The sequence below is a fragment of the Podarcis gaigeae genome (assembly GCF_964106915.1).
Source record: "Podarcis gaigeae genome assembly, chromosome: 6".
NCBI classification, from domain to species: domain Eukaryota; kingdom Metazoa; phylum Chordata; class Lepidosauria; order Squamata; family Lacertidae; genus Podarcis; species Podarcis gaigeae.
This window is the reverse complement of record NC_139682.1, coordinates 80522331-80665726: the sequence shown is the minus strand read 5'-3', so window position 1 is coordinate 80665726 and position 143396 is coordinate 80522331. Positions and strand designations below refer to the sequence as shown.

General features: G+C 42.3%; 1 long non-coding RNA gene across 1 annotated transcript; it reads right to left on the bottom strand.

Annotated features, from left to right (window-relative positions):
- Nucleotides 1–24399: 24399 nt before the first annotated feature.
- Nucleotides 24400–122594, bottom strand: LOC310847543. Its single transcript, XR_014565886.1, has 4 exons — nt 122262–122594; nt 76310–76468; nt 38022–38121; nt 24400–26042 (listed from the first exon to the last, which is right to left on the bottom strand). It is a non-coding gene; the product is annotated as an uncharacterized lncRNA (long non-coding RNA).
- Between the last annotated feature and the right edge of the window lie 20802 nt (nt 122595–143396).

Genomic DNA, 143396 nt, shown 5'->3' with positions numbered 1-143396 from the left:
GATGGCACCATTCTGGTGGCCACGAGAGAAGTTAACTCACTCCCCGTTCAGATATTTGCATGGGCTTCACAAAGACTTGCACAATGCTTGCCTTGGTAAGGGAATGTGCAGAACATCTATACCTAGAATCATAAAGTTGGAAGGGACCCTAAGGATCATCTAGTCCAACCCCCTGCAATACAGGAATATGCAGGTGTCCCATACGGGGATCAAACCTGCAACCTTGGCATTACCAGCACCATGCTCTAACCAACTGAGCTCCAGTATGAGGCTCTAAAACGGGTGAGAAAGCCCCTGAGAAAGAGCCCTGTGCCAAGCCTGTCCTGGTCTGGCCTTGCTGCCACTTCCCCAGCCTCCTCGCTGAATGGCCACCCAGCCAGAATGGGGGGGGGGGTGTTGCACCTGCCAAGTGCTACATCGGCCAGTTGGGCTTCCCACGGCATGGGCTGGCAGTGCAGCATGGCCCTGTGAATCCTCTGTGCCCTGCGCTCATCTGGCAGCAGCAGCAATAAAGCTTGGCCGATGCAGTGGGTTTTGTTTACCCTCTCTGCCCCAGACACCAGCAAAGGACACAATGCTGCTGCCCTGTGCTGTGGTTTGAAGTCCTCACAATAACAGGAATGGGGAACCTGAGACCCTTGAGATGCTTCTGGACTCCAACTCCTGGTAAAGGTAAAGGTAAAGGGACCCCTGAGCATTAGGTCTAGTCGTGACTGACTCTGGGGTTGAGGCGCTCATCTCGCTTTATGGGCTGAGGGAGCCGGCGTACAGCTTCTGGGTCATGTGGCCAGCATGACTAAGCCGCTTCTGGCGAACCAGAGCAGTGCACGGAAATGCCATTTACCTTCCTGCCAGAGCGGTACCTATTTATTTACTTACACTTTGACGTGCTTTCAAACTGCAAGGTTGGCAGGAGCAGAGACCAAGCAACGGGAGCTCACCCCGTCGCGGTGATTCAAACCGCGACCTTCTGATTGGCAAGTCCTAGACTCCGTGGTTTAACCCACAGCGCCACCCACGTCCCCCAACTCCTGGTAGCCCTAGCCAAAAAGGCTTGCAACATCTGGAGGGCCACATGTTCCCCACCACTGCCTTGCTGCTTTGGGTCTCAATTTATGGAGCCCCTCAGCCCCTGACTTAATCCCTAGCCATTCCATCGTTGTTGCCCTCCAACACCTCTTTCCTACAATGTCTTTTAGGACCCCATTGCATGTTTCTTAACATAGTGCAGATGGACATATCTGGGGTTGCAGCAGGTCACCTACAGGAGAAGTATGGGCAGTAGATTGTCCCACCCTACAATTTAATCACATAGTATTTAAATGAGTTTGGAGATCATTCGTGAGCAGTCCATCACTCCTGCAAAGGGTGACTTTAGGCAGCAGGACAGAGAGTGGTGATCCTTCAGTCCTTTAATCTTCTTTTGAACTGCACAGTAAGACAATTTCAGCCTCTGGAATTCTTTGAATGCACACAGGGCTGGCTCTAACTTTAGGCAGGGTGGAGTGTCTGCCTTGGTGATCAGATTCTAAGGAACAGAGAGCAGTGGTGAGGTGTTGGAAGATGGAACTGTGTGTGCGTGTGGCATGATTTGTGCCCTCTAAACTAGCCATCAGGTGTCTGGCGTGGTGGAGGATGGTGGCCAGTGCCAATGCCCAGATTCAGTTGCCAGTCCAGTTGGCTTCTGTAAATGGAATGGGGGGGGATGTGGAATGTTTTTGTTGTTGTTGTTTAGTCGTTTAGTTGTGTCCGACTCTTCGTGACCCCATGGACCAGAGCACGCCAGGCACTCCTGTCTTCCACTGCCTCCCGCAGTTTGGTCAAACTCATGCTGGTAGCTTTGAGAACACTGTCCAACCATCTCGTCCTCTGTCGTCCCCTTCTCCTTGTGCCCTCCATCTTTCTCAACATCAGGGTCTTTTCCCGGGAGTCTTCTCTTCTCATGAGGTGGCCAAAGTATTGGAGTCTCAGCTTCAGGATCTGTCCTTCCAGTGAGCACTCAGGGCTGATTTCCTTCAGAATGGATAGGTTTGATCTTCTTGCAGTCCATGGGACTCTCAAGAGCCTCCTCCAGCACCATAATTCAAAAGCATCAATTCTTCGGCGATCAGCCTTCTCTCACTTCCATGGAATAGTGGGGCCTATTTCCATCTGAATAAACATGCACATGATTGTGCTGTACAGCCCACACCTTAAAATGTTAAGCGCAAATGCAACAAAATAGATATTTGCAAATGTACATCGCAAGTACACCCTTCAGGGAGCTGCGATCAGCGTATTTTCCATGGAAAACTTAGATTTGCCACTGTGCAATGTGTGAATCATGGGATGGGATTCGTTCTGTCAAAACAGGCACTTCTGTGCTCAAATAGAAAATCTAATGCCAACTAATCCAAGGTAAACAGCTGTAATGAACCAAAACTGAAATTAAAACCATACTCCAAAAAGGAAAGCAAACAGGAAGGTGGATATTATATATATATATATATATATATATATATATATATATATATATATAAAAAAAACACGTATTTGAAATGTTTATTCACCCCTATTGGCAACATTCTGAAACTGAACCATAAACTACAGTGATACTGCAACGCAATACTTTTCTGCAACGCAATACTTTTCCACCCAGAAAGAAAAAGAAGAATAGCAACAAAGAGAAGTGCAATGATCTCAGGCTTTGAAATAATCCAGTGCAAATTAAGCTCTGCTGCAAGTGGTTTCAGGATAAAGACCACACAGGCAGGAAATGTTTTTCTTTTTTTAAAAAAAGGAACCTGGGCTAAATAAAAACAGAAACGTAAGAACAGGATATAGTTTGAGCTGGGCCAAAAAAAGAAAAAGGAAAAAGAAACTCTGTCTTTGCAGGTGTTCATCTGTTAGCCTGCTGGACGTCTTTGGGGGGAAGTGGGCATGCCAGATTAAACAACAGACGCTGCTGCCAACCGTATGTTTGTACAGCCTCGTTTCAGCAGAAACTTATATAAGGTTTTGCCATCACAAGTGCAAAGCTGATAGTTTTAAGTCATGGATTTGTGCACAAAAGCTTGCTTGGACCAGTTCACTTAGAGTAATTCCACTCTCTTCATTGGCATGACTTTATTTTAATTAATAAATAAGAATAATAATTTTAACCACCACAACAAACCACTGCCAGTTGACTTGAACATTAACAATATCCCATCAGTCTTGTTTTAAACATATAAAATTAATTCAGGCAGTCCAAATAGGTGTCTCAACAAAACTGAGCAATGGTAAGTCATGCATTCATAGAAAGGGTAGTGAGATCTTGAAACCCCTAAGTGAGAGAGAGTGAATGAATGTTTGCCCTTCCAACCTTACTGTTAAGTAGCGGGTAGACATATGAGACAACACAGCGATTCTTCAAACAGCTCTTGTTTATTCACAGGGCAGAACAGAACTGAACTGAACTGAAGGGTTCAGTCAGCCTGCTTATATAAAGCTCCAGTACAACGTAATTGTAACAATTTTCTAAAACTCTCCAATCACTGAACGTCATTTTCGATCCCTTATTTGCATAACTATCTACAGTATCCCCCTGCTGGCCCAGGGTGAGAACTTCAGTACATAACACTTACAGCGTGAGCTACCATCAGGGTTTCCAGAATCCATTTTTGTTGTCCCTCTGTTAGTCTTCGCACCACAGAAATATAATTTAAGAGTGCGTGAACAGCCACAAATGCAAAGGATTTCAATCAAAGTTAGCATCTGCAGTAATCTCTGACCAGAGAGAAAACACTACAGGGCATTTCAGCACAACTTCTCCAACATTTATCTATCTAAACTAACCAATTCCTTCCCATAAAGCGCTATTAGTTTTGGCCCAGTTCTCCAATCTGTTAAGGTCATTCTGAACCCTGATTCTGTCTTTGCCAGCACTGGCTACCCCTCCCAGTTTGGTGTCATCTTTCAAACTGGATGAGCATCCAGCCATTTGTGAGCACTCTGGGTTTGGTCAGGCAACCAAATCCACCTAACGTGTTACCAGCTTCTCCACAAGAATACCATGCTTAAAATGGAAGTGCAGTATAAGCGATGGAAGTCAATCAATGAAATTTTATTATTCTTTTCATATTGAGGTATTTGTAGAATAGATTTGGGAAGAAATTCTTCCAACTTTTCTTCTTTTTCTTTTCTCTTTATTTCTTCTTCTTTTTTCTTTTCTTCTTCTTTCTCCTTTGTTCCTTTTTTATGTATATGTGCTTATTTGAAGTGTATATGCGTGTATGTATTTGCAGTGTTTTGCTTATATTGTGTAACAATTATGTTAAATAACATTTAAATAAATAAATATCCTGTCCTCAAAATAAATAAATAAAGAATACCATGTCAAAAGAATACATTGTCAAAAGCCTTACTGAAATCTAGTTGTTCACTCACCCTCCTACACACACACACACACAGAGAGAGAGAGAGAGAGAGAGAGAGAGAGAGAGAGAGAGAGAGAACCACATTGTAAGCAGCCTTGGCACTCTTTTCTTGACACAGGACCAGTCTTGGTAAGCCAGCCATAAGTTGCCAGTGCTCTTGACATAGAGTAGCATTGACAAAGGTGGGGTTTACATAGGCCATTTACCTTCTGTACCCAAGATTAATTTCTCAATTATATGAGTGATGAGGTGCACTTGCATTTAGCCCTCCTTTTCCACTGCCCAAAATTACAGAATTCTATTACTAAATCAAATAGACCTTGCTTTTGCATGTGTGTGCTTAAGGGCAAAGGAAAACCAAGTCAGACTAATATTTTGGGTGCTGCGTTCATTTTATATGTGATTGCTTTAATAATAACTAGCTATGGTGTCAGTTTAATGAAACATTCCCTCTTAAGACCTGGCAGAAGCCCTGTCTGGGTGTTCAAGCAACAGCTGGGGGGCAAGTGTGTAAGAAGAGAAGTGTGTGTGTGTGTGTGTGTGTGTGTGTGTGTGTGTGTGTGCCAGCCCTCTCCCCAACAGCTCCAGCCCACGTGTCTCTTCCAAGCCATTCTGTGATGGGGAGCAAGCTCTGAAAGGAAGCTTTTAAGTGCGTGTTGATGGGCACGCTAAATTCTCTGCACATTCCTGTGGGGGTTAGAAGTTCCCTACCTCCTCAGTGCAAGAGGCCCTGTGGTTTGGGATTGGGTCTTGCACACTGTGCCCCCTTCACACAAACACTTTGAACACTGGTATGGGACTTCTGTTATTCTACTGGCTACACTCTGTATTGCTACCTCCAAAGGGTAGTTTCATCACCCAATCCTGTACTGCACATTATACCATCTCGTCTATTTAGACTCAGCACTATGCACCAGCACAGCATAAGATACTTTTCTTATGCGCAGGCTGCTTGGTGTTCAGACCACTGTTCCATTTTGTGTGGCTTCTAAGGTTCATAACAAAGCCCTTTACAGTGGTGCCTCAGGTTAAGTACTTAATTCATTCCGGAGGTCTGTTCTTAACCTGAAACTGTTCTTAACCTGAAGCACCACTTTAGTTAATGGGGCCTCCTGCTGCCGCCGCACCGCCGGAGCCCGATTTCTGTTCTCATCCTGAAGCAAAGTTCCTAACCTGAGGTACTATTTCTGGGTTAGCGGAGTCTGTAACCTGAAGCGTATGTAACCCGAGGTACCACTGTACACATGAGCTGTTTCCCCCCCCCCCAAAGGCTTGTTAAACTTCTACCTTAACGAAACTGGAATCTGTTTGCTGTTGCCTATCAAGGAATCCTGCACAATCACTTTCCATCATCTGTTCCAATGACCTCCCCACCACCAGCACGCATACACTTTCTATATAGTGCTTCATTATAAGTCTGATACAACAGCTGTTAGCGACCCTGTGACTGATATGGTTTTCCAACAGATGTACAAATGATAACCCATCTACGAGAATATCTGCTGACCTGCCCAGATCTTCACCCTCACCCTCTCTCTCCCCAATGGCTCCTCAGGGTTCTTTAGAAACCAAAGGACTTACCTTCCAGCTCAACACTAACTTGCCAAAGGGAAGTAGCCAGGCTGCTCCTATAGGCTAGGAAAATGTGGCACTGCCTAAGGGCAGAATTATGGAGGCAGAGGAGGATAAGGCTAGACATTTCTGAATCACCAGGCATATTAGCTATGAATGTACAGGGAAAGCAGGCTGATACTGATCTGCCTTCACTGTAGCCATGTGGCCAGCAAAGGGATGGCTGCCCCTGGTCTGGCCGATGAAGTTGCACTGGCACGCCCACAATCTGTAGTGTTTGGAACAAAAACAACATTTTTGGCAATACATTCATCTTGATAGCAGCAATTCGGCCTAGCAAAGAAAGTTTCAATTTTGTCCAACTATCTAAGTCTCTCTTGATTTCTGACCAACATTTTTCATAGTTGTCCTTAAATAGACTCAGATTTTTTGCTGTTATGTTTACCCCTATGTACTTTACTTTTTTAACCACATTTAATTCTGTCTCTCTCTGAAACCGTTCTGACTCTGTATCTGTCAAATTTTTCCCCAATACCTTGGTTTTCTGTTTGTTTAATTTAAATCCCGCCACCCGACCAAAGTCTTGAATCAGTTGTAATACTCTTTTCGTACTAGATTCTGGCTCCTGCAGGGTCAAAACTAGGTCATCTGCAAAAGCTTTAAGTTTATATTGTTTCGCTCCAACCTGAATTCCTTCCACCAACCGGTCCCCTCTAATCATATTCAAGAGCACCTCCAGAACTGAAATAAATAGCAAAGGGGAAATCGGGCAGCCTTGTCGTGTTCCTTTTTCGATTTTGAACTCTTCTGTGACCACATTGTTGACTATCAATTTAGCCTTTTGTTCTGAATATATTGCATCAATCCCATTCTCAAAACCCTGTCCCACTCCCATTTCTTTTAAATTTCCCTTCATAAATTTCCAGGAGATATTGTCAAAGGCCTTCTCCGCATCTATAAAAATTAACACTGCTTTTGTATTTATATCTGTTTGCAAAAGTTCCAAGATGTCAATAATGTTCCTTGTATTAGCAAACAAGTGTCTACCTGGGAGAAAGCCTGCCTGGTCCTTGTGGATTACTTCATTTAAAACTTTTTTAAGTCTACTTGCCAAAATGTCTGCAAATATTTTGTAATCCACATTTAAGAGAGAGATGGGACGATAGTTCTTAAGTTGTGTCTTTTCAGCTTCCGATTTTGGTATCAATGTGATACCAAAATATTATTTCCACTAATATTTTTTCCCCCAGCTTGGCAGTGTTTGTGGGCTTCCACAAGCGTCCACTTTCTCTTTCCCTCTCACAAATTTCCTCATGTGAAATATTACTCGGGCGATGTTTGCCAGCACTCTCTGGCACTTGCGTCATGAGGGAATTCGCCTGCAGCAGGGCTCTCCCCACACAATGGAAGACCAATGTTCCAAGAAGTCAGCGCCTCTCATTATGAGCTTATCTGGGGTGAGTGAAGGCAGCTGCTGAGTTTCACTGGCTTCCCTCATTAGGCGTGTGAGAGGGTTTGTCTGCAGGAGGGAAATGGGGGAGGACCTGAGGGGGAAAGCTTTGCATAATTTCATGCTTCCTTTAAGGAAGCATAGACTTCACAAGCAGGAAGGTAGAAACTGAAGTGCAGATAAAGCCAACCGCCCCTACTTCACACACCCCCGCCCCCCAAAAAACCTGCAAAAGGAGGGAAGCAAAATACAGACAGCTGTAAGAAATACAGGAAAAAAGAACCCTTTCTGGGGAAACAATGATATCAGCAGTGATGGTCAAAAAGGCTGGTTCAGTATTTTGAATCCCATACAGATGATACATGGTGATGATCGCTGGTTATAACTAGGAAATGGTTCATTCACAGCAGAAGAGACTTGTTGGAATAGGTTTGTTACATGAAATTGTTTATTGAAATGAGTTTTTGATTATGGCGATGGTGAAGATTAAAAGAAATAAGCCTTTCAGTTTTCCCTCACTCACCACATCTAGTGTGTTTGTATGTGTGTGTATTCTGATTATTTCTGACAGAGCCGTTAGTCGATGAAAATTATAGGATTATAATCTCAGAAAGATTGTAGCCCTTGCGCATTGTTCACCGCCACAAATTTCATCACTGCCCTCGTCCATTGTTTTTTTCCATTGCAGAAGGACTGCTATGTAGTCATAGCCACATCCTCATGCAAACTGCTCAAGTCACATATCTGATTAATTTGAAATTTACAACACAGAAAAGACACACTGTAAACCAAGGGGTACATATATGCTGTGCATATTCTTTCCCCAGGTATCAGCAATAACAACCTGGCTGTTTAAAAAACACAAAAATTATTCCAAGCTTGTGTGTGTAATTCTTACGATAGGGGACCTATTTTTTTTTGGGGGGGGGGGGTGGTAACAGACCAAAACAAAACTTGCTGACTTCTTCTTAAGTAAACATATCCCGATGGAGACACAAGACTGTTGATAGGCTTCATAGTTAAATCTCTGGTAATTTTAGACATATGTTTCTGTCTTTAATTGCATTCCTTATAAAATATATACTTTGTACAGTTATTACTAACAAGCAGGCAATTTCTGATTTACGGCCTGGAATCTATGCCTTTAATAGTATTTCATGCTGTGTTCAAGTAATTTATAAAGATACCCGGGTTGGTGTGTTAACTTAGATATTTAGAGATGAAAGTGTTGAAATAAAGCAAGCCCCCAGTCCCGCTTTGTTTTTTAGCAGTCATACTGTCTACAAATGTGCAGTGTATAAGCAGTTTTTGAGACACCCAGGCACCATTCTCGGGAGCTTGACTGCTTGCTATTTTTTGGAACAGGCAGTGAGGGAGGGTAAGTCTAGTGGAAATGTGTGAAAGATTGCTTCAAGGGCTGAGGTCTCTGGTTTCGTGATTTGAAATGCAACAACAGCAGTGCCAGATTGAATTATCGGGAGAGCTGATCTGGACATGGTAGCCACAGTTTCAGTGCAGTGCTGCAATCACTATGTGGAAGTTTTTGCCCATTTGGTGAAGTTGCAGAAGAAAGAGATCCAGGAACTTTATTACATCTTTTCAACATAACCAGGTTCCAATGCTGTTTAAACTCTGGGTGAGCGACTCAGACCTTGTTGATTGGGTGGCCAACAAATGTTCCAAATGAATAAATAAATATGTGAGTGAGCCATCATATAAATGTGGGGGGAAATATCCTCATTAATTATACTTTTAGCTTTTCTCGAGTTCCTCAGGCGTTCTGCCTAAGCATGATATTGTACATTGTAGGAAGAAAGTGACACGAGGAGTCACTTGAGAATGTCCCATGAGTCTCCTTTCCTATTTCTAGAAACTTCTTCTTCTGTTTCTTATTCCTCTCACCATTTCCCTCTCTCCAGCTCACCTCTCTATTGCTGCAATCCTCCTTGAATCATCATGGCTGGCCTTATGGTTTTAGCTCTCTCGTTGACAACAAATTCTGAAGAGGCAAAAGGCTTGGAAATGTGGGTACTGCAACTCATTAAAAGCTGAATAATAACAGCTTGGGGGCCCAAAGTATCTCAAGGGACAGTTTCCCCCTCTTTTATTTATTTACAATGTTCCATCTTTTGGGGGTAACCTGAGGTAAATAAATGGTTAAATCCCACCACCGCCATTTTTTCACAGCATGGGATGTGCCCAGGTACACTGTTTATGTGTATGGTTCTAGATTTAGTCCCAAGAATTCCCTTTCAAAGTACTTCAGGTAGCAAGACTGCCTGAAAACTTTTGTTTTGTGTTTTGTTGCATTACGAGGAAAACGGGCAAGGATTAGCAAAAAATTGAAGTGGAGGGGTCTGCTCAGATTCCAAAATGGAGGCCTTATTTGGACTAAAGTTGAGGTCCCTTCCAGCTCAGCAAGACTGTTTACCATAATACTTGAGAACAGATTCACACTGCCTGTTGGTTACTCAGCTCTCAGCAGGATCCTCACTGCCAGAAAAGTGTGTTTGGGCAGTGCTAATTCTCTGGAAAAAGAGGTGCTGGAACTCACCATGAACACCTCCTTTATTCTCTTATAATGGCAATGGTGCCCACCTGAGAGGTGCCGGAACTGAGTTCCAGTGAATTCTGGGTGAAAAAGAGCCCTGTGTTCAGGTAGCATCAAAACAGGCAAGGGCCAGGCATCCTATCTGCAACAGAAATAACACAACACCATGCAAAGCTCCAAAAAGCACTAACATTGGATCACAGCTCTCCCTGATATACACAGGAAGTTTCCCTGCATGAACATTTGTGAAATGAATGGTTATTCTCTTGTGTAGTCTCCACTTCAGTGAAGTTCCTACATGAGGCGTTCCCGCTGAACTGAACTGCTTGTTATATTCGTACCCGTAGCACCCACCATAGTCTGAAGTGGTATATTCCACCTAATGGGTTTCATCATCTCATTCTAAGGTTTGCATAGAAAGCCAGGACTGGACTAAGCTAGAAGGGAGGTACATCCTAGTGTTGCAAACAGGTTCGCAATATGAAGCTCTGCAAAGCACAGTTGCCAAATGATTGCAGTAGCCTCTTCTTCACATATGTGAGCACATACCTAAGTAGAACTGGAGAGTTAAGGTTTTTTTTTCCTTCCCCTTGTGTGTGCCCCCAATAAAAAAGCAATAAAAAAACAAAACACAGCTGCTTTTCCTGATCTATGATTTGGAAAGGACTACAAAATTGATTTATTGTGTATCAGTGCTTAAAGTGCTAATGTATAGGTATCAGCACCAATATTTGTCCCAGTAGGGTTATACTTTCCATCCCCTACTGATGCCAGTAGGGATCATTAATCACACATATGCAAAATTGGCATTAATTAAGCTAACAGAATAAACATTCTAAATGAACATTTGGGATCTCAAAAAGATTTTTCTTCTTCAGAAAAGTAAACTAGTTCCCTACAGAGAGTGATAACCACTTAAGGGAGCAGAGTTTTTTTAAAAAAAAATACTCTGATGTGCTGAACATCTCATATTTATATAAATATTTCTTTTGAAAAAACAGTTCCCACCTTTTAGCCTGCAACCTCTTGACATAGATAAAAGCAGAACAAAGCATTTTACAAGGATAGAAATAAAACACCCAAAGAGCGAAAAAACCCACAGAGCAGATAAACCAGGCATAGGCAAACTCGGCCCTCCAGATGTTTTGGGACTACAATTCCCATCATCCCTGACCACTGGTCCTGTTAGCTAGGGATGATGGGAGTTGTAGTCCCAAAACATATGGAGGGCCGAGTTTGCCTATGCCTGAGATAAAACCAAACAATTGTGGGGCAGGAGGCGGGGGTCACATCTCAAAGGTCCATAATAATAAGATAATCTTTACCTTCCTATGGATGTTTACTTTCATTTTTTCTTTGTCTCTCTCTCTCTCAGTGATCTCAATGGTGGACAAGATAACAACAACAACAATCTTTTTATTTTTTATTTTTTTGATAGCTGGGGGCTGCACCTGTGTGCTGCTTTTAAAAACGGCTTGACGTTTCTCTCTCTCTCTCTCTCTCTTTCTCTCTCTCTCTCTCTCTCTCTCTCTCTCTCTCTCTCTCTCCAAGCAGCGTATTAACAAAGGCAAGGTTATTGGAGCAGAAAATATCCTTCTGTGGACAACTTTTTCCTCTTTTCTGTGATCTGCACAGCTTGAAACACATAGCTGAGGTCAGGGTGTGAGGGCTTTTAAGGTTAGTATAACGACCTCTCTGTTTTCTCCTGTTTTCCTTCTCATAAGGGTACGTAATGGGAGCGGGAAACTGTACTGAATGGGACCTTTGCACTGATAGCCGCAACAGCACCTGTTGGAAGCTAGGAATTTCAGTGCAGAAAGCCTTCCCTTCCTGTGATGCAGAAACAGACACAATATATATCTTTGTTCTGGATAGCTTTTATTAGGGCAACAAATGGCCTTGTTATATATTACCCACTGATTTCTTCAGGGCATATTCTTCATGGTGCAGAATACTTTCCGGCTATCCCACATTAGTGCTTTGCAAACTTTGCCCTTTTCAATGGAAGAGCCCCCTGTGTTACCGGCATAGAACCCTGGCATGTTGCAGAGGATTCTGGGAAATATCCCAGGATGCCAAGCCAGTTCACTTGCAAAACGGTAATATTGCCAGGACTCACATTTAACCCTAGCCCTCCAACAACAGACCCATATTTCTACTGTGTTTGCCTGTCCTTACCCTTGTTATTAACAACTGAGAGAGCAGGATCAGTGTCCCTTAATAACAGTATATTTTTAAGAGGATTTTTGACAGGCACAGCTTGTCAGATAAGAATAATAAATGAGAATATTGTTATGTACTGAAGTTCTCACCCTGGGCCAGTAGATAGTTATGCAAATGAAGGATCGAAAGTGATGTTCAGTGATTGGATAGTTTTAGAAAGTTGTTACAGTAATGTGGTACTTGAGCTCTATATAAGCAGGCTGACTGAGCCCTTCAGTTCAGTTCTGTTCTGGCCTGTGAATAAACAAGAGCTGTTTGAAGAATAGCTGTGTCGTCTGATATGTTCACCCACAACTTAACAAATATGCATCTCCCAAATTTCCCCCTGTCTGTGTGTTGTTTTCTCCCTTTGGCTCTCTTTTATAATGCTGTTTTTTTAAAGCAATGTGGACATGCCACTGGTGCAGCAATTGAGAGCCCTCTGCACAGTGGTGATCAGCTTTCACCCCCCTCCTTTTTTCACACTAGCATGCCCAGACTTTTAAGGCCCACAACAAAAAAGCTTCCCCCTTGTATCTGAAATAAGTGTAGCTGGAGAGCCATATAATGCTGGAGCAGTGGAAGTAAGGAGAGTAATGCATTGCACATAAGTCAACAGACTAGCTTATATGATGCCGGATGGGCTGCGTGGAAGACACAGCGGTGCCCTCCAACACTTCCTTGCCAGTCCCTGCTCTGCAAGATCCAGTTCATTCTGAGAGTCCTCCGGAAAAACAATCTCTCAAAGGACCTGCTGATGGCATTTTACCATTGCACTGTGGAGAGTGTATTAACTTATGGTCTCTGTGTGTGGTTTGGGAGCTGCACGGCCAGGGAAAAAACAATGCTGTCCAGGGTTGTAAAGACTGCAGAGAGAATAATTGGGTGCACTCTTCTCACCTTAGATCAAATCTATGCTCTCAGGTGCCATAAGAAAGCTGCAGAGATAGCGCAGGATACTACGCACCCCGGAAATGATCTCTTTCAGTTTCTGCCTTCTGGAAGAAGGTATAAGATTATACAGGCCAGGACTAGCCGCCTGAGAAACAGTTTCTACGCAAATGCAATTCTGGTTCTAAACACAGCATAAGGAGTCTGTATGGTATATTGTATTTAAAATGGGGTTTCAGAGTTTTTAGGGGGTTTTGAATGTTTTATGTAGTTTTTCAATTTCATTGTTCTGTATGGGACAATGACAATAAAGATATCGTATATCGTATATATCGTCTCGTATATTGTGAAGTGACCACCCTGTTCTTCCTATTGGCAGGACCAGCTGTGGTCCTTGCTAGAAATGTAAAATTTATGGTGCTTGATTTGCATAGTTAGTAAGCAACAGAGCCATCTTTCCCATTGGGTTTACTGGTGCGTTGTGCCAGGGTGCCGGCCTCTCAGGGACGCCCCAGCGAGTGGTGGAGCTGCGCGGCTTTGCCGGCGGCCTCCCCTTTCCCTCCTGCACGGCCGCCAGCTGCGTCCCGTCAACCATATGGCTGGCGGACATGCAGCTTGGCTCCCAAGTCTCCACGGGAGGAGAGCAAACCCTGCAGAGGCTTGGGAAAAGGTTGACAGCTCTGGGAAACAGGGGGTGGGGCGCCGGAGGGATCTTTGCACCATGGCGCTGGATATGCTTAAGACGGCCCTGGTAAGCAAATTGCATACTGCATGAATCAGTCCGCCCAAAATTATGTAAATTGTGATATAGTGACTTTAAGCTGGAATGGACCTAAATTTGAGTCTTGGAACTGACCCCGGAAGCACTGGTTCTGACATGTAGGCTAATTCTCCTGCAGGAATAACTGTGATGCTTGGATAAAATATATTACGGCCGATTTTTTTCAGTGCGCCACACATCTTTGGCTATTTTGCCTCTGCTTCAGAATGTTATTTAAATGCTTCTAGTTTAATTATCAAAATACACGAGAGGCAAAAGCTACTGACGTAGAATGTTGCCTTCCAGCTTCTGAGCTTGGCAGATCATGGAATGATGTAAAAATGACATGAAAGCCAAAGACATAATTGCTCATTGTGGATCTCTTGTTTTTCTCTCTCATGTTAACTCTAAAAGATGAAAAAGATAGTTGTTTAATTTTGGCATCGTTTCCCTTTAGCCAAAGAAAGAAAGAAAAAGGAAAAAAAACTCACACAGTCTACCCCCCCCTCCCCGACCTTGCATTTGTGGAAGTAAATTTCAATTAAATTCCTAGGGATTTTTTAAATGTCCTTGTAGAACAAAATGTAAAAATGACTTCTGCCTGAGAGCTAATTCAGAGCTTTCAGAAAGTTAGCCCATTCTGTAAAATGTTCTGTAAGTGGGGAAGCCAATTAGCCAGACAGAAAGAGAGTTTATGTTAGCCCAGTTAGCCTAAGCTAAAGGCAAAAGCTGTAGGCGTACTAGGCTAAATAAATTTACCTACTGGTAGAGTTTTAATTGTTAATTTATATTTAAAACAACAGCAAAAGCCAACCCCCAAATGCCACCATATATTGCTTTCAGGAAAACAAAGCTGTAGCTTCCAAACACTGGATGTTTTGAAGGCAATCTTCTCATCTTCTTTCTATTTAGCAAACAGTGGAGAAAAATCCTTTTTTAAAGTTTGAAACAGCTGGTTTGCAAAGATTTGTGTATAGGCTTCCACCAGTATGGGAGAAGGAGAAGCCCTTTGGGCAAGGCCAGGAGTGGTCCGACTACCACAGCTGACATTCTCGGCTGATCCAGCTCCTTAGGGGAGCAGCTGCTAATCTCAGCTGCAAGTGCTGCCAGCTGCAGTTTGACAGGATGCTGTCCCTGGCCTCATTTCATGTGGCCTTGCCTTTGGTGTTTCTGTTCCTCGTCCACACATCTGCATGGGCGCTATGAGGCACAGAGTTGAGCGCAACAGAGGATTACAATTAAGCAATGGACCATGCAAATATCTCTGATAAATCTATGGAGTGGGCCTGTTCTGCTGCAGGATTGTAGCCTACCATCTTTAGGGCAGATATACTAGAAAGAGGCAAAAAATCCTGGTATTTTGTGCATTGTCCAGTGTTTATCTTGAGTACTTAAAACAACACTTTGCATGTAAATTTGTATCAAGTACAACATGCGTGTGTTAAACCACCATGGTACCCTCCTGAAATATTCCTCAACTTAGAATCAATATATGCCGTTGGAATGCAGGTCCAATCCACAGCCAGCTTGTCCAATGGCTGGGTATGATGGAAGTTGTAGTCTGTGGCCCAAGTTTGAAGAATACTGCTCTACTGGATTACTGGACAATTTCTGATAGACTGACAGGGACAAGGCAGAAGAAATCACACCAAGCATGTTGGAGTCAACTCTTCATTAGCAAAAACAAGATCTGCACAGGCACCCAGAGCAGCTAGCTCTGCCTCTGAAGCTGCCCATCTTATCTTGTTTCAAGGGAGACAAGTAACACGTCTTACAAAGTCTGAATGGACAGTTGGACATCTTGCTGTACATCCTTTTTAAAGAGTGTATTAAAAAGGCACTGCTCATCCCTCTACTTCTGGGATCAACAAAATGAGCTCACGTTGACATAAAGGCATAAAGAAGCCATTTCAGAGCTTGCCACATGAAACCTGCCATTGCATGGTAAAGAAGTTGCTAGTAGCTTCTGGCCTTGTGGATGAGTCCAGTGTTATCAGCTCATTCCTTCACTAGATTTGTTATTTTAGGCAGCTGCTCAGAGCAGAAATGGTGGGTTCAACTTTGTATTCAAAAGTAGCAGATAAATGCTTCCCCAGCAAGATGCCTCCAGGCAACCACAAACAGGTAAGAAAGGTGAAGTTGTGCTTCTGTTGTCTACTCTCAGCATCTGTTATTCTAGTTTACTGCTTCTCTACATGGACGCTCTGTTTTTCTTGTCTTAACAGCCACTGATAGATCTTTCCTCCATGAATTTGACTGATCCTGTATAAGCTAGTGGCCATCATCACATCTTTTGGCACTGAACCCCATAAATTGATGTTTGCATTCATAGGAATAAGCTCTAAGCCAGTGAGATTCAGTGCTCAATATTCATCCAAATGCCTTGTCTTCCTTTTACTCAGTGTGTGTGTGTGTGTGTGTGTGTGTGCATGCGCAAAGCCAAAATGTTCTGCCAGCTAGTTAAGAATCTGAGTTTGACTAGGCTCTGAATTCCCCTGACGCACACCTTTGCCTGCCAAACAGCTTCATCGTGTCAGCAATCGTTCTGTTGCAGCAGAAGGCAAGGCTCTGCTTTTTGTTAAGACGGGAGGAAACAGAATTTCTCACCCAGTAAAAGGAGCACAAGTTAAGCCTTTGCTACTTTCTGGTTGATCATCAGTGATCCTGAAAACCACCTGTTTAAAAGTGCCACTTTCGGCATTGCAAAACAGCAACTCTCCCAACAGAAGTGAAGATGTTCAAAGAAGCCCTGTGAAACTAGATGATAGATGATAGATAGATAGATAGATGATAGATAGATAGATAGATAGATAGATAGATAGATAGATAGATAGATAGATAGATAGATATAGATGATAGATAGATAGATAGATAGATAGATAGATAGATAGATAGATAGATAGATGATAGATAGATAGGCCTAATATAGTTTGAGGATAGATTTCCTCGGGGGGAATTGCACACTGTGCCTTTGTGCACAAAGATTTATTGCCTGTGCGAGCTATCTTGACTTATCTCCCCTGACTGAGACCTATAGCACAATTATGGAAGCCAAAAGCGTAAGTGAGAAGTTGCCTATTTTCTAAATGTCATGTTCCAAGTTTTTGTACACTCTTTGCTGATACGCCTGGAATCTTGACGCTGCATGGTTGCATCCTATATCCCTGCCCAATTCTGTAAAGCAGTGGAGGACATTAAGAATACGGTGGTGTAATTAATCTCATAATTTAAGCAGGATTCACCATTCATGGATCTGGAGATTTGTTTTAATATTGCTCGTGCAAATCCAGAAAAACACTGAGTTGCAAGACGGGAAGAGAAAAGGAGTTGTGTACAGACCATCCTTTTATCGCAACTAATTCTCAGGGCCGGCCCAAATCTAGAAAAAAGGCTGTGGTTTTTTTTAAAGCTCAGGGTCCCTGAGCTAGAAAGTAGTCCTCTGTTGACCAGTCTGGCCAATCTGAGTCTTCATACACTCAGGCGGCTGGTCACAAGAATCAACATTATACACTCCATTCAGTTCTCTCTCCCCTCCACTTTTTGTGTGAATAATGAGGTGCCAGTACTTGATAAAAGTGCTGCGAGTGCCAGAGCAGAATGATTACCTTGGACGGGGGGGGGGGGGGGAGAGAGGTGACAGTATCTTGTTCCATTGAAATAAATAAAAAATTGTCCAGTAGCACCTTAAAGGTAAAGGTAAAGGTACCCCTGCCCGTACGGGCCAGTCTTGACAGACTCTGGGGTTGTGCGCCCATCTCACTTAAGAGGCCAGGGGCCAGCGCTGTCCGGAGACACTTCCGGGTCACGTGGCCAGCGTGACATCGCTGCTCTGGCGAGCCAGAGCCGCACACGGAAACGCCGTTTACCTTCCCGCTAGTAAGCGGTCCCTATTTATCTACTTGCACCCGGAGGTGCTTTCGAACTGCTAGGTTGGCAGGCGCTGGGACCGAGCAGCGGGAGCGCACCCCGCCGCAGGGATTCGAACCGCCAACCTTTCGATCAGCAAGTCCTAGGCGCTGAGGCTTTAACCCACAGCGCCACCTGCGTCCCAGTAGCACCTTAGAGACCAACTAAGTTTGTTCTGGGTACAGTGGTACCTTTGGTTACAGACACTTCAGGTTACAGATGCTTCAGGTTACAGACTCCGCTAACCCAGAAATAGTACCTCAGGTTAAGAACTTTGCTTCAGGATGAGAACAGAAATCATGTGCCAGTGGTGCAGCGGCAGCAGGAGGCCCCATTAGCTAAAGTGATACCTCAGGTTAAGTAAGAGCAGTTTCAGGTTAAGAACGGACCTCCGGAACAAATTAAGTTTGTAACCAGAGGCAGCACTGTATAAGCTTTCGTGTGCATGCACACTTATTTTGACTGCGCCAGACCAACCCGGCTATCTACCTGAGTCTTGTACTATTGAGTACCACCACACATAAGAAGTACTGCTCCTATTATTATTTTTATGTCCGAAGGCAGCTCTGAGCACTGGGCCTGTACAGTTCACAACAGCTCCCTCTGCTGAGGCCTCATCTCAGGCTACCAAGTTTCTGAATCAAGCTGTGGAATGCCTAACTCAAATCCCCAGGGACATGCCAGTCCTTAAACCAGGTTATGGCTACGGTAGAAGGCATTACTCCTGATCTTCAGAAGACACCAATAAATGCTTCCTCATGTGGTGAAGGGTAACTAGCTCTTATGACAATGTGAGAGCTGCCAGGGTCTAGCCTGGGTATCCAATCCAGCCAGTTCTTACCAAAACAGGAAATGCAAAGAAAGCAGTTCCATCAAACTAAGGGGTCTCTTTCCACCAATGGGCCAAAGAGAGAAGGTGGTGCTCCCTGACTTCTGTAAGGGCTTTCAGGAAAGCTTTGCTTTGTTGCCTGAGCAACAAAGGGATTTTGCTCTGGATGCTCTATGCTGGACTCACCTTCACCTCCACAGGAGGTATTGCCAAGTCCAGCATGTGTCATGTGACCCTGCTCACTGTGCAGTTTGAGGCATTCGAGATTATTTTTAAAAGCAAATTCCACAGGAGCAAGGATCTTGCTACGGTTCCTTATTTCACCACAAACGCATCAATTAGCACGGATTGTACTTGATAATTAAAATGATTTACACGTCAGATGGTGTTATTGACATTTGGGGCAACCACCTGTGCCATCTCATTGTAGTCAGAAATTAATACCAGTGGTGGCTTCTCCCCACCCCCATTTACTGTCACAAGATTGGGGATTCATGATTCAAACACATTTTCTTAGAACTTGAGGTTTCAGACTTTTTCCTATTTGGAGTGGCATATTACTTCAAGGTCATTTCCCCTCCCCACCCCACCCCCCAATCGACAAAGCTCTCTGTCAGTTTAGGCATTTCGTTCCTGGAGTGTTTCTAGTTTGGAAGGAAAAAGGTAATACTGTTACGAATATTTCTTTCTAGGTTTTATCAGCCTGGAAAACAACAACAACAGCAGCTCTGAATGCTGGCATCTGTGAAGAAGAAGACTGGCTCCATCTCAGTTTCCCCCTCCCTCAGTCATGGGCTCCTACAGAAAAATGTTCAAGCTTTATTATAAAAAAGAAATAGGGGAAAATGAATGGCTGCAGGCTTGTAATTTTGACAGGACTGTTATTGTCAGTGAAAGGTTCTCTCTCTCTCTCTCTCTCTCTCTGTGTGTGTGTGTGTGTGTGTTTCCTGCATTTAAACTCCAGGGTACATTTGGTTGCTGTGGGGTTGGGTCAAAAATGTCTCCCAAGCCCAGTAAACAGCACAATCCTAACCCTGTTGACTCAAATTGAGTTCAAGGGGGTTTACTCCCAGGTTAAGTGGGCATAGGCTTTCAGCCTTTCAGTGCAATCCAAATCCAAGATCTGCTCGGATGAATGGAGAATGGGATAAGAAGTTCTCTGGATGACCCTGGACTAAGCTGGCTGAAGTCCTTTATCCAAGCTCAGCCAGAGATATGCTGCGGTAACTCCTCCATCCTGGCCCAGCTAGGGCTCATCTCCACGAGCCCGAAAAAGCAGCATTCGGGTGTGTGTGTGTATGTAACAAGGGTTTGGCAGGGGTGGGGAGGAAAATAAATAAATAAATAAATAAATAAATAAATAAATAAATAATACCCCACCCATCTGGCTGAGTTTCCCCAGCCACTCTGGGCGGCTCCCAATCGAGAGTTAAAAACAATACAGCATTAAATATTAAAAATTTCCCTAAACAGGGCTGCCTTCAGGTGTCTTTTAAATATAGGATAGCTGCTTATTTCCTTGACATCTGATGGGACGGTGTTCCACAGGGCAGGTGCCACTACCGTGAAGGCCCTCTGTCTGGTTCCCTGCAGCCTCACTTCTGGCAATGAGGGAAGAAGGCCCTCAGCGCTGGATTTCAGTGTCCAGATAAGGGAGGATAGACCCCTATTCCAAATCCCTTTCAGTCATATGAGCTAGCAGAACTTACATTGACCCAAAGGATGGTGTAAGTCAAACTCGACGTTTTACTTCTGCCAGGCTTGGGCCAGTTCAGCTAGCAGTACCCACACTCCTGAATGAAGTTTATAAAGGGGGTAATTTACACAGTGCTACAGAGCCGGTTCTGCCATAATAATAATAATAATAATAATAATAATAATAATAATAATAATAATAATAATTTATTATTTATACCCCGCCCATCTGGCTGGGCCTCCCCAGCCACTCTGGGCGGCTTCCATAGAAACCAAAAATACAGTAAAATATCACACGTTAAAAACTTCCCTGAACAGGGCTGCCTTAAGATGTCTTGTGAATGTCAGGTAGTTGTTTATCACTTTGACATCTGCTGGAAGGGCATTAGGCAGGCTGAGGCAGTTGCCTCAGCAGGCAGAAGCCCCCAAGACGACAGCCCTGTGGGCATCTCACCTTCCCTGCCGCTTCTACTGCTGCCCCAAAGTGGCACCGCTATCGGTGCCAATTTTGGCCAGAATTGCATCCAAAATCATACGAGATTTGATTTGGGCAAGATCTCACCTGAAATTGGCACTGATGCCAATAGCACTTCTCCACTAGCAGTGGAGGTGGCAGGGTAGGCAAAGAAATGACAAGGGCAGTAGAAGGTATGGTGGTGGTGGCAAGGCTAGGCTAACTATGGTATTTTATTTTGCTCCAGCTGTAAGTGACCTTGGCTTCCAGTCCAAATTCTGGTTGGGGACACCCTTACCTTGTTCTAATTTGCTTTGTGAAAAGAAGATATATAGAAGCGACCGCTGATGAGCTAGGTCTGGTAAGTAGAATATTAGCATTGTAGATTCACTTCTAGACAACAAGAATCTTTGTTCAAAGCTACTGAAGCTAGTTTGTACCTTACCTGTGATAGAACTTCCTCACTCCACAATCCGCCACAACTTCCAGAGAGTATTGCTACCCTCATACCTTTTTGAGCCCTCATCCACCTGAGAATGTGCATATATTGAGTTATTTCCAGTCCATCCCCAGTAGGAAAATGTGTCCACCAGCTGTTACAAACTTCAGTGCTGGAAGGATTTCAGTATAATTTATCAGATGTAAATGTTTAAGAATGGTTTGGACTTGCTGGAAAACAGCAAAGGGGAATATGTAGAAAGATTCCTATTTTTACTTACTTTTTGCCAGTTCTGTGGGAATACTTCTGCACCTGGCTGAAGAACACCAGAGGCTATTCACCTCAATGGGGGTGTTAAATGTGACAATTTTTTATTCTGAGAAATCTTTTACACACCATGTTGACCAAAATTTCAGAGTAGAGCGAAATGAGTCAAGGCCCCCAAGCCACCCCTGGGAGAATAAAGACACAAGGACACAGAATTTCGCCTGGCAAACTGATGTGGCCAGGGTCTTCCCCAGTGGGATGTGGGACGCCATCCTGCCCCAATGCTAAGGGGAGTGACTAGGCAGCCAGGCCACAACCCGGCCCCACCAGGAAGTGGACCCATTTTTTTTGAAGGTTGTTTCCAGACTGTTGTCATTTTGGAAGTGGGATTCAACTGCCTCCAGGAAAATTCAGGTGGTGCATTAAAGTGGGTTTGGTTCTCCTGTACAACAAAGCTCCTCTTCTCAAACCCCAACTGGATTTTTGTGGTAAGGAAAATTATGGAACGTGTAGCATAACAATTGCTAGATGTGCCTTTATATAACCTCTGCACAAACAAATTGAAATGAACGCTCAGTAAGCAGTAGTTGTTGTACAACCTCCTCACAAACCTTGCACATTGAGGTTGATTCTGCAAAACCCTCCACCATATTTCAAATATATAGGACTCCACAATATGTCTCTAGGAATGCACTTTCTAATACAGACAGATGCCGGATAAATGCTCAGTAAACAGGTCATCTGGAAGCGACCTAATTCCTTGAATTTTTGCCTCTATTATGCCACTAGTAAAGGGGGGGGGTTGTCCAGAAATACTTGTACAATGTGTAACAATTGTAAACTGAACCATAGTAAGTGTACGATTAAAGACTTTGGTTCTGTATTTACTAATACTGCAAGAAGTGCTATCTTGCTTCAGTGTCTTGAGACATACTCTGTCTCTACATTTTTCCAACTCCTATAACAATAGTTGTGGTTTGGGTTTCTCTCTCTCTTTTACTCTTTTCTTTGAACATGCTACTTTGAAAAGAGATAGAGAAAATACCAATGCAAATTCATTTACCATATTGTACCAAAATCTGGTATGAATTATTTTGGAAATAGCTTCATGATTGAAAAATGTTTATCATAAATTAACCTTATTTATTTAAACACACACACACTCTCTCCCAAACCATTAATCCTGTATCCAAAATTATGTGCACAAAGTGTACAGTTAATGAGTTCAATTTTAAAAATAATACATACTTTGCAGTACTCTGTCTAGAAAGTGTGACCTCAATGTTGAAATATCTGTGACGTATCTATGTGGCATGATATTCTCATAAATTCCTGTAGACCCTTGGTAACATATGATGCACTAAGGATGGGTGAATTTGTCAATTTCCGTTTTTACCAGTTTTTTACATTTCCATCATACACATTTTTGCAAAGCAAATTCCCCTAATTAAAAACATTCTTGTACTCTTGATACATTCATTTTGGTTTCTTCAGGTTCAGTGTAATTTATTAACAGTGGCTGTAAGTGGCAAATAACAAGGATGAAACAGTGATACAAGCTGGAGATTTGATGCTGGAATAGTTGCAATTTATATATGAAAGAAAACACACACACCACACTCTCCATCCTCAAATATTACTAGAATATGGGAGCAGCCAATGAAGTTGATTGGCAACAGGTTCGGGACTGAGTGTGAACTAAACACCTACATTGGCTCCCAGTACGTTTCCGAGCACAATTCAAAGTGTTGGTGCTGACCTTTAAAGCCCTAAACGGCCTCAGTCCAGTATACCTGAAGGAGCATCTCCACCCCCATCGTTCTGCCCAGACACTGAGGTCCAGTGCCGAGGGCCTTCTGGCGGTTCCCTCGCTGCGAGAAGCCAAGTTACAGGGAACCAGGCAGAGGGCCTTCTCGGTAGTGGCACCCACCCTGTGGAACATCCTCCCACCAGATGTCAAAGAGAAAAACAACTACCAGACTTTTAGAAGACATCTGAAGGCAGCATTGTTTAGGGAAGCTTTTAATGTTTAATAGACTGTTGTATTTTAATATTCTGTTGGAAGCCGCCCAGAGTGGCTGGGGAACACCAGCCAGATGGGCAGCGTATAAATAAATTATTATTATTATTATTATTATTATTATTATTATTATTACTTCTTCACAAAGTGAACTTAGTAACTTATGGAATCCAAAGTTGTGGTGATATCTGAGCTGACTTTAAAAAAAGGATTGTGCAAATCCACAGTGGAAGATATGTTTATCAATGGTTAACTCATTATAGCTATATGCCACCTGCATATTCAGAAGCATTGTCTTATGGAAGTGATTCTGAGCATTGTTTTCATATATGCCATGATATTGATTGAAGGAAGAGGTATAACCCCCAGAAGTTCTGGGATTTATAGTTATTGTGTATGGCAGCAGATTGTTCCTTCCTTGCTTATGTAGGCCATAGGGCAACTGGTAGTTGCAGCAGACTTCTCTTTGAGAGGGGAGGAGGGAGCAAGCTGCCAGCAACCAGATCTTCCTTTTGTTGGGAAGAGTTTGCATGTACGCATGTACAACTTCTCAACAGACATTGGTCTTCTGGCCAGTGTGCCTGTGGCCAGCTTGCCTTTTCTCTTGCTTCTTTAATAATGCATATTTATTGAAACTTTTCAAACACTTTGAGAAAAGCAGCACAACTCCGAAATGAATTACTTGAAATAGCGATAATTTTAAATACTTAGACAACCAAATATTATAAAAGAACAGGCAACTAATATACCACTTTTCATCCTAAAAGAAATTCGTTTTCATCTGGAGCTGTCGTTCTGATGCATTAAGCAATTACTGCTAAATATCAATGGTGCATTCATTAAAAATTCCACTTAAACAGCAGGATATTTGTCTTCTCAATACCTGACATTCTTCATTCTGATAAGTATTAAAAATATTTGAAAAGAATGTAATATATAATGAAAATAATTCACAACACTTGAAAATGCAACAGAGTTAAGCAATTTATAATAACAGGCTCCAAAATCAAGTTGTTACAATTATTTGAACAGCACCTTCTGCAACAGATCGCTCTTTCCATCTGGAAAATATTACCTGAATTCTTTTAAAATAAAAATATCTAGTGATGTTTTTTTTTTTATGAGGAGGGTGTGACTTACAATACTTTTGAAAAGGGGAGTGTTGGTGTCAATTGTATAGAAACCTTACTGTCAGGAAACTGTACCCTTAAAACAAATTATGTACAAAGAAAAATATTCATCTGAAGTAAAAAGAAAACACCCAGACACAAGCTTCTGAAGCATAACATATGCAAATTAAAACACAAAATCACAAGAATACTCTTGTTCTAGGACAAAATTAAAATGAGCTGTTGTCACAGTAGCACACGTGGATTGCGTTTCACCTCTAAGGTCGTTTAGGGATATGAGACAACTTCCTGGAAGAAAACAAAGACTCCTTCCTTCCTTCTATTTTGATGTAACCTGTGCATGAATGTGTATCTAGGAGAGGACCAAAGCTTCATGGTAAAGCACAGATTTGAATGTAAAAGGGTTGAGGTTGAATCCCTGGCGTTTTCAGGTAGGACCAGGAAACAAACTATACTGAGCTACACACAGATGTACTAGTGTCTGTTTTGTTATAAAGCAGCGTCCTATGTTTCTGCTTTTTCTCAGGGGCTTAGGCAAGACCTCCATAGGAGGGGTTAGCTCCACCCTTATCCCTCCCATCATGTGTCCTGATTGGTCATTGTGGTCCTACGTTAGGTCCAATCAGCACAATAAAGAAAGTTGTGTTCATTCGTTCACTGAATTTTCATTTGCGCCCCCCTTCCACCACAGATCTTAAAACATGGTACATTCCCGTGGGGTCCTGTTCCTCCTTCTTTTGTTTGACCTTCTTTTTCCTGGGTAAGGGCAGTAATGAGTTTTGCTGTGAGTGTTGCTAGCCTTAATTACATTGAAGGTCTTTAGGATAGCAAATCAATGTTGTTGTTTTTTTTAAAGAATATTCATGGTAAAACAAGGTCAAGAACCTCCAATCTAGGTAATAAGCGGTAGATAAAAAGCAAAGACTTTTATTTGACATAATCATGAAATTCAGTGAAGTGACATCCTTGGAGGTCTTCCTGGCCCCACACGACACAGACAAGCGAGCAATTTGAAATTATCTGAGCCTCTTGATTTAAGAAACGTAGGTTTTCGGCCAAAGAGATCCACCTTGGGTGCTGCTTTCAAAGCCAGTATTCCTCTTGACTACGATTGTAAAAAGTGGGGCCACAGTTGCATTCATTGTTCAGTGAGCTTGTCCACATAGTTAAACCCACCGACAGCAATGAATGTTAATTGTGACCTTTTGTGTTTGTGAAACCCTGCAAGGGAAGACGGGCTCCCTCATCTCTTCCCCTCCCCCACCGAGAAACCCAAATATCTTGTGCGCTGGTTTTGTGGCTGTCTTCAGCGAAAGGTCTGCACGCATGAAGCAAAGAGGAGGATGGTTAGCTGGAGGGTACAATCAACGGTCGATGGTTTTCACTTTAATCCCAAACTCACCGACAGCGTTGAATGTTCACTGAAGCAACCACAAGAAGCAGAACTCCACAGACTTCACAGTATCCACCCGCAAATGTCTGAAAGTAGGGGAGGAAGGGAGAGAAATTTTAAGAAAATACAATGATTCCAGTTCCATAGAAAACTCAGTTTTAATTTGGTGGTCCCACAACACTTGACCATTGGCCCATCCTGTTAAATTGTTCTGTCAAACAATTCTCAGTAAATAATTCCTGTGAGCCATTTAATGTAATTTCAGGGACTGCGGGTACAGGAATAGTGGGTAATACAGCCCTCAAATCCTGGGAGGAAAGTCTTAACATCAGATCAAAACGTCCCCCCTGGTTTATCTTTTCTTCAAAACAAAACAAAACTGGGAAATTGTGCAGAATAGTAATAGCTTTAGTCCATTGTTCAGATCCAAAAATGCCTAGCATTTATATAGCACTTTGCTGTTCTAAGAGCATAACATAGATTATCTAATAGACCCTTACAACAACCGTATAAGGCAGGGCATTATTCTTTTTCCCAAGTTAGAGAACTGAGCTTGCCTCAGGCTACTGAATGAGGTCAGGACAGAGACAGAGATTTGGAGTGGGGACATCCCTGTGCACAACTCAGTCTCTCAGCTTCCGAGTTCCCAGCTGTGCTATCTCTCCCCCCCTTCCCCATACTCCTATCTTGGAATTTCAGGCAATTTATTGCATCATTTTTAGAATGTTGTATTATTTTATTGTTGTTAGCCACCCTGAGCCCAGCTTCGGCTGGAGAGGGAGGGATCTAAATTTATTTATTTATTTATTTATTTATTTATTTATTTATTTATTTATTATTACTATTATTATCGTTTGTGCTCCCAAACTTAACAATAAATCTTTAAATATCTCATATAAAATAGCACAATTTCAATGTTAAACAATAAATATATATCAATATTAATTTGAGATACACATGGCCCGAACTGCATCAGTACAGACTTGTCCCAGATCCCAAAAAAGAATAATAGAAAACATAACATAACATAACATCTTTCAGCAAATCTCCAGGCTTGGTCTGAGATGAGTTTCTACGTGAAGGAATTCCATAACTGTGGGAACTGCTTGAAACATAATTGAATACTTTCTATCTTCTGGTCCCTGCCTTCATACGCCCCTGTTTCCTCCATTGCGCTGATATTTGGATTGTAAGCGCATTAAGGGTGTAAACCTGTCCTCTCATGTTGTTGTTGTTGTTGTTAAGAACTATTTATATGGAGGGGACTGCCTTACTAATCATACTTGGTTGTTGTATGCAAGGATAGGGTGATGAAGATTAGCTTCTCAAGTAGTTTTCAATCACAATGGGCCATGGGAGAAGAGGAGCAGCCCAATCCCACGCCTGGTTATTTATGTCCTGTTGAGTTTATTGGGACTTACTCCCAAGCAAGCATGCCTAGGTTTTGACCAAAGTTTCCTACAAATGTTGGGAAGTTTAAGCAGAGCTGTTTTTAATGCATCAGGGCATTATTTCAATTTTGGACTTTCTGAGTTAGTTCGCATTTATTTTTAATTTATAAAGTGATTTATGTACTGTCCTTTGGGGCATAGCCCACCCAAGCCTACAGCTTTATAAAAGTAATGCAGTATAAAAACTAACAATGGCAGTGGTATTAACAGTTTTCTGAAAAACAAAGGCCAGTTAAAACAAATAACCACCACCAGTATAAGGTGAAGCCCAAATAGCTTTAACAATAACATGCTTAATAAAATAATGCATGCTACTACACACAAAAAAGTGATTCAAGAGTTAAAGGAACTGCTCCTAGTATGCCCTTCCCAGACTGCTACATTGGATTATTGCTTTTAATTCTATTTCTAAGCCAAAACTTTAGTAGACATCTTGGCCTAACTAGAAGAATAAAACAACTGTAGACTGCTTGGCATAGACCAGATTCAAATACACAGTCATTAAGTCACCGGTTGGTTGGACAGTGCTCTCGAAGCTACAAACATGAGTCTGAGCAAACTGCGGGAGGCAGTGGAAGACAGGAGTGCCTGGCATGCTCTGGTCCATGAGGTCACGAAGAATCGGACACGACTAAACGACTAGACAACAACAAGTCACCGGTGCCAGTGTTTCTCAATAACCTACGTCACACGATTGTTATGAGAATCAAATGGGTTAGGGGGCTATTGTAAATTAACCACAAGTGTCATGTGAACGGTTCAGTCACCTGACTCCACTCATTGAGCTGGGGTGTTATGGTTGGTGTGGGAAATGCTGCTGGAAATTGCCTTCTTGTTGAAGCCATCTCCAGCCCTGCTGCAATGTGTAGGATTGTTACCAGAGATCATTCTTTGCTGTTCTGAGTAGATTAAGACATACCTTTCCTAGTCAAAATAAAATAAAACCGTGCTGGTGGTAGCTTTTCCTCTTTCTGGTTGCCTGAGACTTCTGAGTAGTTTCAGCTCAGCCAGACTTATTCAGTATTCACATCACTGCAAGTCTTTTGTGCCTTATAGCCTTTTGAATGAATCTGCATGTGTTCACCATTGTCCCAATAAAGAGAGCAGACTTCATAGTTTGGGACCAGTCATGTTTAACGTCTTCCAATTATTCCCTTCCTTTTCTGTATTTATTTTTCAGTTGCTGTCTTCTTCCTGTGACTCTATTCCCCACCACCACATAATTCTGTATCTTACATCCTTGGTATCAAACAGGCAAATGTGTCCCTTAGTTATGTCGGGTCCATCTCATTCAGTCTTCAAACAATAGAGCTGGCTGCTTCACATTTCCATTTTGCCTCCCCAATAAAGTACTGGAAAGCTCAGTACTACCATTCATTCTCCCGTTATTTCTCACCTTGAGTGCAATTCGAAAATCCCTATTCTCTCCTAAACTTTCAGTTCTGTGGTCTGCCTTTCACATTACACACTGGGTAACAATGACGTCTCCCCCTGCCTCTTCCATCATCTGGTTCCCATCTTCTTCTTTTTAAAGAAACCCTGTGGATTGGCCATGTGTGCCTTTGCTGGTCTGCACTACAAATGCCAGATTTATTTTATGTTCATTTCATATCTCCGGGCTTCTGAGAACATTCAGATTGGCTGAAACTTTTTTTTTGTTCTTTATTTAAGGTTAGTAGGTCATAAATAAACCAAAACACTTTTCCTTGCTCTGAGCAATATGGTCATAAGCGTACATGAAATATCACTTCTAAAAAAGAAGGAACCTAACATGACTTGACAGGAGTACACGAGGAAGTAGTTCATTGTGTTGCTTTAAAGGCCATGGGGATTTCGGCTGTGGAAGTTGTCTGTCTTAGGAATAGATTAAATATCTTGTCTGATGACCTGTACTTAATTTAAGTGGCTGCTTTTGCCAGCTCTTCCAGAGGGCGAATATGTGAAATAGAGCATCTCATCTTCCGTCTTCAATCCTTTGCATCGTCTTTGATGGCTTGACCTAAATTGAAAATATGGGTGCTGTGTTGCAGAGAACATTTGCTTTACTGCTAGGCCAAGCGACATCTTTTAAATGGTTAATTAAAATGAAACAATGTTGTTCATTCATTCATCTATCTATCTGGAGGCCAAGAAGAACTTAAGGCCATTAATTTACTCAAATATATGTTTTGTGTTTACTTTAGTAAGCAGATCCTATGCATATTATATATAATGAAAACCTTTCTCCAACGAATTGGGGTGGGGTGCTGTCAACCTTAGGTGTACTTTTCACTGTAGAACTGTCACAAAAGTAGACCTATAACATAATCCTTTATATGATACTGGCACTCTCACAGTAGTAAACATTATGTTTCCCGATTTCAGTCATTTCCCCCCTCCCCAAGTACATAAAAAGCACCTGAGACATAATAAGTCCATCAATCAAATCCTGGGTTCAGGGTCTTTCTTTTGTCCCAAGTGATATGATATGTTGGGGTAAAAAAAATCCAAGTGGCATAAAATATATCCAGAAAATCCCAGTTGATTCTTGTGTTTTGGGTTCTTTCTCTTTTTTTGCCCCAGATGGTGAAATTTCTTAGGCAAAAGAATTTTCCACATGGCTTTTCAAACAAAAACTGATCTAGAGAAGTAAAATTAAGTGTCCTTCTTCTGACACAACACATCGCTTTTTTGCGGGGGCGGGGGGGGGCATTTTTGCCACTCCAATAGGTATGGGAATTTGCCTTGGGAGAGTAAAATTGTCTGCCAAACCATCTAGGTAGGTTTATTTCTTCCTGTAGAGAAGAAATCAAATAAAACAGGACACTGATGACACCGTAATTTCCAGAAATCAGGAGAGGTTTTTCTGGCTCCTTTGCTTATCATAAAAAGTACCAGGTACATTAATGCATAGCACTGTATACATAAAAATAATTGGCATGACTCAGGCAACGTTAAGCACTATCAAGTCTTGCTGATTTCAAGGGCAATGACACGCATGTAATTGAATCACTCAAGTTGAAATAAATTAGACGTAAAGATGGTTAGCAATGGCTGCACTGGGCCTACCGTTTTGGAGAGATCTAATAGTTTCTCTGGCTATAAAGAAATAATCATGAAGGATTTGCTCTATCAAGAGTTAATTGCGGTGATTGTTGACATTAATGACTTTCACAGTGAAGCTGATTCCCAGAGGACACTCCCAATTAGCACTGTTATCTCTGACACTATTGGGTTTCCACATGCAGACTTTGCTTCGTAACTGAACATGATAGCTTCTGCAGAGAGGGAAACTATTTCATTATTACTTCTATAAGTTTCGGATGTTTCACACGCCGTCTTTTTTTTTTTTTTTCTTTCTCACCTCTATGTATTCACTTGTAGAAAGATTAATAAGTTATGTTAACAGAGCGCTGGACCACACATTGTTCTTGCCATGGGAATGCTACCCAAAATAGGATAGCTGTGACAAGTTCTCCACTTCCCCGCTCTGCTGCCTGTTTATACGCAATTACTCACTTATGATGGTTACACCCCATGTGAAATCTCAGCACCACATTTCTCTTGGCTGCGAGAATGATGGGGAAATATACTAGGTGATAGCTGTACTCCACACAGTCAAAACTTGCAAATGTAACTGTGAAAGGTTTAGATGGCATCCCTGAGGCAAGAGTAATTTAAGCTTAGCTCTTAAGTTACAATTCCACAAAAACCAAACTTGGCTCAAGTGGCAAATTCAGAGCACATTACAGCTGCCCACGAGGTAATGTGAGTGTTGGGCTTCCTTTGTTGCATGGCTAGATGAATAGTTTTTGATCGACTGGCTGATTGCATTTGCATTCCACCTTTCTCAAGGTGGCAAACCTTGAAGGGAGCCAGTGTGGTGTAGTGGTTGAGAGCAGTGGACTTGTAATCTGGTGAACCGGGTTCGCTTCCCCGCTCCTCCTCCTGCAGCTGCTGGGTGCCTTTGGGTTAATCACACTTCTCTGAAGTCTCTCAGCCCCACTCACCTCACAGAGTGTTTGTTGTGGGGGAGGAAGGGAAAGGAGAATGTTAGCCGCTTTGAGACTCCTTCGGGTAGTGATAAAGCGGGATATCAAATCCAAACTCTTCTTCTTCAAACATGGTTCACCTGCTCCATTTAATTCTCATAGGAACCGTCTGAGGTTGAGAGACAATGTCTGGGCCAAGGTCACCCAGTGATCAGCCTGGAACTTTGCTTCTAATGGTGACTAGACTAAAGCAGACCATCAAAGCTAATGATGTTCCCTTGCTCAGCACAAAGCATTCAACACTAGTGTACAATTTAGTAGTTCCATTTCACTAAATGCCCATCGTTCACGAATTTTTCTACTCCTTCATAAAAGGCATCTCAGCTAGCGGCCATAATAACTTGTGGTAATGAATTCTGTATGTTAATTAAATGTTGTTTGAATAACTGCTTCATTTTGTCCGTGCTGAACTTTGTGCCAATCCATTACATTGGGTGACACTAACTACTACTATTAGAAAGGCAGGAGATTTTTCCTCTGTCCAAAATTCTGTCAGACTCTAGTATGACCATGAAATAAATCTCAGACCAGAGCTATGCTGGCGAAGAGGCTGGGTATTTAAAACAGGAGAATTATTTTTCAGAGCTGGGATCATCAGGCAGAGTAAGTAGGATTATCTTCATTCCAATTCTTTCCCATGCAAGTGAATGGCTGCCACATGGCTGCAATATGTTCTTCAACAGTTTGGGTGGGAGCAAAAAAATAAAATCAGCGGAAAATTTCTAAGAACTATCACATCAAAAACTCATCCGTACCAACACCAGTCACCAACATGGTTAACAAACAGTGTCAATTAAGCTTATTACAGGTATTGGGAAATGGGCAGGAAGCTTCCTTTAGAAAATGCAAGTTTTGCCTGAGATTAAGGGTCTCATACTCTACTGACTCAACTAAAGACCTGGGCCAAAGCATACATCAGAGAGGAGGATTCAGGGACACTCCAACCCCGGCAAAGGAATTAATCAGATAATTTATCAGAATATTATTTCCAAGAAATTTCAACTCAACCCTAAAATTAATTTCCCTCCATATGTTTGTGGCAGTTATTCACGGTAATTATACTGACTATTGGAAATGCAGTGCTCTCAGGTTTTGGAGTCGGTGGTTTGGTGGTTTCTTCCTACACTTTAATATAAATATGGTATTAAACTTAATACTTTTGTGGCTGAGGGAAAGCAATAACAAAGTATAACTCCATAAATGCAACTGCCCATGCTGTGCTTCAAACAGCCGATTTGCACAAGAAACAGCACCCAAAGCAACTGTCTGCTGCACATCAAAGATGGGAGTTAATTTGCAACCAGTAGAAGTATTGGGATTTGGCTCAAATGTAGCATTCTGCCTGCTGATGACAAATTGGCATAGAATCAATTCTAATTTATAACAGCTTTGCTGATATTTATTGCATTGGTTTTATATTATTCATTTCAAAGTGCTGGGTTTCTTAATTATTATTAATTTATTTACAATTTCAATTTGTGATTAAATTAGTGTTTTTAATTAGTAGGCAATGTTAGTCGATCTTCAAGGTTCCTTTTTTCTGATGTAAGGGGACAAAGTTAAACTGACAAAAGCACTGAGGTTCTATCTTAACGATCAAGTCCGAAAGGTTATGACAGAGTTGAGGGTACGGATGGACAAATGTGCCATTTTCAATTTTTCTCGTTTTCTCATTTTGCCAACCTTAAGTACAGTTCACTGCATTAGCTTGTGATTTTCTTTAAAGCCCTCATGAAAATCATCAGCATTTTAGTACACTTTTCTCCTAATATGTATACTTATGCATGTTGTTTTGCCTGATATTCACATTTTGGAAAACAATTTCCCCTGATTTAATGCACTTTGTGTGTTATCTTCACTAACACATGTATTTTATATATCACTTTCTCCTCTAATATAACATTTTTTCCAGCATTGTGTTGTTCAAGAACTGCACCACAAAATTCAGAAAGTGTAAATTTCAAATAAGTAGCTGCTCTTTGGCCGGCATATTGTTTCGGGAAATGAGAACTGAACCAAATTTACTCCCCACCTAGCTGAGGGACATCAAAGTTCCCATCAGGTTGCAATTAGTGGCAAATCGTGCCATTTATCATCTTGACTGCATTACAAAATTCTATAGAGATGCCATACGTCTCAAACAACGGACACAGAAATGGCACTTTATGTGGCCGGTCTTGGGGGGGGGGGGGAGTCCAATTCAAAGAACAAGGTGTGGACAGGATAAGCAACTACAATGCTATGTATTACAAGAATAAACTGATTCCAGTTATTCCTGGTTTGCTGCACAGTCTCAAAGATGGTATGTGCTCTTGGAATCTGTGATATTGGGGAAACAATCTCAAATGTGCGTGTGAACAGGAAGCACAGCATCTAGCAGAAACCGATAAAATAGTGTGTTGTGATGCTTGTCCAAAACTCCTTTAGTGATCCATTTATACTAGCCTCCTCTAAGCAGGTGTGTTCCAAATATAATTGGAAGTCAACTTTCATCATTCCTGACCTTTGGCGATGGTGGTTGGGGCTGATGGGAGTTTCAGTTGCAGCACAAAACACCACCAAGTTGGGGGAAGCTGATTTATACCAGACTGTGGAAATACACTGTATTCACAGCCCTCATAGAGATGGCTTTGTAAGGCGTGAGTAGTATCACAGAAGATGCTTCATGGTGTTCAGCATTCATCATTTTGCAGTGCCTATGATTCAACTGTGCGATGCAGAGAAAGCACAGCAGCATCACATCTGAAATTGCATCAATAGAGGCAAGTGGTGGTTTATCTAACAATGAAAACTTGTACCAAAATAAGAAACCACAAACCCATTGATATAATGAGCACTCACACTTTACGTTGTGGGTGCCCTTTGCGGGATTGTGCATGGTGCTACAGTTCCTAGGGAACTTACTGGCAAACAGGGGCTGGTTTGCCTCTCAGTGTTAATTTTTGGAGGTTCACGCCCAGCCTCAGTAATAAAGTTTCTTGCTGGGAGGTGGGGCCAGCCCCATTTATAAATAGGGGGTGGAGCCGACAATAGCCAGACAGTCGGCTCTGGAGATACCTCCTCCCTACCCTCCCTTTGTTTAATGTTTCTTGTTTTCAGGTTAACTTTTTTTTCCTGTTTAGCAGGCGCTGCTATGGTCTTTGACTGGTTGCTGTTGAAGGACCAAGAAGAAATTTTCCTGCCTTGGCAGCTTTTGTCTTCCCCGTAGCAATTCGTCACAACTTTGTTGGTTATGGCCTTGGGTGGAATCCTTCAGCCTTTTCTTCCCCATATGGGGGGGAGTGTGAAGTGATGACTCACCCCCCAGCGGCGGCGATTCCAGGGTCCCCCTCTTAAAGGGATTATATATATATGTGGGTGTCACTGGCCATACACTGAAAGGTCGTCAGTGAACTACCTTGGCTGCCTGCTATACTTACGTCTCACAGAGGACTCCCATATCCCATTTACCCTGTTGAGCCCCAGCAGTCATTGCCAAGTCATGGAAAGAATATGCAATTACCAGTAATTTGTCACATAAAGGCAGCAAAGATCACCACCTATTTTAGTATTTGGAGAACTCAGGTTTAGGCTGATGGTAAAGTGTCTTTGTTTTTCAAACACGGATAACACTTGCCCTGATGTTAATGCAGTAGCTATTGATGGTCCTGGATAGATAAGTGTACTCAACACTGGGACTGCTCTTAAGTGTCACGGGTATGCTGAACTGGTTTTCTAGTCATGCATACTAGTCAATAGATGTTGCATGGAATGTGATGCGAGTATGAGACATCTCTGTCCATCAACTGCTATGGATTTTGAAAACAAGACTGAATTGTTCAAAGTTCTTATAGAGATTATCTCAAGGCGTATCTACAAAATAATCTTGATTAGCCAGGAATTTCCACCATCCATCATTTTGACATTAGTACTGTCACCCCATAGAACCATGAAGAAATGCAATCAAGAGTAATGTTCCTCATGTAAGATGCTGCTTTCACTGATAACTGCTTGAGAAATCAGATCAGGACTCCTGAGTCTTACACTGAAGCCCTCGCCATTTTATTCTTTTTGCAGATTTCTGTTAAGCTGTGGCTTTGGTCTGGCAAAGCACTTTACACAGAGAGATGTTTGTGATATTGCTATGAAGCTAGGTGAGAAGATAACCAAGGCATTGATTCTCTTTCATGAATCCATAGCTTGAGACGTCTCGTCATCATTTGCAGGAAGCAGGACCTCACAGCATGGGACATGTAGTCAGTCTTCAGGATTTCAGACACACTCATATTTTCAGTGTTGAAACTCATGGAGTTCAATACATGTTTTTAGGTAGGATTGAAAGGTACTTTGCACTGATGTACAACTGCGGTGAATATATATCACTGAATGAAGAGATGCAAGTGCTGCTTTTCACATGGTAGTTCCATCAAATGTTGTTGTTGTTGTTTAGTCGTGTCCGATTCTTCGTGACCCCGTGGACCAGAGCACGCCAGGCACTCCTGTCTTCCACTGCCTCCCGCAGCTTAGTCAAACTCATGTTGGTAGCTTTGAGAACACTATCCAACCATTTCGTCCTCTGTTGTCCCCTTCTCCTTGTGCCCTCTATCTTTCCCAACATCAGGGTCTTTTCCAGGGAGTCTTCTCTTCTCATGAGGTGGCCAAAGTATTGGAGTCTCAGCTTCAGGATTTGTGCTTCCAGTGAGCACTCAGGGCTGATTTCCTTCAGAATGGATAGGTTTGATCTTCTTGCAGTCTATGGGACTCTCAAGAGTCTCCTCCAGCACCATAATTCAAAAGCATCAATTCTTCTGCGATCAGCCTTCTTTATGGTCCAGCTCTCACTTCCATACATCACTACTGGGAAAACCATAGCTTTAACTATATGGACCTTTGTTGGTAAGGCGATGTCTCTGCTTTTTAAGATGCTGAGTTCCATCAAATACATTCAATCAATAAAAGAAATGTTACAATAACATATCATGCATTGCCATCTACTAGGCTATTCATGTATGGGCATAGCTGTCAACTTTTCCCTTTTCTTGCGAGGAATCCTATTTGGAATAAGGGAATTTCCCTTAAAAAAGGGAAACATTGACAGCTATGTGTATGGGGTGAAGAAGTGGTTACTTGCAACCTCTGTCAGCACAGGGGTTATAATTGGAGCAACGGGATGGAAACCACATTGGATTACTCTTTCACAGGTTTAGGATTTTTGCTATGAAGTGATTACTGTGGATGTAAAACAGACCGTTCTGGAAAATGTCCGCGTCAAAAGAATGAATTGCAATGAAGACATCTGTGGTCATGTACATGTCAATGTCACTGATGAAATTTTGGTATGCAGTGTACTCATGCGAATACACCCTCAAAGCATAAAGCACCAAAAGAACATATGTTATTATTCTACATCTTATTACATCTGAAAGGCTGGTATTACATTGGAATAACTTCATTTATAAATTTTACATGCTTTTAGATGCTCCTAATGTTTATTATTACAAAATGTATTGTTTTGCTAGTTTGTTGTTTGCCGCCCTGGGGCTCTTTTGGGAATATTATATATTGCATTTTTGCAGTTTTCATCACTGAAGCAGCCATTTTGGGAAAAGGCCACTGCTGCCCAGCAAGGCTGAAACTGGGTTGCTCCTAAATATTATTTTGATCAGTTTGGAAACCATGCATTTGAACTATTTTTGTTTGTTTAAAGGTAAAGGTAAAGGGACCCCTGACCATTAGATCCAGTCGTGACCCAACTCTGGGGTTGTGGCGCTCATCTTGCTTTACTGGCCGAGGGAGCTGGCGTACAGCTTCCGGGTCATGTGGCCAGCATGACTGAGCTGTTTCTGGCAAACCAGAGCAGCGCACGGAAACACCGTTTACCTTCCTGCAAAAGTGGGACCTATTGATCTACTTGCACTTTGATGTGCTTTCAAACTGCTAGGTTGGCAGGAGGAGGGACCGAGCAACGGGAGCTCACCCTGTCGCGGGGATTTGAACTGCTGACCTTCTGATCAGCAAGTCCTAGGCTCTGTGGTTTAACCCACAGTGCCGCCCGTGTCCCTTTTTGTTTGTTTCTTTGTTTCTATTACAATGTGGAAGACTCTACCAGTTGCTGGGATCACAGGTGAGGAGAGTGATGTTGAGCTCCTGTCCTGCTTCTGTACTTCCCATGGGCATCTGGTTGGCCTCCATGAGAACAAGATGCTGGACTCAAAGGGCCACTGGCCTGATCCAGCAGTGCTTTTCTTATATTTATATTCTTGCACACAAGAAACCCAACAACATTAACATCCACACTACTACAACTGGTTTCAAAATTTCCATTCACTCAGTTACACATCCCTTTTTCAAGAATGGTGTCTATTCTGTTCTACATATAGGATTGATTTGTCGTTGGTTGCTGCGTTCAGTTTTCAAAAACGCCGATGAAAAATCCAGGTATCAGATATTTGCAAGGTTTTGACAAAGTGAATGGCCATAGGCAAACGTAGGAATAGGTAGAGAAGTAAAAGAGAATGGAAAGTGTTTTGCAAGCCCATTTGTTTTTCATTCAGCTGACATCAGTCTACACCAACCTCACCTTTAGTGGCAGGTAGAGACGTACCTCACATTTTCCTTATTTCATATTTGCCATTTTTCCTGGTTTCAACTTCATGCTGTCTTGAAGAGTCTCTTGCACTGCACGTTCATCATATTGCTGCAATCTGAGAAAATAAATGCAACTTGTTATATCAGCAACCAAAGGACCAAATTATTACACCTGCCATTTCCTAATTTGCAAACAGTGTAGGATTTTGCAAATAAAATCTTTTGTAAGAAATTTTGTTATCTGAATATAATATGTAATATTCTGCAGGGAAGACCATAGGTAGGAAGATGGTGCTTTTCAATATGAAATACCACTGTATCACACTGGGTGAATTCCATGACCCCAGTACATTTCCGAGCACAATTCAAAGTGTTGGTGCTGACCTTTAAAGCCCTAAATGGCCTCAGTCCTGTAGATCTGAAGGAACTTCTCCACCCCCATCGTCCAGCCTGGACACTGAGGTTTAGCTCCGAGGGCCTTCTGGCAGTTCCCCCCTGTGAGAAACGAAGCTACAGGGAAGCAGAGGGCCTTGTCGATAGTGGCATCCACCCTATGGAATGCTTTCCCATCAGATGTTAAGGAGATAAATAACAATTTGACTTTTATAAGGCATCTGAAGGCAGCTCTGTACAGGGAAGTTTTGAATAGTTAATTAATGTTTCATTGTGCTTTTAATCTTTTATTGGGAGCTGTCCAGATTGGCATATTATTATTATTATTATTATTATTATTATTATTATTATTATTATTATTATTATTATTTGTTGTTGTTGTTGTTGTTGTTGTTGTTGTTTTACTGTTAAGCAATAAATAAAATGTGTAGAAGAGCAGTACAATTTAGTCACATTAACTCTTTATGTTGTCACCACCATTAATTTTAAAAAAATCTGAATTCTGAAGGAAGCTGGCAGTTGTGCACCAGATGTGAAAGTGCTTGACATGAATATGCACTGATCAAGTAGGATCAGCAAATCAGTATGCATGTTCATCGTTTCCTACTGCCGGGGAGCCTATTATTGACCCAAAAGATTATTCTGGTGGCACTTGAAATACGTTTACTTGCTCTCTGAAAATGGAGTGCACTGTTGAAATAAAGCTCTCCAACTAATAATGCACGTGTGCACGGCAATCCTACAGAGATGGGATGCTGGTGATCCATGCTAATTTCAGAACAAGCGCATGCGTGGGGGGCTACTGCTAACCGACCTGCCTGAGGAAGTGCAGAGATTGCAAACAGAACAAAATTATCCACAGAGATTCCATTGGGTCCGGCTGATCTAATCTTGCTTCCCAGAAGAATTTTCTCTAACGAGCAACTCCAAATGGGCAGTACAGTATATAAATAATGATTATCCTCTTATCTCTTCTAGGTCACAAGCTCCAATGCATGCACAAAAGTTTATTGGTTGCAACACCTTTCACGTTAATTTCAGCAGAGTGTGCTACACAGACATGCGAGAGCACACATGCCTCTCTAGCTTAATTCATTAAACAATATATGTATTCTGCCTTTTATCCCAGGGTCAGATACGGAGCATAAATAATAAAACACACAACAGTAAAACAGTAAAATAAACTGTTTAAAAAGCAAACAGATGTGTCTAAAAACAACAGAGAATGGCCTTAATACTGACAATCCCACAATCTCTACTTTGTGATCTGCCGCTTTACTTCATTATGTGCCAACAGGACACACATTTGGGTTTACAAAAAGTTAAAGCACTGTCAAACCAAAAAGTAATGGGTTAGTTAAAACATACTTTCTCCTCACTTCTCGACTGCAAGATCTCCACTGTTTTGCTAATGGAACAATCTCTTATTTCTAGAAGAAAGGTATCTAGTTTGGTTTTCATAAATCGTAATGCCTTCATCTGTTCTGTAAATCAACCACACAGGAGTACAACTGCTTTCCTCATTATTGTCCCCGAAGCAAATATTCTCATCCTGACTTCATGTTTAGGTTCGGATGATTTAACTAATATCTTGGCAATCCCATTTTCTAGACAGTGGGAACTGGAATCAGATTCTGGGAAAAAGTGAGTAGGCGAAGACACAGGAGCAACCTAGCAGAAATAATACTGTAGGAAACAGGATGGAGACGTGAAAATCAGCACACAACAAACTTAAGGCATCACACAGTGTCCTGTGTGCAATTTCCCATGCACATTAATTTCCTTTTGTGAGGATTTTCTTTTTTCTTTTCTTTTTTGGTTAACAGTTGTCCTGATTTGGCTTGGAAAGGGACTTGTTTTCTTGTTTTCATGGTGTGTGGGAGAGAATATACAGAGAGCTCCTTTTTAAGTTGAGGCGAGACTGCCGTACCTCAAATTTCCTGGATGAGTTTGCACAAGACTGTTAAATGGATTTCCAAAGTCTGTTTCCTCCTTCTATACAGTCACGGCCAGGATAAACTTGGCCTTATTTAGTTCAATAAGAAATATATCTATACATGTATGTATAGATACAGGATGCAATTTCCCCTTTCCAATAGCAAAACAAAGCATTTGCAAATCAGCTTAGTGGGGACATTTCCCTGGGTTAAAAAAACCTGCTCAAGGAGCAGAGACTACATATTACTGATCATCTGTTCAGGCGGAGCCTTCTTTTCTCTCTTTCCTTCCCCCTGAACAGAAGATTGGTAGTACAGAACACAATCTAATCCAACTTCTTCATCAGGCTTTCTTTCCCACCCTCCACCCCCAAGGGAAATGCATGCACTCATCTTCCTATCAGATCAGAACAAATGGCAACATCAAGGAAGTTCAAAATATGACTATTGCAGTTTCTCATTTTCTATCATGCAAAAGAAACATATGATGCAGCTTTGAAGATGTGTGGAGAATTATTGCTATTTCAGCTAAATCTGTTGACCTATCAAATGTTCAGCAAATAGCTAATATATGAGTTAATGTTTATATTCAGCTTGCATTCTTTTGATGAAGAAGTTTATGTTTGGGCAGAATTGGTTTCTAGCTGGAGACATTCTCAGGGCTGCACCATTATTGTCTTCAATAAGCAGGAAGTGACCTCAGCGCAGCAGCCTTTTAGAGATTCTGTTAAGGAAACTGCTAGCTGAACTCAACCCAATGCATGCAAAACAAGCAACAACAACAAAAGGGCTATGCACCACATCCCTAGAAACAGTACTGCTGTGAGGCAATTCAAGTTCGTTAGAGCCACCCCATTGTTTGACGGGGAAAGAGGGCGACATGTGTGGGCATGTTAGTAGCTCTCATCCTAAATGTTTTCTAATTCAGAGAGTGAAAAGAGAGACGCTAAGGAACCCTATAGCATTTTCTAATGACAGTGCTTTTTTCTGGAGGGACGCAGGGGTACGCATACCCCTAAAGATTTTGTGAATCTAAGTTTGGCCTCATTGAGTGGCAGTATTTCAATACGAGTAGGAAAATGAGAGTACCCCTAAACATTTATTTTTTAGAAAAAAGCACTGGTACAGGATGCAATACTCCTCCTGCTTATGTTGACCTGGGAAACCCTATTGCATTACACATTCTGCACATCATGCCCAATTTCATCAACTGATGGCAGTGGGGTCAGCTTAGGATGCACAGACTCCCCACACCCAGAAGGCCCCATTGCAGGGCTTTCTGTAGGAAGAGCAAATAAACTGTATTGTGCTTTGGTGGTGGTGGTGGGGTACTTCCAAAAGATATGCAGCCTTATGCTTTTCAGTCCCCTGTTTAGCCTGCTGAAACCCTTGCTTTGTCAGGCTGTGCACAGGACTGCAACCACCCCACTCCCGTCCTCCCAGTTCTGTGGTTCAGCAACTGCATTCAGCTCTTGTACTCTGTTGAATGTTCTAATCTGAGCTCTGAGCTGCCTCCACCCCCATCCATACCTTCTTCAATGGAAAGTGGTCACTGGACCATGGATCTCTGTTGAAAATAGAGAGGTGTTGTTTTTTTATGGAGACTCAAATGGGATGGTGCAGCTAGATGTTAGTTAACATTTGTTTTAAATTCATCTTAGTGCAACAGCACCATGTAAACTCACTTCTTGCCTTTTTGCTGCCTTTCCCCTTCATTTCCTCTGCAGACTTCTAAAACCTCAAGTCCATTGGCAAATCTATTCCCAAAACTACCATATTTTTCGCCCCATAAGACGCACCGCCCCATAAGACGCACCTAGGTTTTTTGGGGGGAAAATAAAGAAAAAAAATTATCCCCCCCCCCAGGCACGGGGCTGGCGCTGGGGAAGCCCGAGCTTCCCCTGACCCCAGCCCCCAGAACAGCTTGCTATCCGCAAGCCTAGGGAGCCGCACCGGTCTCCCCAGGCTTGCAGAGAGCTGCGTGAAGCCCAAGCGTGCTCTTCAGGCTTTGGAATGCAGGCAGCTCTGCGCTTTCGGAGAGCTGTGGGAAGCCCAGGAGTGCAGGCAGCTCTGCGCAACCCTTGGGAGCCCGGCACGAAGTCGCGCCGGTCTCCCAAGGGTTGCGCAGAGCTTCCTGAAGCCTGGAGAGCGAGAGGGGTCAGTGCGCACCAACCCCTCTCGCTCTCCAGGCTTCAGCGAAAGCCTGCATTCGCCCCATAGGACACACACACATTTCCCCTTCATTTTTTGAGGGGGAAAAGTGTGTCCTATAAGGTGAAAAATACGGTAATTTCTGAATGAAAGACTGAGTTCCAGAGCTACTGCGAGTGTAGTGGTTCTGAGGTTTGTGCATGTCTGTGTGCACACCTGTTTGTAAACAGGTGCATCTTCAAAAGCCAGTGGAGAGCCAATACAGATTTTTAACTTTTAAAAAAGCTTCCCGGCTAGTGATTTGACCTGCAATCACCACCTACTGGTGCAGGGGAAAGGGCTGTGGCTCAGGGGTAGAGCACATACTTTGCTATACAAAAAGTCCCAGGTTCGGATGTCCCTACCAGTTTCCCCAAATATATTGTTCTTACATGATGATGGCTTGGCTTGGATGTCTGAATTAATGTTTTAAGTTTACACCCAAAAATGTTTGACAATAATATTTGTATTTTTCTTTTTAAACTCTAATAAAACTACACGGTCAGAAAACACAGGCTTCTGATTGTAGCGGATAATTAAAGAGAAATGTAACGAAGAAACAGGAATCAGGTGCGCACATGTACACGTTTTGTGTGCAATTCCACAGCCCAAACAGAACATAGGAATCTGCATTATGCGGAGCCAGGACACTGTTCCACCATCTACCTGGGTGGCAGCAAATCTCCATGGTTGCTGGTTGCTCCATGGTCAGGCATGAGACATACCCAGCCCTGCCAGGAGATGCCTGGGATTGAGTCTGGGACCTTCTGTGCGCAAATCAGTTGCTCTACAACTGAACTAGAGCCCTTCCCCAGCCAGAGCTGTGCACACATAGCCTCAATAAGACTGATGGAATTTAGGGTGGGGAGATGGAGGCTGACTTAGTCTCCCTCCTGTCCCCTGCCAAACAACTGATTAGTGCTGTTGCTGAGTATCTGGCCGGAACAACCTGTATCCAGCCTTTGTCGCTGTGCACGCATGGAGCTGAAACAGGGCCAGGGCGAGCAAGGCATTTCCCACAGCATGTTTCTTGCCCAAGGACTGGATATATAATACCTAATGAACCAGGAACTAAAAAGCACTGTCTGGAAAGTATTACAGTAAAAGCAGTGAGATACATCACATGGGTATGTCTAATGGGTTTCTGTTGAAAGTTAGCTCTTTCCATAACCCTGCTGATTTACTGCTGTTCTCTAAGACTACACTGGAAGGTGAAAAAGCCTATCTAAGCATTTCCAAGCACATGGGAAAATTACTGTAGGGTGGTTTTGGGTTTTTTTGTTTTTTTTACCTAGGCAACTAATTAGCCCCGAAAGCTACTTAGCGCTGCTTTGGACAAAAGAAACATCCCCAACATTTTCATTTATGTTTTGGAAAATGACCTGAGGGTGTATCAGAAAGCGCAAATGGCTTTCCTTCTGTTGTCTTAGCATACTCCTTGTTTTGTTTTTGTTTTAATTTTAAAATGTGATATTTACCAGTGGTAGGCTTTCTATACTGACTGGGTATCATGGAAAAGGAAGGTTCTTCTTCTGTGTCCTCCTAATGGAATAATACCAACTAGCACTTCCTGAAGTCTTGAAGTTTCCAGATTAGGTAGACCAGGGGATGCTGCTGGACTCCTGGCTCTTATCATCCATCGGCTACGCTGACTGGGGCTAATGGGAGTTGGAGTCTAGCAACACCTGGAGGTCCACAGCCAGGTTCACTACCCCTGGTGTAGTAGAAGGCACTGCTCCTGTCCTTAGGTGATTGTGCTTCATAGCACAAGGTAAATTTCTCCTCCTGTTAGTGGTTCTGCCTTTGCATTGCGACACTGTGGAATCTCTCCTCCCCATGAATGGGAATCCTGCACGGTAAAGCCTCTCACTGTTGCTAGTTAAGTGTGGGTCAGGGAAAGAATCAGCACTGGCAACCAGCTCTTATGGCTGGGAACACAAATGAACTCATGCTAAGCTGTGTCTTGACTCTGGAGATGCCTGGGCTTGACTTGGCATGGGCTCGGGGAGGGGCAAAAGTCTGTATTTCAAGTCCTACCCATTCCAGCTGGAGACTCGGACATCAGCCCTCCTCTCCTCACAATTATTTTCTTCCCCTGCCGCTGCTCTTGCTGTCATAATATGGCTGCGAAGCTTCTCATTAGGCACTTTTAGCAATTACATTGAGCCTGATTGGCTATGTGCAGCCAGTGATGTGATTGGACTGACTGTGTTTTTTTTAGCATCAGACTGAATCCTTTATGGTTCTATGAGATTATCAGAACAGTATGTCTGGAAGCTATATGTATTCAGATATTCTATTTGGCAGAATTCTGGTTATGAAATAATCTTTCTCTTGGCAAAGGAAAATGCTGGTGATCTTCTGCTGTACTGAAACACTTTGTTGAGGGGAATTATGGACCTTGATTGCCAACAGATGTAATCTTGTCAAACTAGGACAGGGAGAAAAATATGCCTCAAGGTGAAAACCCTGTCTGTAGAGAGATGTCAAAGCTGTCACCTGTCCATCCAAACCTTTCTTAGCACCTCTGTCTTTGAGAAATGAAGCAAGCTCCTTTCAACTGGGCATGTTGCCATTGCAACAGATGGTTACAAGTATAGGCAGCCAAGAGACCATGCTTGTGTTTGTAGCACAAACTGGAGAGGGGAACATCTTAATATGACAGCTAGTGAGAAAAAAGGAAGCATAGTGGATGGAAAGATTTTGAGTTCTGTCAATTAGATTTTTTTAATTCTGAGGAAATACATTTGCATAAGCACATAAGAAACCAGAGACAAACTTGGAAGGTATTTTTTGTCTTGCTCTTTAGGAAAGATGGGAGTTAATATGGAACAGAATCTAAACTGAGGCTGCAAGTCCTGTGCCAACTTACCTGGGAGTAAGCACCATTGAGCGGCACTTATGCCTGAGTAGACATGGTTAGAATTGTGCTGCTATGCTTCAAATATTGCTCAGCAACTTTGGACAGGTCACATACCTATATTTTTAAAAAATCACTGTCCAGCCAGAGGAAAATGAACATTAAATAACAATTATCTTGAGGATGTAGACATCTGTACAGTGTAGTAAGTTTACTGTGATCAGGAGAGAGTGGTATTTTATTGGCAAAGAACTCTTTAGTCAAGTCTCACGCATGTTTACTGAGAAGTAAGCATTGCTTTACTCAGTGGCATTTACTCTCTGTTTCTTGACTTGAAATGGAACAATATGAACTTTCCCTCAAAGAATTTTACTAGTCTTATCCGAACTCATTTTGGCTTCAAAATCCCTTTGTTCTTCACCCGAGTATGCATTTCCAAGTTTGCTTTTAGGCCAGTTGGTGAGCAGGCCAAAATTCCTACTCAGCCCTGAAGCAACTGGTTAATTTTATCCAAAATCTGAGTGAGGGTGGAGTGGGCTTAAAGAATAGAGTCCCTTCAAGTTTTGCCTCTGCATGTATGAATGCAGCAGCACGCATCCATCTGCTAGCACCACGTACATTGCCTGCTTCTCCTGACCTGCGTGCAACATTGCTTTTGCCTTGAACCCTTATGGTCTGTTGGCAAATGAATTAACCATTGAAACGATACTGCTTATTTTAGAAAAACAAAGCAAAAGATGTACATGGCAAGTACAAAAGCTACTTTGGAAATAATTTGGTTTCCCCTTAATAGCCATCACATGATTCACTACCTAGGTAGGAACCCAGTGGTTATTCAAAAAATCCATTTCAATTATCATACTGATGTATTTATTTCATTTTGGGTGGTTGTTAAGTTGTATAGACAGTTTGATTCTGTAAGAGAAAGATAAACTTTAGCTGCTCTTCCGTCAAAACCTTGTTTACATATGATCAGGCACAAGGAACGAAAGGGCACCGTCTCACAGATTCCTATAATTTAATTAATGAAGAGAAATGAACCTTGCTTAAGATATAGTTTCCTTCAAAGGCAGTACAGACCCAAATATCAGACTGAAGAAATGGAAATAGGCAATGTACTCATTCCCTGTTTTGAAGTTGGGTTTAAAAATAAAAACTGAATTTTTGCTTTGGCCAGTCATTTTCATTCTATTTTGTACCTAAAACCCGCAGTGGTTGTAGGCATTGTGAACCACTTGCACAGCTAGCCTTGAGCATTCATGTTGCATCAGATTTGTGTTGTCAAACTGCAATAGCATGCACATGCTTGTGACCAAGCAAACCGAAGACATCTTCATTGCAACTTTTGAAGGGAAGGGTCTATTGTGGGAGGAGGCTGCTGCTGCTCAGTGATACATCATCTGCTTTGCATTCAGAATGTCCCAGATTCTACCCCAAATCTTCAGGTAGCACTGGGAATGCACAGTCTGAAACCTGGATAGCAGCTTCCAATCAACGTAGATAATACTGTCTTCCTATGTTTTAGTCCCTCTACCCAAATCTGAATATCCACAAGCCACAATAAAATCCAAATATCACAAGCGAGGCCAATTCCCCCCCTGGTCTCCCCAGTTTACAAACCACATTTTACTGTAATAGTGCTGAGGGTCAGCAGGTAGGTGATACAATCTGCTTCAGGAAACACTTGGCTGAGGAAAGCGAGCAGATAAAAGTGGGATGTGTTTGAATAGTGCAGCAATACTTTTACAAGCATTGGCCCTTGTTATTTGGGGGCGGGGAGGGGCTTTGCTGCAGGCAGCAGAATGCCTTGGGCCAGCAATAATAGCACCCAAACACGCATTCCAGTCAAAAGCCTGTTTCTCATTTTCTTGTTCTTGGAAGGGAGTATGTGAGAGTTAGCTGCACATGATGGATGTTAGTCACTTGGCTGAAGGTATTATTGGGATGTGCTCACAGAAGATATCAGAGCCAGTAGGAAACTGCACGGATTAACATTTATCTGATCTTTCCATTGCTTCAAAGTTTCTGGGACATCTCGCTGTCAGACCCTACTTAGAAGCAATATACTTCTGAATACCAAGGATCTTAAATATATACTTTTGAAAATGAGCATTGCTCTGAGCACCACTTGCAGGTGTGGTTTTTTTCCCTGTTTGTGTTAGTTAGTGCCAAAAAATTTAGTGAATGTGACATTCACATGTGAATTTTGATTATGCCAGATGAATTTCACTGTGTCCAACACTAGATATATTTCCCCACATTCGGGACATACAACAGTAATTTCTGATAATCCCATTTAAATGATGATGATTTATTAAATTTGTATACTGCTCTTCATCCGCAGAGCTCAGGGCGGTCGGCAACATAAAACTACAATTTACATAGTAAAAGTAAGAACAACAAACCATTAACCCCCCACCCCACACACAACACATTTAAAATGACTGTCACTATTCACTGACATATCTCTGAGTTTTCAGGCATTCACAAAATTTGATACGAATATAGACATTCATAAACTGTCAATATTAGAATCATAGAACCACAAAATTGTTGAGTTAGAAGGGACCATAGGGGTCATTTAGTCCAGTGTTTTCTAACTTTGGATCTCCAGCTGTTTTTGGACTACAACTCCCATCATCCCTAGTGAGACCAGTGGTCACGGATTATGAGAACTGTAGTCTGAAAACAACTGGAGACCAAAACTTGGGAAACACTGAGTCCAACCCCCTGCAATGCAGGAATCTCAACTTACTCATTGTAATGTATATGATGTTATCTTACCTGTGACATTCAAGACTGATTTACACAGCCTTTCGGTTATCTGGATAGAGGACAGAGAGGGTTGTGTGATTGTGTGTAGAAAACTAGCATATTTTACAAAGTCAGTATTTACATTCCACTGACTTTTGCCTCTTGCCCCACCTGCCACTGGAAAACGGCCCTTGCAAAGTTACCCAGGAGCGAATGTGGCCCTCAAGCTGGAGAAAGTGCTCAGCCCCTGATCTACAGGAAGACTGAATCTCCCTTTCACATGGCGGTGATTCCTAGGCGGGCATTACATCATGGTTGAAGATACCCTATCAGTGTTTCTCAGACTTGGAATCCCCCCCTCAGCTGTTGTTGGACTACAACTCCCATCATCCCTGACCACTGGTCCTGTGAGCAAGGGATGATGGGAGTTGTAGTCCAATGAGAGCTGGGGGCCCAAGTTTGAGAAAAACTGTGAGTGGAGAGATGCTTCTTAGTTATAATTACAGTGGGCAACCAACAGTGTATCTAGCAGAAGCACTTGCTTCTAAATAATACTCTCCCCATTTTCTTAATCTCATTATCCAATTTCTGAAAATGCAATTCAAGACAAAACCTCTTGTCTTGGGAGTTCAATAGGATCCTAAAGGCTTTACATTAGCTGCGTAATGCCTGGCCCCTTTTCAGAGCTGCCTTGTCGTGGTGAATAGAAAAGCAGGCTGCCATTCAGCAGGCAGAAAGCGTTGCCTCATTGTGTAAATAATCATCATTCTGGCACACAGGAGAATGGCTGTCACAGAAGTCTAGTTAGGAACTCTTCCCCCCCCAATTCTGTTTGTTCACGGACCATTTTTATATCTTCTTCAGTTTGAAGTGGCATCTCCCAGGTGACATGGATGAGAGCCAAGCTGAGTGTCTAGCTCTCAGGAATATGCATGGTCCTCACTCATCCAGAGAAATCGGGGCACGGATGCTTGCCTGCACAAGTAAAGGTCTTGGCTGTGACATGTCACTTCAGGGGCCCCTGTAAACAGCTTTCATTTCGTTTTCTTACCTAGGAAGACCTGCATTGTTTCTTTCAGATTCAAGTAACAAACAAACAAACCCCAGTTCAGAGAGGGGTCATAAAATCATAGAACTGTAGAGTTGAAAGGGACCCTGAGGTTTATTTAGTCCAACCCCTGCATTGCAGGAATCTCAACTAAAGCATCCATCCAACCTCTTGCTAAGCATGCTTCTCCTGCATACATACCCTCAACAATTCCATTTGATCTATTTCCATCTTTCCGCATCGCCACTTCCGACCTCGGGAGGAGGTGGTGTTGCGGGCTTCATGCCCCCAGCCCCGCGTGATCAGGGGAATCCTCTGCCAATCAGCTGGCTCAGGGGGTGTGGCTTGCCGCATTAAAGACAAGTGCGGAAGAGGAGCTTCCTCTTTGCCGCTGATCAGCCGGGGAATTTCCCACCCAACCACCCTTCAGGGTTTCTCCTTTGACCTTGCTATGGACTTCGGTTGGTTGCCGTTAAGGGGCCTGGTAGGAATTTTTCCACTTGGCAAATTGGCACCAGCCATTTGGTTTTTTCGCCTACCTCGTAGCAAATCGCCACAACTTCCTCGGTTTGGCGGTTAGGCATTGGATGGGGTATTGTTATGTAGATGAATGGGGGGGAGGAGCGCGATCACCTCTGCTAGTTACTGAAGGTTAGTCCGGTAAAGGATTCTGGGGAGCGTGGCCCCGTCCGAAGCCTTTGGAGGTCAGGGCCCAAGGCACACCCCCAAGCGGTGACCCCGGGGGAGTTCCTAGTTGATGTGCATCAGCAGGACTCCCCCTGTTGGTGTTAACCCTTCCCAGCCTTCAGGCAGACAGACTGAAGCTGGACAGTCGATTAGCACCAATGCCTAAGCCAATACCACTCATCACCTGTAACCAATAAAGTTGTGGCCAATTTTATCCCATTAACCTAAATAATGGTGTCTTGTGTCTTTATTTCTACTGGTGGGAGGCGGGAACTCACCACGCAAATCCTCCTTCTCATGCACACCTTCCTACAACTCCTTTAATTCCTTTGCACATTATTATCTGCCTTCAGTTGGTGGGTCAAGGACCTCTACTGGATCACAGCCTGATCCAAGACGGGTAGCGCTACTACCATACAAATAAGAGATAAAATAAAATAAGAAATAGGTCCCCAAATGCATGTTTGGGTCACGAAAGGTTGAGGACTACTGTATTAGGTAAATTGCTACATCATTTGTTCAAGCAGCAGAGCTCATTAACAAGTAACATATCTAGCCTTGTTATCTGCTTGTCATTAACACCTCGAGCTTTTTATACGCCTACAAACTTAGATAATCCATCATTCCATTTCCAAAGAGAACTTGCTTCCTGGGAGCATTTTAGAGCAACAACAGCACACAGCCACAGTGGAGGTATTCACTGTTCTAAGCAATTGTAAAATGTTTAAGTAAGAAAGAGGCAGCCTTTGCACTGCCTCATAAGTACAGTACAGATCTATGCACAGATTGGTTTGTTGATTATTTGGCATATTCCACAGATCTATATCAATCTGCATCAAGCTCAGTGCTGATGTTTTCTGTAACCGCCTTTGAGTATGCGAATTTTCTTTTGGACTGTGTATATTTTTGAAGAAATTCTATTATTAAAGAAATACTTCTCACAGTTTGGGGTGCCTGCATGTTTATGTAGTTTAGAGATGACTATTTACCAAATGGTATATTCTCACAGTGTAATAACTTGGTAAACCAATCTGCAATAACTGTAAAACAGAGAGGAGAATTACACCACACCCACCCAATTGATGCGAATTCTGGAGAGGCAGGAGTGGTGAAATTCTCCTCATAATAGATCGGCTTGGATGATATCAATTGGTTATGTGCACTCTCTCATAATCTACCTCTTGGTATGTGGTGTATGTTTTCACCCTTCAAAATGAAGGTAAAATCCGCCTTCCCACAGTGTATGTGTACAGTATTTCTAATGGTGGCTATTTTAAATGTTCCAGTAGATTCTCATGGGTACTGAAAAGTATCTTCAGTTGCATAAAATGCTTAATCCCAAGCATATTGGTCCCATTAGTTGCACTTTCCAGTATAAATATTGTAATGAAAATAGCTTTTTAACTGTGTGTATATTTAGGATGTTAATGCCACTCTCTGGGGTAATTCCTCTGTTTTCTTTGGGGCCCTGTTCTACAAAACTCTGGCTAGTACTAGTTATTAACTCTGGTATATGTGAGACACCTGAAATATTCTGTTTTAAACTTCTCATAAGTCTGCATAGACACTGATTATAGAATCATAGAATCATAGAGTTGGAAGAGACCACAAGGGCCATCGAGTCCAACCCCCTGCCAAGCAGGAAACACCATCAGAGCACTCCTGACATATGGTTGTCAAGCCTGAAGTCTTTGTTTGCTAGAAGTCTAGATCTATGGAATATAAGAATTACTCTGGCAATTTTACCGGTCAGGCAATTGTCAACAACTTTTGGTGTACAGACCTGCCTTTTTTCATTTCTTCTTCTCTTGTTTACAAAAATTTCTAAAGCCTAATGTATATTGTATATTATCAATGTATATTGATAATGTCTTGGTCCTAATATACTTTTCCATCTTATTATTTCACAGTTATACCCTACACAACCATCCCAAGCTCAGGGATGGACAAATTAGGGATCACATTAGGGATGAAAGACCCCGTTAATTTTGATTTCTCCAAGCTTCTCATTTATGTATCAGTTTGCGGTTTATTTTTAAAAAATTGCCATCAACCCTGATGTTGGCTCTGTTGGCTGAAGCTGTGAATATGTGACAATCCATCAGGGTCCAAGTCCTCCAGATATGAGCTCTGTAGCCTGTTTCTCTTAACATTTACTCAGAAGTAAGTTTAAGTCCACAAGTTTACTTGAAATTAAGCCCAATCCTATGAGGTTACACTCAGACAAATTAGTACAAAGTTGTGGTCTCAGTCTTAAAAAAATCAGTGTGGTTTATATGGGCTTCTTTATCCCGAGGCTACTCTGTACACAACGGTGTACATAATATGCATTATTGCATGTTCTATATGCAATAGGAATAGCTCTGTGTACTTCATGCTTTAAAATACATAAGTCAGAATGCATAAACCTTAGAACTTGAGCAAGAAAAAACTGCTCCATCATATATCATTAAACAAATTTCCATGATTTCTCCTATTTTACACAATTCTGCTGTTGTTAATATTTTCTGTAATGCATGCTGCAGCCCCCCCCCCTCCTTTGAAAGAGGTGCTGTGTGAGCATGGCACGGGCCAATGGCATGTCAATCACACTCTCCTCCAAGGAGCTCAAGGTAACACACGATGCTGTTCCTAATGCCATTCTCAACAGAGGCACCCACATTGTGGGGTGCCCTTCCTTCACAGATCTAGCCTGCACCCGTCCCGATGGGTTTCTGGCATGAGTTTAAAATGTATCTGTTCTCTCAGGTCTTTGGTTTAAGTTGATGGTGAGGCTTGCAGCCTGCCCTTGCTAACCTTATCTCGTGCTGTATATGATGCAGAATTTAAAGTGACTTGGTTTGTTTTATTGCATACTGTACTGCATGATTTATGTTGGATTTTATTTTATTTTTTTAATGATGTGAACCGCCTCAGGAAGCCTGCATAGTTCCAAAACGTGGCATACACCCATAAAGGCTGGCATTATTAGGAAACTGAATTCTCCAGGCAGTGCTGCATTCTGTAGCTTTTCAGTCCTGCAGAATCGTAGCAAGCTCTCACAGCCTTGATAAGGGGGAAATAGCTGTGAATTAACGCTTCAGAATTAACATTAGGATCCTTGATTTGTCATTTTGAGGCGGGAGGAATGTGGGGTGAAAGGTTGGTTAGTGTGTTATATTTTAAGCAATCCTTTTTTTAAAATGACTCATATTAAAACAAATGTCAGGCTTTGAGTAAAATGTAGGTTGATCTTTTTCATGGGCGATATGGGATACCCAAGTTTAATCCCATTAGGCCCATAAAAAAACCCTGACGGGGAAAAAAAAGTCTGGCCTCAATGAGAAGCTCAATATTAGTTTACAACTTGAGTCCATCTAGAAATGTAACTGTTCAATGGTAGGGGGGGAGACCGAACAAAGAAAGCATTTAAAGCCATCTTCTGTAGCATCATCATGGTTAGTCATGGAAAAACAGTTGAGCTATGCTCAGATTATTTTCATTTGTAAAATTTCTCTTCATGGACATATGGAAATAATAGCTAGTTGCTTTAATGGTGAGCTGTGTCTATAAATAAAAAGGGTTACAAATCCAGTTTGTGGGTTTAAATGTATATAAATCAACTGCTGCCTTCACTCCTGCTTTTGACACGGATCTCTGTGTACATTTTGCTCTTGATTTTCAATAATGGGATCAGGCAATCTTCCATGAAAGCCGTGATTCTCAAAAAACCCACACAGATAGTCTTTTCTTTACTTTGATGGGAATATGCATGTTCCAAATGAGTTGACGATGGGGCACAGAGCATCTGAAATTACCAATACAATTAGGAAACAAAGGGCTTTGTGGAAAACACTCATCAAGGAGGTGGGACAAGGTGGTTTTGGTTATGGAACAGAGAAATTATATTTATGTCCCAATTACTTATACTGTGCATGGCGATGCTTGTGTTACCAGGCATATAGTCAAGAAACCCACAGGCGCTTGTAATTGGATCTCCCTATCTGCGGCATCCTGGAATTGTTCTGCAGATGTTAGATCAGATGAAAAAGTTCATTATGGTCCTGCACAAATATGTTCCTCAAGAGCTGCAGCTGCAGCCTTTGCTCTGTAAGGAATCTTCATAGGGATGTTTAAGATTTGCCTTGCTGGATCAGATCAAAGGACCATCTATTTCCAATGTTCTGCTTTCACCAGAGGCCAGGCAGATGCTTGCTGGTTGCTCTGCAGCATCTGGTGCTCACAGATATACGTTGCCTCACTACACTTGGGGCTCTTATTTGTGCCTCTCATGATGTGTTCATGCACTTATCTTCCTTGACTCTGTCTACTTGCATTTAAAACCTTCTAAATTGGTGGTCAGTCTCGCATCTTCTGGTACTGGGTTTCAAGAAGGTTAATTAGATGTTGTGTGAGGAATTGCTCCGGTTTCTTAGCCCTGCTGAGTATAATGCTAACCTCGGCTTCATTGGATGACCCTTTGTCTACAATAGTGAGAGAGGGAAGAAAATGTCTCTGTTGCCACACGGTTTATAATTTTTTTTGATCTTGCTAACGTCTCTCTATCACTCATCTTTTCCCACTGAACTAGAAAGCCCCAGATGCTTTGGCCTTTTATCAGACAGAGCCCCCCTAGGCCATGATCATTCCAGTTGACCTTATCTGTGCAAATTTTATTTGTGTTGAGAGGGGGCAACCAGAAAGGCATGCTATATTCCAAATGCGTTGAACCATAGATTTATATAATGGCACAATACTTGTGCATTTTCTAGCTTTCCTAATAATCTCCAGTGAGCCTGTCAGGGCAATTTATTTATTTATTTATTTATTTGTTTCTGTATTGTCATATCACATTTGTTTGTTTGTTTGTTTGTTTGTTTGTTTGTTTCTGTATTGTCATATCACACATACCAGGGTGGTGTCCCATATTAAAACACAAAAAACCATTAAATAAAGATTAAAATACTGTTCTTCACAGCCACAGCACATTGAGTTGCTACCGTATTTATTTATTATCAGATTGAGAAACTTGTACACTGACTTTTGATACTGTAGTATTAAGACTGTGCCTGGCTTTGATGGATCTTTGTAACCTTCCCTGTGACCTTAGCGTATAAACAGCAGTATATAAATCTTAAGAATAAACAAACAAGCCTGGACCATTAAACCAAAACTAGGATCAGAAGAGCTGAAATTGAACCCAACCTTTGCTTAACCTTGAGGAAAAACTTGGAGCACACTACTGGATTGGCACCATTCCTTGAATGGTGGTAATACTAGCCTGATGAAGGAAAGCAAACACAGTAGAGTAGCCTCCAGCAACTATGAATCATGTCTTTCATTTGTGAAGAATTTTAGTGGATATTGCTTAGTGGCTCTATTTTATAGTAGTTTATTGGAGAAGTGCAGAAAGGTTAATGTGGTGTAGTGGTTAAGAGTGTTAGACTCAGACCTGTGAGACCAGGGTTCAAATCACCAATCAGCCATGATGCTCACATGGTAATCTTGGGCCAGTCACCATCTCTCAGCCTAAAGTACTGCACAGGTTTCTGTGTGAGGATAAAATGGGGAGGGGAAACCCAGGGCCAGCCCAAGACAAAATGGGCCCCGCTCCCTGCCAGGGAAGAAGGGGGGAGTGAAGATCAACAACAGGAACAAGGGGAGAATAAAGATCTACATCGGGATCTGCTACCCCTATGGATTCTGCCGCCTGAGGAGCTTGCCTCTCCTTGTCTCATGGATGGGCTGGTCCTGGGGAAACCCATGTATGCCACCATGAGGATGTTTTTTTTTTTTGTTTTTTTGAGGAAAGGAGGTATATAACTGTAATGAATCTATTGCAGCATGAGTTTTCATAGGCAAGGACACTCTTTATGAGATGCATGAAGTGGCCAGTCAGTTTCAAAGCAAACTTGTGAAGGTAGGAGAGAGATAAAGGAACATCACATCCTGACAGCAAGGAGGTCATAGAGGGCATTCAGTGGATTAACCAGACCATTTGGAGGCACAGACCTATATATTTTGACAGGGGATTTGTTTCAGTGATGTAATAGCAAGCAGAAAAAAATGTATGCTTGTTGTGTCTGGGTGCCCCTTGCTCAGAGTGGATGCTAGCAGTGAGGAAAGTTATCCCAAATGCTGAGGCAACTAAGTCATTGTTCTCTTTTTTAGTACACTAGGCTGCAGCAAGTAACATCAGTCAGTGATGCTTTACATTGCCCAATCTGATAGGCTGCATGACATTATGGCATCACCACACTCATACAGAATCGCTGATTGGCTGGGATCAGATGGTGTGGAAAAATAAAGAATCCTTAAAACTGTATCCCAAATTATGACAATTGGGGATTCTGAAAATTCAGAAAAAATATGACCTGGAACGAAGGTTTCAGCTAATCAGGGCCTTTTTTTCCCCCACCCTTGAGGGCCCACTCCCTGCCCCCTGCTCTGGAAATATTGGCAGGTGTTTAGTGCAATCTTGATCAGGCATACTCAGTCATTGCAGAAGGGTAGCATGTTCAGTTTCTGCTCTTGATGATGATCTAATTTAGCTGACTTTATTCCCCAGTTTTAATAAGACTTGTCTTTAATTACTGATAGTCGCTTCTGAAAATTTCAGCTTTGCTAGAACTCTTTGACTTTGAGCCCAAGTTACACAAGGCACTGGCAATTTTTGAATGGCCTTTAGAAAGAAAGCTTTTTCAAAATCCACCAATAAAAATATGCAAAATACAGAGGGAAAATGTCATGGACAAGAACAGTAGCTGCCTGCGCAGAAATAATTTTTTCCCTTCATTTCCAGGACATAATGGCTGTGTTCTGATGATTATATCTTGGCTTAATAAACTGAGATGTTGAACAAGCCTTTTGCCCATTTATGACATGCTTGACTAAAATCGTGAAACCTCCCATTAGCAACAGTTTCCAATTTTATCCAAAATATGGTTACCAACTTTGGAGCAAGGGAGAGCCTTAAACCACATTTAGAACTTAGTTTGGACTTCTGCATCAAATTTCTGTCCTGACAACATCACTGGTGAGGTGTGTGCCCTGGTGGGATTGGAATATCTCCTCTTGGGTTTGGGACTGGTGGAGTGAGGTGAAGGGTTCTCCTGGACTAAAGATAATTTAGGAGAGGAATTGTGAGATTCAGAAGACAGGGGCTACTTGAAGCACAGGGGCTGAATGCCTTATTGGGGCATAGATATCATTAGTAGATCCTCAACATCATCTGCCTTTTTCACATCACCTTCATCTTCATCTTTCACATCACCTTCATCTTTATTTACCACTGACTGTCTCCAGTGGTAAATAAACCTAGTTAGTCCTCTGAGTCTTTGGAGCTCTTCTCTGACAGGGCTGTGATTTGGGGACCTGGGTTCATACATGTTCAAACATGGCCTCAGCATGTAGGTTATGCATATGATGGACCCTCAGACTAGGCATATGTCTGTGAGAAGCTGCTGGTCATGCGATCAACCCACCCCTCTTTCGTGATAGACTGTCCAAATGGGATTTAATCACACAGACAGCTTGGGGTAGACAATACTAAGCTAGATGCAATAATGGCCTGGCTACCAGTTGCAGTTTCTGATATTCCTGGTGTTGGACAGTGAAGTCCTTAACACTGGATTTGAGTGGTGGTCAGCTGAGCTTATGGTTATTGACTCTGTGGCTTCTTACAGTTTCCCATACTCCTGCAATATCCTGCTTACAATATTCAAGAAAGCTGATGTAACTCCTTTCTTTCTCTCCCTCTCCCTCAAGAGTTCTAATTGATTTATGTTTTCTTCTGATTGCCCTTGGCTTTGAAGTGAACCTTCCTGAACTCTTTTCATAGAAGATATGACGGCGTGTACTACAATTTGCTGCAACTGTCTGCAAATGCTAGATCCTACTCTTACTAGAAGTAATTTATCTAACTAAAACTCATGCAGATAGCTTATGGTATTGTAGTTGTGAATTTTGGGATAAATTTGTATTCCTCCACCCACCCACCCGCAACATGTGGGAGATTATCATAATAGATGGATTAAAGTATAAAGTATAAAGGAATTTGCTCACGCTTGTCAAACACAACGTCATTGTATACACAGATTTGATTGCTAGTAAAATCTTGATGCTGCTATTAATTTTATTTTTGGTCACATGTATTTTAAAATATTTTTCCCCCTGCCATTTTTGACTTAAAACATCTTCTATCATCAAAAGGAAACATGTAAAATATATAAGTACTTGTGATTGAATGCTCTTAGTGCAGCCATTTTAAAACTTGGTAGCAGAAAGTATTCTGAATCACAAAGCACACTTTTCTCCGTTTAAGAATGTTGATTATCATAATTTTGTTCACATCCAAAATGGTTCCAAGCCTATTTACATTTCATTGCAACTAAGCCCCACTGATACCATCTGAACAGGTTAGTCAAGCTAACTAATTTAAGTACCAATACTTTTTAAAAATAATAATAATAAGCAGGTGCAACTAAATTCTTATGCTTTGGGTTTCAAGTGTTAGGTTGTACATTTTTATCCATAGGTAGATCAACTGACACTTTAGATTATTCATCTGTGGTGCTCATTTCCATCACTTGAGTTTATTAATAACTAAAGTTGATTTATTTACCATTTACCATTTAAAAGATTTATATACTGCCCCTCAGCAGAGCTGTGAGTAACAGGCATTATTGTTTACTTTCTGAACAACTATTCGATTTAGTTATAATAGGAGGGGTTTTTTTTAAATGTCCTTTCATTTTGATGTGTTGCAGGTGGCGCTGTGGGTTAAAGCCTCAGCACCTAGGACTTGCCAATCGAAAGGTCGGCGGTTCGAATCCCTGCGGCGGGGTGCGCTCCCGCTGCTCGGTCCCAGCGCCTGCCAACCTAGCAGTTCGAAAGCACCTCCGGGTGCAAGTAGATAAATAGGGACCGCTTACCAGCGGGAAGGTAAACGGCGTTTCCGTGTGCGGCTCTGGCTCGACAGAGCAGCGATGTCACGCTGGCCACGTGACCCGGAAGTGTCTCCGGACAGCGCTGGCCCCTGGCCTCTTAAGTGAGATGGGCGCACAACCCCAGAGTCTGTCAAGACTGGCCCGTACGGGCAGGGGTACCTTTACCTTTACCTAACTTAACTTTTATAAGTTGCAACTACGATACCCTCACACTTCCTTTACTATCTCCAAAAAGAACATATGCATATTATGGTTTTGTTAATTTGCAGATGTACTTACACTTACCTGGTCAAAGTTCTTAATCAAACTGCAACCCTGATAATATAAAATCTGTGTGGTTTAATAGCTAAATTGAACAACAAGATAATGTAATCAAACAGAAGGAAGCTGATGTTCTAAGCAACTGCTACACTGTGTGGGGTATTTTGATACCCTGTTGTTTTCAGTTATCATAATTGTTCTCCATACTTGCCTTCTTCAAACTTGAAACATCTGGACTATATTGGAGTAATCTACTCATGTGAGCAATGAAACATCAGAAGAGGTACTCTGATAAAATTACAGTGATTACTTCCGTGAAGAGGATGTGCTAGAAACCGGAAACCCCTTTCCACAGAGGCACTTTCTGTGATCTTTTGTGAATATATTCTCTGATGTCACACTGCTCGCGTGAGGAGACGTCTGGCACAAGTTCTTATTTGTGCGTTTCTTTCTGCACACATACACATTTCTATATGAACTCAGTGTGCATATGAATGCAAGAAAGAAAGTTATTTCCCCCCCCACACACACAAAAGACATAATGGAATTTACTGTCACTGGATGTGGTGGTTACGGCTGACTTAGGTAACTTAATACAAAGAGATTTGGACAAATTCACCAAAGATGGAGCTATCAATAGTGATGCTTACTACAGGGATCCTCTATATTCAGAGGCAGTTTCTATAGAGCATCAGCACATGGGGACTTAATGCTCAGCTTGATGGACCAGCCCTGCCACTAGGAAGAGTGAGATGACAACTTCAGGCAAATGCAGGGGGGGCAGAAGGGGAAGTGGCCTGAGCAGAGGTTGTTATGTGCTGGAAAACTAGGGATGTCAGCGAATTCAAGTGAAAATGAAAATTACTAATGTTGGCTTATTATTCCATCTCCAAATTTGAAATCAATTCAGTAAATACAATTGGTTGTTCACTGTTATTTCTGCTTTCAGTCTGCAAACGAAATTTAATTGATGATGTGGTCGTCCCCCGCCTTTGCGATGTTTCCCCTTTGCACTGCAATGAATGTTGTAGAATATTGTCGTGCTAATTAAAATAATTAAAATTATGCCACAGCAGACTGCAAGACAAATAATGTAGGGTTTTGGTTTTTTCCAGAAGTCAAACTGCAGCAATGACCATGGGTCAGAATAGAAGTCAACACCTTCTTACTTTTCTATGAGAACAGAGCAGTGTATAACATATATCCCACGCAGCACCCCCAGTAGCGGAGTACAGTGGCTGCAGCCAGCCTGAGTGCCTTCCCTGAGGGGGGTGACATCGCTGTTGGCGGTGCCCCCCGGGATGCTCCCCACCACTGGCGCACTCCCCTGGGCCGCACGCCGACGTTGACACACACCCCTGGGACGCAAACCAACACGGACGCACCCCCATGGCAGCTAGCCCCGCCCCGCAGGCAGCTAGTCCTGCCCCCGTGGGCCGCTCTGGGTGCTGGAGCAGCTAGCTACACCTCTGAGCACCCCTAGCATCCTGCTTTTACATGCCACAGAGGAAACTTTCCCACTGCCAATACTGCAGTGAGATCCATAACATTCCTATAGGCTTTAGTACATGAAATGTGGGGCATTGCTTCGCTTCAGGAAGCAAAATGTATTTGACCATGTCTGTCTGCTTGTAACTATTCCAGAGCCATTCGGTTGACTACTACAGAAAGTAGGACCCTGGTCTAGATCAAGGCTGTTCTTATATTCAAGGCTTGGCCATTCAGCCCATATAGAAGTGAGTTGGCTTCCAAACCCAAAAGGCTTGTGGTAAACAAGGCCTGAGGCTTATATGCTTGGTTCCCACCGCAAACCTCAGTGGGAGCGTGTGTTGGAAAATCGTAACTGTATGAACAGCTCTCTCCGTGTGGGTTGTCTGTTAAAAGCACCCGAACTGCGGCTTGCACGCTTGTGTACCAGAAATATCTAAAAAAACACTAATGCACACAAAATAACTTTTACATGAAGGATGCTTTGCATTTTCTTAAGGAGGTTTGTGGTGTCATGGTGAGAAATCCTTCCCCCAAACCCCCCGTTTGGCATCGCAATCCACTGCACACAAACAGTTTGCTGCATGGAGACAGACACCACAGGGAGCAATTTAAAGTGGCCTCCAGGTGGACGTTGCTTTCATGAGCTCCGGCCCCTAAGCTGTACAACTCAGCGCAGAATAAAAGATCACAATGGGGGAGCCGCGTTGGTGCGTCAATCAAGAGAAAGACTTTCGCTGCGCTTTAGGGAGAAAATGAATCTTGTGGTTGAAATCCACACATCTGGATATCCTCAAATGAGATGATTTCCCCACTAAAATATGTCCATAAATTTCAGGTTTCTCCTCCCTGGAAATTTTGCTTTTTCAGTTTGTGGTAGAATACACCAACCTTTGATGAAAACAAAAATAATAATAATGATAATAATGATAATAATACAGTAAAATATGACACGTTAAAAACTTCCCTGAACAGGGCTGCCTTAAGATGTCTTCTGAATGTCAGGTAGTTGTTTATCGCTTTGACATCTGCTGGAAGGGCGTTCCACAGGGCGGGCGCCACTACCGAGAAGGCCCTCTGCCTGGTTCCCTGTAGCTTTGCTTCTCGCAATGAGGGAACCGCCAGAAGGCCCTCGGCACTGGACCTCAGCGTCCGGGCAGAATGATGGGGGTGGAGACGCTCCTTCAAGTATACTGGACCGAGGCCGTTTAGGGCTTTAAAGGTCAGCACCAACACTTTGAATTGTGCTCGGAAACGTACTGGGAGCCAATGTAGAAGCAACATGGGACACTTCTACCATGTCACAGAGGATGCTACACTGTTGTGTTTAAACTTGAAAAATGCAGCTATTATTTAATATGATGGCTCCCGTTTAATATTTTAATTAATACACATGATGGTGGTGATATGTAATGGGATGCTTTCTTGCACTTGCTGTAATCACCCATTACAAGTCCTGCAAATAAAGTTGTGGCCTCTTCCTTCGAATATGCTTGCCTATGGCTGCAATCCTAACTGCACATAACACAACTTATTTATTTCAGCAGGACTTGTTTCTGAGTAGACACATGTAGGGCTGAGCTGTAAATCTCTTCCAGTGGCTGAGCAGTGATTACAAAACTGGTTAAAAGAGAAAAGTAATCTGTCCTCATTTAATTCTGTTTCTTTACAAAAATCAGGGTAGTTTTTGGTTACTATCTTTTATTTAACATTTTTGCCCATCAGTGTATGACGACACATTCCTTATATTAATTACACTCTGCTTGAATTTTTGCCCCGGCCTTTTTAAAATCTGGAGGTAATGATGTCTAACAAAATTATCAAAATTGAGGCAAGAGTTCTTACACGGAACATATTTTAAATAAATAAATAAATAATTGATGCAATATATTGCAAAACCTTCTAAAGTGCAAGGAAAAGTCAGGCTATATAACTCTCTCTGATTTTGTTTTCACAGATGAAATTAGCAAATAGTTATTATACCTCTAAAGTTACAAAAAATGGTTTGTAACAAAACCAGGGGGAAACCCAGTTGACTTCCTAATTTAGCACAGGAACCACAGCTGCTACTTATGCAGTAGGTTTTCCAGATGTCTGTCTGTTCTGTGGAATAGTGGTTTAATTTCAGGAAGGAAGGGATACAATTATGCTATCAGATGATGTTGTCAAACACGCCACATTTCACTGCACTGATGTAGATTGAGTATGTACTGCAAGTCTTTAGATAATGCATTATATACCCAGTCATAGTCTGCCTGCCTTCATTAACATTGTGTATCTTATTTTGAAAGAAAGGGCATATTCTCTCTCTCAAATCATTCCCATATCTGAACACACACACACGCCAACGTTCTGTTTTGGAGTCGTCTCTCACTGCATGTTCAAGGGTGGGACCAGATGTAGTGTTAAACACAGAGCTGCCAATGAAAAGTCAGCCAATGTTCACCTCATCTCTCCCATTAGGCAAGCTTACTCGTGTTGTTCCTCTGCCCCGACAATGATGCGGTTATGAGGTCCAGAAATGCAAAATGTGAATGGAGACGCCACCCTACCCCACCTATGAGGCAAGGTAAGGTGACCGCCTTAGGTGGCAGGATTCACAAGGGCAGCAGATACGGCCTCCAGGGAATGTTTTTGTCATGGTGGCAGCGACAGCTGTGGTGTGCTCCTTGAAGGCCAGATCTGCTGCCTCCTCAGCATCCCTCCCAATGCCATCTCTACAGCAGCCTCTTGGTGAATAGGAGGAGCTGCTGGTCCCCTCCCCCTTGTTCCCAATGCAGATATTAATTCTCCCCTGGTTCCTGATGTAGCTCTTCACTCACCCCTTCCTCACTCACCCTAGCACAGAGGAGAAGCGCCATTTTGTGGTCTGCCTCAGGTGGCAAAATGCCAGCCCTGGATAAGAACATAAGAAAGCTGCATCGCACAAAAAGGCCCATTTAATCCCACATCCTGTTCTTACCTACCTGATGGATGAAGCTGTTTCTAACCCGTCTGACTTTCATCACACCTTTTTTTAACAATTCTGTTCCACTTCAGCATTAATCTATGCTTAAACAAAATTCCTCTAAAGATATGATGTATTTCAACACTTATTTCCCTCCTCAAAATATGTACTTAAACTGTTACTTTTCACCTGAAATACGTATTTGAATGTGGGCATCAGTACATTTAGACCACTAAGAACTGTGCCACAGCATCGGGAGATGTGTTAAATTTGGTGTCTATCTAAATTCCAATCCACATCGGAATTCCGTAAGGGAATTCAGAAAGATCAAATTTCTCAGGTATCTGCAGTTGCAGAAAACCTAGCCAGATGGGCAGGATATTAATAATAATAATAATAATAATAATAATAATAATAATAATAATAATAATAATAATTTCATGCAGAAGAGCTCAGGTTCAGTCTCAAGCATTTCTAGGTTTGTTGGTGTGTTTTTTAAGGGTCAAGTGGCAGTGAATAGCAAACGCCCCAGTCTGAGACCACAACACTGAGTTAGCTAGGCAAAGGGTCTTGGAACAAAAATAACTTTACTAGGGATGAGAAGAACTGAAATGGAACTTGTGCTTTTGGCAGCAACCCCAAGTTCAGCAGTGAGACCCCTCCAGCCAAGGTTTGTTTCCAAAGTTAGTTTCCTGTCTTTCTGTTCTCATAAGTATGCTTCGCTTTCATATCCCTGAGACTCAAGGGAGCATCCATGCCTCTCTTACAGTGTAATGTGAGAAAGCAATGGAGGGTACTTCTTTTTTATGTTTTTGAGTCACAGTCCTGTGTTTGAAAATATGCACAGTTAATCTTCCACACAGCAGCTGTTTCTATAGGATAATGCAACAACGCATGGTATGTAGCACAGACAGGAATGTTTCCCCCACCCCCAAGAAAATCCTTAAGGTCAAACTTTTTAAGTTGATGAAAACCAACAAATTGAGGTCAAAAACTGCCTTTCTGAGCCTCATTTAATTGCCACAGAGTACTGGAGCATACAGGAAAAGCTTATGCAACAGGCAGAGATTTTAGCAACGCAGAAATTCAACAGACTGAATGGAGATTGTAATGGCAGATCGAGCCCTGGCTGTCCTTTCTGTTGTCAGACTATATATTATTTTAGTAGAGAAATAGGCCATGGTTGAATGATTTGATTAACTCCTACTCAAATCCCCCACATACATATCTGCACTATTTAACAACGGCTTCTTCTTAGACTCCCAACGCATCCGAACCATTTTAGTGATCGTGGCAGTAATACAGAGTGTTGTGTTTGTTTTTTTCAAAGCCCATGATGTTCAAAATCAAGAGGGCATGTGCTGCTAAAAGTGCTTTCAAGAACTTGGTCTATCTTTGGATCTGATCGTCTTTCCATATTTCTTAGATTAAACCCTAGCCTGTCCTTGCCAATTAACGACGGTATAAGTAAATTCTGCGGAGAATGAAAAGTGCAAATAATTTTGGCAACTGAGGTTTTATTCAAACATTTGATCTGTGATGAGTTTGATGCCTAAAATGCCATTGCCCAGGTCTTCCACTAGAGCTAACTTCACACATTAGTCATCTGAAGTGGGCATCATTCAAGAACCAGGAAGCAGGAATCCGCTCCCAGCACCAGACACACAGCCTAACCCTGCTAGCTAGCTCTGACTTCCCCCAGTTGCTGAGTGAAGAGAATGCTGTTGTACCCATGCCCCACTTCCGGGCTTCCCGCAAAGCATTTTGTTGGACCTTTGGTTTGCATTTAAAAAGCTATTCTTATGCTCTTATGTTGACATCCATCTGTACACAAAAAAAGCCTGTGCATGACCTGAATTCATTTTTGGATATGTTACAGCACATGCCTGAAATGTGGTGAAAGTGATTGATTACTAGCAGTCTTGTGTTTTCAAAATGTGAGAAAATGCATTTCAAGCACTTCAACGTGAATGTCATCATTCGCCAAATTTTATATGGTCACGGAGCCTCGTTCAGTGTTTCTCAAATTGGGGTCCCCAGCTGTTGTTGGACTACAACTCTCATCATCCATAGATAGCAGGGATCATGGGAGCTGTAGTCCAACAACAGCTGGGGACCCAAGTTTGGCCTAGTTCCTAGCTACAGAAGTAGTTCATCAAGCATGACAAATCGAGGCTACCATTAAAAGGTAGAAAATCATCAGCAGTTTAGTTATTGCTGTATTATTATTATTATCATTATTATTATTATTATTATTATTATTATTATTATTATTCAGCATGGGGTGCCATTTTAATGCTCTGCCTTAGGCTCCAAAATGTCTTAGGCCAAAGGAAGGGAACCTAAAGCCCTTCAATATTCTATGCCTGGCTGCTGAGATGCTCCCAAGTTCACACCCCCTTCCCAGACCTCACCCATCACCCATCACCAGCCCTGCTCTGCATCCCCCTTGAGTGCTTTTGCATCCTCGGTGGAGGATGAAGAGATGTATGATTTTTGCGCGGCTGCAATGCAGCCTACTGTTCACAAAGGCAAGATTAGCACCTGTTGTTCCTCTAACCTTTTTGCCTCTGGCACCACCCACCACTGGCATGCGGCCCTTGAAAGTTTGTCTATGAGGAACTGTGGTCTTGGGCTGAAAAACATTTCCCACCTGTGTCTAAGGCTGTCTGCACCATTGGCTGTAACATACCGTATATTAATCTTCAGCAGAGTAACTCTTTTGATTTTAAAGAGAACATGCAAATTGCAGTGGTGACTATTTCTGGTGAATATAATATTTTCATGCGTGAGAGAGATAGTAAGTTAAAAACATACCACCTTTACATAGCAATTTTGGTTTGCTCCTCTAAAAAATCAACCCCTAAATTGTCTAGGGGAAAATGCAAATTAATCTTGCACAATATCCACTCTGTCTCTGATCTACATGCACTTCTCTGCTTTAGCTTAATTAAATAGATCTGTAAATGTAAATCAGAGAAATCAACTGTACAGAGAAATGGGGAGAAAAGGCTAGATGTGGCATATCAGAATTGATAGGTACATATATCAATAGCTGCATAGGTTTCCCACAAATTATAGCACCTATTTAAACATGCTACGACTGTTTTCAATTGTTTGACTCATGGGTAACATATTTCTAATAGATGAAAAGATAGCAAGTCACGGATTGCATTAGTCCATTGTAAATAAAACCAAAAGTAACCTGGGATTTTGAACTGGGGGAAACTACATTTTGTAATAGAAAAGCACATATTCCGCAGCTGAGATGACAAAACTGTATATTTACTTAATTTGCACATTTCAGTTTGAAATTGTATTTACAGTCTGGAAGGCATCCTTCAACACTCAGAAAATTGGAGATCAAATGCTGTGTAGAAACAGAGGGAGAAGGTGGTGGCTGGGCTAGTGGACATCCCATTCATATGTTCTAAATGTTCCTAAATGTGCACACATTTTTGCATTTTTCAGCCATGAGATGGCTTTCCATTTTATTATACACGCATGCACCACATCAGCGGTCCATGTAGCTATCAGAATTATACTTCTTCATTCAGTTCTCTGATCACTGCTTACAGATTTCTATTCTACATTCTTCGAATAATATCTTATGTTAGCTGTTAAGAGGTATCGGGTGGTTGCTCGAGAGCAATCAGGCAATATGCCTCACTAGTGTGTTCTAAAGCTTTCTTATTGCTGCTAAAAAAACCTTTAGAATGCAGAGCACCTCTATTCCATGTCTTGCTCATTCACTGGCAGAATCTGAGAGTGGGTGCTCCTTAAATCTTCCCCAGCAGAGTAGTTTATTGACCCCCAGTCTGCGCCTCCCCTCTCTGCGCGAAAGCCTACTGCGCAAGGAAGACTTGGGTAACGGGGGACCTCCCTCCTCCCCGCTTTGCTCAGGCAAGGTGTCCTGGCACCACCTCACATCCTCCGAGCCCTGCATCTCCTCCCCACTAGAGGCGTGGCTTCCTTCCTCTACTGAGGAAGTGCTGCTTCCCACGATCTTTGGGGGCTCTCCATTATCCATCCGCCTTTTCCCCTGTCGCCCCTGAGCCGATGGCAGTTCCCTGACATTAGCCTATGGCAATTTTCTGTTCTATCTTCAGGTTTCATTCATTTTGCCTTCTAAACACTGGAAGCTGCAATCCTGAAAACAGTGGGCTTTGCTTCTGAGCAAATATGCTTAGAATCATGGTTGCAATTCTACATCCACTTACCTTGAAGTAAATCCCACTGGACTCAATGAGACTTCCATGCAGACTCGTATAAGATTCCACTCTGAGTCTACTAGAGCTAAAATCCTTGAGTATGGATACAGAAAGAGAAACATAGCTCATATGCAACTATTGTCTATATTGTGTGAGGCATAGTAATATCTAAGCCTGAATATCCAACTTTTTTTCAAGGAGGTGATTGACTGAGAAATCTAAGTATTCTAAAAAATATTTTTACCCCTTCCACCGAAATACAATCTGCCTACAATTCTCTTTCTCAGCCACTGCTAATCTATCACCTGCTGTACATGTCCCGTTTTCTTTTCAGCTAAAAAGAATAATCCAGTAATGTGGTTTTAAAAAAGGTGATATGGCTTGCTGAAAAATGACACAAACCCAAAAGTCATATAACCATTGTGTGGGGGAACTAGTGATCAAAACAAATGAATCTTGCAATGTAAGAAATCTTATTTTTAAGGTTTTCAAGTAGCACAAAGTCCACTCAGAGGTTAAAAAGGACTTAGGCCCATGGCTACAGGATTGCAGTTTCAGGTTATCGCTTAGTAGTCTCTGAAGTGAGCATTATGGAGAAGCTAGTTTATACTTTAGATATGCAATGCTCTTTGAAGATTATGTTCTTCTATCTCAGTTCAAATTATTGCTGTTGCTTCTACACAGACTTGCACATATTTAGGATAGTGTTCCAGCAGAAAAACAAGGGGTTCCATCCCATAATATCTGCTGATGCTTATAAAGTTCACGCACAGCAAGTGAGTCAACTGAACTATTTTTTTTTTAAATAACAGTAGAAATACTTACTGCAATTGTTCTTTTATTATTATTTAGCAGACTTAATGGATGAAGGGATATTTTACAGTTTCAAGATGGAAGTTTCAAATGAATTCCATTTTAGGATTTGATATAATTTTCTATTAACCTGGCTAATCCTCAAAAATTCAAACAATGAGTCTTTGTAATGTTGGTTAAATCTTTTGGAAAATTTGTGTCGTCGTCCCCCACCCCCATACACACACAACTAAGAAACAACAGCACAATCAATATAAAGTTAAGCCCTCTTTAGTTCCATTGATTTCAATGGGAAACAAGTGCTCGAATCCCATTGATTGAAATCAATAGGACTTCAGCTGCATAACTCTGACCATATCATGCCCCAGGTGTGCAATAATTCTACATACTTTGATTCTAAAGCTTTGTAAGCTGCTGGCTGCCTGCTGGCTTACCAAACAATTCACACTCTTTTGATTGTGTTGCACAAAGTCGCTGCTCTCCTAGTAATGTGAACTTCCTTCTGTTCACATCTGGAAATCTTTGATCCATTAACAAAGCTAAAGAAAAGAGCTTTGCCGCTGCTGCAGTGAATAAATGCTGAAGGACTGGTGACAATCACACCCCAAGTATGATTCATAACAGTCTTAGGACACTAATAAAAGAATTCTTAATGCACATTAAAAATGAACTGCTGATAATAAAAAAAATAGCATTTGAGACCGGTGGGTTGAATCCACTGAAGTCACTGCATAAGCGGAATAAGTTCCACTAAGGCAATGAAACTTCTCCTGCCATGTTTGCATTCTCCATACCCACCTCCACAGACCCTATAACTTAGTATATAGAGTACATACTTTGCATTTAAAAGGGTTGATGTTCAATTCCTGGCATCTTGTAAGACAGGCATAGGCAAACTCGGCCCTCCAGATGTTTTGGGACTACAATTCTCATCATCCCCGACCACTGGTCCTGTTAGCTAGGGATCATGGGAATTGTAGTCCCAAAATATCTGGAGGGCCGAGTTTGCCTATGCCTGTTGTAAGACCTATCCAAGTAGTTGCCCCCCCCCCCCCCGAAATTAAAATTCAGTGAGGGAGACTGGGGGAATGCTGTCCACTTTTTCATTGCTGTGCCCACTGCCATCCACATCTTCAGCACAGAGCCTGTGGTACTTGCATGGGGTAGTTGTTGTTGTTTGGTCATTTAGTTCTGTCTGACTCTTCATAACCCATGGACCAGAGCACACCAGCCACTCCTGTCTTCCACTGCCTCCCGCAGTTTGGTCAAACTCATGCTGGTAGCTTCGAGAACACTGTCCAACCATCTCGTCCTCTGTCGTCCCCTTCTCCTTGTGCCCTCAATCTTTCCCAACATCAGGGTCTTTTCCAGGGAGCCTTCTCTTCTCATGAGGTGGCCAAAGTATTGGAGTCTCAGCTTCACGATCTGTCCTTCCAGTGAACACTCACAGGGCTGATTTCCTTAAGAATGGATAGGTTTGATCTTCTTGTGCATAGAGTAAGCCCTGCACAATAGATCAGGGGGTCTAAATCAAGTGAGGATCAGGGGGTCTGAATCAAGTGAGGAGCTTGTGTAAGTGCTGTAGGCTCCCTACCGCACCTGTTTGTTATCCCATGCACATAGTGTGCCGGGCATGAGCATACTAACATGATGGGAGAAGCAGCTGCCAATGCATTCCCACCCTCCCTAATCACAAGGGAAACTTGGAGAAGCATCAATGTCATGCTTTCCAGTAGCCCAAGGGAGCAATCTCCCACACTCCACCCATGTGGTGTTCTGTGGGTTCTCAAGAGCCAATCTGGGGAAACAGAGTGGGCAAGAGAGGAGAGGGGAAAGTCACATTGCACAGGCAGGAACACTTGCACTGGCTCCCACTAGCACACCTCCTTAGTAGAACCTGGTCCTCTTGTGAATGGGAGTCCAGAGATGGGCATGGTGACATGATGCAACAAGAGAACACTCAGTGGACCCACACTTTCCCTAATCACAAGGGAACCTTGTGCCTGAACAGGGATCTAGTTAAAAAAAGTGGTGCTAATGATCCATAGAGCCACCTCCAGTCAGTCAGAGGAGACAATACTGACCTGGTATAAGGCCTCTTCCCATGTTCCACTTCTCTGCTTTCAACCTATAGCCCTCTTTGTCATGGATCTTCTCATTAACCGCCCTGGGCTCCTTTGAGAGGAATTATATGGACAACCTGAGTTGGCTGTTCCATTGAGGCTGAGGGGGAAGGGGGGAAGTCACTATGAACTGAGTGTGTGGGGTGGGGGGAATATGTAATACGTAAACACTGTTCCTCAGTGGAGGACGGTATGAGTATGAATTAATAAGGGGAAATCACAGGCTATTTATGAATTTATTCCCTACCTTTCTACAATGGTAAGATGAAAAGTACTAGCTAAAAGCAAGACGAAATGAAATCTAAAAACAAAATTGAGCTGACAAGCAAAATCAACGGCAGTTAAAAATAGACATGCGGCAGTTTTTAAAGTAGATTACACAACAGACGATTGGGAGCCATGGGAATGCGATATCCTAAACTTATGAAACATCTTAGACCACAATGCTGTGGAACAATAGACACTAACAGTGCCATCGAATCTACAACTGCTTCTAGGTAAGCTCCATAGAACTTCCTGGCTCTTACTTCTAAGTAAAGTCATAAAGGATTAGCTGTGCAAGTCATAGCTTTATCAAATCACTGAATGAACACATGAGGAGATATTCAACAAAATAACTGTACTAGCGCAAAGATTAGCACTAGGGCAGCAGGACTTCCCCCCATCCCACCTACATCTTGCACTGCCTCCCACAATCTGCAGCAGAGGGCAGGGGCAACCCCCAGAATCGATGGAGGAAGCAAGTGGGAGGTGGAATGGGGAAGACCGGTTCATTGAATAAGGAGAATTCCTTGCACTGATGGAACCAGGGACTACCTTGAATACAACTAAGGATGTAATAAAGGCTGTTCCGTAATGCAACACCAAATTAACTTTGAATTAAATTTGTAGCCTCCATTTTGGATTACCTAGATAAATTGTCTCCCTCTGCGCTGGGTTCTCTGCCTTGCAGAAAGGCAGTCATAGGACACGCAGGATCAAATCTTTGATGTCTTCTTTCTGGCAGTGCAAAATGGAAATGTGGATACGATCTAGGCTTTCTTCATGTTGGGGAGCACCATTTGCACATGTGCAAGACAGAAAGACAGGGCCAATCGGAGAAGGACAAGAGCAGTCACTAACCCACCCTTTGCAAATAGCATTTGATGAAGACTGAAACTGGGGAGAGAGCAGAGGTGCTGAACATGACCAAGTATTTCAGAGTGCTACCTATGTAAGTAATTAGTAGGTCTCTTGACATTAACCTATCTTCCTAAAACTTCCATCTGCCTCCAGCCTACTCATGGAGCTTATAGATGTAAGCTCTTGCCAAACAAGATTTCCATATAAAATATCTAAGTTCATTTGAGATATAGCCTGCACAATATGAATATGGGAATAAAAGCATCAGCAACCTATCGCTTTTCCATAGGCCCACTCAGAACATCTGTCTGGCTTTCCTCATACATCATTGTTGCCATCATCTTCATGATGTGTTAAGATCAGCAAGAAGCAGCTCTCCTGGTAGTTCCACTGCCCTCAGAAGGTTGGGCTGGTGGAGAGGGAAATTCTCTGCAGCAGCACCTAAGTAGTGAGATTCCCTTCCCACAGAGTTGTGTTTGGCATATCCACTCCACTATACAGCTTTTGGTGAATGCTGAAGATTCCTTCGTCACTTGAGATGTGTGTTTTGAAGACCCACTCTATTCTTGTGGCTGCAGTTTGTTTTAAATATTCTAAATTGTCCTTTAAATTGTGGTGAAGGGCAAGTAAGAAACCAAATAAATCATCTTCATCTGCACATCAAGGAATAATAAGCCACATGAATCATTGTTCCTCAGTTTCCCTGCTCCAAATTGGGTGCATTTCTGAGCATCTCTTAAGAGGAATTGGATATGCTTCCTGAAACGCTTTCAAAAATCTTCTGAGATGTGTGTGTGTGTGTGTGTGCGCGCGCGCGGAGGGGGGCATAATTGAAGAGGCAAGCAATATCATGAAAGACAGCAAGCAAACACACACACACACACACACACATCACGCAAGAGCAATGCTGTAATCCTGGCTCCTAGGCAACCCACCACTAGCAAATCTGGGTTGACGGATTTGTTTTGACTGCAGAACCACACGGACAAATGGAACAGACAGATGGTATGATGCACATTCATGATGCATACCCTTGTATCACAGTCTAGTCCATAGTGTGTGTGTTAAAAACAAAAAACAAAACCCAGCCATAAATGGAGCCAGAGCTTAAATCTCAGCAGTCTGAAGGGGCCTTAATTCTACCTTAATCAGGGTGTGGGGGCTCTCTTTTTATTTGAAAGAATTCATAGAGGAAGGATCTGTGGAAAAATGCCGACTCCCCTCTCCTCCTCCAGTAGTTTTCTTTTGTGAAGGTGGAGCCTTTAACAAACTCACCACCAAATAATATATATGAGATGGCTGAAGAAGGCCAATGTTAGCATTCACACCCAGCCTGGATTATGTGTAGACATGGCAAGAAGTGAGGTGGGGGGGGGGGTATAAACAGCAACAAAACTTTTACTAGAGATATTCAGCTCAGTCATTGCTTAAGCAACGGACAAGGCACAAATACTGTGGCTGTTTTGTCTCTCCTCACTGCAGGGGAAAGAAAACCCACCCCCTCTTCTTTCCAAACTTCTTTTATCTGGAAGCCTGGTTGACTAAACAGAGAGAAAGCAATTGCTTGTCAGCGAATGTGGTAAGCATTGTTCAACATAAAAGCAGCTATTTATCCTCTAGTGTAGAAACAGCCGGCATACGAAGGGGGCAAACAAATCACCAACTCCCCCCCCTTGAACGAATATTTTTTTTCTCTTTGTTTCACTTTCCCTGCTTTGTAAAACATTCCTCACGATCTGCTAAAACGTACAAGCACGGAACGGTTAGCGAGATGTTGCATCGTGTTCCGCTACCATGCTGAATAGCTAGCTGCTCATTTTGGACAAGGACGATGTGGTTTTATGGCTAAGGGTGGGGGCTGTAAAACAGAACCCCCACCATCCCATTGGTTCAAATCTCTCCTTGGCCATGAATGCACTAGGAGGGGGCCTTAGGAAAGTCATTATCTAGCCTTAGGTCATTTGCAACATGGGAAAACTAACTGCTCCAAAGCCAGGTTAGCCAACACGAGGCATATCCATGAATCTGCCTCATCCACTGAATGCTGCATCTGTGGATGGGAGGCAGATGTGCATATTCAAGACCCAACCCTAAAATCTCTCTCTGTGTGCTGCCATGTGCACTAAGCCTGCAACTTTACCTGTGTTGAGCACAGGGGTTGAGTCTGTAGGGATTGTTGTTTTTTAATTCATGTTTGCTTGAATGTGAATAGACCTCACACATTGTTGAACTCTGCTTTATTACGGTTGCTCTGCACAGAGGATTATATTCATGTTTGAGGGAACAGGAGTAAAAGCCCACTGTAGACTTTCCTAACTCGATATGGGAACAGTCAGGGACTGAACATGTGGCGTGCCACACATACAGGTACCCCCCCCCCTTAATTCAGGCTTTTTTGACCCTTAATTTGAAGACCTCTTTTAGTTGGGCAGGAGCTGTCAAGCTATGTTTTTAGGTTTTTACTTGGTTGTTTTTAATTGCTTTCAATGTAAGTCCCTTTGGGTCACTTTGTGAGAAAATGGACTAATAAATATTGGTATTGATAACGCACATACATGCTATACTATACTGTTCCATTCTGTTTTGATTGAAATGGCTTTACTGGTTACTGTTGGCTGGTTGTTTTTATACTACAATGATACATTAAGAGTATTTATAGATTATATATACTGGGAGATTATGATGAAAGGTGGCTCAGAAATCTTATAAACAAGCAAATAAATAACAATAATTGCATGGGGGCACTGGGAGGGGTGCAGCAGAGGCAAAGAGCTTTTGGGGTGGGACAAGCTTTGCCCTACGTGTCAGGAATCTGATATAGAAATAGCAGCATACTTCCCATTAATGCTGCAACCCTGAATATACAGTGTTACCTCTGGTTACGAATGGAATTCATTCCAGAGGTCCGTTTTTAACCTGAAACCATTCTTAACCTGAAGTACCACTTTAGCTAATGGGGCCGGTGGCGGTGGCATGATTTCTGTTCTCATCCTGAGGTAAAGTTCTTAACCCTAGGTACTACTTCTGGGTTAGTGGAGTCTGTAACCCAAAGTGTTTGTAACCAGAGGTGTTTGTAACTTGAGGTACCACTGTATTCCCCTTGGAGAAGTCCTGTTGGTCTTGATGGAGTTTACTTTAAAGTACGCAGACTTGGGATTTCGGCTTTATATAATTTCCAGTTTATGAGGCAGTTACAATTTGTATGGAAAAAAATGTTTTTCCTTCAAGAAACCTCAGTGGTTTCCCCCCTCCCCCAAAAAGGGAAGGCAGATGTTTGTTAACCACCACAGAGACACCCCATAGTGCTACCTAGAAATGCTAAGGGTTTTGCATGGGCACCTTGCATGTAAGCAGCCTGTCACATGCCATTGAAAAGTAGCTCAGTGAACTTTAAGATGGTGACAGCATTGGGGGCCAAGTCTCTGCTTCTCATTGCTTCATACTGGTTATCTCAGTAGTACTTGGTTGGAGTGTGTGTGGGGGGGGGAATAGTATAGGGTTGCAATCTGCGGCCATACATGGGGAGCAGTGTAGCCAGAGGAACAGATGAGATGAGAAGAAAACAAACCAGGCAGGTCAAAAGACCCTGAAGTTTTTTTAGATAGGCACAAATTGTTTGTTCTTCTCAGTAGTTTTCCATTCCTGAGCTAACTGTCCGAGGAAGCCTAAATCTTTAATTTGCCTGCCTCTAACAGCTGCTTCTGATGACACCACAAAAAGGTAAATTATAGCTTTCAGGCCTTCATTTCATTCCTTTCACCTATAATTCTCGAGTTCCAGACTGCCTGTCTGACCACTCAGTGAGGCTTTTTGAAACGAATAGATCCCTTCCTCCCTTTTGATGGAGTAGGATGGGATGCAGAGGAAGCTTCCTAAATATGCTTTGTATATATGCAGAAAAAGTAGGTCGCCTCAGAGACTTTCAATCACACAAAGCACAACCTGCTGGGAATATAAAATGGCACAAAGCAGCCTTCTCAAGGCTACAACTATCACCATCCCTGATCGCTGACCATGCCGGCTGCGGGCTAATAGGACCTGTAGCTCAAAACATCTGAAGTGCAACAGGTTGGAGAAGGATGGCTCCTTGTTAGAATAAGCAATGTACCAAAGATACACAGTTCTTGTACCAGGCTACCTTTGGCTGCACAGTGATGTAGTGCTCATGATTTTGAGATGGCTGAAGAGAGGTTAGATGAAATATGTGTAACTAGAAACTGCAAACACATTGAAGGACATGGTTAACCTGTTTGTTTTCAATCTCTTTTACTAATGCGACATTTATTGCTTTTTATTGTGAGGCTTTTAAATTTTGTTTTGGTGGCTTTTATTCTAAGTTCCTTTGAGGGTGTTTAAAAACAAACAGCTGCTCTTGTATGCCCAAACGATCTCTGCAGCACCAAGGACTAGAAATGCCATTGTAAAAACAAAATCCTGAAATTGCAATATCAAATTCAGCATTAAAAAATCAAGCATGGTGTGTTTAGTGATGAATATTCCTCACCACTCGTGCATTTGGATACAGTTCACAGAAACAACTTACTTGTGCCTTTTTCTAAGAATGTAATGGCAGAACAGGCCATTGCGTTGCACCTTGAAGGACTGATAAGATGCCTCATCGGCTCCTTGTGAGCAGACACAGAAGATGCTGGACCAACTGCCTTGAGCCAACTTTGTCACTCATCTGCCTCTTCCAATTCATCTGGGAAAAGAAGGAAAATGTAATTAATACACATCTCTCTGTGTATTAACAAAAGCAGCGTGGATAAAGGAACATCATGAAATAGTTATTTGTTATTTTTATGCTCTACCCTTTATTTCGGAGCACAGGGTGGCTTCACATAATTTATTGTCAAAACAGCCATATACAGTAAGGCATAAATACAAATTACTCCACTATAATAAAATACAGCAGAGCAGCAGTATAGTTAACTAAGGGACTACACCCCCAGCACAAAATAATTAAGAACCAAACAAAAGTGCAAACAAAAAAGTCTTCAGATTGCATTTAAATATATTGACAGTGGGGGCAAATGGAATAGTGTGGTAAACAAGGTAGGTTTGTGTAAATGTACCGGTAGTTTGATACAGTGTGTTTGTGTGTGAGACGGGGGGGGGGAGGGAGATGAGGAAGATGAGGATGATGATGCTCTGCATGTGACAGACTTAACCGTTCAGGGGTCGCTTTTAAAGAAACTTCATCCCCCCCAAAAAAAAAAACCCTCAACACTTTTTACAGGCATTCCTGCAGGTCCTGCAACTAAGCCACATTTTGTTTGTTCTGAATTCTGAACATTCTATCACACTCAAGTTGAGAGAACTCCTGGTGGGGCTATTCAGAACAGAGCAGGCTTGATTCCCAAGGCATTTGGTAGTTATATATTTTGTGCAGCACTGTATTTTGTACATCACCTTAAGATGTACATGGAAATTAATTCATTAATCACCATCTCACCATAGCAAGGAAGACTGCTAGCAGATGGATGAGAAAGTCATTGTAGGGATGCTCAACCTGAGCTTAATTCTTGGGACATCTTACAACAAGAATAGCCAACGTGGTGCTCTCCAGATGTGGCAGGCTGCAACCTCCATCAGCTGCTGCCAGTGTTAAGGAGAGGAGCTGCATTTCACAACATCTGGAGGACACCACAGGAGTGCATGCTTGAACATGCAACCTCTGTATCTGTCTCTTTCCTATGTATTTATTTAGTTTGGATGATTTATATTCTGCTGTATGAACAAACCACAGGGCGATTTACAACAAAGTCAAATTAGATAAAAAGAATCTATAAACTCCATAAATAACACAGCCCTTAAGATACAAAACACAACTCACTAAAGTTGCACTTTACTAAAAACCAACAGCAGCAATGAATTCATTTATCTAAACAAGTCTCATCTCCTCCAAGTGCTTGCCCAAAAAGATACATCTTATCCAGCCACACAAAACTACAAAGTGATGGGACCAGATGCACCTCAGCAGGGAGAAAGTTCTACATGTGAGGAGGCTCTACTGAAAAGGCTGTTCCCCCTGGTTCCAACACTACATTCTTTGTCCTGTATAGGGACTACCCAGTGGACCTGAACTTGAGAGCACACGCAAGTTGATGTGAAAGAAAGCATATTTGCAGATATTTGGATCCTGGACCATTTGATCAGAGCAAGTACCTTGAATTGGACAAGCGCAACCAGTATATGTATGAGGCCGTCTTCAAGAGCAGCCCCGCATACAGCACATTGCAGTAGTCTAGCCTGAAGGTCACAAGAGGATGAATACCAAAATAGCCAGGCTATCCTTGAAATGGCCAAAGGTTGGCACAGGCGCTTCCAGCCTCCAAGGCCACTTGGGCCTCGAGTGATAACAGTGGTTCCAGGAATACCTCTGACCTGCACACCTGCTCCTTCAAGGAGAGAGGAACCCCATTAAGAGCTGGTAATATTTGTTTATTTGTTTATTTAAACAACAATATATATATATATATATATATATATATATATATATATATATATATTACTGCTTGATTGTAAAAGAACCTCAAAGTGGTTAACAAAAAACAACAGTAAAACAGTAACATTTCCACTAAAATACACAAAAACCCCAGAGCTGTAATTTAAAACATTCAGAAGGTTAAAAATGCAGTAAGACAGTCTGCCTGATATCAATAGGTAGGGAGCTCCAACGTGTTGGTGAGCATCACAACAAATGATCGAGTTCTTACAGATGCATTGCAGGTACTATGTGACACGTGTAAAAGTGCCAGTTCCACCAACTGAAGCAGTCTAGTTGGCACATTTGGGGTAAGCTGACCCAAGTTGTTAAAGACTTTGTATACTAGCAGTAACACAGTGAGGTCAGCCCAGTAATATAAAAGACTGTTCTCTGTAGAGAGGGCTCCATGGCCACTCTAACAAAGAACAAGCTTTGCCCACCTCATTACAATGGTTTCCTCAAATGTACTTTTTCTTTATCTCATATCTGTGAATAATTCCCACTCCTTCCTATGGGGAAAAATATAAGCATTTAGGAAGCCTGTAGTAAAAAAAAGACAAAACCTAGCCTTCACATGGGGTGCAATGGGAGTGGAGTGATACTGCCTACACCTCCAGAGGAACTTGTAGCACAAAAACCTGCTTTTTCTCCTTTTCCTTGCATCAGATGTCACAATGATGACTATTTTCCTAGTTGTATGCTATAGCACAATAGCAGATTGAACATTGAATGCATTGTGATGCAAATAATCTGTCACGCCACAGTCATATTTCACCGTATTATTTTACGTCTATCTTTTATTTTAATAATTGCTAAAACAGGTTGTTGGTTTTTTTTTTAAAAAAATCATAATAAAACTTGGTTTGTCAGGAATACTGTATCTACTTACTTACTTACTTACTTACTATTGTAACCTACTCCCCTTTCTTTGAAGTGGTTTTTTCTTTTCTTCTAAGCATTGCTGTTGCTTCTTGGAAGTATGTTAAGCCATGATTTACCATGATACGTAAACCCAGTGTGTACACATATCAGGGTTTGGTTGTTTACTCTTGTAATGGGTCAGTGTGTCTGGCTGTTAACCAGAAGGTTGATGGTTCGAGCCTACCTAGGGAGCTGCAGTTAGCTTTGGAATTGAACACCTGTCTCAGCATTGTGGCCAGTAGGAGGACTTTGTAAGCTTTTGCATTCATTTCCCCTTAAACTCAGCTCATTGTTGCTGGGAGAAAAAGCTTCCAAGCTCCACCCAGCCACATGGGAAGAAGAGAAGGGAGTGAAAATTGTGTGAGCCTGGGAGTCACTGGAGCTCTTTCCTGCTTGTGTATTTCTTGCTTAAACATAGGTCAGCATGATGTGCAGCTGCGGCCAATGCCTCTGCCAAAGAGATTGGCCCATTATGAAATCCACTGGTATGCTCTCATAGAAAAAACAGGTGCCTGCAGGAACACATTGGCAAAGCAGCATCTAGCAGGACTGAATATTCTGTGTCCCCCTGCCCATCAGCTGACATCACCCAGCAAACAGGTGGCTGTGGTTTGGGGGGAAACGACCTCAACTTCAACCACCCCTGGAAAGCCAAGCTTGACCATAGGGCTGGATGTTCCTTATCCCTGATATAAAACCTAGTTTGTAACTCCCGCCTGTGCTGTACATAGGTTGTGAGCTTTGCGTGTTTTGATGGGTTGCAAGTTGTATAGGCGAGCATTATGCCAACATTTCCAAATCTCCATCTGAGTGACAGGAAAGCAGAAGGATGTGTGACCTGGAGAGATGAGGACGTATGAAACCCCTGCAACATTTTATACATTACATTTTGAAATGTATGTTTATTTAAGCTACTCAGTAACACAACTTAAAACTGTGAATATAACCAACCTGCAACATTTTACACATTATATTTTCACATTATATTTTCACTTTTATCCTTAAGATGTTCAGAAGTCCAACTAAAAACTGTGAATGTTATAACGCTGTTTCAACCGATTGTTCTCGTGGTTACTTTTAGCTGTGCTGGAGCCACACGTTGATCCCACCCTTTAAGTCTGCAATTAAAATGCCTCAGTATGTATAAGAACACACTGGGGCTTACATCAGAGTGGACACTTATAGGATTGCACTAAAATAAGTATTACTTGACATTAGAACATCAGGTAGTAAAATATTCCATGTCATAATCTATATAGAGATTCAAAGAACTTCACTCCAGATGTCAAACAAATTTGCAAATACTTAACAAAGGGGCCTCCTTTCAAAACCAAAGCTAGTAGTATGCTCAACACACTTACACCACTGACTTTTTAAAAAGTAACTGTTCATATCAAACATTATTCAATACGCCATTTTTACCAAGTCTATTCCATTGGATCAAGATATGATCCAAGATATAAATTTGGGCTTCACAATGTTAATGCATGACCTTAATTAGCTGACAAGATTATACATACATACATTTATGTGAACACTGCCTATAAACCAGAGTTTGTGTGTGTGCATGTGATTTTCTTAATCTGCAACAAAATCTGAGTTTGTGATATGACTTGTATACAAAACCTACAGTTCTAAAATCACATTGGTTTCAATGGAACACTTCCCTGTGTGTTTTGAACCACAGCCTTAATCTGCAGCACGGTAACATAGCATGGAAGCCCAGTGGAACTTTTTCTGCTTCTTTCTGAATTTCCATATTCCATATATATTTATATATATATATAATGGTTACAGTCATCAAGGCCGCAATGCCTTCCATTTACACTGTTTAAGGAAGATTTTGGGCATCACATGACAGGACAGAGGCTGAAACAAAGATGTGTTCTTCCAAGCCCAGATTCCCAGCATGTTCGCACTTCTGTCTCAGCGATGTCTACACTTGCTTGGTCATGTACATGGGGGGGGGGAGGGGGAGAAAGGCAGGATCCCGCAGGACGTCCTTTACAGGGAGCTGGCCTCAGGCACCAGGCTTGTTGGCAGACCAACTCTGTGTTAAAAAGATGTCTGTAAATGTGACACGAAGGCTGAAAACATTAACCCTTCTATGTAGGAATCCTTTGCATACGAGGGCAGTGCCTGCAGACAGACAGTCAGGTCGTGTATCCACAGCAATGACCAGAGGAGAAATGTCTACTGGGAGGAGCAGAGAAAGAAGAAACGCCATGGTGCAGACTCCTTCATCTGCCCCAGCCGCAATAAAACATGTCTTTCCCGTTTTGGTCTCTACAGCCCCAGCAAGTGCTATAACTGTAACAGTTTTGACTTTACCCCTGATGATGCACTCTTCCATTGTCTCTCAAGACAGATGGATGCCAACAACAGTCTTCAAAACTGAGCAATTAAAAACTCTTGTCATGAAAGGTGAGTTTAAATTTCTGATATGAAGCAACCCGGCAAATGTAATCTTACAATAAAAAAACAACAGTTGCTTTGACTCATGATGAAGAAGACATACAATAAATACAATTTTTTTTTTGAGATTTATGAGCACCCCAGTCCCAAGAAATTTTGTGGGTCTTAATTGAAACTTGGAATTCTTATATTTTGTTCAAGCAGAATTACCCAGATTTCACTGTTGTTGTTAATATAAGAAAAACAGATACAGATTTATATTACGGAAAGGAAAATGAGAAAATTAACAAAAGGGAGAAAAATATTTATACGCTAGAAACTAGTTCTTGCAAAACATTGTAAATAAAGTCATTTCCCCCCTACCAAATGCATTACGCTGTCCACAGTGAAATAATTAGTTAAATTTGATAAAATAGCAATATTTCAAAATCTGATGTGCCGTTTTGAAAATGGAGGGTCAGCCATCTTTCTTTCAACTAGTTGTGATACACGTCTTGGTGGCAGTAAGTAGATTACGGTAACAGTCAGTAGGTCAAAAGCTTTTAAAAAGAACTTGCAAGTCAGTCTCACTGACAAAATCCTTTAAATAGACGACTCCTGTAACTAGCTATGGAAAACTTGTGGCTGCCCAAATGTTGTAGGACTGCAACTCCCCCTACCCTAATAACTGGCCATGCTGATTGGAGCAGCAACAGCATCTGAGTAGAAAAAACACCTGGAGGCCCCTGATTACTGTCTCACGAAGCATATAGTCTGGGAACTATATGCCAAAAACAACAACTGCACTAAGCTAAAATCGGTGGGCATCTTAATGGTGCAAAGGGAGAACTGGTTATCTATGAGCAAGGGCTATGGCTAGGGGGACTGGGAAGGAAGGAGATGTGGTAAACCTCTAGGGCTTTTTCGGCCAGGTATTTATGAAATTTATGGCCATCCTCAGATTTGCCTTATTTGTATAACAAGTACCAGTCTTCATCTTTTGATATTCCATTATGGAAAATCTGTAGTATCATACGGGAAGTGTTTTATGACATTGACATCTTCATTCTCTTTCCCCCCCCAGTCCCCATTGCCTCATTTCTGTTCTCTGTGATCTTCCTTTCCACCCCTGCTTTGCCATCTTAACTGCAGAAACCACCACAAATTCTAAGAGCCTAAAAGAGCAATCTTAAGCATGTCTACTTAGAAGTAAATCTCACCGAGATCAATGAGATTTACCTCAGATTGTGTGTACAGGATTGCTGCCTCCACCTCTGCTTTGTAAAGGAATCATTTGAGTTCTGGAAATATATGCAAAATTATTTCATCTGCATAATTCATATATTGAGTTTCCTTGTTGCAGTGCTTGAAAAATATTTATTTGGCGAAGATCATGAACAGCCTGAAGTAAAAGGTTAGAGTGTGCTCTATAAAACTGAGAATTTTCTATTCAGTCTTTCTTCATGGAAGCTATCATGCCTGTAAAGTGTCCCTCTTTGCAGCTATTTTGTTGAGCTTAGTATATACAATTCTCATCTTCCTAAGAATGCTTTCCCCTGCATTTTGCCTCTGAAGCCTTGGACATCTTGCCAGCTCTGTATTCTTCTTGCTGGTGTTTTACACATGAAGTCTATTTTCCTCGAGCAAATGGGATCATTGTGCCTTTGTCTCCTTCGCTAGCTTTCAGGCATGTTTTGGCAGAAGCTTTGACTGTCGAGGCACTGGAAAGGCAGGGAGGAGGAGGGACCGTGCAGTCATTTGTCAGCTTTTCCCGCATCTGTAATTTTTTGTCCACTCAGCACTATTAGAGGGGCTTAGAAAAGGGGAACTCTCATAGCTGGAGAGAGTCAAAAGCTTTTAAAAAGAACTGCCAGACAGTAATAGTCAAAGTGAGGAGGGGAGTGGGCTGGATTTAGGAGAAAATCCACTAAACGAACTGCAAGCTATAGGATAAGTATTCACACAGTTCTTTCAATTCAGACAAATGCGGGCTATATCTGCAGACTGCAGTAGACAAAGTTGCTGTAACCTTTTTTTTACAAATATTGTTCGGAATCTTAGATTCCCATATCTTCTCCGCAGAAAGGATGGCTCTTCGGGGCATTAGAGCAAAGCTGCCTATTTCTTTTTATTCAAATTATCTTCACCTACCATCCAGAAATCTTTAGGAAAGCATGGGTGACTTTAGAATGAAAGCAAAGAATGCTCAGAACACTGTTCCTTCCTTTCTACATGGGAATCCATTCCAATATTTTATGAACTAGTAATGCTGATCTTTTACAATTTCTGTAGGTTGTTCAGTTCTGAGCTCCTGCTGTGAGCCGTTAATTAATCAGTCTGACAAACTGAGGAAGTATCCAACTATGTAAGAAATTATTGCTCCAGTGACTAATAAGGAGGGTAGGAGTTGCGGTGATATATTTTTTTGGCAAGAAATAATGAGGCTTTACATTGTTTGCACTAAAACACATTGTTATCTCTATCTCTGGTTTAGCAGAAACATGAAAGGGCACATCAATATTTCCCTTGAAAAGTCTAGACAGGAGTTAAAAGAGCTACTTCTCTAGCCTGAAAGGATCCTGTTCCCAATAATTAATAACAGGAAGCAAGTAAACAAGGTTTTAGTGACAAATGAAATGACAACAGTAACATGTGTCGAGTAATGTTAGATCCCAGTTGAGCAGCGCAGCTTAGTATTAAGTGTATAGGAGCAGATTATGCTGTAGACATATTAAAATTCTGCCCGAGCCTAATGGAGGTACACAATAGCAGAAGACTTTGGGTTCAATGACAAAGATAATGCATGTTAATTACAGCATGAGATTCTTGACCTTTCAAAACTCTTAAACTGTTATAATCCAAGCACACTTCCTCCTTTGTAATTATTTAAAATACTGTGTCTTGCAAGGGAGTCTTTCATGTTTATTTAAAAGCAACCAGAAGGCATTCCTGACATTTCCTGGAACAAAAAATGTATATGTTGGAAGATAAGGAACAACAGGAACACACACACACACATATAGCTATTAAAATCAAACTACAGAAACCTATGGAGAGGGCCACTTGCACAACTTGTTTGTGTTCTGACCTTTTAAATCCGACAGATGTATACAGATGACTGGGCACCCAATGACACAGTGCATAGCGGTGCTTGAGGAATTATATCTCTGTGAGCAGACCTGATCCATACCACCAGAACTAATGTGCAGCTTGGAATGCAATTGGACAGTTTAGATGTATCTAAAATGCATTAAAATTAATATTTTAGCACAAAGTTAGTTTAGAATAGAATGCACATAAAATAGTTACTTGAATATGATTTTGATTTTTTAAAAAACAGATTAATGTGGAAACAGGAATGAATGGACACATGAATGAATACATGTGAAATGTTGCACGGACCTGGGATAGCTCAGTCGGTAGAGCGTGAGACTCAATGTAAGGGTCATGGGTTCGAGCCCCAGGTTGGGCAAAAGATTCCTGTATTGCAGGGGGTTGGGCTAGATGACCCTCCTGATCCCTTCCAACCCTGAAATTCTATGATTCTATAGACTGATTCACCCAGTCCTAGCATATGGTTGCTTTTCAACAGACCTTAAGGGTCTGTCTAGTGACCCTCATCACTCTGGTGCCTTAATACCAAGTCACATGTATCAGATTCTGCGTTAAATCTGTTCTTGTACTGAATTACCGCAAAGCAGGCTATAGGTGGGGCTGCATGCTTGTGGGTTCCTCATTTGTGAAACACTCTTCTTGGGGAAACTTGCCTGGTGCCTTCATTGCATACCCTAGTGACAGGCAAAAACATTCTATTCACTCAGGCTACTGGCTAATTAAACAGCCTATGGCCCTTTAAACGAGGTGCGTGGGTGTATTGCTTCATTTGATATTATGTTATGCATTTTTGCATTTTTATACTGTAAACCATATGTGATCCTCATATGAAATGTGGTGCATTCATTAAATGAATGAATGAAGTTTGAAAGCTCCCACATTTTTAAAAAACAAACAAATCCTGCACCATAAAACTTGCATGCAAAGATGAAAGATAGCGTAGAACCCTGCTAACTGATGTGATTTTAATTTTCTCTAAAGAAGTCTTTTTTATTATTTGGAGGATAAAAGAGCATTCAATAATTTCACCCATCTGCAGTCTTTAGTGGTACAGACCAGAAACCGTTTTACCCCACACACTAGTTTTTGTTTGAATTAATTTTAAGTACAAATGACCAGGCAGGTGATTCACAACGGTTTCCTTCCACTGCCTGCTCAGAAATTGTGGTGTCTGCATTTTACCTTGGTGGAGGGAGGGTGGGGGGTGGGAGAAGGAAAATGAGCTCCAAGTGCACTCTTCTGATCTAGATGACACAAAGATAAATATGGAGGAACAATGTTTATTTCATTGCTGAAGAGTTCCCTCAGTAGAGTTCCCTTGGCTTGCGATAAGTGAGTTCAGAACTGGGGCCCTAACTATTTTCTTTCCTGCTTGCAGAAAGGCTGGTATTTATGGAAATTGAAAGTCAAATGTATGAAGGCAAGCCACGGGGAAAAAATATAGTTTGATATTAGTTGGTTGCATAGGGCTTGGCTTACTGAATTATGGCTCCATCTGCTCCCATGCCTCCTATACAAATTACACTGTGTGCCACACACGGCATGTTGTTTTGGCAGTGACCTTGAAAAACAGAACAGCAGGGATGAGGTTTTTCTGTTGATTCTCAAGTGTACAAAGTTGTAAATGCATAGATCTTAACAGGCTTGGACATTTAATATATAGTTGCTAAATTATATGTCTGTTCTCCCACCTCTCTATACAAGAAACAGATAAGAGTTAACTCTGAGAAGACAGGTAAAAATATACCTACGGTACATTCCTACTCAACCTCTTCCCCCCCCCAACTCTTTTGTACATGGGAGATTAACAGCTACTCTGTACATGGGTATTGAGATGAATGCTAAGTAAGAACCTATCTGTAAGGCGGGCTGGAATGAACTTGACTGATTTGAAAATATATATACCTGAGTATAGCATGAACTTGTATGTCTGTGCAGTTCTAATATAATCTACCCTAATTTAAGCAAATAACAAAAAGTGCTAAGTTAAAGTTTTTGCTGCAAAATACTGGCAATGGGGGGAAGGGTTTTGTCCTAGTTGCTTTTTGAATGTTTCGCTAATAATTTATGAGAAATGAAATCTTGTTAAGCAATTTGCTCCACTTCAATCAACCATGTAACGTCTCCAGTCCATTCAATGTGGCCATCTGCCTTTGGCTGACACTGAAAAACCCTTGTGGGTGGGTGCTCATGATTTGCGTTTGGGAGAGCAATAGTTGATCCACTTTCTCCCATTTTGTTGTCTGATCAAATGCAACATTTAGAGACTCTGCACCTGAGGGGGTCCTGAAACAAAATGATGGGCCCCTAGTGGACCATTGTGAGATTAGCCGGCTGAAGTGGCTACATTTCAAGCAGCACCAGGTAGCTGGTGTTAAACCCCTTTTCATTCCATACCATGCTCCAGAACGACATGAGCTTGTAAGAAATGAAAGAGGTGGTAGAAGTCGACTTCAGTATCACTCCCCAAGTGTGGAGCACCAACACAAACAAGGATTTCCAACAGCAAGTTTGAACTTCTCTCCCTTTGCATGGATTGCCGTTGCCAATACGAGCTTTCTGGTGGCAGCGCACGCGCAGGCTGAGCACCTGTTTAAACCATCCCAACTTGTGCCATGCAAGGCAATGGAATAACTGATGGATGCAACATTAAAGACTTCAAGAACACTGTTGAATTGGAAGTTGGAGCACTGTGAAATGATTACATGTATTTATTAAGAATTCAAGGAGGATAACGATGCTAGTCTCTTGCTGCCAAAGAAACAATGAGTTCTATAGTAACGTAGAGCCGAACAAATGGATTGCAGCACGTGCTCTTGTACACAACACCCCACAACATGAGTTTGATAAAGCAGAATGTTGTTGACACAGCATGCCTCTGCACGATCACTACTTTGATCGTGCAGTCCAAGTACACGCCAGAACTTTGTGCAGTTAAAAGTGAACTTGAGAGCTCTGTTGCTTTCAAAACTCATCATCATATAACCACCCCACTAACAAATCAGAACAAATTCACAACAAAGAGCAAATACAATCTAACTTTTGTGTAAGCTTTCTGCAAGCAAATCAGGATGAAAGCTCAATAAACAACACCTCAGGAGGGGTCCCAAAGCTCACACCACAATAAATTTGTTGGGCATTGAGGTGCCGCTGGCTTGCCCATGAAGTGGGGTGAAGCAGCCATTTGGGTGGCAGAAGCCCCCAAACTGTTGCCCCCATGAAAACCCACCCATGAAAATCTTGTGAAATCTTGCCAAAACTGACCACCACCACTTTATACCACCAGCAAAGGATGCTTCGGAGGGGGATGGCAGAGCAGGGTGGCACTTTCTTATTTTCCTCAATAAGCGAAATGGGATGCACCACCCCTGCCTAGGACTTCACTATTGCTGGATCAGTTCTATTGCTTGCATTTCACAGCTCCAAATACAGGATAGACCCAAATAAACGTAGAGCTTGCTCATAGAGAGTGCTTAGTTTGAAAGCATTTAATAAGGCCCTGCTTACTTTTCCCACCATTTCTTATAATAGGAGCAAGAGAACACAAAGGAGGTCTTTGATTTTACTATTATGGCAGCTACCCTTTGGAACTCACTGCCAATGGAAGTTTGATTGGCTCTCCTACTTCAGTGCCAGAAAAAACATGTTTATTCTATCTGGCATCCACTGGCTCCTTCTTGAAATTATCTGCATAGCTTTCTGCTTTCTATTGTGGTTTTAATGTTCTAATTTAACCCTCTTTAAAAAAAAAAAGTATGTCACTATGAGTGATTGCCTAATCTTAAAAATGCAACTCAGACATTCTATAAATAGACAGACAAATACTACACGTAACATTCTCTCATATGCAAGGGAAGCCAGAGTTTCTCTCATCTCTCTTCAGGAATGTTGCTTTAGCTGCATGCAACCCCATAAATTTTAAGCACATCCATCGCCTTCCCAAAGAATCCCGGAAACTACATGCCATAGTTCCTAGCACCCTTAACAAACAACAGTTCCCAGGGTGGTTGGGGATGTACTTTAAATGTATGGCATGTACACAGCCTCTTTGTGGAAGTCTCATTTCTGTTGACATAACCTAGAGGGAAGCAACCTGAACCAACTGTCACCAAGGGGATGAATTTTCAGCTACCTGTGACCAGTCACAGCTGGTGGGGTGGGGCAGAGCCATGGAGAAAGTGTCCATGCTGGGAGAGCTTGCTGTATTCCTTACACAATTTAGAACTCTCAGCAACCACGGGGAGCCTACAAGAGGAAAGCAGGCTCACCTCTGCAGAAATTACACCTTGAATTCATGTGAGCGGTGGTGGGGGAAGGAGACATTTAGCCAAATGATGGGAATGCAAACCATGCGCCTACCTTCCCCCTCATGCAGTTCTAATGTCTTGGGGAGTGGGGTATGTGGGAAGAAGATAGATTTAAACAAAAAGGATCGGTGTGCTTAGTCTTTGATGCCAGTAAAATCAAATCAAGTACTCCTAGAGATCAAAAGGCTTAGTGATTAGTGAATACTTTTTAAACTACAACTACTACCACCACGAACTGTTGTTGTTGCTGATGCAATTTTTATTTCTCATCGCCAAACTGTACTTGCACTCTTCTATCGGTTTTGCTTTATGCAAATGCTTCAAGGGCTGTGATTTCAGGAATGCAAAGGGGTGATTTCTTTTCTTTCTTTTTTAACTCCGCTTTTGTTATGGCCAAGGGCCAATGTAAATAAATTTTACTACATTTGTTCTGCAGCTGCATGAGGCTTAAATCACTGCTCAGCCACAAATGGAAGCTGGACTCAGATGAGGTAGGGTCTTTTCTGTTCTTTTCTTTTGCTCCTGACAGTGAGGTGTCCCTGCCACCTCCCCGCTATGGTTACCACACGTATGTGTCAAGGTTGCTGGAATGGCGCAGCATGTCTTTCCTGGCTGCGCTCCTCCTTCGCCTCCACAAATACACAGGAGGAGGAGGAGGAGGAGGAGGAGGAGGAGGAAAACTCAAGGCACACAGACCCACTGCTGGGCAACAAGCTTTCCTAACAGCTCAGGAAAGGAAGGTCAATCACCCCTCCCCAAAGAGGCTCTCCAAAAAACCTAGCTGCTGACCATAGCTATCTGAAAACCAAGGGGATAATTCAAACTCAAGATCTACCAGCATGAGAAAGTTAGGATCTGGTAGATCTCTGGTTCAATCAGGATTATGCTAGTGTAAATTCCCTGTTCAGCTAGAGATATGCTGTAAGGCTAGTGTTAAGTCCCCCAAAGGGGGCATGAGAGGGGCATGACTGAGCAGGAGAGGACTTACTCTGTGTTCTAACTCCATTCAGCTCACTCATGTAACCTGGCAACCTGGCAGAACTTGCACTGCCAACAAAAGTGGTGCAAGTCAAACACGATTTTAAAATTCTAGTCTTCTTTCTGCCTGGTTTGGGCTGGTTCAGCCAGCAATAGCCTTGCTCTGGAACAGGGTCTGGATCTGGTGTGCTTTGCACTAGCTTAACTTAAACTGCTTGAAAATCATGCTGTTTTCCTATAGTTAGGGTTGCTGCCTAAGAGAATTTGTTCTGGATTATATAGCTCCTCCTGGTTTTCTTAGCAGGGAGGGCAAGAGCAACGAAACCTCACTTAGCAGCCACACTGGAAATTCTGCTCTGCTCCAGTGTAGCTTGACCTGCTGCCCACATGTTCTGCAGCTTATTTCCACAGCCATGAAGGCAAATGTCTTGTTTGCATAGGACAGCCACTACAGGGATGCATGCCCCCTTTAAATGACTCCACCAGCAAACTGTTCTCTTGTAGAAAAGCATTCCTGCATGACTTGCACCACACCCAGGTAAAAATCAGGTGCTAGCACTCATACCTTGATAGAAGTGATGTGGGTTCAAGCATACTATGGCTGCCAGGGTAAGAGGTGACAGTTCTCTGTACCATTGATTACCACCACACACAAAAAGCACCCATGCTTCTCTTTCCCAGGATTGGTGGTGATGGTGTGGCAAAGATCACCTGCTGCATGTTGGGAGGTGCTGCAACAACAGGTCATAAAAATTGTCACATGGTATGATGTCAGACCCTCCAAGTGTCCCTATTTTCCAAGGACAGTCTCGGATTTAAAGAAGCCATCCTAGTTTCTGATTTGATCCTGGAATGTCCTGCTTTTCCTTAGGACATCCCTATATTCATTGGAGAAATTCTTGAGGGTATGGAGTTATGCAAACCCCAAGCCAAGGAGATAAGTAACTGTTCAACCTTTAGAAGACATCTGAAGGCAGCCCTGTATAGTGAAGATTTTTTTAAGATTTAATGTTTTATTGTGTTTTGATATACGTTGGAAGCTGCCCAGAGTGGCTGGGGCAGCCCAGTCAGATGGGCAGAGTATAATAATAATAATAATAATAATAATAATAATAATAATAATAGAATAGGACATCCCTATTTTCATTGGAGAAATATTGGAGGGTACATGAAAGATGGTTTCCATTACTATAAAATGTAAACTTACCCTAAAATATAAAATATATATTTTATATACACAGATACTCTACAAAAATAATAAATAAATATTATGTTTACCACAAGTAAAACAACAGCAATTCCTCATACCGATGTAACAGAAACAGCAACACTGATAAACAAGCTCAAGACTACAAGGAAGATTCTTCCTTGTATGTATGAATGTGTTAATAATATATTTGCACAAGATGCATTATAAGGTTGTGCCAGAGTGGGGTATTAAATCTACTTTTAGGGTCAGATGTAAACAACCTCCTGAGTCCCTCACCCCCAATAACAAACTAGGGGCTGGGTATAATGTGGAAGACTAAGAATCTAAATCAGAAAAAAGGTTCCAGAAGAATGGGGAAGAGGAATTAAACGTATCCATAAACCTCTCAGTCACAAAGAAGAATAAAGGACGGGTGAGCAGAGAGGGTCTAATGAGGAAATGCATTGCCCTTGCCTGCAAGTAATTTAATAACTGCTAACCTCTATCTTTAAAGACTTGGTGAGCGTTTATTGACCCATCTGGGATCTATGAATAGAGGTCAATGAAGGAGGACCAGAAGTTTTGTCAGCATCATTGCAGTGTCTTCCTTATACATTTTTGTAAAAGTAGTCAATTCTTTTATAAAGAGTATACAGTCGTGCTCAGGTGGACTGAGCGGACAAGACCAGTAGTGGGTCCAACGATTGAGAAGGCAGTTTCTGCACTTGCTGTGGAAGGAAGTGAGGGGCAGGTGGGGCTCCTCAACCTGGGAAAGTAGCCCATCTAGGAGAAGGAAAACTCTGATCCTAAAGCTCCGCTGCCTTGTAGGATATCTTCAGGAGAAGAAAGGGCTAAAGAGTAAATCTAGAGTGGAGTCCCTACGATGGTTGGCAAGTGCTTTCTGCACCTCCTTCCAGCAACACCTGCAGTTGGTGCCACACTTATTGCCCTGCTTTCCTTTGAACCACATTGCAAGACTGAGACAAGGGTCTTGTTGTCTGGGCAGCCCAAAACCTCCATACACAATGCCTAAGCTTGTGCCCCAGGCAGGTCACCTCAGTTTGACTTCTCCCTTGGACAGATGCCAACAACAACAAACATCGCATAACTGAAGGAGGTAGAATTGGCTCCAGGTCTTGATAACTAACAAGACGCGGGTGGCCCTGTGGTCTAACCACAGAGCCTAGGGTTTGCTGATCAGAAGGCTGACGGTTCAAATCCCCACAATGGGGTGATTTCCCGTTGCTCGGTCCCTGCTCCTGCCAACCTAGCAGTTCGAAAGGACGTCAAAGTGCAAGTAGATAAATAGGTACAGCTCCGGCGGGAAGGTAAATGGTGTTTCCGTGCACTGCTCTGGTTCACCAGAAGCGGCTTAGTCATACTGGCCACATGACCCAGAAGCTCCCTCGGCCAGTAAAGCCACAACCCCAGAGTTGTCTGCGACTGGACCTAATGGTCAGGGGTCCCTTTACCTTTACCTTGTTAACTAAAAGTGAGGGTGCTGGATTATTTACCAAATTTATGTGATCCATTTCACAGAACTGCACTTCTCCGATCTCCTTAGGAAAAGAGAATGGCTTTGAAACCAGTTTCAAGGATGGAACAATAAGTAACAAATTTCTTGTGGTTTCGCTTTTCACCCCTCCTGCAGACACACAAATACCACCACCCCAAATCTGGTCTGAACATTTCAGCCCAGTACTATTTGGAAAAGTGTCCCCATATATAAGGTTTTAACTCATCCAAGGCCCAAATCATAGCAAGGCATTCCATTTGTGCCACTGAAAGTACTTATTTCCCCACACTGATAACTTCCCAGTAAAGTACATTATGGGGTGCTTTACTTCTTCCCTATCTTGCAGTAGGGAATCTAGCCTGCGCCTCCAGGCTATGCTGTCTTGCTGTCCTTCCCTCAGCTCGTTCTGCTCTCTCAGCATCTAAGGGCTCTTTTATTATCTTCTTATTGCAATACAGTGGTACCTCGGGTTAAGAACTTAATTCGTTCTGGAGGTCCGTTCTTAACCTAAAACTGTTCTTAACCTGAAGCACCACTTTAGCTAATGGGGCCTCCAGCTTCTGCTGCACCGCCGCTGCGCAATTTCTGTTCTCATCCTGAAGTTCTTAACCCAAGGTACTATTTCTGGGTTACCGGAGTCTGTAACCTGAAGCGTATGTAACCTGAGGTACCACTGTACCTGCCTCAGTCCTTTAACAGTGAGGCCTTCCCACAAGAAGTCCTAAGCTATGTTGTGTCCAATAAGCTCTACTTCAGGCACGTCCAACTTCCAAGCGACTGCAATCTACTCCCTGTATTAAAAAAAAACAGGCAGTGATCTACTCATTGTCATTGCCAAGAGTTGTCAAGCTTTTGGGGAGGGGGCAGTGACCAAAGTTGTTGAGCTTGTCTACTCAAGTGTTACTACCATTCAAGTGTTCTTTACTGTACTTGCAAGAAAATATCTCTCTCCACTAACAGTCTCTACAGCTTCAGCAGGTGCTAACATCCCAACAGTTTGACTTCATCCCCCAAAGGTGAACTCCTCCATTGTCTCCTGAGAAAGAAGCCTGGATAGCTTGATAGTTGGTTAGATTGTGATGCTGATAACTCCAAGCTTGCAGGTTCGATTTCCATATGGGGCAGCTGCTTATTCCTGCATTGCAGGGGGTTGGACTAGAGTATCCTTGGGGCCCCTTCCAACTATACATTTCTAGGATTCTGTGATTCTAGCCCGCCCCCTGCAACCACCCGTTGAAGGCCATTTTGTTGAAATAAATAGACTAGAACGTTGGCTATGATAACAGAAAAAAAGGAAAAAAATACTTTCACTGAAAAATTCTGTTGAAATCTAGCAGTGTTTAGTCTTTGTTAAAAGAGCTCAGGGTAATTGATAATTAACGTGTGTGAGAGAGAGAGAGAATTGTCTTTCTGTCCATTTGTTCTCTACACATTCGGATGCCTCTTGAGATATCATTGTCAAATGTGGTGTAAGTGTTCCTGGGGTCGGGGGGTCTTGATTGATATTTGGGTGTCAGGTGCCATTTTTAATCATGATGACAGGCCCAAATGTGAATTTGACATGACTTCTCCCAATTTTTGGTGAGATGGACCCAAACTTGCAAATTACAATTTTTATTTAAAAAACATTTTGTTGTTTGAGATATATATATATATATATATATATATGCTTTCGTAGATTTTCACGGGTACAGGAATGCAGGTTTTGGTGTCCTCGGGTGTCTTCCCGTGTAAAAGTTGGGGTGTCTAGGCGACGTTTCGACGAGGTCTCACTCGTCATCTTCAGGCTGGTGCTTTCGGCTTCTTGTTACTGGTTCCAGTAACAAGAAGCCGAAAGCACCAGCCTGAAGATGACGAGTGAGACCTCGTCGAAACGTCGCCTAGACACCCCAACTTTTACACGGGAAGACACCCGAGGACACCAAAACCTGCATATATATATATATATATATATATATACCAGGCAGCCCCTAGCACTCCTTGCTAGTAAAGTTATATTGTGGCACAAGGTGTAAAATGTACATAAAGGTAGCATAGTAAACAGAAACCGTATGCCCCTCTCCATGAAATTTCAATTATTATCAAAGATTGAGTAATTAAACCAAGCAAATTGTGTTTGTGTTAAATTGGTTTAATGGATGGTGACATTTATGCAGCAATAAAGGAACACATTAAAATGGCCTTTATTGTTAATAGATTTCTTAGATGTGTTTTTACAGCTTGAAAATGAGTCATTCATAAACTGAGCATCTTGCACACTTGTCCAGGACAGTGAGCACAAAGGCATTTATGCGTTAATAAACAGAGCAGCCAAATACTGTGTTATGTAAAATACCTCCTGACAGTAAAACTTCCAGCAATGCTTTGATGCTGGGAAATCTCAGGCTATTATTTATCTCCAAAGCTGGAAATCAATTTGCTTCTAAAAATTATCTTCAAAGAGAATTTGATCACCAATATACGCTGGATATTTGCTAAATTTTCATATTTTATATTAGCCATTGGTGTCTAGACATCTGATAATTTATTTTTATATATGATTTCAATTTTCCAGATTTTACAATTGACATTTGGCTTTTTAATATATACATACATACATATATATATATATATATATATATATATATATATATGCTTTCGTAGATTTTCACGGGTACAGGAATGCAGGTTTTGGTGTCCTCGGGTGTCTTCCCGTGTAAAAGTTGGGGTGTCTAGGCGACGTTTCGACGAGGTCTCACTCGTCATCTTCAGGCTGGTGCTTTCGGCTTCTTGTTACTGGAACAGAGCGGGATCTCAATGTTTGAGTTCCTATAAATACTGTAGAGGGGGTGTGGTGTCTAGCCTCCAATGTTCTGGGCAGAGAGGAAGTTCCCAGGCTAGTGTGCCTTTTCTTCTTTTGTTCCTTAATTACTTGAGAGATACCTTGAGTGATTTCTTGAGTGATATCCTGAGTACCACTTAGGTGGGTCATTAGGTGTGGATTAGTTGCTAAAGTCTTTGTGTCTTGACCTCTTGAACTTTGTGAAGAGTTTTCCTGAGAAGATGGCTGTATTGCACTTTAGCCTGGGAACTTCCTCTCTGCCCAGAACATTGGAGGCTAGACACCACACCCCCTCTACAGTATTTATAGGAACTCAAACATTGAGATCCCGCTCTGTTCCAGTAACAAGAAGCCGAAAGCACCAGCCTGAAGATGACGAGTGAGACCTCGTCGAAACGTCGCCTAGACACCCCAACTTTTACACGGGAAGACACCCGAGGACACCAAAACCTGCATATATATATATATATATATATAATTTAGCTATCTTTGTTGAGGAACAGATTCAAATTCCAATTGCTGCAGAATAGGATACTTAAACTTGTCTATGCTACTTTGTGAGTTATTCTCTGACCTGCAACATGTGATCCTTTTAACTGGGAATGGTTGGGAACTGAGCATGGGTCCTCTGAGGGCAGAGTCCAAAATAACATGTACACAAATGTAGGATTGGGTGTGGACATCTTAGCATTGTTTTATGCATTTTGAGCTGGGAACTGCATCATAAAATTTAGAAAACTGCATAACCCAAAAGGTAAGTACATCCTAATCCATGTATTAGTTCAGCAAGTGTGAACTGGGCCAATTTGCTTCTGTGTAAGCTGAACTAATTCCTTGAACACCCTCATTCATACCATGGTATGAAAAGAAATGTGAGAATCAGACCTAACACCATAACTCACTTTGCTAACAGATAGGCTGAAGCTGAGAAATAGTGACCTTACCCAGAATTCTCAGTGCCAAACTACATGTTGCCACCAATAGGACCTTCTCTCACACAGCAAATAGCTGCTCTGAAAAAAAAATTACTTTTGTCAGCATCGCAGCATGGGGAAAAGGTTAACACCGCTCCTCATGTGTCATCATCCATATCAACCTTCTCCCCAATAATTAAAACAAATAAAGGCTCAAATATATGTCTTAAATGTAATCACATAATTAACATAACATGCATCTTGGCCCACAAACTGAAGCCTGTGTCTCTGAGCTTCCATTTGATCTTGCCAACAGATAGATCTTCCAAAACAGTCTTTGCCAACATGATAGTATGTGACATAGCCATGCTCACTGGAGCTGAAGGGAGTTCTAGTCCTAGGCATCTTGAGGGCACCAGTTTGGCAAAGGCTGCTCCAATGTTTTTGTCTTTCTTCAGGTGGAGAACACAGACATGAACCAAGAAGGTCACTTGGACATCACTTGGGCCATCACAAAGGGGAACTGCACATCAGTGCTTTTCAAGTGCTTTTCTATAAGCAGGCAGAAATGTGATATGAATTGTGCGGACTTATAACAGTTAATAAGGGACACGGATGGTGCTGTGGGTTCAATCACAGAGCCTAGGACTTGCCGATCAGAAGGTCGGCGGTTCGAATCCCCATGACGGGGTGAGCTTCCGTTGCTCAGTCCCTGCTCCTGCCAACTTAGCAGTTCGAAAGCACGTCAAAGTGCAAGTAGATAAATAGGAACCGCTCTGGTGGGAAGGTAAACGACTTTTCCGTGTGCTGCTCTGGTTCACCAGAAGCGGCTTGGTCATGCTGGCCACATGACCCAGAAGCTGTACGCTGGCTCCCTCGGCCAATAAAGCGAGATGAACGCGCAACCCCAGAGTCGGCCACAACTGGACCTAATGGTCAGGGGTCCCTTTACCTTTACCTATAACAGTTAATAAGATCTCTAATAATATTTACAATGACATTGTTATGATGAGAAGTCAAAGGTGGGAAGAAGTATATTCTTTCAGTTTCTGAAAAGGTCATTTAAGTCTATGAATCTGCAAAATATCCTATTTAGATTTAAGATGCCTGCGCAACCAAAGGTGATCAGCTGGAAGGAATGATGCCAAATTTGAACCTGCTAGTGGGGAGTCAGGGTGCTCCCTCACTTTTTGAACGCTTCAGCAATTCAGACTTTCTGGATTCCTACATGAAATTACCTGAACCACATTTATTGGATTCATGTGAAGATCGGGACTTGGAGATCTCTGTATGCGGCAATACAGTTATATCAAAACGCCAATTTTCAATAGGTATTTTTTTAGAGAAAATACACATATGATGTGTTTTAAAATACAAACGCTAATTAAATACACATTTTGGGAGGAATTTTTAAAATGCAGATTTAATTCTGGAGATGGAAGAAAATTGAATTATGGGTTTAAAAAAACATTAAAAATGACCCAGGCCCTTTCAACTTTTTGGCTTCTAATCAGTAGCCCCCCTTTTAAAAAAGAAAAGAAAAGAAAAGCAGGCTCCATTTTAAATGGGGGGTTAGTTTCATAGTTTGGAAGTGACTCTTTGATCTTTGCAAGACATGCTACAAATACAAGAAAATACCATGCCAATTTTTATAAAGGTTGAAATGTATTATTATTTTCATCATCATAAACAGAAGTTCTAATCTACTACTGCATTCAGTAAGCTGCTTTTTTGAGGCATAAAAAACTGTTCTCCAAAACACACTGAGAAATCTTAATGGTGAAGATTGAATGATATTACCATGGCACTAAAGAATTCAGTGTCTACCTCTTCTACATTTTGTATTAAACTTCCTGGAAACAGATGTGCTATTCATACATTTCATTCAGTCTTATCCAGATGTTGTGCTCATTAAAAAAAAATGCACAGGGGGAGAGAGAGAAAATTGCTTTCATTGTCTCACTTGCTTACTTCTAAAGAAATGTTAAAATATCTTAGTGCTATCCAATTTGAGTAACGAATATGTGCAGAACATATTCCACCGTCACTTATCTTCATTTGGTTTAGCCCATGTAATTGCTACTTCTAGTTCCAACATGCACATAAATCATAAACACATCATCCAAAATTGCAATAAGTGCATCCTTCTGAGTTCAATGTCCCTCTCTGGTCATTATGATCTAATTGCATGGGCACATAAAACATAAATCAAACTGGAGGCTAAGTGATTGTTTTACCACACATATTTTGAGGAAGCAGAAACAAAGGGAGAACAATGGATTTGCTTGTGGCGGACAACAAAATAGAAGAATCACAACAACATTTATTTTTTATGGGCAGTGGCTTCGAGAGAGGAAGAAAAAGTTATGGGAATAAATTAGATGGATTTATTGAAAGTTCATATGTTTTCATTTTTTTAACCTCTCTTCTTTTAAAATATGGCCACAAATTGCCACAAAAACCTGATGTGTTGAGCTCACATTTACTGACAATGGCAAAAACAAATGTTCTGAGGAAGGGTTAGGTTCCCCAAGACAATGAGTAGTCTCCATGGACAAGGAATAAGTGTCAGACTTCATAATTACATGGATAGTCTTAATGAGTGGCTGATTTGCATTTATTAATTACTGTATTACAGAGTCAGGAAAAACAGAAGGTGATCTCTAAATATTAGAGCATGCTAACACTGGGAAGGGAATATCATTTCAGCAAGTTTCCTTATATTTTATGTTCTTCGCCGGGAAGCATTTTTCTGCTAGAAATTGTAGTCTGCAGTTGTGTTAGTCAAATAATAAAACAAACCCTGTAGTCTCTATAAAGGCCACTCTGAGAGATACACTGAAAAGAAAAGAGATGATACAAAACCCAATCCATCACTGAAATATTAGGTTCAGTGGTCTCGGGGAATGTGGCTTGGCCCAGATCCCCCAGGGGAGGATCTTTAGCATGCCTGAGTAAACCCCTGTCCTGCCCCAGCAGGGCTGATGGTGCAGTCCCCCACCACTTCTGAGTGTTGAGGTCTGGCCTTGAGTCCCCTGACATAAGGCAAGAGCACGAGGATGGAGAAGCCTTTCCCAGGCTGGATCGGGTGTGGAGGGCACCCAGCCTGCATGCCTGATAAGATGTAAGAAGCAAAATTTAATAAAAAAAGACATATGTATAGTCATACCTCATGTTATGGACACTTCAGGTTACGTGTTTTCGGGTTGTGGACTGCAGGAAACCTGGAAGTACTGGAATGGGTTACTTCTGGGTTTTGCCGCTCATGCATGCACAGAAGTGCCAAATTGTGCTGGCACCTGCACAGACGCTGCGCTTCAGGATGAGACTGCTGCAGGTTGCAGACGTGCCTCCGTCACGGATTATGTCCACAACCCAAGGTTCCTCTCTCTCTCTCTCTCTCTCTCTCTCTCTCTCTCTGTGTGTGTGTGTGTGTGTGTAGATGACGTCCTGGTCTGCACTAAAGGCCCCGCATTTCTGTTACTAAAAACCATCATTCAAGTATCTTCACAACTGGCCTAAATAACGTGCAGAAGTGTGTGTTTTTTCAAATTGCCACGTCAAGTTTAAAATGTGCTTTGGATTATGTATTGGGCACAAGGAGAAGAAACGTCTTTCAGTATTATTATTTGTAAATTTCCAAAGCTCAGGACAGCTGAAAGAAATGCACAGTGGACTTGTGTGTATGGTAACTTAGAAGTCGTATCACTATGTTCAGTGGAGCTTACTCCCAAGTAAAATTTGTATAGGATTGCAGCCTTCTACTTCTGTGTATGTTTATTTGGAAGTAAAGCCTGCTGTTAGAAAATTACTTTTAGTCTTCTGCACACCCTTCAAAGAGCTGCCAGTGTTGGAGAAGGTTTAGAAAGGGAGAATATAGTTGTTATCACTCTGATTTGTAAAAATGCTTTGTAAATGTCATATAAGCCTTAAATTGGAATATACATTGAGTAGTAAACTTGTAAGCATTTCAAAACTAAGAATGGAAATGTTCTCTCTGCTGCAGTCTTCCACTTTAAATAGAATTAAAATACATAAAATGTGTATTATTGTCTATAATAAAATTGCCGTTGGGTTATATGGTGTGGAATACTACAGAGTAAGATGCCCAAAAGATATTGGCCTAAATATGTATCAATCCTCCAGTAAGCATGATGCACCAACTGTGTTCTAAGCACTGTTCAAATAATAAAATCTGCAGCTCAAAATCTGATAGACAGGGTCCGAAAGAAAAGAATGTTAACAAAATGTAAACACAGAAGCAAATCCACCTTTGTTGGGAAACTGATGGACCTTGGTGGATATTGTCATGATGCCCCGCAGCTCTTGGACTCCTGGAAAGGTTGGAAAGCACTTCCCTTGCAGTCCCTAATATAATTAGGAGTTGGGACCAAGTGGAAATTTCCCTTACCACTATCAGAAATAGAGCAAATAATGTGTAGCTTATGTTCTTTTTCATATTCAGTAGATCCTGCAGTTAAACTTACTTTTGACCCTAAAATGAAGCTCCAATTCAGCAGCACTGGGATGGAACACGGAGTGATTGAAAAATATGTTTGGACAGCTGGTACAGTCAGCAGCTTTCTTGAAGAAAGTCTTCGTTCAAAAATGTGTCTGTGTAATGGGGCAGGAGTGGGGAAAGCTCCATTATCTTCGTAATGTTGGACAGCATTCTGCAGGAGTTGCATGGCATGAAATAAAACATAGAACAGGCTGATTTATGGGAGTTTAAAAAAGAAGAAGACTTTAGGGTATAAGGAGCTTCCTTTTTTGTTAAATCAGTCAGTGGGTACCCTTGCACAGTACTGCAAATCCTGACCATTTCTTTTGTGTGTGTGGGTTGATCTTACAACGCCTACTCCCTTCCTTTCATAACTGTACGCAAGCTATCCTTTGCCAATAGAATTTTGGTGTTGGGCACACAAAGTCAGCTCCTGCAAGCTTCAACTTTCATAATCTCACCTCTCTATTGTTTTTTTAGCCCATCTGGCCGTGGCTATGAAGATGGGTTTGAAACTGTGTGGGCAATGGGCTGGTGAAACTGCGGAAGCCCAGCTAAACAGCACTAACATCAGGGCTGGCTTGCCTTGCATAACTTCTTACTCATCATTGTCCATATTGATGCTGAGCATAATTTTTTGGAATGGGTTTGAATGAGTTCTACTTATCTTTCTTATAACCCACTGGTTTGGGGGTACCATTGAAGGTCAACAAAAGGTCAACTACTGGCTGAGCAAAGTGAGACCTTAGGTTTTACTCCTGGCATGTCATTCCTCTTGTGAATCTTTTGTTTGTTTGTAATACAGCAAGTACGTTGCTTTAAGTCAATCCCAAGATACCAGAATTAGTCTTGGTGCACAAACTGAGAACACAATGCTACATTCAAGTGCAAATACAAGCTTGGCTTCCCACTGACGACAGCCGATTTCAGTGGGGAAAAGAGAATGAAAAATGTAATACAATGCGTGATTATCTTTCTTGAGGACTGAGAGCAAAACTACTCGTGATTTTAAAAATAAATTGCCTCTTTGTTTTTAATGTGCAGCTTTTTCAAAGTGCAAATAACATCAGCTGGGAATGCTGATCATTACTGGGATCACAGCAGGCATGGAGGTGTGGTTAACCCTTCCCTTCTCTGTGGTAGTTCCTGTGGGAGATTAGCTGCCAAACCTAACAAATGCATATTCTTGCTAGCTAGCATGAAAAGGAGCTAACGCCGCAGAGCTGTATTGCTGACTCAGACCATAGAAATACAATTGGTAGAGTGGGCTCTGTCTGATGTCATTTCCTCTCCTCTCCTGGAGAGGAAGGAACTTATAGTACTTCCTGTCATCATCCCCCCTTTGACCAGCATTGGATGCAGACATGCCTCTGCTTGCTCAAGCTTTAGGCACATGTCTGAAGCTGGTTATACTTTAAATGTAAGTATTTTGCTGGCATAGTTTTTACTGGTACTGTGAACCAATGCATGAGTATAAAGTAAGTAAATCTTATTTTAAACTTACTTTACAAGTTGCTGCCCGTTTCTTTGTTAAGCGAGGTAAGAAGTGGGATACAAACTTATTTCATAACTGGGCTAACTCAAAACAAGGTTTTACAGCCCAATTCCCATGCTTTTAATTTTGCTGCCAATGATGGATTGTGAAACTGTTCAACCCAGACACGTAGGCACTTGGGAGGGTTAAATTGCAACTGAAATATCCTTTCCTGCTCATTAAAACCCATCCCACAGTTCCATCCACTGAAGCTTGTAGTATTTCCTTTGGGGGAAGGCAATCTCCCTTTGGTGCCAAGGGGGAAATTTCCATCCAACATGTATGCTAGCCCACAATTTAAAGTTTGAAAACTTTCAATAGCAACATCCGTTTTCAAAGAAGGTAGAGGGAAATGCAAAGTGTGTTGTAAATTTCATGCTGGCTTTGGAGACTGAGATATCAGGCTCAAAGCTGGCACTCATGTTCAGAAGGCAGCTCTACGCTTCATGGACAAACCTAAGTTTGACCTCCCCAACCGTCCTCAAGAGAGCCAGCAGCAAGCAAGTTCTCTCAGACACTGAGGCTATTATATTTTAATCACCAAGGGAAATGAAATATGTTATTTCTGTGTCAGGAGCCAACATGTACTGAGATGTCACTAAATCGAAATCTTCATTGCTGCTTGTTGGACTATGGTTCTTTAAAAGGGGGAGAAAAAACAACCCTCTCTTGCTGCTAGTTGTCTGCATCTTTGACTGCAGCAGCATGTGAGGGGGTGGGGTGGGGGTGGAGCAGCAGCTGCGCTTTTTGGGATGGAGATGGGGCAGGGCGAGGTGGTAGCAAGGTTGGGGGAGCTGGTGTTGGCATTGTCCTTGCAGGAGTTTTTCATAAAGCACCAGTGAATTTGATTTCCCGTGGCATTTCCTTTCCTTTCTTGCACAACATGAGGAGGAGGCATTATTCAGTGTCTGATCTCTAAAAGGAGAGGTGTTGGGCCCCATGCCTCTCCAATGACAAAACCTTTTGACTCGATGTGAAAGTGGATGAATATCTTATTATTATTATTAATTTATTTTATTTACTTATTAAATTTGTATACTGCCCTTCATCTGTAGATCTCAGGATAGTTTACATTGGTACCCTGCAAGACGAACGCCTCGGAAGACAAAAAACTCCCTAGACGAAGGAGTTTTTCGTTTTCTTAGCCGCTTCACAAGACACATTTCCCTATGGGCTTGCTTCGCAAAATGAAGCTTGCCCCGCAAGCTCCGGGGATAGCGGGGAAGTGCAGTGCGTCTTCCCCTCTCTCCCCGGACCCCTTTTGAACCAAGGGGCGGCAACGGGGAGAAGCGATTCTCCCCGCTGCCCCTTCCCTTGCTTTAAAACAGGTCCGGGGACAGAGGGGAAGGCGCGCGGCACTTCCCCTCTGTCCCCGGACGGTCTCCATAGGAACGCATTGATTGATTTTCAATGCATTCCTATGGGAAACCGTGCTTCGCAAGACGAAAAACTCGCAAGAAGAAAAAACTTGCGGAACGAATTAATTTCGTCTTGCGAGGCACCACTGTATTTTCTACCAACAGTAATATGGGGCTTTGGAATCGCCTGGTCACAGTACCCCCTATTCTGGTGAGATCTACTGTATTTATAGTCATTATTCCTAATTTTACACCTATGCATATAAATTAGCACATGCATATGTGTTCTCCTTTGTCCTCCCCCTTTTTTGGCAATGTGCAATGGTCACTTTATCCTGGGGTTCTTTCTCATGGGAAGCATTATGCTCTATCACTGAGTGACTTTGGAGCCTCCCGTGTCAATTGCTCACTACTAGTAGTGAGGAAAGGCATTGGAAGCTTCTATTAGGCTACCAACAATGCAGAGAATAATATTTCTGCTTTGTTCTTCCTTAAGAAGGATCTTGAGGAGCTTGTGCAGGGGCATCCTAACTCACACTAATGGGTAAGAGAAATGTTGGTAGATGTCTTATGTCCGTGTGTGTGTGTGTGTGTTGTGTGCATGCGCGCATAGGCCTCTCCCTCCCTCAGCACAGTTTGTGAATTACTTGGCTAGAATCACATCAGAAGTAGGTCTTCAGTGCAAGCCAATATATCACCAACCACTAACAATGATTAAATATGTTTGAAACTGTGTCTTGGTTTATATTTTCAGCAGTGGTTTTGGCAGAGTTACTATACAGTAGAGTTACTGGCTAATCAGTAAATAATCAATTGGGCAAGTTTGTGTCGTTTTAATTTCCCAGTTGGATGAATAATCATTTTTTGCTTCTAAAAGCTATAGATTTTTGCAGGCCAGAGTTCTTTAACTTTACAATTCAGCTGGATTTTTGGAAAATGTTTGCTGGGTATTCCACTGTTGATGTCGGAAGAGCATCAGAACTGAACAATATTCATCTTCTGAATTCAGTCAATGGGGTTAATTAAAAGTAAGGCACGCCCTATACTACAAAACTGGAAATATCACAGTGATGTGAAGGTCAGCCTAAGCAGAACCCTGCACTGAAGCAATATTTATCCACGTGGCCAAATTATGCCCATGCAATCATCCCCTCCAAATTCTTAAAAACAAAAACAAAGAACTGATGCCCATCAAATATCTGATGGTCGTTCTCGTAGTTCATAATGCCTGGTGGGTGACCTCTCTCCTGTTTACAGAGGACTATTTGAAGGGCTGTCCTCTGCTTCAAGGCAGACACCATTTCAAGGGTTGCCCAGCCAAAGTCCAGTTTGAAGAGAAAGAACCCTAAGAAGAGACGGCAGCTGGGGCCTTGAAGTTGCCCATCAGAACATCACGCGCCTCCACAGCAGATGAAGCTCACTTCGATCAGTTTACCTGGGGTTGTGAGATGTACTATATCCCTATTAAAATTATAGCAATCATTTCTAAATTTGCAGCTAACATATATAACATTTTATGTAAAATTGTGCCTTCCTCTCTCCCTCCCCCCTTTTTGGTGATGATGCATTTCCTATAACACCCATAATATGATACAATACCTATTCTTCCACTCCAGATATGAAGATAGATTCAGGTAGGTAGCCGTGTTGGTTTGACGCAGTCGAAATAAAAATAAAAAAAATAAAAAATTGTCTAGTAGCACCTTATAGACCAACTAAGTTTGTTCTGGTATAAGCTTTCGTGTGCATGCACACTTCTTCAGATACACTGAAGCAGAAGTCACCAAACCCTTATATATAGTGGGAGGGTGGGGTGGGGTTTTTCTCAGAAGGGTATGAAGCATAGTTCAGAGCTTCACACAGAATGCAACACCAGTAGGAATAGGTATGCTCATCAAGATAATAATAGACCAAGCACATTCATAGAAATGAGGCAGAATAAGAGTGAATTTCCAAGCAATATTTTCACCTTGGTGTACAAGAACTTTTTTTCTTACAGTGGAACTGGCTTTCCAGGTGCTTGTGGCAGACATCCCCCAATCAAGCAAGGAAGATTTATCTAAGGGTAAGCAACCTCCTACTGTGCATCTGGATACACAGCCCCCTTTTTCTATTGAAATGTTCATCTGAGCTCTAATGAACTCACTAGATGTGTCGTTTGAAGCAAAGAGGAAATCTTCATTCAAGGCCACCAGGTGTTACATGTCACTATTTTCCTATAATTACAGCTGGATCAGGACCAAGATGGTAAAGGACATTCCCCCGAGCTTCAGTCATTCTTAGATATTTACTTGTGGAAGAATTTTGGCAAAAATCAATTCACTGTAGCAATCTGCCTCCTTTGATAATTGTAGGACATGAGTTCATGAGAGAGTATTCTGAACAGGGAAGTCCCTAAATCAGACACAGTTATACTGTATTGCTTTATAAAAAGAAAGCAGGGGGAAATCACAGGAAAATATCACTAGATATCCATGACTGCCTCAATCCCTCTCCCACTCTGAACAGCGAAGAGCCTCTATTACCATCCACCCCTGGTGAGGAAAATAGTAGAAGTTCAAACAGGAATCAAATAGAGGACTTCTGTTGCAAGACTAAAGTCAGCCAGGATAAGGTACTCTGTAGTGGGGCAACTACAAAGATATCATCACTCTACAATTTTTTTGTTCTGCACTCACTAGGATAGAAGATTTCTTTAAACAAGCAAAACATCAAATTATTCTGTTGTTTTCCAGGATATGGCATCATCATCATCATCATCATCATTATTTATACCCTGCCTATCTGGCTGGGCTTCCCCAGCCACTCTAGAGGCCCGGATCTGCTGCTTCTTAGAACTGTCCCAAACCTCTTGCTCTGGTGCAACTGCTTCACCTCGACCCTGATTCTGACAGATTTGACTATGGCAACAGAGCGTTTCCTGGATTATCCTAATTCAAGCTACTAATGAATGGTTGCAGGTCTGATTGTTTACCCATGGAAAATAGCCCTCATGAACAGTGATCCCCTGACACAGAGAAAGACAAAGGTTCTGCAGGGTTGAATTGATTGCAGACAAACCCACACAAACCCACACAGCAGCCTCAGTTGTTATTGTCAGGATAGGGTTGTTGTTGTTTTATCTTATTCTACAGATTGTAATATACTGGGCCTTGGTTAACCTGGAGCAGAGAGAATAATGGGCTCTTATGTGTGTGACAGAAATACCACAATATCTGGCCACAAGGTGCAGCAAAGTCAGGGTTGGCGGGAACTGCTGCTGCTATGTTAGTTTGTTTTTTGTTAATTTAATAGGATAGTGGGAATGGAAACATTAGCAAACAAATTTGGACATGCACTAAAAGACACACTTTGAGGAGGTCATGTTTGTGAAACAGGGTCTGTGCTGTGTTAAATAGCCTGTACTTTGCAAAATGCATGTGTAACAGGCACATACTAATTAGTTGTTGGGGGGAGTGTTGCACCTGGGGTAGGGAAGCATGACAAGGTGAAAGGTCAGCGTTAGGCATGAAGGCACTGACTAAACAGACTTTACACTCAGTTAAAAGTCCAGACAACCCCTGCAGTGTCACCTTATAGCTCTGAGGGTGTTTTCTTTTCAAAGCATAAGTAATCCATAAACAGAAATGAAATCACTAGTATAGTTTAGAAATCCTTTTAAAAAAATAAAAATATGTTTTCCTTCACTTTTAATTGCTCCTTACGTATCAAAGCATTTAATCCTTATTCTTTTAATGTCAGAAGCTGCCCCCCCCCCCCATTATTATGCTCTGGCTTCACCTTTCTGGAACACGGTTACATTTCGATTTCAGATTGGTCAACACATTTTGGAAAACACACATCACAATGGCGTGGGAGGAAAGGACGTCAGGCAACTGAGTAATTTTATTCAAGAGCAATTTGCAAACTTTGCTTTTAGCATTCTCTTGGGAAATGCATCTTTGGGGAAGGGAGGGAATAGAAAACTGCCTTTATAGAATTGCCAGCATTTTTCTGGCAAGGCTCCTCTGCCTTCAGCTGCTAGGGGACAAGTACAAATACAGCAGGTTGCTTTTCTACTGGAACAGAGACACAGTAAAAGGAAAACTGCTAAATTTCTCCCTTACCATGCAGTAATTAAAGGAAACAAGAGGTCACCAGGGGAGGAGGTGGCAGTGTTAATCCACATGGAATGAGCCTGGCTCCTCTTGGCTGATTGTGTGTAAGTGAGAGACAGACAGACAGACAGACAGACAGACAGACAGAGACTTGCAGTGCTATGGCAAAGACACTAAGGACAGCACAGGAGCATCACAGCATCTGGGTCATAGAAGGTCCAACTCCAGTCACTCACTCAGCCTCTCATCTGGGGCATAGCTGCTGAGCATGACTCCTCCCACTCTGCCTTCAGCCAGTAAAAAGACCCCGAATCACTGGGAAAGGGGAGAATCTGCTGCTCAGACAGCAGTGGCACCATCAGGGAATGACTTTGGAGCAGAAGACCAGAGTTCAGCTCAGCAGAGAGAGCAGGGGACCCGCAAATGCAGCAGGACAGGCTTACCACATTTTGAAGTAAGCGAAGCAATGCACATTACTATCTAAAGAGAGGATGAACTCAGGCCATTAAGTCCAGATGCTCAAACTATCTGGCTGAATAACTACTAGATGCTGTAGAAGTACCCACCCCATGTCATTGTATTGTGCTGCTTGTTACAAGCCACTGTGGGGCTTATTTTGGATCAAAATACATGAGCATGTCAAATAGTCACATAAAACAATTATCTAATGCCAACTGTCCTAATTATAGCATTATACAAGATGGCGGAAATACTATGAAATACGTCTCTGAACTCTTGTTTGTGCAATGGCTGCAATCAGCTGTGCATAATTTCTCCATGCTGGCTAAGTTATAATGAGCTCTAGAAACCCATGGGGTGCTTCCCATACCCCATCATCAATGGTACAGTCCCACTGTGGAAGGACGTGTGGATCCAGAATTGGCCTCCACAGTCACTTACGGACTCATTGTTAAATCTGTGTTTATGGAAGACAATCTTACTAGGCTACGAGTGATAGCCGAAGAAGAAGAAGAAGTTGTCTATTTGCATGTCTGGGGCCAACACTGTGAGACTGCGCCAAAGCACTTCTCAGGATTGGTTTTATGAGCCCAAATCAAATTTGAGGCAGTCCCATTGCCCCCCGCCCTATCTCAAAGGACCAGCTCAAATGTTAATACATTCGGGTAAAAAAGGTAAAGGTACCCCTGCCCGTACGGGCCAGTCTTGACAGACTCTAGGGTTGTGCGCTCATCTCACTCTATAGGCCGGGAGCCAGTGCTGTCCGCAGACACTTCCGGGTCATGTGGCCAGCGTGACAAGCTGCATCTGGCGAGCCAGCGCAGCACATGGAACGCCGTTTACCTTCCCGCTGGTAAGCGGTCCCTATTTATCTACTTGCACTTAAGGGTGCTTTCGAACTGCTAGGTTGGCAGGCGCTGGGACCGAACGACGGGAGCGCACTCCGCCATGGGGATTCAAACCGCCGACCATGCGATCGGCAAGTCCTAGGCGCTGAGGTTTTACCCACAGCGCCACCCGCGTCCCTTATACATTCGGGTACCTTGTCGCTAAAATTAAGCTGGCCAAAGTAAGTCCCATCCCTACTTACTTTGCAAGGAAACAATATCTCCCATTCTCCAGCTTATGCATGGTTTGTGGCTAAGGTTTCACACAGGCCAAAGCACATCATAACTTGTCTGTTTTCCCACTTCAACCATGCTAGAATGTGAAATGAGAAAGAGGCATTTCACTTTCTTAATGCACTTTTGTACAGCTCTGAAGCCAACAAGAAGGCAATGGGAAATGCCCAGTGGAACTTAACGCAACCTGCTTAGCAGGCAGAAGGAAGCTTTTCTTGTCCTATCCAGGGTGTAGGGATTAGGGAGAAATTTGATTAAGTTAACATTTAAAGACAAACTTACCTAATTCACACTTTCTGCAGCAATATGTGAACCAGAACACAATCAACTTTCAACATGTTCACTTCTCTGAATTTTGCAATGCAGCCAAGTAATGCGTTCAAAAATACATATACAGGGCTGGAATGTGCATTAAGTGTGCATTAAAATGCATATATTGGTGTAAATAACATAGAGAAGTGCACTATATTAGGGGCGACTGCTTTGCAAAAATGTCTTTAGGCAAAACTGCATACCAAGGATGTGAAGAAATTCACACTAAAATGCTGATGAATTTTCATGCCTTTTTTTTAAAAAAAAGCAAACTGATATGGAAATGAGGAGAACTCACCTTAATATTGGGAAAATGAGAATCAGAGAAACCTAAATTAACAGATTCGCCCATGCATAGCCGGGTGCCATTGTGTTTTCACCGAAGTGGGGGTGGGGGAATAGCAAAAACCTAAAAAAAAATAATCTTTCTCTTTTTCTTTTTTTGTTTCAGTCCCACATATGTGAGTCAGAAAGTAATTTTCTGTCCCTACAAAATGGCAGGCACAGACGCAAAATGTTATTTAAGACTTCAACCTCTGCTCATCCACTAAACTTCTGTTATGAATCCAGATGTTTTCTGTTATTGGTCCTTGTCAAAGGCAACTGAAAACATACCAAAATATGCTTCTAGCCATACCTGTGCAACTGGGCTCCCCTCCCCCAATCCTCTACCCCAGCAGCTATTTAATCTATTCATTTCACAAGTTACATATATCACTTGATTGTATTAAAAGCACAAAGTGGATTGCATTAACAATACAATCCTAGGCATGTGTAATTCTCACTGTGTTCAACAGGACTTACTCCCTAGTAAGTCTGTTTAGGATTGAAGCCTAAGGTCCAAAAAAGTTTAAAACTATATCTCTATTCAAGCATTCCAATAACTTATTGATAGCTGATCTGTATGTGGAGTAAGGGCCAGTTTTTCGCAAGAGCTTAGAAGGATACAGGGCCTGATCTGCAGTCAGAGGCACATGTGCTACTGCAGGATCCCTGTTAGTGCTGGGCTAGTCAGTCTGTGTCAGGGTAGTGGTCTCACTGCAATACTGTCCCCAAATGAAGGTGGGTTTTCACTGAACAAACTGGGTTGCATTGGCAAAGTTTTGAATTTCACAGAACTCTTCTTTAGATGGAATAAAAAGCTTTCCATTCTGTCTAATAAAGAAAACTGTTGAATACCCTAAACCAGCTCATTCTGTTTTAAACTGTCAGACCTTCAGGACCAACTCCTAGGGAAGACCAGATACTGTGGTCACAGTTGTGGGGGTTCATGGGCAAGCAGAAAAATTAAGAGATCCCAAAACACGCTTTCAATGTTTCCATGCACAAATTCTTCCATGTCTTGGCAGGTAAGCAGTATATATACAGTGCATAATTCTACCCAATTGGTACATGCCGTTTTATTGGTGCACGGAAGTTGACAGTATACCCAGCTGTAATTTTGCTCATTTATTTTTCCCATTTGAGTAGTGCTTTTAGGCGTGTAGCATTCCAAGGCAGTTTCTAAAATGTGGAACAATTGTCTCAATAAAGATTTATATGGTACAGCCAAAGAACACCGTTTCGTAACAGCGGTTTAAAGAAAAGCCATACAGACATATCTGTCAGATTAAGCATCATAAAAAGTTTGGGTGAAAAGAAACGTATTCACTTCAAACTAAAAGGTGAGCTTTCCTGGGGGAGCAATTTCTGTTATGGCAGGGTGCCATAAGAAAAAGAACTATATTTCGTGTCATCCCCACCTCATCACAGCAACCCACAGAAGGGTCTCTTACCCATGGTCAGGCTGGTATGGAAAGAGATTGGCCTTGTGGCATCTCGGTCATGAGTCTTGCAGGATTTTTAAAGTTCAAACCAGCATTCCAAATTAGGCCAAGAAACAGACTGGGAGCCAGTGGAGCTCTCTGAAAATGGGTAACATGTGTTCCACTTGCCTATCTGCCATATTTTGTATTAACTGTGCAGAGACCTACCTAGGGTCCCTTGCACCCTTGGCAAGGAGCTGTATTGCTCCCTTCCCCTCCCCCCACTTCATATAGGGAGTGGCAGTCCTTCAATTAATAAGGTATTACTGTCCTGAGCCGTTTAAGGCTTTATAGGACAAAACCAGCACTTTTAATTGGGCCTGGAAACAATGGCAGCCAATGCAATTGGGCCAGGATTGGTGTTACATGCTCAAACCACCTTACCCAGGTGAGCAACCTGGCGACCAAAGCAATTTCTGTGCCAAAACCAAGCCTAGAGCATCAGTTTCCTCCAAGAGAACTTGGATCTGGTCCACAATCCAATATTACCATCTACTGAAAGACAGAAATACTACTTATGCTATTAAATCTCTGAAAGCTTTCAGATTGGGCCACTATGGGTCACTTAAGTTGATTCATGATTTTCAAACTTTCTACCTTTCCACATTGACTCCTCTCTCATCTCTTGAGAAGCCGCTTCATATCTTCCATACAGCAACAATGAATTCCAGAGTGCAGACTCAATTCATGTGGGGCACTTCCCAAAGTTAGCGGGCCTCACCGTAGCCCAACACAAACACAATGCACAACCTAGACTTTGCACAACCCCAAACTTTCCTCTGGCGACAGATTGCAGGGAAGGTAATGGTGAGCACGCTCATTTTTGCAGAAACCCATGCATCATTACTAATTTAACTGAGGAATTCCTGAGAAGCTTCCAAGGAACCCCATGGCTTTCCTAGAAAATGGACTGAAAACCACTGGGCTAGATGTCTTAGAATCTTTAATAACTTTCATACATCTCCATGGGATGGAAAGCCACAACCAGTTGTGGTTTTTCAGCACACGTACATACCGTGAAATGTACACACATGCAGCTTTGATTACTGTTGATGATGGTATGACCAGAGAATCAGAGGAATTTTCTGATTCAGACATTTGATGATCAGCTTGTTTAATTCAAGCAATGCTCCTTTTAGATACAACGACTAAAGTAAAATTTCAGCTTGTGGTGAGATATTGTGACTTTCTTGAAGCAAGCGAGAAATCTATGAGTCCTATACTGTGATTTCAACTACAATTTGAGACTGTTTCAGTTCCTCCTGATGCAAACAACATACCTTCATGACGAGCTTATAAAATTTAAAAGGGAACTATTAAAATGCATGGCATGATCCAGCAACATTTACAGCACACACTCCTGATGGGTATGTTCAGAATACAGACAAATATCTCCCATTCAGATAATTGGGGCTTAACTTCCACTGGATTGTACTTGCAGTGTTAGTTCATTTTTAAAAAAAACATTGGTAATGATACTGCCATTTTAATAATTCCAGCTCTTTTACTCAATTTTTAGATGGCAGTGTTGTGGTGAAAAATATTTTAAAGTATTATGATTTGCATCTTCTAGTTATTTGTCACATCTAGAACATGCCTTTAGATTATTGCACAGCACAGCAAGAAAGTACTGCACACATTTCAGTGTATGCAGTTATAAATTACATATCACAGCCACTTTTCTCCAGCCACACTCACCCTACAGTTAACAATGACAAGGAATCAAGCATGCTATAATTTGCTCTCTCCCTCCCTTATAATGCCTGTGGGTTTCTCTCTCTCTCTCTCTCATATCCAGTGAGAATAAACAGTGTTTGCCTGTGTGCAGGATGACACTACGGATGCTTGAAGAACCCGATTGTTGTGAATTCTGATACCAACTGATTCACAACCTCCCAGAACCCAAGTTACCCAAGGCTTTTCACACTTTCCAAATGTTCTAACACAGGTGTTGGTGCAAAATAAAACTATCGAAATGTTTTTTTGAAGTGTGGGTTTTCAAAGAAAGTACATTTAGCAATTTGTGATTTGAAAGGAAATGCATTTAGAAACACACCTTTTGAGGGAAAGCAAATATCTTAAAGTTTTGTGAATTTTCAAGCATGTTTTGTTTTAAATGCACCGAATGTGAATGAACACATAGCACACACCCTAGATAACCAATGCCTTCTTGGGCACCACCTCATTCTAGAAAAAGGACTCCACCTACATCCTCCACACACAGACACATAAAAACAGTTAACATAGCAATTCTAGTCCAACCCATATACATCAAATATTCCTAATTATTTCAGCTCTGGCTAGCAAGGACGCAAGACAAAGGCGAGATTGATGTAGTATGTCTCACAATGGCTCTACTGATTTCTCCACTGGCCCTTCCTCTGCACATGGTCAATTAGAATTGAAAATCCTGTGCTGATTTCATTCTCTGGAATATTTAAGCAGGTCAGGAAGAAAGATGTTATTGAAAGGAAAACTCTCATCTAAATAAGAAAAGAGCACGTGGCCATCTGGTTCAGTTCTACCGTACAGAAAAGTCGTTGAAACTCAGATTCTCTCTCCCCCCCCCCCCCGCCTCTCTTTCTGTGCAAGAGTTTGCCAAGGAATCAAAGAGGAGTATGTTTACATTTAGGTTCCCTTAACATATTTTTATCTCCAAAAATGCTCTGCGCAGCTCGTTTCCTTTCTATAGATGCATATGTTCGCTTACTCATGTCCCGTGCTTAGCAAGATTTGTAGGCTCAGTTGCCAGCAACAGGCTTGATAAATGTAGGGGCAATCCAAGCAGTCCTTTTAACGTTCTAAGAATGTTTCTGATATAATTTTTTCCTCAAGGCTGTAAGGATGGCTTCACGTACTAAGCCTTTCCTACATGGAAAGGGCTACTGCTCTGGAAACAGCATGAAATCTGGGTGTAGACCTAACACATTTGACCTTAAGTAGGCACCCTGGAAAGCCACAACTCACGCTATGCTAAACTTTCATTTCTGACATGGGAAAGTTTATACCCCATTAAATGAGGTACAAACATTTCTGGGTTCCTGACAGATGTGTCGACCCATTTCTTTTCCCTTTCCGCTGTCCTGTCTCCCCTTCTGCATTACCAGGTGCTTTACAAAATGCATAATGTAGATTTCTACCTTTGCACTTATGTGCTGTCCATGTGTCAATTTATTTTTGGATGAACGAAACCAGGTTACCTCCTGATCCACAGTACAGCTATTTACAATATTTGGAATTCTATGCCTCCTCTGCTGCCACTGCCCTTTTTTGACTGCATGGGCACAATAACATAAATCTGGCAGTTCGCTAATTGGGGTGGGGGTTATTTGTATGTGGAAGAAGTTAAAAAAAATAACCTGCTGGAAATACAAGAGTAGTGATGGACAAAAGTGGACAGAAATTAAACAGAACAATGTGTATTGTCTACGTCTAAGTGTATATTTAATATGCAAATTATTTTGGAAATGTACACAAGCCATTTGTGTAAGTGTGCAGGCATTTTGTAAATGTTTTGAAATTCATCCCCAAATAATACTATTGCTTTTCTTTTACCAAATGCAGCCAGACAGGCTGCAAGCTACAAGGGAAGACTAGCTAAGGAGGAGCTGTTTAACCCTTTACTCCTTGGTGACTTTACCATTGATTTACACAAGAAAAAAAAAATACAGAGGGTATAGGGTTAGTAAGCACCTTCCCTACCCCCCCACCCCATCAACTTATCCCAGCCACACAATATTCCGTCTGTAAATTTCATAGCTACAAATGAACTACACGCAACTGAGCATCACACGACACTGGGCAGCATGTTTATGAATCAAAGTATCGTAGCATTTTTTCCACCGAAATTTGGGGTGCTGAGATCAGACCATATCCTAAAGGCTTGCCAAATTATCTCCTCCACCACACTTTGGCATACGCACACCACAAATGTGAATGGTTCCCAAACCTACAGATCTGCAGGTGGCTGGCCACAGACCATTACCACTAGTCAAGGCACAGGGAGCAAGTTCGCTACAGACACATCAGCTACAGTCCCACTGAAACAGCAGCTGTAACACTGAAGTACTGCAATAAGAAGTGCTTCTTTAATGATCTGCATCCCCCTTGCCGGCTCCTACCACCAGGCAGAACACCAAGTGGAAGCATTGTTCAAATTCTAATTATTTCCAATAACCATGATTTCTACTCCAGCTTGTTACAAAAGCCGATCTGTTAAAAAAGGTGTTATTGCTAGGTTCATTCAGAGGTGATGGTTATAGGGAAAGGGTGCAGTGCTGAGTGTATTTCTTGCATCGATTTACAGATGTTGGTGGCAACGCTGAAAGCAGTGGGGGGTTGAAGCAGGCATGCAGCAATGACCTTTGTTTCCTGCACATGCAAACCTGTCCTTTTTGGAAGGCTCAGAATGGCTCCTGTCCTTGGGTTCTCCTTCTGGCACTTCTGGCATCTATTCTTTGCATGCAGTCACCTAAATAATGCACCCTGTTCGCTACAGTCTGGAAGCAAAGATGGAGACGGAGACATTCCGGTGGTGGAAGTAGGATGACCTGGTTCAGCAATGGTTGCCTAATTAGCATCATGTGAGAATACCCAACACGTAATTTGAGAAGATGTGGGTAAGGGCTGATGCAAACTTCATGCAGTAATTACAGCAGTCAATGCCTTGAATCAGGACATGTATTTAAAGCAGTGCTGGATGCATGGTATTGAGTCACGCTGAATTTGCTATTCCCAGTATAGGTCTACTGCGTGTTCCTCTGAAAAGGCAAATCTTAGAGTTTGTGGTCCTGTTTCTGTGAACACTGGTTTCGTCCTTAGAAGAAACAAGCTTGCTGCATAATGTCTGAATGGGTTCTTCTAGCCAAGGAATAGGAGAGGCTGATTAGTAGAGGGAAACTCAACTGCACGTATGTATGTGTAAGTGCACGTACATGTGTGTGCACCTAGGTAGATAGGGCACAGGTGTACAACACTGGATTCTCCAGGAGACTGTGAATATACATTTTCACAGTTATTTTGGAAATACAGAAGAGCCAGATTTCTGAGTCAGGCAACACAATGTCACACCATAAATTTAAAGGGCTAGTGGTAATAACAAATGAACTCTCAAAATTATCCACTCAGTCTGTGGACAGAGAAATTGGTGGTGCGTTGGTGTTTTCACCAAATTTCTTATGGGAGAGGAGAAATTATTCAACAGTTAACACAAATGAATATAGGAAAGTGCTTTCTACCAAATCAGACCATTGGTCCACCTAGTTCCTTATTGTCTGACTGCCAACAGCTTGCAAGGGTTTCAGATTGGAGAATTCCCAACCTTATCAGGACCTGCCGAAGAATGAAGCTGGGATTTTCTACAGGCAAATCATACGCTCCACCACTGAGTTACAGTTCTTCCCCTTTCTTGGGGAGACCATTTGCACTGGCGATAGCACGGCTTCCTTCTTTTCTCCCTAAAGTTCTTTTTGTTGTTGCTGCTGCCGTCTTGTTGCAACACAGGTGCAGAAACTGTGTAGGCAAACCGGCCACCATTTTTGCATCCTCCACAATGCCCTAGACCAAGCACCATTCCAGGGCATGATGTGTGTGTGTGTGTGTGTGTGTGTGGAGAATGACGACTGCCACACACAAACACAAAATGAATAATAGTAAGAGAGAATATCTTGATTTTTGATACTCCTTCAGAATGAACTTACACAACTGTGCAACAAACTATTTATTAGATGTAGCTACTGTTCAGATGGTTGGATAGTGTTTTCGAGGTTACCAGCATGAATTTGACCAAACTGTGGAAGGCAGTGGAGGACAGAGGTGCCTGGCGTTCTCTGGTCCATGGGGTCACGAAGAGTTGGACACGACTAAACGACTAAACAACAACAACAACTGTTCAGAAGATTATACCAAGGAAAGTATCAGTATTGTAATGAATCACACTTAAAAGTGGGCGAACTGTACAGCAAGGGTGTTTGATCCTGGATAAACTTAATTCAGTTGCAGGTTCCCCTTTCCAAAGGCTAGAGCAGCAGTCCTGTAACTAAAAGTTTTAAGTTTAAAACTTTTTGTACTAATGAATGTATATTGACTCAGAAGTGGGGATGAAGCTGTACATTGTGTATATTTCTGACTGTGATTCTTCTTCTTTTTCCTTCCCTTTTTACGTATTTCTTTTGTTTTACAAAGCCACAAAGGCTGTGATTTGAAACACAAGTGGATTTTTGAGCCCTCTCCCTTTCCACCATTACTCCGCTGAAATCAACTGAAATCCAGCTGTTTTCACCCCAATGAAGAAACTGTATGGGTGCCTATATAATTTCTATTGAGGAAGTCAGAACAGCGAACAGTCAGTTTTCAACCTTTCTCTTCACACTTTGAAGGAGACCAGTACTGTACATTTTTTTGAATAAATCACAAGATCACTTACTGCCATTGAAGGCTGTTATTGGCCATTGTGGTGAAGTTCTGGTCATTTACAGGTAAGATGTGAAGTAACACACTGGGATTATGAAATCTCTTTAAGTATTGAATATATATTAACATCTGTTGGTGCATTAAATAGGTAGAAATCGGGGATAAATGCATCTTTGGAGATGCTGTAACCTCTCTAGTTATTTGAAGTAATTTAAAAAAAACTGCTTTAAGAGGTAAGTAAACTGAATAAATGACAGTGATAATGAAAATAGAGCACATTAAGAACACTAGAATGAATGTGTTTTCATGAACAACCTTTCAATTCCTTACCCACTCACGTTGGAAAAAAACTCTATTGGGCTTAATGGGACTTAATTTTAAGTACTTCAATACACACTTACAAGGAAGTAAGTCCATTTGAACTCTAGGTATACATTTATAGTATAGTGCTGTTACTGAGAACTTAGACTGCTGGAATCTACCCTATCACTACCCTATCAGAACTAAGTAAGGAGTTTTAAATGTTGTTTTGTCGTATGGATGGTATTTTCATACACATGCAATAGTCTGCATTACAATGCAGATGGACAACATTATAGGTCTCCTCTTTAAATAGAAATTTTAAGGAAATGTTTTGTTACACTATATCAGTTAACATGTTACTCAAGTTACTTTGCCATATGTGTGCAGACAATGTTTCCATTGAAATTATTTAGAGAATGCCATTACTCCCGCCCCCTGCCCAACACACATACTTTCTCTCATAAAAATGCCTTCAGTGGGTCAGGGGAACTTTTAGAAAAAAAGTTACTAGGTGAATGCACCACTGAAAACAAAAACAAATGAATAGAAAATCAATTTACTCATTGGAGTAAACCTGAAAGTGTAAACCTAAAGCACTTCACAAAATTACAGATGTATCTTTTAAAAAATAAAAAATAAATAACAGCACTTTATTTGCATTCCTCCCTCACTGCATAGGTTTCACTCTCAATAACAGTGTTTGCTATAAATGTATTATAATGGCCATATCCATTTCTATATTGCATGGCTGGGCACAGAATACTGGTTGGTATGTGAAACTAGCTTGCGTGACCTTCCCACCCTTTCACCTAAGAGATTTCACTAATATTATTTTAAAACGACATCAACGTTTTCTTTAACTGGCCAAATTTCAGGCAAAAGTTGCTGTTGTTTTCAAACATCATTAGTGAAATTTGTCAGGTGAAGAGGCAACAAGGTCACAACACATCCCTATTCAAAGCCAGTTTCATTGCTTTTGTACCAGGTTTCCATAACCTGGCACATTTTAGGCTGGTAAAAGCAGTTCTACACCAACCAGTACTCTGCGCTAAACTGTACCATAAAAGAATCAACCCGCACATTATAATGCATTTATAACAAACACTTGCCGTGCAAAAGCCGCAGGAAATATTTTCCTAATCTTTATCAACATTTTGTTAACTTCCTGCTAAACTCATACCTATGCATCACCTGTTCAGGATCATCCAAAACTGCTTTGAATTTGGTTTCAGGCAAAATTCCCTAGTGACTCCACTCTAAATATTTCTTGTCTTTAAGGCTACAGTCCTGTACATACTTACCTGGGAGTAAGCCATTGAACGGCACATCATCAGACTTACTTCCAAGTAAACAAATGTAGAATTGCACAGTCACTCATCTCCTTTTAACCAATTCACAGGCCACATCGAAATTTTAAGTGCAGCTCTGAAGGCATAAACACCTCAGTGTTTCACCCCAAAGTCCAACTTTATGAAAGTGTTGTTTCTCAAAACAATGCAATAGCTGCCTAACAAGGGGGATAACAGCAAAGTAAATGACTTGATGCTTCTTACAAATAGGTTATTGAATTACCTTGGCATTTTTATGTATGTTCGTCTAAACACAGTAATCTTTTTTTTAAAAGGGGAGGGGAGAAGCACCATGCAAGACACATGTGTGCAATGCCTTTCTATAGACTCCACACTTTCTAAAAATAATACCTGTGGGAACTGTCTCATAACTGCCATAGTATATGAAATGCACAGCACATGAATGCTAAAGTAAACTGTGAGCTTGACAAAACTGCAAAGAGGAGCAGATAGTGGTGCTTGCAAATGCATTGCGAGGGACAGAGAGAAAATACGTGTCAAAACGGGTCCTCGCCTGGCTAGAGAAAGGGGATATTGTTTGCTTGGGTCTTGCCACGGTGTGAGGAGCAAGACTCCCACCCTTCTTCTGCATGCAGTTGAAGAATAAGCCTGGCGTGCATTGCGTGCAAGCTCCTTGATTGGAGAATGGGGAAAGGGGGGGGGGGGACCTGGCTGGAATCCAGACAGGCTGGAGTAAAGCGCTCTGTTGATCATTATGTCTGGCCTTCAGGTGTCTCAGCTCACAGTGGGCGGTGGTTGGGGGAGGTGTAGATAACAGTACAGCAGACAAAGAAGAGGAAAAAATAAAGAGTGTTGCTTTGTGTGTGTGTTTAAAAAAGGTTATGAGATATTTTCACGCAGAGTCCTCCTTTTAGAAAATGCATTCCTTGGGTTCCTTTCCCAACAAACCACACCAAGCGTAGGCTCTGCCTGCGAAGATTTATTTCCAACTGTAATTAGGAACGTCTGGAGTCTCACTAAACCATTTTCTCATTTTAATTGAAATTCATATTTCAAGGGGCGTTGTTTTGTTTCGCTGTGGGTGAAGCTAGAAACAGTTTGCATGTCTCTCTGTGTGTTAGGTTTTGCTCTGCACTTTCTTACAGACCCTGCTTAGCTGGGTCTGAATCAGATTTCTATTGTCCTGTTCGCCCTCCCCTCCTCCCCTCCCCTCCGTCCCAAACCGCTCCCCTGTGAAGCTAGTTTCAGAATGCAACTTTCTCAAAAAGGGTCGCATTTTTCTACTCTTTAGTGCCTGGTGAGAATTCTTTATGCGAGCATAAGCTGTAAATCAAAGTCCCTTGCTATACTCCGAGACTCTTGAATTCATTTTTTCCCCCTTCTCGGGAGGAGGGGAGAAAAAGGGGGCAAAGAAGGAGAAGAAGAAGGAGTAGAAACTACACCCCCTTATGCTTTGTCTGTTGCTCCTGCTTGAGAACTCGTAAATCTCACGCAGCAAAAGGAACTTGAATCTCTCGTGGTGTGTGTGTGTAAAAAGCACCAGGGAAAGGCTCCTTATTATGAATGTCTTCTGATCGCCTTGTCTTCTCTTCCCTCTGATCTTGTGCTATGAAGAGAGTCCCACACCCCTTTCCTTTTTCTTTTCTTCTTCTTCTTCCTCCTTCTTCTCCCAAGCCCGTTGGGAATTCAAGAAAATTCAAAATCAAAGAGGAGAATTCCAATGCGTGTCTGTGTGTGTTGGGGTTTCTCTTTTTTGGGGGGGGAGCAGCCTCTCCCCCCCCCCAGGTGCAATTAAATTATCCTAGGCAGGCAAATAAATAAATAAATCGCTGGAAAGAGATTTATTTATTTATATGTCAGGAAAGAATGAAAGAAAGAAAGAAAGAAAGAAAGAAAGAAAGAAAGAAAGAAAGAAAGAAAGACATTCTACTCGAAAGAGGGGGGGTGAGAGTGGAGTGGGGGGGGGGTCTCTTGCCCCACAGAACCTTGTCCAGAAGAACCTGCGAGGCGTTTTGTCCCCGAAGTGTCTCCGGGCGGCCTCATTATCATAACTGTCAGATGCCTGCAAAGTGTGGCGCGTCCTCCCCTCGCCAGCTGACTTGGCAAAGTTTGTCCCTCGCTTCCCCGACGCCCCACCCGGAGCGCCGCACCTCACTCAAGACCCCCCCCCCCCGAGAAAGGAAGACGCGGAAAATCAATAAGGAGCCGAGCGTCCTCGTCGTCCGTCCACCCCCCCCCCGAGCCTCTTTCCTCGTCGCCGCCGTCCCCCCCCCCCCAGCCAGCCAGCCAGCCAGCCACCCCACCTTCCCCCTCCTCGTTTTCCCTCACGAACAAAGCAGGACACTGTCTGTGATAAGCAGCGGCGTGGCTTCGCAGACTTTTGCCCTGAGGGAATAACTCTGCACATTATATATATATATATATATATTAAAAAAAAGAAGTTGAGGGCTTTCTCGGAAAATCGGCAGGCGACCCTCTCTCCTCTCCCCCCCCCCCCCGCAAAGTCTTCTCCTCAGGAATGCCCCCACCTGCGCGCCAAAGGCGGCTCCGCCGAGAGTGAGGGGAAGCGTTTTTTGACACATGCCCGGGACCGAACCCGCCGCTCGGAGAAGAAAGAAGGGGATGGGGGACGGGACTCACCGTTTCCCGCTGAGGCGAAGTCCCTCCGGCGTCGTCGGCGAGCTGGACGCGGCGTGAGAAGCATACCAAAGATGCAGAATTCCCAGGGGTTGGATGCGTGGGGGGCCGGGGCAGGGGCTGTGTCGGGCCGGGCCGAAGAAGAAGAAGAAGAAGAAACGGAAAGGAGGGCGGTGGTGGGAAAGTCTCCCTTGTCCAGCAGCTGCCGCCGCCGCCGCTGCGAACGGGGCGCTCCCCTTTGGCGCGCGCAGAGACATCCCACCGCCGGCGCGAGCTGGCCGACCTGAATTGAAGAACTAAATAGCGCCCGTGTGAAGAGACAGGGTGATGGTGATTGTTGGAGGTGGGCGGGCGGGCAGGCGGGGTGGGGTGGGGAGGGGAGGGGGGGGTCTAAGCATCGTCACGTGAGGCGCGACGCGCTCCCCCATTGGCGGCGAAAGCATAACTTGGGCACCCCTTCGCCTTTCTCCGACGCGTCGCTCGGCGAGAGTTGGGAGTGCGCGCGCCGAGGGAGAGCTCGTCTGTCTTGTCTGTCTGGGTCCTCCTCCTCCTCGCCGCCGCCGCCACAGTCCGTGTGGAAGAATGACTGTAGGGTTTCCGAAGGGGACGGGATTAGTAGAGGCGCGAGGCGGCGAGCGTGAAGTCATTCTCCGGCTGAGGCGGGAGGGTGGATAAGTGGGTGGGGATTGGGAGGCGGCAGGCCACCGCCCCTACACGCACACGGGGACACACACACACATAGACCACGCGTGTGTGTGTGTGTATTGTGTGGTGAGGAAAGCGAGCCCCGTCGAGGCGCGTCCGTAGCGCGCGCTTTCCACACGGGGCTTCGTTTGGGGTCTGAGGGAAGTGTTTGAAGAAGAAAGAAAGAAAGGGGGGGGGGAGAGAGAAAGAAAGAAAGAAAGAAAGAAAGAAAGAAAGAAAGAAAGAAAGAAAGAAAGAAAGAAAGAAAGAAACTACCGTTCAGGGTTCACTTAAGGATTTGGGGGTTTTTGGTCGACACACCATGAACCAAGGGCTTCGCTTCACGCTGAGGAATTTCTCCCTCAGAAGAGCGTCTGCGCGTTTCATAGCCTGTTGAACAAAAGGAATGCGCTTCCGCACTGTTCATATTTTCTCACTCCCTTTCAAAAAAAAAAAAAATCGTATCGTAGTGCAACTACGAATCTCTCAAACGTGTCCCCCCCCCCCAATGAATGGAAAGTACGTCCAACTTTGGGCTCCACTTTCTTTTAGGAAATCTGGCAAACGTGGTCTCGACCTTTTTAACCAATTCAGTCTTTTGTCTTCCCTCTTTCCACACACATGACCTGTTATCTTCCACATTTTCGCCCATATCTGCCTGGAATTTTACTTTGTCGCCTGTCTCTTTGTAGCATATCCGTTTCTGGCCACTGCAATCCTAGAAACTATTATTTTCTTACCCTGAAAGAATTCCTTATACGTTTTGTATTGGCTGACAAGAAACAAGAAGAGTCTCGCTGAACTGCCTATATATTATCAACCATGAAATATTTTTTTCCAATATTCCTTTACACTTGGATAATAAACCACGAATTGATACTGGTTTTGACATGTGCTTCACATTTTCAATACACCAAAAGGTAGCACTGATTAATTTTGTCATTCATTTGAAACTGTTTTCTCTCATATTTACACACATTCTTTTTGAAGGTGTTTGCAGAACTCAAAAGGGATTCATTTCTGGGGCTCCCTTTATCACTGAGTTTTCATTATGTCAGAGAAACAGCCTTGGTTTTACATTAACGTGACATCCAGGAGACATAAATCCATCACATTAATTATGGTTTTGTATTAGCTACTGGCTAAAAACATTAGCCCCTTTTACTGGGTCACAAGACAAAAGAGTATGTGTCATCTGACTACCTATGTAAAATTCAACCTCACCATTATTCTGTGTAGCACAAAAGTCTCATGGTTGGACAAACACAAATTCAATCCGCAAGAGGTTTGTAAAACATAATAATGGCATGATTGCAATAACGAAGCATTTATTAAGATGCTAATTGGGGCTGCAAATGGTATTCAGCTCCAGTTCAAAATCTGCCTGTCTCAATTTCTTATGCTGACATTGACCGTAACTTAAAATAGCACATAGTCAAGTGTGGCCTCTTCAGATTAACTCTCGCCATAAATGCCAATAACTGGAAGCATTGAAAAGAGAGAGAGAGAGAGAAGGGATATGCTGCTGGAGGTGTCTCTAAAGTGAGGCACTTTGTTTATGAGGTGAGAGGTTGGGGTGGAAAGACTAGCAAGTGTAAAAGGAGCAGCTGTGGGGGCTGGGAAAGCAGAATAGGACGGCCACAGAAATCTGTCTTACACCAAGTCAGGCCATTAGTTCATCCAACTCAGTACTGCCTACACTGACAGGCAGCTCTCCCAGTCCTACTTGGGGGTTGAATCTGCAACCTTCTACATGCAAAGCAAGGGCTCTAGCACTGAGCAGCTGTCCTTCTCCATCTGCCTAAGCACCCACTTAATGCCCCCAATACAGTCAGTAGACTGATTTCCTCAGGGAAAGGGAAACGTCCTGAATTTAAGCCAGACCCAGGCGGAGAGCTAGTATTCTGTAGGCGCAGTAACTGGACAGCAGGGAAGTCCTTGGTTCAGCTCTCGCCAACAGCTGAAATTGGGAGTTAGAATGTACAAGCTAAGTAACTTAATGGAGAAATGCTTTAGGACCCACACATGATATTCATTTAGATTTAAATATGAGATTGATTCAGCAAAATATATATATGATATTTTGGGTATGTTGGACTCAACAATGTCTTCTGTGGAGGTGACAGCTGAGACAGCTCAGTTGGTAGAACATGAGACACTTGATTTCAAGATCATGGGTTTGAGCCCGACTTTGGGCAAAAGATTCCTGCATTGCGGGGGATTGAACTAGATGACTCTTGGGGTCCCTTCCAAGTCTATTCCATGATTCTCTACAATAAGGTGTTGTTTAACTCATATATATGCTGGAGGTGAAATGCCTCCTTGACACTTGTCCTTCTGACAATCTGCTCTTTGGTCTGAAGTTGTTGTCTGTATTAATCTTGTCTTGGCAAATTCCTATATTCATGGAAAAGTCACGTACTTTTAAATGGCACACCTGTAGTATGGGGACAGGACAACAAAAAGGGATTTTTATTAGAAACTTATACTTGAAGCCTGGGAGGATAAATTCTCACCATCTATTATGCAATGGTCTGAAGGCATTATTGCCCTTGCCACATTTGAACATACTTTCTATAAGCATCAACTTCATTTGGATAGCTACATGGAGATTTGGAAGACATATCTGTATGTCTAAATTAAGAAGGATGTTTCTTGTATTGTGACTATGAACTGGTGGCTTTGTTTTGTTTTGTTTTGTTCTGTTGTTGTTGTGTGTTTGTTTTCCATACTTTTGGGTTCCCCCCTTTTCCCTTTAATAATTTTGCAATAATAAATAAAAACCCAACCAGTAACATGCATTAGGTGGCCTTAGGCTGTTGTTTCCCTTGCACACAAATACACACATCTGCAGCATGGGGTTAATAACTCTGACCTACTTTACAAGGTTGCTGGAAGGTTTACTGGGATAATGTACTGAAGCAATCTAAACACTCTGAATCACTATGTATTATTTATATTATTATTAAGAACCATAGAATGATAAAATTCCTCAGAAATGTGCGTTTTTGTCCAATGTGCAGATACTATACCACCTGCACATGAGCAGCTAGAAACATTATATGTGCTTACATTGTGTATTTGGGGCCTCCCAGATGCCCTTAGAGGTATAGGTCACTTTTAGCTTTTGAGACTCCTAGCCATAATAATAACATTTTTAAAAAATAGCAACACAGAAAAGCAAAATAAGGCATGCAAAAAAGTGAATGGTTTATTTATACAATCAGCTGATCGGAGAGGACATGCTCGTCAAGGCGTAATCTTGTGCCATCAGACCCAATATATTTTTCTTAGTACTTATTGACATCTTAAAGGGTACTGGTTGTTTGAATTTTGTTCTGATCTTTACATTCTTAACCTTGAAAAAATGAACAGTTAATGGGTTTTCTTGCAGTTTTGAGTTTTTTTCCATTCATTGTAAGGAATAAACATTTTTTGTTGTTGTTTTACATTTGAAACATTGTTGCTTTACATTTTGTTGTTGTTTTACATTTGTTGTTTTACTGATAAATAGCAAACTTGAATATTGGAAGTTGATTCTTCACTCTAAAGGTCCAGTTGTAAACAATTCCATTCATTGTATGGAATAAAACATTTCTTGTTGTTTTACATTTGAAACTCTGTGGACTACTGATAAATAGCAAACTTGAATATTGGAAGTTGATTGGAATTAATTTCAAAATGAAATGATTTTATAATGTTTTGTCATTTTACTGTTGTTAGCCGCTCTGAGCCCGGCTTCAGCTGGGGAGGGCGGGATATAAATTATTATTATTATTATTATTATTATTATTATTATTCGCTCTAAAGGTCCAGTTGTAAACAATAGGAAGTGACTATGTGGTTCTGTACAATGCAGTAGACTATATTATTGGAGGCTAGTTTTTACACATACACACACACCTTCTGTCTCTATGCTCCTCCTAGACAAGCAAAAGGAGTCATCAGAATTCTAGGAAACATTCCAGCTGAGTAAATAATCTCAAGGAAGGTGTGGAGCAAGCCAGTGAGGGATATTGCCCAGGGAGAGTTCTGACAGTCAGATAGAGAGGTGGAGGGTGGGTGGGTGTAAATTTGGTCCTTGGACCTGAAGTCCACCACCACTCTGGTGAAAATGGATTCAAAGTGCTGGTGTTGTCCTATAAAACCTTACATGGCTCAGAACCTCAACACGTTAAGGATCGCCTCTCCCCATACAAACTGACCCGGACTGTGCACTTGTCATCTGAGGACCTTCTCGATGTCCCCCATCCTGGAGAGATTAGATGGGCCTTTCTGTGGTGGCTCCCCAGTTGTAGAATGCTCTCCCCAGAGGGCCTTGCCTGGCACCATCATTACATGTCTTTAGGCACCAGGCAAAAACACTCCTCTTTACCCAGGTCTATCACTAATAAATAATTTATGACCTGTAAAAGTGTCAGGGAGAAGATTGTTGTTATGATGAATGTTTTATTAATAGGCTGTCTGCCAGTATACTTTTTATTATGTTTTTATCATTTAATAATAATGGATTCCACCAATCCCATCTTAACATTCATTACCAGTGACCCAAGGCAATGGTGGCATGAAATGTAACAATGTGATCAGGGTTATTTGTGAGGCAGGAATTTTCATGTTGCCAAGGTTGATATGGGACCAGCCCATGGAGGTAAGGTTTTCCAATAGCCATATATGAACCGTGCTTGTGACTGTTTTAGTGATATTCGCTTAAAACATGCTCTTAAAAAGAAAAGAAAAATCCTCCCTATCATGACTTGCTAAGACCGATTGTACTGGTTTTGACAGTTTCCCTCCCTCCTTGATGTTTACCTCTGAAAGTATTTATAGACTTTATCCTCTGCGCTCTTGTCATCACTTCAGCTGGGCATAGTTTTCCAGGTATAATTGCACAAGAGGCACGTTGCAGAGCTTTTATGTTCTTAGCTTGTGACCTAATGCCTCTCCAGCTAATTGCTTAGTTCACTATGCCTTTGCATGGATAGTTGGTCGGATATATATATATATATATGTATATATTCTTTATTGCTTTACATGGAGAAGTTATGTTCTTATTCAAAATATGTAAAGAAAACATTAAAAACTGTCAACTTGGTACTACCCAGTTCTCACTCCTTATAACCCCTTAATCTTGTACTTCTTGTCCAGTTTCTTTAATCAACCTCAACAAATATAATTTTTAAAGAGAAGGTGGCATAAAACATAAAAACCCTCCTCCTACAGGCCCATTTCTGAATGAAAGCTACGCGACTGATGGATTCGAGGGGCAATAAAGGGGAAGCCAGATTAATGACTGCTGTAATTCATAGCAAACTTTTCATCCATTTCCTCTCTCAGAATGCCTGCTTGTCTCAAGGACTTAGCTGGAAGTATGCCTTTATTAACAGTAGATGTATAATGTGATTTCTGATTGATTAACAGTAATATTGCTAGTCTGTGTGTGACACCATGGTAGGTGTTATGTCCTGGATAAAGTAACATTGGGCAGGTATCACCAGCTCGGACACAACGGCAGCATTTATTGCGGGACTTATTTCCTTTGGCTATTTTAGCCTTCCATCAACAGGGCTAAATAATGGCATTCCACATTTCTGTGCCTTCAGCAAGAGTACCTGAAGAAGGAGGGTGGGATGGAGGAAAGCAAGTGAAGATCCCGGGAGGTCATCTGCAGAAGCCATGCAAGACTGGCCAGCCTATGTAAGAGAAGCAGGAGACAAACAAAGACAGCCATCTGCTTCCAACTCATGGGACACTTCATGGTCGGCCATTTTGTTGCTTCACTTCCGCATGTTCACAGTTTTCCCATGTGTGTTCCCCTCTTCTCTTTCACTCTCTATCCCACCCGCCTAACAATCTTTCCACGTGGGTCCATTTCCGCCATGGTTTTAATTTTTTAAGTAAAGAATTTGTTATATAACGTATTTGTCATTGTGAAGTCACTTTGAAGACTGGGATCAAAAGGTGGGATACATTTCAAATCAATAAATATAATGCATTCACACATACACATTGGTGGGTTTTAGGCATTTGGGAGGAAAGGCTGCTGCTGCTGCTTTTTCCTAGAAGACTGGGATTGTTTAAAAAAATAATTAAATAAAATTTGCTATTTAAAATTTAATAGCAAATCTCTCCCACCAATTTCGCAAACATATATGTTGAGAGCCTACATTGACCATTAATGTTTTAAGATGATGTAAAATGACACTATAAACTCAGTGTTATGTTTTTGTTTGTTTATTTGGTTGGTTGGCTGTTTGGTTGTTTATTGCAGAGGCTGAAGACTAGGATTCTGATGCTACTTCATGTTACGATGACTTACATGTAGGAATGGGAGAAATTCAGTAGTTCCACATTAAACTGCAAACTCAAGGGGGGCATCAGGATGGTGAATTTTTACTTTCATAGAATCATAGTGTTTGCTTTGGGCTGCTCCATTCTTCAGCTTGCAGCTCCAAAGCCCAAGCCCCAAATCTCAGCCTGCACCTCTTCCACCATACTATAGCTTTTGGATCTGGAAAACCCGTTCTCTTCCTACATGTTTTGTGTGTGTGTGTGTGTGTGTGTGTGTGTGTGTGTGGTTGCACTCTCTGCCACTCTAGCAGCATACTTGTGGCTCCATATGGAAAACAAAGCTGGCCTTCCCACTGTTTCGCTTCACTTTGCCAGGAGAGCAGCTTAGAACAGCAATTTGAGCCAATCACCATATGCCTCTCTGAGCCTTTGGTGAAGGGGAAAGAGGGAGAACGTATGGGGGTGGGCATGGGAAACATGTCACTGATTTTTTAGCTTTGGGAGGGGATGTAAATTGCTTCTGTTATTAATTTTGATAAAATGAACATTTGGGTGGGCAGTGAATCAATCGATTCTGTGGTACCTTATTAAGAAGCTGGTGGTGGCAAGAAGAATGGATGAAGCAGTCCAGGATGGAATCAATTTTGTTTTCAGTGAGTTTTGCAGTGGAGGGCAGAACAGATGACTTCCAAAAGATATCGAGGGGTTGAAAAGCAAGAGAATTACAGAATCACAAGCAGGCAGGTTCCCAGCACCTAAAAAGTTGGAAACTGGCAGCTCTCACTTCCCCCCTCCAAAAAAAAATTGCCTTGAAATGATGCTATGTTTAGGGAATCCGGTGTGTTGTGTGTGTGTGTGTGTGTGTGTGTGTGTGTGTGTGGAATGAGCCTGTCTATCAATGACCCACAGAAGCCCCACCACCTGCAACTCTGGTGGGGTCAGTGAAAAAAAAGTTAAGAAAGGAAAAAGGGCCACTATCAAAATGAATGGCACCTGACTAACTGCCCACGAACCTCTCTAAGCTTTTTGCCCCATTCTCTCCTCTCCTTTCTAATTTCAAGCCCAGAGTTCTCAGGTGAAAATGTTCAGCTCAGCTTAGTCCTCTCAAAATTCCAACAGGTGTTTCAGATGAGCTGAATCTTCCTCCAGCTTTGCCTCCGCCTTGTCAGCCGTTGTGAGGCTCAAGCCAGTAGAAGCACTGGTCTTCCGCTTCATGAGCCAGCAGGCAGAAGATGGAATCATGGGGACACAAACAGGCCCAGAATCTTCCATGCCCAGGTAATCGCATTATGCCAGATGACCAATCCCAGGCCACCATGTGAAAAATATTCTCACCTTTGCTGAGCTCTGTCTGTCTGGGCAACTTGCTTGATGGAAAGACGCCTCTGAGTTCTCTCTTTGCATTGTCCTCTTCCTGCCTGCTGTTTGTATTGTTGGACCTGACCATCTAACAGAACCTTGCCATAGGTCAAACATGAAGGCAACTTTACATAATAAAACATTTTCCCTTTCTTACAAGCCCTGGGATGGTCCTATTGCATGGGCAGTTGCTGGTATGGTTACAATGAAGTATAGATGGGTCAGTAGCAAGAAGACTTTCTCTTCCCTCCCTGTCACTGATCTAATAGGCTTTCCACATCTGGGCTCCAGAACACAGAGGGAGCAGAGTTACAAAGTCTGAGAAGCGTTCGCTTTCTCTTTTGGTCATGGCTGGTGGTCTTTAATTTTTCTTCTCTCTCTTTCATTCAATTAAAGTGGAAAGAAATCGTAATAAAAGAAACCTCACTCTAAAGAACAGTCATTTCTGTTTTATTTTCTTGCTGCTGTTTTTTAAAATGTGTGATCTCATTCTAAATCGCCAGTCTGAATGTCAGCATTTGCCAGGATTAGGAATAAACTGGGTATATTGTTTTACAAATATTATATAGGTAAGGAGATATGTGTATATTATATTTTTTTTCCAGTGCAATGGGTGGGTGTGAGAATGAGAGAAAGTGGTACACATTCAGCATCTTCCCCCTCGAAGCAAGCTGCCTTCAAAACGAAGTAGTTTGCCGCATTGCAAAGAGCTGAGAAATGGTGTGGCTCAGCCCCTGTGCCATTGGTGACGCACCATGTGATTTTCTAGCTGAAGTTTATGCCGGAACATAGCAAAATATTATGGAAGGGACATACTGTGTAAATTAAAGGTTATGCTCAGCAGGAGCTTAGCGGTGGTGGCACTGGGGGTAGGGCCTTCCAGAGGAGGTTTGCTGGACCACATCTTCCCTGGCTTTCAGAGGCTGTAAGACCTACCAGTGGTAGGAAGCATGTGCTCTACAGAGCCAGTGTGGTGTAGTGGTTAAGAGCGGTTGGCTCGAAATCTGGTGAACTGGGTTCGATTCCCTGCTCCTCCACATGCAGCTGCTGGGTGACCCTTGGGCTAGTCACACTTCTCTGAAGTCTCTCAGCCTCACTCACCTCACAGAGTGTTTGTTGTGGAGGAGGAATGGGAAGGAGATTGTTAGTTGCTTTGAGACTCCTTAGGGTAGTGATAAAGTGGGATATCAAATCCAAAAAAAACAACAACACAAAAAACTTCTATGGCCATAGGAAGAATTATTCTCAGGAAGGTTTCACTTCTGTTACTGATGTCTTCAATAATTTTATTTGTTCTGTTGCTGTAATGGTGGTTTTTGATTGTGCTGTTCCCATGATAAACACTATTTCATAGAGTTTATGTGCAGTTGTTTTAGGCCAGGGCTACTGGTTTGCTGAGGATAATGAACTGATCTCCTAGCAAATAATTCCCACACAAGAGACTTACCCGATCAAGGGACTTTGTTCTTCTAATATATACTGTATATATATGTAGAAAGAATGTTGCACATGGTCAGAGGCACTTGATTCAAAGTATCGGAATTCTGCAAAACAAAAGCGGGCAAATCTAGCAGAATCTGGAGCTACTGTATCTTGCTTTTCTTTATAATATCTCACTTCTAATTGAAATCCACTAGTGACCCTAAGGTCGGTTAGGATTGCATGTGCTGCGTTTAGGAAAAGCCTCTGCACATTTTAAAAGCATTCATGCTGCTGTCTTTTGAAAGCCTGTTACTTGTTAAACTGTGTGCAGCACCCTGTTTTGACATGCTTACCCTTCAGCGGAAACACAGACTGTTTCCATACGTTTAAGCAAATATTTCATCATGCTAATATTGTCATTTTATGGATCACTTGCATGAAAACGAGAAATTTTTTTGATTCTTGCCTGGAGGGAAGTCACTCGTTACTTCAAGACATTTCTACAGCTGTGGGTTTTGGGGGTTTTGTGTGTGTTTTTAAAAAGAAATTCAGCACCTTGTACCTGCCAACATGATTTTTCCAATTGGACTTTGGGCTAACATAGCTTCTTGGGATATGGTTTCCTGTTGTCAAATGCAGGCAAACTTTACCAAATACATTAAAAATCTGCCTGAAAATTTCCACTAGGCCATTTACTCTTAAATGATGTCCATTAGGCTTCCCCGACCTGGTGCCCTCCAGATGGTTTGGATTACAGTTTCCATCATGGTTCAGAACAACAACCTATCATACACCTGTATGAGGTGATGGGGGTTGTTTTACTAGCAAGAACGGCCAATTGCCAAGTATGATGGGAGTTGTAGCTCAGCAACTTCAAGAGCCTCAAAGGTTCCCACGACACCGTCCACTTTCTTATGGTCGCCATGAATACACCATACCCACCAAGTGTCCTGATTTTCCAGGGACGGTCCCAGAATTATGAAAGTTTTTCACAAATGAAGAGAACAAAACAGAAATACAACAAAATAGAAAATAGTTGGCACCCATCTGTCTCAAGGGACAATGGAGTGCACCTCTGGGGGTGAAGTCAAACCATTGCATTAGCAGCACCAAAGCAACCTCCCCCAGGCACAAGGCTGGGCAGTATGTATGGAGGTCCTGGGCTGTGAAAAGACTCCCCTCTCAGCTTTGCTGATATGGTCCAAAGGAAAGCAGAGAAACATGTTTTGACCAGCTTGGCAGCAGGAGTTGCTGGAAGGAGTTATACAAGGCGCCATCCAACCATCTTAGGGACTCCACACTGGATCTGTGTGTGGTTTGCTCCTTTGTCTTTTCTTCTCTCAAAAATATCCAGCAAGGCAGTGGAGGTTTAGGATCAGATTTTTCCTTCTCCTTCAGATTACGGCCAACAAGACTTCTTCCACAAATCCCATTAGCCTCAGCCAGTATAGCCAATGGTCAGGGAGGATAGGAGCTGGAGTACAGCAATACCATGTTGGTTGCCCTTGCAGCATTCTCTCAGATATCCCTCAAGTAGCTTCAGCTTCTTATTATGTTCCTTCTTGGTCTTCCCCCCCACTAGGATACCCATCTAGCATGTGACACCAGATATTGAAATGTCCTTTGGATCAAGGAGGTACTAAATGGTAATCTTATACAATTTGAGTGTACAGAGCTTGGAACTCTTGTCATCCACCTGAATCTGCCGATATCTGCTACTGATATCACAGACTACAAGTATCATTACTATGTGTCCTTGTCCACACATGTCCACAGGAGAAAAACTCTCTTTTTCCGTACAGTTTGGTTCCTTTTGAAGCCTATCTCTTAGTGTTCCTATACTCACCTATATTGCATTATAGGTGAGTGAGACTTGCAGATTTATGCTTCTTCTCTGGGAAGCAACCTAAGCCTTGTAGAATAGCTCTATCATCTGCAAGGAGACTTTCGGGGTCTCTTTCTTAAAATTAATTCTTTGTATCAAATTTGACCCTTGGAGCAGTATATTTTTATCTACTACCTGGAATTCTAGGTCAGTGTTTTGTCTTTAACACAGTAATTTAGATCGCATTTAACAAACACTTGCAGTCCTGAATGAGAGTTGAAAAGGTTCTGTGTACAACTACTTTCAAAGTGCCAAAGACAATGCATGAGCTTGTACCCTTATGTCAAATTTAAAATGCACTCTTCTGTGATATTTATGAGGAAACACTATTCATTGTCAAGTGCCCAAGAAGTTGGTTTACAATGAAGAAATCCTGTGGGTATTCATTTGTTTCCAACAGTATATAAACAGTATCCTAGCCCTGATTTCCAGACGTGTAGCCGTGTTAGTCTGTTGCAGCAAAACGAAGAGTCTTGGAGCACCCTAAACACTTAGACAATTATTATGGCATAAGCCTTTGGGGACTAAAATCCACTTCATCAGATGCATGAAGTTTTGTCCTGAGTTAGATGTATGGAATGGAAACTCATCAATCTCAAGAAGAAACACACCCAAGTAACTCAGGATAACACTTCATGCATTTGGTGTAGCCCACAAAAACTGAATGCCATACTCAGTTTGTGGCACCTGAAAAACTTACAAGACTTTCCCTTGAGGCACCTCTCCCTCCCCCTTTTTAAATTTGCCACATACTTTTATTTAGAGAACAGGCACTCCACTGGTGGAGAAATGAAAGCCACGCTCCCTCTTTTGATGAAAGAAGAGGGGGAGGAAGAATTAGGAGGAAGAGGAGGAGGAGACAAATTTAACTACTACTAGTAGTAGACATATTTTATTCCATCCTTCAGTCATATTCCCAGGGCGGTTTACAAGAAGAATAAAACAATTAAAAGGTAAATACACAAAATACAATAATCTGAAAGATACAAAAATGTAAAAACATCATAGAACAGACACCAGGATTAAAACGACTTCTAAGAAGCTCATAACAAGAAATGTCTTTGCCTGAGACCGAAAGGAGAATGATGTAAATTCTCTCTGAGGGTAGCGTTACACAACAGGGAGTTGTGCTTCGAGCCCCAAAACCCATCCTGAATGGAAGTAAAGACACAGTGGAGACAGAATTTAGTTTAAATGTTAATGGGAAAATTTTGGCCACAACTTTATTAAAATACACAGATGAGACTGGTATTGGCTTAGGCATTGGTATCAAACTATATCTGGCTCCTGCCCCACCCTGCAGGAAGTCTGGAAGGGTAAACAACCAGCAGGGGGATCTCCATCAGTGTATATTGACTGGTGCTCACCCCTGGGGTTCCTGGGGGTCCTGGCATGGCCCTAGCCCCTCTCCGGGCTTCAGACGAGATCCAGACCCCCGGATTCATTTAACAGAATACCCTATTCATTGGAGGGGCAGGTGATGGCCACACCTCCCCTCCCCACATTCCCCTTGCGGTAGCTAGACTGGTGACTGGGAGTGGCCGCCGGAACCACATAACACCAGTTCTGAGAGATCTGCATTGGCTCCCAGTATGTTTCTGAGCACAATTCAAAGTGTTGGTGCTGACCTTTAAAGCCCTAAACGGCCTCAGCTCAGTATACCTGAAGGAGCGTCTCCACCCCCATCATTCAGCCCGGACGCTGAGATCCAGCACTGAGGACCTTGTGGCAGTTCCCTCATTGCGAGAAGTGAGGCTACAGGGAACCAGGCAGAGGGCCTTCTCGGTAGCGGCGCCCACCCTGTGGAACGCCCTCCCATCAGATGTCAAAGAGATAAACAACTACCTGACATTCAGAAGACATCTTAAGGCAGCCCTGTTCAGGGAAGTTTTTAATATGTAACGCTGTACTGTTTTTAACACTTGATTGGGAGCCGCCCAGAGTGGCTGGGGAAACTCAGCCAGATGGGCAGGGTATAAATAATAATATATTATTATTATTAAATTATTATTCCCCTAAGCCAATGCCTAACCACCAAACCTTACAAAGTTGTGACGATTGCTAAGAGGTAGGCAAAAACCAAGTGGCCACAGCAAATCTGCCACATTGGAAAAAATTCCTACCTGGCCCCCATTCCAAAAACAGGCCACCAACCGAAGTCTCTCTTCACCACCCAGACATCTAAAGCACATTTAAAGCAATGGCTTCGCCCAAAGAACAATAGGAGCTGTGGCTTGTTAAGGGTGTGGAGAAGTTTAGCTCTGTGAGGGGTAAACTACAATTCCTGAGATTCTTTGAGGGGAGAGCCATGCATCTTAAATTTATGTGTGAATAGCAGAGGCACCCACAGGAGGCCGGTCACAGAAGACCCTAATGTACAAGTAGGAACATTTGAAGACAGTCCTTAGGTCCTCAGAGCTTAAGCCACGAAAGGCTTTCAAAAGTCCAAACCAGGACTGCAAATTGGGCTTGCAAACTGAGTTGAGCTGGATAGATATGGATGTCACATTTCTGCATTCTGTTTTTAAAATGGCCAAATGAACACAGATGTGCAGGATAGCATTATCTGTGGGTAGGGTGGAATTCTGCCTCTGATTTATGTACATCCATTGGAACATACATTGAGAGCCTAATGCCAATGCACCTGTGCATGTGGTGAGACTCTGTGCACAGGTTCTAGTGAAAGTGCAATTCCAGGGATGGAGCTTATCATAAAAGGTAAAGGTAAAGGTACCCCTGCCCGTACGGGCCAGTCTTGACAGACTCTGGGGTTGTGCGCCCATCTCACTCAAGAGGCCAGGGGCCAGCGCTGTCCGGAGACACTTCCGGGTCACGTGGCCAGCGTGACATCGCTGCTGAAACCGCACACTGAAACGCCGTTTACCTTCCCGCTGGTAAGCGGTCCCTATTTATCTACTTGCACCCGGAGGTGCTTTCGAACTGCTAGGTTGGCAGGCGCTGGGACCGAGCAGCGGGAGCGCACCCCGCCGCAGGGATTCAAACCGCCGACCTTTCGATCGGCAAGTCCTAGGCGCTGAGGCTTTAACCCACAGCGCCACCTGCTTATCATAGAATCATCCAATTGTAGAGCTAGAAGGGACAACTAGTGTCATCTAGTCCAAGCCCCCTGCAATGTGGGAATCTTTTGCCCAATATGATTACCCTGGAATTAAGAGTCTCTAATGACTGTACAGTACTGTATTGATCTCTCTCTCCCCCCCCCCTTTCTCTCATTCTCTCCCACCCAGCCATATATAGCACATTCATGATGTTAGGAGAGGAACAGGCAGTATGAGATATGGGGAGAATAGAAGCATCTTGTACATATGAAGAGTTTGGTGTGTGGCTTAGAGACTTTGGCTGCCCCTGCTTTACACGGTCTGCATCTGTTAAAAAGATTTTCCAAATAACATGTAGGTAGGAAATTGAAATCACCTGGAAACCAGCTTAAAGTCATTTTCTCAAGTCAAGGTAGACTCTCTTAGTATGGCAGGCTGCTTAGGGAAAGTTCAGCCATAGGAAATAATACCCTGCACTGGCTATTTAAGAGCTTTCCTGTACTGTTTATATCCTGTTTAAGCTTCAGTCAGCAAGGCTGCAGAGCCAACACTTCAGCATCAGACTCTGTTACAGACGTTAAGTTATATTTGCTGCTATTTTTAAAAAAGTGTAGTGGAAGTTTAGTGCCTTCTGGTTTACCTCCTGATCTGAAATCTGGGAGTTCTTCAAATGTTGGTTTTAAATAGAACTATTTAGTTAAATTTAGTTAAATTTCAAGTAATTCTGTTTTCAAAGTTCCTTTTGTCCCATCATAATATGTGATTGTCCTTCTAGTTCTGCTTTGGGCTTCTGGAGACTTCTAAGTCATATTCCTCTCCCTCCACACACACCGTCCATTATTTTTCTTCTGCTGTCACATATTACGTCTAGAACTAAACAGGGTCTCTTAAATTGCCAAGATTCTTTGCAGGGACGCGTGTGCTTTTACTGCATTGTGTGTATGTGACCTTACTCTTGTTTAGGAGTGGGAAACTTGTGGGTCCTCCAGATGTTGTTGGATTCCACTATTTATTTGATTGATTGATTGATTGGTTCGTTGGTTGGTTGATACACTGCCCTTCATCATAAGATCTCAGGGCAGTTCACAGAATAAAATACAGGATAAAAACATGAAAATAAGTAAAACAAAACAGCAGAGCAATAACCCCGCTTCCCACAGACACATTTAAAAGGTTGCAATGTATTTATCAGCCCAAGGCTATAATTACATCTCAAAAAACTACAGTCTCTGGGATTCATAGGGGGCTTAGAATGACTCCCACAGTTTAAGTCTTCATTGTTCATATGCCATTGAATTTCACATAAAACAGGAGCAGAGAACCTGGGACCCTTCTGATGTTACTGGACTACAACTCCCATAATCCCTCACCACTAGCCATGCCCCAATGGGAGTTGGAGTACAACAACATCTGAAAGGCCACAGATCCTTCAACCCCGACCAACAGCAAATCATGGGAGTAATTTAAGTGGCTGGTGCTTGGGCAAACTATCAAAGGATTGTGAGGAAGCATCTAAAATGCTTTCAGTGAAATTAGTGAGCATTCTTGGGAGGGTGGTGCATACATCTCTAGTTATTACACTGAATCCCAGTTTCAGATAGGCAAAAAATGAAGCATCTTTCTGTTCCCTTGTTGAGGGTGCCAAGCAGGGAGAGAACTGCATATTTCTTTGATAATTTAAGCTCTTACAGTTTCCTTTCCATATTTTGACATTGGCAGACCTTTCTTGGATCAGTCTTCTTTTCTTCATAATATCATATTTCAATAGTACAAAACTGATGCCCCAATATGATAAGTGCCCCTTTTATTTCCAACATTTAAATTTTGGTGCGCGGGGGGGGGGGGGGGGGGAGGAGTCTTACTAATGAGCTTAGGTAGTTGGCCCTTTTCCACTCTTGTTCCACTTTTTGGGTGGTCTCAGATCAACAAGGTGTTCATTAAAACGTCCATCTGAATCCCATCTGCCCTGCAGATTTCTTTCACACTCCACCCATAGCTTATTGCAAAAGAAATGGCTTTAAACTTTATATATGAGATATTAATACCATAAAGATATTTCTGCCCACATCACTGGCTTTCTTTGTGGGAAGCAAAGCCCAGTGCATGGCCTCATCATAGATGCATTATTTTGAAAGCGCATGAAACTGCAAATTGCACGGTTTTAATCATTTAAGGTAGCTAGCAAGCACACGCTAGAATTCAGATGTTTTCAAGATGGCTTGTTAAATATGAAACACTTTTCTAAGAGGCTGTTGATTCTTTGCTGTTATAAGTGGCTGTCCTTGGTAATTTATAGAATCCTAGAATTGCAGGGGTGGAACAAGACCTGAGAGCATCTTAAACGGTACTCCAGCATAAAGTGCCCTGCCCACTAACCATTATGGCACGCTACAAGTGCATAGCATGCATGGTGAAAGCCCAGCCCGCCAAAGCAGTCTGCACAAAAAGGGGTCATCAGTGCATAAGTCAGTTCCCAAAGTCTACTCACATTCACAGGTGATCAGGAAACATTAAGTTGAAATGGGAATCTACCTTATACTGTGTCAGAGAATTGTTCTATACAGGCATCTCCCCCTCCCCTTATGGGGGAGTTACATTCTGGGTCCCCTCATGTAAGGGAAATCGCATAAGTGGGGAGCAGCCTCTAAAAAGCCTCTAAATGCCTATTTTGCCCTGCTCTCCAGCTCACTCTCTCCCACTCTCTCTCCACACAACTCTCTTTCCAGCTACAGTTGTAGCCCTGGCGTAGGCTGGTGGGTGGAGGACAAAAGGGGAAAGTGGCAGCAGCTGCTGCACTACCCCACACATCAGCTGTTAGGTGGGGAGGCTGAGGAGCCTAAGCAAAGCCCTGATCTGCCTCAGGTCTCTTTGAGGCTTCCTCTGTCCTCACTGACATTGTCTTCCTTCTGTTGCTGAGGTGCAGCCCTGTGGAGTAGGTTGGCTCTCAGTGGTTGAGGTCACACAGGGCAGGGACTTTCTAATCCCACCTCATTGGTGTCCCTAAGTTGCACTTTATTTTGCCCTTGGTGTGAGTGGTTGGCATTTATGCATCTGCAGTAAGGCAGGGGTGAGGAACCTCTGGCCCATGGGCAAAAATATGTCCCATGAGGTTGTTTCTACAAAACTTCCACCCCTCCCTACACCTATCATCATATGAGCAGGTGGGAACATGACTGCTGATGCACAATTGGGGGCCTTAAAGTGTGCTTCTTTCTGGCAAGGGAGGTTTCCCTCTAATACAATGTATTTTTGTGCATCATTTTTCCTAAGATGTGCATTTCTAAGCTCCCTTTGCCCTAATATATACCGGTATATTGTTGTACACATTACTCTTCCCTTGCAAAGTTCAGAGAACTGCAAATTTCAAAGAATTCTGTGTTTTGGTTCACGAAATGTTTCAGAAAGTGCAAATCATTCAGGTTTGATTTTAAATGTGAACTGAATCAAATACCCCTCACATCCCTAAGCCTTAATTTAGGATTTTGGAAAGTGCATCTGTCTTACAGAGGCGGAGTTGAACAGGAACTCCATTTTGGCTCTGTGGCAAAGAGCAATGCCTCAGATAGAATCAATTCATGTAGAAATATGTGTGTGTTCCTTTGAGAGAAGTGAATAGATAAACTGTCCAAGTTATAGGGAAATAGAGCATGGATAATGTTGGTTTGAGATATTCTGTTGCTTAAGTGATGCATTAAATCAATATTCTGCAAAGCCTTTCCTTGCTACGTTGTTTTCTTGGCCGCTGTCAGATTTCGCCATTTAGGTCATCTGGCTTGAGAAAGCAAATTTCATTTTTCATGGCCTAATTTATCTAAATGAATTTATTTTTAGATTACTTCTCAAGGTGGAAGCATTTTAGTGGGGGGATGTTTTCCCCATACTGACAATTTTCGATTCAGTTGGTTGGCTACTAATTTAGGGAGATAAATAAGTTTTTTTAGTAAATTACTGCTCTGTGGGCTGTATAGTCTGTAACTGTTTCTGAATGTGTTGCATGTGTATCTGAGCAATGGAACAGAGTTGTGAAATGAGGAGACACAAAGCTACAGGGACCATAGCTCAGTGGAAGGGCAGATGCATAGGAACTGAGTCAGACCACTAGTCTATCTAACTCAGGAGTGTCTACACTGACTGCCAGCAACTTTCCATGGTTTCAGGAAGAGATCTCACCCAGCCATACCTAGAGAAGCCAGAAATTGAATCAGTGACCTTTTGAATGTGTGCTCTACCAGTAAGTTACAATCCGACTGGTCACAATATGGCGTAGTCAGCTATATGTGGAGGGCAATGTGGATTGGCTAGGATTTACCAGTGACTAGTGCGAAATCATATGGCCAGTGGCAGAGAAACGATGGTCAATGGCCATGTTACAGATCCCTGTGATGAACATAATAGGTAGGCTGGTAATGAATAAGCTTGAGGACCAGAATTTTGAATCACACCAACAGCAGTTCGGTACAGAATTGTGTAAGGATTTACACTCGGAATTAGGAACCGAGTTTTTCCAAACACATGCTTTGTGTCAGAATTCGTTTCCAGTATCATAACTGAGCTCACCATTCTTTTACTCAAAAATCTAGTCCTGGTTTATCCCCACCCATAACTTCCTTTGTTTCAGCAGCATTTTTTTTTTTGGTGTTGCTATTGTTGAACAGTTGGGAGACAGAAAGCTTTGTGGGTCTACTGCCTGCCCTAACGTACTGCATCTCAGAAACACATATTTTCCACAATCCAGCTCTAATTGCAGCTGACTAGTCATGTGCAACAGCTAGCGGATCCGTATGAAGATTTGCATCATTTCCCATCTGCATTAAAATATGCACCCATCCTTTTCAGTAGAGCTTGGATAAGCACCACGTTTGCATTCCCTTCCACATCAGCTGTGCACAACGAAGCCTATTTCTACATGTGAGTCTCTCCTCTTAGATCAGGGTAATCATCCTACATTTAAATTTTGAAGGAGGAATGGAAAAGGATTGGTGGGAAGATGAGGATGAAGGAAGAGTGTGCTGGTCCTGTGAGTTTCCGTGAGGCGAGGTCTGAGTCCAGTCCGAGGTTGAGGGAGCAGTATTGAGGCCGTCCGTCAAAGCTGAAGCTGGGTCCAAGGCAGGGAGTCGGGTGAGGTCAGGAGATCCAGCAGGACAGGGTGCAGGCAGCAACTGGCTACCAACAACATTGCTCCCATAACTTGGGACTGGGGCTGGCTGGCTTTTAGCTGCCCCGAGGCATAGGGCGGCCCCAGTCCGCAGATGACTCGCCTCTCCTGGCCTGAAGGCGAGCACTCCTCCTGCGGGAACTTAGTTCCCTCCGCCTCTCTGCCCTGAGCCTCTGCAGCTCAGGAGAGGCTGGAGGGTTACTGGACACAGAGGCAACCTCACCTACCCCTGACAGGGCTGAGAGTGGAACACCTGCAGGCAATGGGTCCTCCATCACCTCAGGGGCCAGAGCAGACTCCGCTGATTCCTGCACCTGAGGATCCAGCACAGGTGAGGACCCTTCAGGCTCAAGCCCCAGCCCCAGCTCAGCTGGTTCTGGAGGCAGGGAATCCTGCGCAGGCTGGGATTCCTCAGGTTCAGCCTCCGAGTCCGAATCCCAGGCCATCACAAAGAGACACATAGAGGAAGGAGCTCTGGGAAAGGAGAGCTTTAAAGTAACATTGTGTTAAGAGCTCCCCTTGTATACAGCAATCACTATTCTTTGAGCACCAGTCATTATTTTGCCAAAATGGCACCATCCAGATGCAAACAGGTAGAATCGGCCGGCAAGAAAAGAATGGGGGAAGGTTTTTCCACGTGAACCCCAAACAGCCCAGTGAAGACTGCATAGGAATAGGGGAGGAATTTGATTCAATTCACATTTAAAGGTGAACCTGCCTAATTAGCACCTTCCAAAATAACGCAGGAACTGAAAGAGCCATCCTTCAAAAGTTGCACTCTCCCAAATTGACCTGAAAATATTGGTGAATTTTTGTGAAGAATTCTTTTTAAAATTGCACATGAAAGTGGGAATGTGGAGAACTGAATTTAAGATTGGAAGAATGGTAAGTGGAGATTTACCAAAACTGACTGGTTTGCCTTTCTGCAGGACTGGGCATGCTCACTGGGGACGGAATAGTAATTGACTACTTGAAAGAAGTGAGTGGGAATGGAGTATCTTGAGCAGGAGCATTCCACGCAGTAACATTTCATTGTTATGTCCTGTTTATAAGGCTGTTTCTGCCTCGATATTATAATTTGCTAAAGCTGAAGATTAAAGTTTATCTTTGTTGTACAGGTGCTGTTTATTTTTAGGTTCTCTTTTTTAAAAAAAAAGTGGAAAGGATTATTTAAACTGGAGCTTGAGGAGAATGTGCATTCGGCAGCTGTAATGATACCATGGGGAAGCTTTCATCCAACCGTCACTAAATGGCTGAGATGTCAAATAAATGCCACAGAACTTCAG